Source organism: Salvia miltiorrhiza, chromosome 2 (genome assembly GCF_028751815.1).
Source record: "Salvia miltiorrhiza cultivar Shanhuang (shh) chromosome 2, IMPLAD_Smil_shh, whole genome shotgun sequence".
Taxonomy (NCBI): domain Eukaryota; kingdom Viridiplantae; phylum Streptophyta; class Magnoliopsida; order Lamiales; family Lamiaceae; genus Salvia; species Salvia miltiorrhiza.
In genome coordinates, this window is record NC_080388.1 from 74,072,888 (window position 1) to 74,214,515 (window position 141,628).

At 34.1% G+C, this 141,628-nt stretch overlaps 16 protein-coding genes and 1 long non-coding RNA gene across 21 annotated transcripts in view; 7 read left to right on the plus strand and 10 right to left on the minus strand.

The window, feature by feature from the left end:
• Positions 1-1,283: 1,283 nt before the first annotated feature.
• Positions 1,284-2,959, minus strand: LOC131009289 (transcription factor MYB8-like). Its single transcript, XM_057936584.1, has 3 exons — positions 2,743-2,959; positions 2,062-2,191; positions 1,284-1,982 (listed from the first exon to the last, which is right to left on the minus strand). The coding sequence occupies exons 1-3, from the start codon at positions 2,873-2,875 to the stop codon at positions 1,472-1,474; spliced, it is 774 nt and encodes a 257-aa protein (XP_057792567.1). The 5' UTR covers positions 2,876-2,959; the 3' UTR covers positions 1,284-1,471.
• A 20,851-nt stretch (positions 2,960-23,810) lies between these two features.
• LOC131009293 (transcription factor MYB13-like) lies at positions 23,811-61,954 on the minus strand. The gene is made up of 4 exons (XM_057936589.1): positions 61,949-61,954; positions 25,586-25,756; positions 24,580-24,709; positions 23,811-24,447 (listed from the first exon to the last, which is right to left on the minus strand). The coding sequence occupies exons 2-4, from the start codon at positions 25,725-25,727 to the stop codon at positions 23,976-23,978; spliced, it is 744 nt and encodes a 247-aa protein (XP_057792572.1). The 5' UTR covers positions 25,728-25,756; positions 61,949-61,954; the 3' UTR covers positions 23,811-23,975.
• LOC131009317 (uncharacterized) lies at positions 36,170-37,153 on the plus strand. The gene is made up of 2 exons (XM_057936616.1): positions 36,170-36,421; positions 36,518-37,153. Exons 1-2 carry the CDS (start codon positions 36,293-36,295, stop codon positions 36,869-36,871), a joined length of 483 nt encoding a protein of 160 aa, XP_057792599.1. The 5' UTR covers positions 36,170-36,292; the 3' UTR covers positions 36,872-37,153.
• LOC131009199 (G-type lectin S-receptor-like serine/threonine-protein kinase At2g19130) lies at positions 37,332-40,153 on the minus strand. The gene has a single exon (XM_057936451.1). It carries the CDS (start codon positions 39,987-39,989, stop codon positions 37,494-37,496), a length of 2,496 nt encoding a protein of 831 aa, XP_057792434.1. The 5' UTR covers positions 39,990-40,153; the 3' UTR covers positions 37,332-37,493.
• LOC131009986 (uncharacterized) lies at positions 43,070-44,569 on the plus strand. Its single transcript, XM_057937381.1, has 4 exons — positions 43,070-43,136; positions 43,220-43,554; positions 43,732-44,143; positions 44,307-44,569. The coding sequence occupies exons 1-4, from the start codon at positions 43,070-43,072 to the stop codon at positions 44,567-44,569; spliced, it is 1,077 nt and encodes a 358-aa protein (XP_057793364.1).
• LOC131009987 (uncharacterized) lies at positions 44,612-45,504 on the plus strand. Its single transcript, XM_057937382.1, has 2 exons — positions 44,612-45,069; positions 45,168-45,504. The coding sequence occupies exons 1-2, from the start codon at positions 44,612-44,614 to the stop codon at positions 45,502-45,504; spliced, it is 795 nt and encodes a 264-aa protein (XP_057793365.1).
• LOC131009988 (uncharacterized) lies at positions 45,644-48,412 on the minus strand. Its single transcript, XM_057937383.1, has 5 exons — positions 47,984-48,412; positions 46,640-47,902; positions 46,461-46,568; positions 46,182-46,385; positions 45,644-46,099 (listed from the first exon to the last, which is right to left on the minus strand). The coding sequence occupies exons 1-5, from the start codon at positions 48,410-48,412 to the stop codon at positions 45,644-45,646; spliced, it is 2,460 nt and encodes an 819-aa protein (XP_057793366.1).
• On the plus strand, positions 53,924-56,099 carry LOC131009291 (universal stress protein PHOS34-like). The gene is made up of 2 exons (XM_057936587.1): positions 53,924-54,774; positions 55,759-56,099. The coding sequence occupies exon 1, from the start codon at positions 53,997-53,999 to the stop codon at positions 54,762-54,764; it is 768 nt and encodes a 255-aa protein (XP_057792570.1). The 5' UTR covers positions 53,924-53,996; the 3' UTR covers positions 54,765-54,774; positions 55,759-56,099.
• On the minus strand, positions 56,641-61,989 carry LOC131009214 (T-complex protein 1 subunit zeta 1). Its single transcript, XM_057936469.1, has 15 exons — positions 61,680-61,989; positions 61,533-61,596; positions 60,832-60,967; positions 59,974-60,125; positions 59,836-59,883; positions 59,661-59,753; positions 59,219-59,325; positions 59,013-59,127; positions 58,825-58,911; positions 58,157-58,361; positions 57,910-58,004; positions 57,433-57,501; positions 57,176-57,283; positions 56,983-57,101; positions 56,641-56,897 (listed from the first exon to the last, which is right to left on the minus strand). The coding sequence occupies exons 1-15, from the start codon at positions 61,811-61,813 to the stop codon at positions 56,822-56,824; spliced, it is 1,608 nt and encodes a 535-aa protein (XP_057792452.1). The 5' UTR covers positions 61,814-61,989; the 3' UTR covers positions 56,641-56,821.
• A 6,988-nt stretch (positions 61,990-68,977) lies between these two features.
• Positions 68,978-70,361, minus strand: LOC131009301 (uncharacterized). The gene is made up of 2 exons (XM_057936598.1): positions 69,545-70,361; positions 68,978-69,449 (listed from the first exon to the last, which is right to left on the minus strand). Exons 1-2 carry the CDS (start codon positions 70,343-70,345, stop codon positions 69,198-69,200), a joined length of 1,053 nt encoding a protein of 350 aa, XP_057792581.1. The 5' UTR covers positions 70,346-70,361; the 3' UTR covers positions 68,978-69,197.
• A 916-nt stretch (positions 70,362-71,277) lies between these two features.
• Positions 71,278-78,068, plus strand: LOC131009990 (cytochrome P450 81Q32-like). The gene is made up of 3 exons (XM_057937384.1): positions 71,278-71,364; positions 75,689-76,567; positions 77,360-78,068. The coding sequence occupies exons 1-3, from the start codon at positions 71,278-71,280 to the stop codon at positions 77,978-77,980; spliced, it is 1,587 nt and encodes a 528-aa protein (XP_057793367.1). The 3' UTR covers positions 77,981-78,068.
• Positions 78,069-79,047: 979 nt separating this feature from the next.
• LOC131009328 (calcium-binding protein KRP1-like) lies at positions 79,048-80,494 on the plus strand. Its single transcript, XM_057936627.1, has one exon. The coding sequence runs from the start codon at positions 79,668-79,670 to the stop codon at positions 80,001-80,003; it is 336 nt and encodes a 111-aa protein (XP_057792610.1). The 5' UTR covers positions 79,048-79,667; the 3' UTR covers positions 80,004-80,494.
• Positions 80,495-80,527: 33 nt separating this feature from the next.
• On the minus strand, positions 80,528-82,713 carry LOC131009220 (putative F-box/FBD/LRR-repeat protein At4g03220). Its single transcript, XM_057936479.1, has 3 exons — positions 81,451-82,713; positions 81,044-81,229; positions 80,528-80,948 (listed from the first exon to the last, which is right to left on the minus strand). The coding sequence occupies exons 1-3, from the start codon at positions 82,504-82,506 to the stop codon at positions 80,646-80,648; spliced, it is 1,545 nt and encodes a 514-aa protein (XP_057792462.1). The 5' UTR covers positions 82,507-82,713; the 3' UTR covers positions 80,528-80,645.
• Positions 82,714-84,592: 1,879 nt separating this feature from the next.
• LOC131009223 (uncharacterized) lies at positions 84,593-89,637 on the plus strand. The gene is made up of 10 exons (XM_057936487.1): positions 84,593-84,900; positions 84,993-85,115; positions 85,660-85,780; positions 86,275-86,403; positions 86,570-86,679; positions 86,775-86,958; positions 87,897-88,100; positions 88,691-88,915; positions 89,017-89,218; positions 89,298-89,637. Exons 1-10 carry the CDS (start codon positions 84,875-84,877, stop codon positions 89,387-89,389), a joined length of 1,416 nt encoding a protein of 471 aa, XP_057792470.1. The 5' UTR covers positions 84,593-84,874; the 3' UTR covers positions 89,390-89,637.
• Positions 89,638-90,046: 409 nt separating this feature from the next.
• LOC131009193 (tetratricopeptide repeat protein SKI3) lies at positions 90,047-98,674 on the minus strand. The gene is made up of 22 exons (XM_057936445.1): positions 98,421-98,674; positions 98,202-98,297; positions 97,901-98,113; positions 97,112-97,234; positions 96,945-97,028; positions 96,792-96,842; positions 96,579-96,671; positions 96,141-96,281; positions 95,976-96,056; positions 95,600-95,847; positions 95,349-95,520; positions 94,348-94,463; positions 94,187-94,244; positions 93,971-94,036; positions 93,649-93,861; positions 93,474-93,525; positions 92,878-93,251; positions 92,703-92,797; positions 91,862-92,104; positions 91,098-91,741; positions 90,674-90,877; positions 90,047-90,411 (listed from the first exon to the last, which is right to left on the minus strand). The coding sequence occupies exons 1-22, from the start codon at positions 98,421-98,423 to the stop codon at positions 90,254-90,256; spliced, it is 3,528 nt and encodes a 1,175-aa protein (XP_057792428.1). The 5' UTR covers positions 98,424-98,674; the 3' UTR covers positions 90,047-90,253.
• A 19,724-nt stretch (positions 98,675-118,398) lies between these two features.
• Positions 118,399-120,504, minus strand: LOC131009283 (xyloglucan endotransglucosylase protein 6). The gene is made up of 4 exons (XM_057936576.1): positions 120,041-120,504; positions 119,854-119,954; positions 119,367-119,560; positions 118,399-118,999 (listed from the first exon to the last, which is right to left on the minus strand). The coding sequence occupies exons 1-4, from the start codon at positions 120,207-120,209 to the stop codon at positions 118,579-118,581; spliced, it is 885 nt and encodes a 294-aa protein (XP_057792559.1). The 5' UTR covers positions 120,210-120,504; the 3' UTR covers positions 118,399-118,578.
• Positions 120,505-131,135: 10,631 nt separating this feature from the next.
• The window catches only part of LOC131009341 (uncharacterized), an 11,548-nt gene continuing 1,055 nt past the window's right edge, over positions 131,136-141,628 (minus strand). The window contains exons 2-5 of one of the 5 annotated variants that reach the window (XR_009096430.1): positions 140,734-140,816; positions 138,121-140,130; positions 133,765-136,459; positions 131,136-132,102 (exon numbers count right to left, since the gene is read on the minus strand). This is a non-coding gene — a long non-coding RNA (uncharacterized LOC131009341). Of the gene's footprint in view, positions 132,103-133,764; positions 136,460-138,120 lie in introns of all 5 variants that reach the window. The other 4 variants (XR_009096432.1, XR_009096429.1, XR_009096431.1 and 1 more) reach the window with 4 other exon arrangements.

The following is a 141,628-nucleotide window of genomic DNA, read 5'->3' on the forward strand; positions in this document are numbered from 1 at the left end:
TTTTGGGCTATTAAAGACAAAAATAGGTGTGTTTTTGTTAAATCCAACTTGAAAAAGAAACTTGTCCAAAATCTTTTATTTGCATGGGCCTATAAGTTGAAATTCATCAGCCCAGTTTGAGGCAGCAATGTTTAACTAATTTTCTTTTCATTATCTCGAAACTATGACTAATTTAATTTTTGTTCGGGATGAACCCCTGTCGTTTTTAGAGGATTATCTCCATATTTCATATTCGTGCCCGTAAAAATACTATCTCTCTTTTTATTACAAAAAATACAAATTTTTTCGATGTTCAAAAGTTTAATTATACTAAGAACTCACGAGTCATTAGTACCAAAAAAATTAATATCGCAGCGCAACTCAATTAAGATGTTTCTTCTTCGATCAATAAGTTGGAGATTCAAATCATAATTCATCCTTTATAAACAAAAGTGTTGGAATTAACCTTTGATATTTGATCCACATCCACTCCTTGTATGCCTTTTTAATTTCCATAATTCGTGTTATTATTGTCGTATTATTTAATATGACAACAAAACTTCAATTTATTTCATAGAATAGCTTCTTTATTATTATTATTATTAGGTTTTAAGCTTTAAATTTTCGATAGACTTACAAAACCCATCCTATTACGTAGAAAGCTCAACTAATTTACAAAATTATCAGTTTTATTAACTTTCAAGCATGCCAAAGACGAAATTAATATTTATTTTGGTTGAACATATATGAAATTTCTTTTATGTAACACATTCGATGAACCATCGTGGATACTGTCTGGTTTCAATGAACTATTCCAGGTCAAGTTAATTTCATTCTACAATAATTAATTAGGTTTTCTTTAATATGATTCCATGCATAACTAACAGTTCCCATTCTATAACTTCATTAAAACAATTCCTTTTTATCTATAAGCTGCACTATGTACGTAGTTCTTGTTATCTAATGTTACCACAAACAAAAAAATCCCTACACTGAAAAATCAAGATTCTGACCGAATTTACTGCTTACACAACTAGCAGAACAATCGACGTGGCATAATCGTTCCCGCGTGATAATCAATCAGCAGAAGCGACGTCGTTTCTTATGAAACAATGTCAATTACTCGACTATTGATATGATCAGCAGTAAGTTTGGCCGAAAATCCTAATTGGTAGTTAAATCAAATGAGATTAAATCAATGCTTCATTAATCACCGCGTCAAACTTTTTTATTCAAAATCAAATTAACTCAAGAGTTCAATAATTACCAACCTCAAACTTTGAAGTTTGTATACCAAATCAGAATTTGACAAAGTTCAGTAATTTATAGATAATTAACTCTTATTTATAACTCTAGTACATTATTGGACATACAAAACTCCCATACATGATGGTATGCAAATACTTATTTTATACACAACATATATATTCTCACGAGAAACCCCCAATCGCTACATAAAATGCGCACTGAATAAACCCTCGTTCCTCGTCGACTACCAGAAGAGACCCGTCTCGTTCTGGTAGTCGAAAAACCGAAGCAGAGGATCATAACTAAGCAACAATCCCTCTTCCTCCGCCGGAGCAACATAATAACTACTAGTCGCATCATCATCCACCGTCCAGCTGTAGGAAGATCCGGAGCACGATAATTCGCTGCTCCGCAGCTCAGGATAGTCGAACTCCTCTTCATTAAACGCGGCCGCCGCCGCCGCCGCCGCCGCCGCGAAACACTCGTTCTGGGCGGAATCGTGTGCTTCGAGCACAGCAGACAGCATCTGCTCGAGCTCGTCTTGATGCGATGAATTTGGGGAGAGAGAAGCATCATCCAATATTGGTAGTGAGAGAGATTGCTGCTGATTTTGAGGTGTAGAGAGAGAATTAGCTTTGCTTATCGTAGGCTTCGCAGCAGGTGATTTTTTGCGCCGTCTCTCGATGCGCGTGTGCCAGAAGTTCTTGATCTCGTTGTCGGTCCTTCCCGGCAGTTGCTCCGCAATCGTCGACCACCTGAATTAATTATTATCAGTGCATCGCACGAGAGTAAAACTAGTTTTTCTTGATTTAAAGATGAGGTCGGGGGAATTACTTGTTTCCGAGCTCGGCGTGCAACTTCACGACTATCTCCTTTTCTTCCTTGCTGAAATCGCCTCTCTTGACGCCCGGTTTCAAGTAATTCACCCACCGCAATCTGCAGCTCTTCCCGCATCTCTTTAGACCTAAATTAATCAAGAAATTTCTATGTTAGCTTACTTTAATTACATAAAATTAAAAACCCAAATCTACTATATAATGTCTTATTTAAGTAAAATTTAATGGATTTCCCAAATTCAAGATATATATTATCACAAGGGCAAGTTCAGTTGATCACCGATCACTGATCTCGACCTTTATCTTTCAGATGCTGTCAGATTGAATCGAAATCAATCTAACAGCATCTACTATACTATACGAGAAATACCAAATTACGCGAAAGTTTCAAGAATTCAAGAAGTTTTCTTATCACAAGGGCAAGTTCAGTTGATCATTGATCACTGAACTCGACCCTCGTCCCTCAAATGCTTCCAGATCGAGCTTATGTCGATCTGGCAGCATCTACTATACGAGAAGTATCGAATTAGGCGCAAGATTCGAGAATTCTCATTTATTATCACAAGGGCAAGTCCAGTTGATCACTGATCAAGTGGACTCGACCCTTGTCTTGTAGATGTTGTCGGATCGAGATCTTACAGCATCTACTATACGAGGAATATCATTTTAGTTTACTCACCGGCATATTTAGGGAGCAATCTCCAATTCCAATGGCCATATCTATGGATGTAAGCCCTCAATTTTTCATCCTCATCTTCACTCCAAGCTCCCTTCTTCATTCCATTGCTGTCGATAGAAGGTGGCCTCACCATTTTTTTCTTTTCTTTTACTTTTTGTGTGTGTTTTGTTTCAATTTCTGCAGCTGGTTTTAGTTTTGAGTGATGATGAGTGAGAGAGGAAGCTCAGTGTTTATATAGAGAGAGAAGGACAAAGGGTTGTACCTTGTGAAAGTGTTGACGTTTAGGAAAGAACGTAGGAAGATGGAATTTTGGGATATAATAAAATGTGGAATTGTGAAAACGTGGTGAAAATTATGTATTAAAAAAGAAAGGTGAAAAACGAGAAGGCACAGAGAGACTTCTAGCAGAGAGAGAAGGTGACGTCATTCCAAGGTTGTCATTTTGTGGAGGCGTTACGTATGTGTTGCTTTCGAGATATTTTATTTTATTTTTATGTTATGTTATTTATATTTTGCTTCGTGAATTTGAACGATGTGGGGTAGTTTTGTCTTTTTGGAGGGGTGAATTGACTGAAATACCCATTAATGGCCTCTAAATATACAAAGTGTTTTTTGTCAATTAATACATAAATTTTGAGAGTATTTTATGTTATGTGGACACCGGAGTTTTATTATGCTTATAGCAAAATATTATACTCCCTCAGTCCGCCAAAAATGGACCACTTTGACTGGACACGAAATTTAATAAAATTGGTGATAATTTTGATATAGTGGAGAAATGGTTCCACCACTTTATGAAAGTGTGGTGCAGACATTTTTATTTTTTATTTTTTCTCCCTATTAAAACGACGTCGTTTTGAACACGTGGCTTGACACCGTGTAATAAATGTCACACGTAATACCATGTAGTTTAAAATAGTGTCCACGTCATCGCCGGTCAAACATAAGAGTGGTCGGAATATTCTCCGGGTGCAAATTGCAACTAAATCAAAAGGTCATGTATTCTGGAGCTATTTTAAAAGGTCATGTCAATATGCAAATTCGAAAATATTTGGTGTATTTTTCGACTATTAACCCTAAAAAATATTTTATATATATATATATATATATATATATATATATATATATATATATATATATAGAGAGAGAGAGAGAGAGAAGTGATGAATTTATTACTTTAAGTGAAGGAGAGCTGGATACTGCCCCATAGTTAGAAGGTTTAATTAAGGCAATTAAATAAATAAACTGTTGTAATCGAGGATACTTAGTCAATGGATATCAATGACATAACCATTATTTCTTTTTAAAAAAAGTCTGAGAGAGAAAAGATTTCTCATTAATTAGTAAAAAGCAAATCTTTTGAATTTTTGGCGTAAATGTTTCTCATTAATTACTTTACTCGAGTAAAAAGTGTCTCCTTTTAATGGAGTATAATATGTACTTAATTAATTTAAACATTATATTCAAGATATGGAATAAAAAAGATCCAAACATGCATTCAGACACGGAATAAAATATTTTCTTATGTTTCATCTCACTGTACTTTGCTACGAGCTAATTTTATTAAAATAATAACAATTAACTGTTGCCGCAAATAAATATGTAGATATTTAAAAAAAAATATTCGAGTTTATATAAAAAGTGAGTGATAGCATTGAGTTTTTTTTTTTTAGGGGAAAGCATTGAGTTAGTATAACGTTATTTAAGGAATTATTCTTATTTTAAAATGTTACACTATGCATAATATATGGGCTTCATTGTTTACGATTTTGATCAATATATTCATTTTTTTTTAACGAAGTTGATTTAGTTAGTGAGTTGACGATTTTATGAAAATGAAATGAAAGGTAAATGCATTTAATATTATTGGTGCAACTGCAATGTAAACTCATTACAGTCTATTCTCTTCCAATGACTTTCATGTGTGAAATTGGTCACATGCATTTAATATATTTATTGATTATTGGGTGTAATTTATGAATTTGTAACATCGTAGCAAAAAAAATTAAATCTTTATCACATGTTCTCTACTTCAATAGTATCGACTGTAAAGAAATTTAATCAACAAACTTACAAATTAATCTAAGATCTCACCATATATAGGAAATCTAATTGAAAAGCTCCCATATATATATAAATTGAATATATAGGAGTTGATTTTAGTGAAATCCACAATTTAAAAATAAGAACTGACTGCACTAGCACGCCAAGTTACGCCGTGAAATTAACTATGTTTAGAAAAAATAAGAAAAAGAATAAATTTTCGTTCCCTCTAAAATTCGAACCTAGGTATTGCATTCATCCATCAAGATGATGCATCCACCGTAAATCTTCATGATCGAAGGGCTGAAAATGATTTTTCTTTCTCATTTTATTTAGAGGTTCTCATTTGAACCTCTCTATATATAGAAAGAGAGTAAGATCTAATGAAAATGACAAAATATAGTAAGAAATGAGAATGAATCTCAAACATTAGATATATTCAAATCCTCTGGCTGATACTAATTTATTTAAATTTATCGTGTCAAAGAGAAATAATGAATGTCAATAAAATTCTATAACTCAATATAAATTTACGAATAAGCCGCTTATAATGCATGAATAATCGTTCAAAGTGTTCGAACTATAGAGAGAAGCTGAATACATTATTCACGCATTACAAGCAGCTTATTCGTTGAGTTATATTAACTTAGTTTTTATTCTTATTTCTCACTAAAAGTTATGTAACATAGTACAATATTTATCTCTATATATATCCAAACATTTTTTGGGGTCCTCCTCTTTTAGGGGCAATTGTGACCGCTCACCTTCCAATCCCAAAATCGACACGTAATAATAAGTATTTCCTCGATCTCATTAAAAGTGTCGTATTTTATTTTTTACAGCAATAATGTATAGTATGAGCGAAAGCATCAAAGCAACAAAATTCTAAATAGAAAATGACAGTACGGAACGTGTGAACAAGAATGAAAAAAAGAGTGTTCACATGGTCACAAACATCATAGACTACAAATTTTCTTCGGTTGACTACTTGAATCACATGCGAGATAACTACCTGTAGGACAAGAGATTCTAGGCGCGTCTGCGTGTGTTGGCGTAACAGTAAACGATAAATGTTTAAAGGTTGGGATTCTAAATTGAGGTATTTGCCAATAAATACATTAACTTTCCCAATTTTCTAGAATTTAACACCATCTTTAGTTTTTGCCTCATAATACACCAACTTTACTATTCTTCTGATATTTCCCATGAAGATTTTCTGAAAATTCTAAACTATCCCCAACATAATAAAAATTGCAGAATAACCCCAACATATTCAAAACCAAGACAAAATACCCTAATTATGGATTTTTAAAACAGTTTAACAATTAATCAGGCCCAACATGCTTCCGTAACACTTCAAAATAAATCTTAAATTAAACCAACATTATACCTTTGTCGACTGGTCTTCTTCAGGAGTCGGTCTTGTTGCGTTTTACGGCTCGTCTGCCCACCCGGCACGCACCAACCACACACTCGCAAGAGATGGTTGCAACCCTTCTCCTTCACTAAGTGTCGACTCAATAATTTGTTGGAAAAATAAAGAAAATATTTTTACTCAACCCGGAATAGTTGGACAAAAACAAAGCGTTTATAGAGGAATTATATAGAAATTAATTTATTTCATAAAAACTCCCCAAGGGAGGAGACAAACTTGTTTAGCTACTCATAGTAGCTAATACTTGTGTACATAAATATAAAAAGGAAACTAAACTAAAAAAAAACTTTGAAAACAAAAGTAAAAATTACAAAGATAATTTTCTAGAGAGAAGATGTGTGTTGTGTGAAATGGGTGTGAATTTTCTGATGATGTCTTCTCTCCAGCACTTGTGGTTTTATAGAGGTCTGATACCCTCTATTATTGCTTGTTGATTGGCCTCGGATTCCATCCTTGTGACCAGCTTGCTTGAATATGACATCCACCTTCTTTTGTTGGCCATTATTGCCGACACTTGTTGGTGTTGTCACATGTGCTGGGCCCTTGCTTTATCGCTTTGTGATAATGCTGGTAGGGGCCGGCTGCTTTCTTTTCACTCAGATTTGTCCTGGAGTGCTGAGTGGTCCTCCTGTCATTCCACCCACTTTTGTCGTTTTTGTGGGTGCGTTCCTTGCTGTGAATCACATGATTCACTCAATTCTGTTGGCCACCTTACTTTTTTGGTGCCCGCGGGGTCCTCCCCTTTGGAGTCTGATGTTTGTCGTGTTCATCAGACCGGAACCTCCTTCTGTCTGGTTTCGGGAAGAAACCTTTGCCGAATTCTGGTTCCTTCTGCGACGAACATTGGTCGCAGATTTTCTCGATCCACTGGCCCGAATGAGCCATGTTGCAAAATTTGCGACGAGTCTCTTTGCTCCCCGCAATCTTGTTGTCCCATATTGTTTGCCTCTTTTTCTCGAAAGATTTTTCGGCAAACTCAGTTGTTGTTCCCGTCATTGTGTTGACCAGGAACGTTCCCAGATCTGAACTCTGAAAGAATTTAAACCTGGACTTCATTTTGTCCATCTCTGTGAGACAGACCCAAAGTCCCCATGCTCGTCTCGTGGAGATTTGATCTTCCGTAAATGTTGAGGCGATTGGGACTTGAAAATTAGGAACTTTGATCCGGTTCAAGGCTCCTGTATCTGGTCTCCGAAGCTTGATGAAATGAAAAGCTTCATAGACTCCTTTTCCGACAGGTTCTGGTGCTGCACTGAAGAAGTATAGTTCCAGAACATCTCCTCGTTTAAGGGACTCGTTATTCTCCCAGGCTTCAAACACCGTTCTCTGGATCCACTTCGGTAGACCCTTGATTTCGTTGAAGGCTGGAGCAGTGGTATAAACTGAGGCCAAAGCCCCAAACTCATACCATTCTTTGATGTGATTTGGATTGGCTCCTGGAGTCGTCCAAATCCTAGGGTATCTTCCTGCAACATCAACCCGGTAATTTCCCGGATTAATGCCCTTTCTTGTGATGAGTTTCTCCCACCGGTCTTGATACATCTGCCAGGAAGGAGAAATATCAATAAAATTAGTATCAACCTTAACTTGGCCTGTCATGGGCCTAAGATTGATCTCTTCCTCTTTTACCCCAGAGGTGGAGGGTTGACATGTTGATTTAGGGTGTGACCCCTTAACAACATTTTTTCCTCGAGCGTCCGGCTGTGAAGCCATTCTCTCAGGACTTGTGCTAGGGGTACTTGAATCCCCTGCTACAGGTAATCCGCCCTGTACGGAAAGCATTGCTTTAGCCCGGTTTTCACGGACAACGCGCAAGAGCGGCTTGCTGAGTACTTCCTGAAGATTGAACATCTTCATGAAGCAATCATCGATTTGGTTGGATACTTGGGCTTCGTCAGCCGCTTGTATCTTTCCAGCTTGTTTAGTGTGTAGTACACACTTCTGCCATTCTTGTTGTAGCAGCTCTAGGCTTGCAAAGAGCTGCCCCTGTATTGTTTCGATGGCCTCCACTTCAGGGAGCTCCATCCCTTGTAAGGAAATCTGCAAGAACATTCTGATCAGATTTCAAAACGACAATATCATAATCATAATATTGACATTCGGCTTGCCATCTAAGCAATCTAGATTTTTCAGGCTTAGATTCAATCTTTTTTGTTAAGAAAGCTTTAACGTTAGTGTTATCTACTTTCAAAACAAATTTCTTGGCAAGTAAGAAAAGCGGCCATTTTTTAAACGCCTTTCGCACTGCAAAGAATTCCTTCTCGTTGATGTGCCATCGCACAGCTTCGTCGTCGGAGAAAAGACCGCTACAGTATCTGCAAGGTTCTTCTCCAAAAGGGGTGATCTTTGTAAGCACTGCTGCCCACCAGAAATCACTCGCGTCGGTGTAGAGGACTAAGTCATCCTCGTCTTGTGGTATTGAAAGTTTCGGGAGATTTTTACAAATCTCTTTCAACTTCTTCATACCCTCCCGATGTTCCTCCTTCCATATGAATGGAACATCTTTCTTCAATAGTGGACTGAAGACCTTTCTATATTCTGCAAGGTTTTTGATAAACATCCCTGCAAAATTGACAACCCCGAGAAAACTTTGGAGCTGCTTCTTCTCTTTGAGATCTTCTGGGAATCCCTGGACTTTTTCCACAATATGATCTTGTAGAATAATCCCAGATTCATCGATCTCAATTCCCAGAAACTCCATCTTCTGGGTGGCTATGACTGCCTTCTTTTCAGACAGCACTAGTCCTTCCTTTTGGCAAACATCCGCGAAGATCTCCAGATGCTTGACATGTTCATGTATGTTTTTTGATGCAATAAGAATGTCATCAATATAAACAAACATAAACGAAGAATAATCTTTGAAGAGATTATCCATTTTCCTTTGGAATATCTGAGGCGCGTTGGCTAACCCCATTGGCATGACATTCCAGACATAATGTCCTTGTGGAGTTGAGAAGGCTGTGAACTTCTTACTCCTTTCCTCCATGCGAATCTGGTAAAAACCTGACTTGCAATCGAACTTTGAGAATACCCTTGCACTTCGGATGCAGTTAATGAGGTGTTCTCTGCTTGGGATGAAATATCCGTCAAACTCAAGAATGTCATTAATCCCTTTGTAATTAATGACCAGTCTTGGTTTTCCTCGCTTGATCTCCCCATGATTTCTCACCAGAAATCCAGGACTGCTGTAGGGTGATCTTCCTTCTTCGATCAGCTTTAAATCAAGGTGTTCCTTGATTATACTCATCATATCCTGTTGATCTCGAGGGTTCATCAGGATAGGTCTGAACCTTACGAACTCATGCTCCTTTCCAGTTTTCACTTTCAAGGTTGCTCTGAGCTGGTTCTTGTCCCACCATGCCAAAGGATCCTCGTGGTAACACTTCTGGATTCTCCTTTTGACGTCGGCAACGGACACCTGTTCTTCTTCCTTGATATCTTTGTGTGATATTAAGGATGCTTTGAGGATTTGAGTTTCTTCCTCAGAGAGATTTGGGAATCCCTCAGTTCTGCATTTGAGTAGAACTTCTCCGAATCTCCTTTGATCCTTCATTTGGGGTCTCCGGAGTCTGCCATCATCACCACGCTTGCTGCGAAAGTTGATTGGCATCGAACGATGAAAAGCTCCTTTGAGCCTTTGCACAATGATCTTGTGGTCACAATTGGTTGTGAACACTAGCCTCCTGGCCTCATTGTCTTGTATGTACCTCTTGAAGCTTTGCAGAAAATTATTCCCGAATAATATATCTGCTCCGGTATCATGGAAATAAATTGGTGGAGTTTTGACCTTGTACCAAGGTGTCTGTCCTGCTCCGCCGATCAATATCTCCGTCTGTTTTACTCCCTTTGATAAGAGTAAAATCTTCTTGGAGAAATCCCTTCCTGCAATTCGAGGTAGATCTTCTTCCACTTCTGCTGGAAAGACTCCTCGTTTTGCTGTACAGATTCCTGCTCCTGAATCCACATAAGCAGCAAAATATTCTGCTTTGAAATTCTCATATAACATCCCTACAGAGATGTATATCGAGAATGGACTTGTCATTGGATCATCACTCTCTGGCGTCCAATGGTAATCTCCATTCCTCCTGATTTCCATGACCATGGTTTATATTTGTCAAGGAAATTTCGTCCTAAAATCAGGACATCCGCTTCTTGTCCGGCTTGGCCTTCGGTCTGAATTTCAAAACCTCCAACCTCCAGAGTTCCGATGTATCGGTTATCGCCTGGATTCGCCAGATAATACAACATACTGCAAGGAAACTTGTTTTCCCTGCTTGTTGTATCAATTCTTGTGGAAACCTGTCTCCATTCTTCGGGACATTTGAATTTGACCCTCATGTCTGGGACTGGTGTTTCCTGGATCGCCTTTCTCTCATAGGAGTGAGAGAAACTTCTTGTTATAGGCCCTGAAGTTAGCCTATTTCCTTGAAATGATAGCCTGGGTGTTCCCAGTCTGAGACTCTGGGTATGGCTAAGCACCGGTTTGTCTCCAACATCGATATCAATTTCCCTTGCTTGGGGAATTTCCACTCGGTTTGGAGGGGCTGCCTTAGCAACTTCTTTGAATATTTCTGGAATTTCAATAAATTCTTTTCCCAGAAATAACTCCGTATGATGGGAATTTGATAGGGCGTACGAGACTTGATAAGTCAATGAGTATGGCCTGTTTCCATCTATCATGTACTCCTTCTTTTTGTAGTCCTGATAGAGAGTCAGGGCTCGGCTGAAGGATGAATCCTGTAGATTATAAGCGATCTGTGGATAAAACTCGGTTATAATCTTCTTGGCATAGAGATTGCCCGAAAAAGCTCCAATAACTGATTCTCTGGCATCTCTGACCCTTTTATCGCAAAGTGCGACGTCAATTGGCTGGTCTGTCCCTGGGAGAAGGGAAGATTTGAGCACCAATTGAATTGCTCCAATATGAATCCATTTCATCGTACTTGCGACTTCTGGCTTCATTTTCCTGAGATCCTTCCTAATATCTTCGGCCGGAACCAGCTGGATTTCCACCTGGTTGCTTGTAATTTCAATTGGAAGCGCCGTTTCTTGGCTTGTGACACCAAAATAGACATGATGCTTCCTCTTGGTTGGAATCAAGCTATTTAAAACTCGATTCAATCTTCCATTGGAAAACCCTTGGTAGGTTTGAACCTCTTCGGTTTCCTTCTTGAGTTTTTTCACGAGCTGCTTTACCACTTCCTTTTGTGGAATCAGGAAATGGCTAGTAAATCCATTCTGATCCTCCTGCTGGGAGTGGTGAACCTCGTGCTCTTCTTTAGTCTGACTCGGCTCCGGTTGATCCATCGGACGTCTCCGAATCTTCAGAACTAAAGATTTCCTCTTGCTCATATATACTCTCATCAGAGGATATATTTTCGAATTGATACACGGGTATCAAATCCTGGTGGTAGATAGCGTCTTCGATATCCGGTGTGGATTCGAATTTCCTCATCTTGTTGTCTGGGCAATTTGTAGAGATATGCCCTTTTGCACCGCACGTCCAGCAGTTGCAATCCTTGAAGCTTTCATTTGCTTTGGCTTGAGTGCGCCTGAAAGTTTTTCTCGCCGGGATTCTCTTTTGATTTGAGAATCGGTTTCTGGATGGTCCGCTCCGTTGGCCTGACTTATAGGAGCGTGCTTTCTGTCTGGTCCACATAGTCCTTGGCTTCCAAGAACTCCTTCTGGACTTTCTTTCATAGGGTTGGTACCTATGTTTCTTCCGGCTCTTCCTTTGATAGAGCAACTCAGCACCAATCTCTGTTGGGAGATCAATGTTGTCGCACATCAATGGGGATTTCTTGTTGAGTCTCCTTAATCTCTTGAGGTTTCTCTGGTCCGCCGCCTTCTGGCACCATTCGGACAGCTTCTTGTGGACATAAGACATCCTCCTTGAAGCACTATCGAGGGGATATGTTCCGGGTGAAACATACTCCTTGATGAGCATCTCTCTCCATGGACTTGGAAATTTTGGAAAAAATAGGTCCATGGCCGTTTGTTCTTTCACTTCCCCCATATGGATATATAGGGTATAAAGGCGCAGAAATTCGTTGAGAGCTTTTGGCTCTAGCACCATCAATCGCAGATTGTACAGTGCCTGTTGATATTTCTTGCGCTTCTCCTCCGCGGATCCTTCGAAAAAACCCATTCCCAAGAAATGGATTTTAATCTGCTTAGTGATTTCCTTGATGATGTCATACAGGGATGTGTCACTAAACATTTCTTCCCTTGTTGGAACCTCAAGTCTGTCCCAGTATTGTTTTGCCATTCCTGCCAAACTGGCTTCGAAAACTCTGGCAAATTCTGTCTTATCGTAATCAATTGTAGCGATTACGACTTTCAATGATGAAGCCCATTCGTCGATGAGACCCTCCCATTCTTTGAAACTTGCTTCGTCGAGGTTGAGAATCAAACCATATGGATGGACTGGTTCCAGTGTGACCTTTCCTACAGGAGTATCCTGCATCTGAGGCCTCCGTCGTCGTCGGGTTCGCTGGAACTGGCTTGCATCGTCTTGGGCTGACCCTTTTCCTGACGATTCTTCTTCTTGAGGCTCAATTTTGGGGCCTTCATCTCCTTGGTTCATCTTTAGATCAACCATATTGAGGTTAGCAAAAGATTCTGCTAACTCTTGTAGATCTTCTAATCCGATTCTGTCAAGGCTATTCATGATTTGCCTTTCATGATTCGGATTATATCCTCCGGCTGCAATTCCTTGGGTTTTGCATCGAATAGAGATGTAGACGTCGGGTCTTTGGACCATTGATTCCGAATTTTTCCGGAACATGGTTTTCGCCTTTCGATCTCCTCCATTCTTTTCTGGATATCACGCAAGAGGGTAAGGATTTCCTCTTGTTTGAGTGATATTCTGCTAATCTCCATCGGTAGTTCATACAGCTTGTTGCCATAATATTCCACCGTTTTCTGAATCTCCCGCAAGTTGACGTTGTCGGAAGAGTCTGGCTCGATCTTGTAGTAGCTCGGATAGGCTACTCCCGCCTTGTCTTTTTGTTCCATCAATCGTGTGACTGATGGGCCTCCTCTATGGTCCGTTCAATCCTTGCTCTGGCCGTGGCCATTATCATGAGATGTTCATGATAAAATTGGATACTCGCGATGACCTCGCGAATAAACTCGATGTCTCCTCCTCGTCGTATGTTGGTAACGAGGACTCGATTGTTCCACCTGAGATCACTTAAAAAGTGACTAGTTTCTATCTCCAGATTCTGGAGAGAGTTCCTGTAGTGTACACATCTCGGACACTCGTCCGGATTCATAAACTTTTAATGGAGTCTCCTCCCACATGGGTTAATAATAAAATAAACTAAAAATTATATAATTCCTCTATAAAAACCCGCTCTGATACCATTTTGAGAAGCGCGGGATCTAACTGTTTTAGCTCAATTTTAGCTTAAAAGTACGTGGCGTTGTCTCACAATCCAGACCCAGTTTACCGAAGTAACCTATCGGGCACGAGGAAAGTTTCCAGCCGATATACCATTTAAGCCCAATTTTTCACATTTTAGGTATAAATTGTCTTTTTGTCCAAAACAAAAGTTTTAGGGGTCAAAGTGCAATAAATTTTATAATGGGGTAATTTTCGAATATCCATACTTTGGGCATGGGAAATTCCAGAAAATTATTAAAGTTTATGTATTATGGGGCAAAATCTAAAGTTGGTGTTATAAACTAGAATTTGGTCATAGTTTGTGTATTTAGGGGCAATAACCCCTTCTAAATTTGAGTTCATCATCGTGTGATCTCTAAATTTGTTTTTATTTATTTATATAATTTATCAAAAATAAAAATAAAGAGAGATTCCACGCGTGACGGAAGAGCAGCCATAATTAAGAGTTCCTTTGATGTATCTACCAAGTTGGGTTTCACTTTAGAGCCACCTTCTTCTTAACAGAATCTTTATAATGGGCTCTAAAAATTTTAATTTTATTTTATAAAAATAATAAATTTTAAATTAAAGTAAATATCAAATTTCAAAATATTTTTTTTTACTAAATGTAAATTTAAAAATTACAATGATTAAAATCAAAAAAAAAATTACAATTCAAACTATTTGAAAGCATACACTTCAAGTCTGATCACATCAAATAGTGTTGATTTATCTATAATTTATACGCCAATGAGGCCTACCTGACTCGTTCAAGTGGTAAAGTTGAGGCACTCAAAGATTCTCCTTTTGTAAGAGGTCTTAAGTTCAATCACGTTAGCATGCGACGCAGGTTTTTTTTTTTTTTTTTTGTGGGTAGTGACTCCGCCTGCGTACGATTATTTTCCCACTCTTGGGTGATGTAGAATTTTTTTTTTTAGATTTTTAGAAACATATACTATGTTTTTCCTGCATGAAGTTTCACATAAAAATACATTAAATTGTATAAAAAATGTGTTACATTATAAATTAATATTGTAAATATTAATGATAAATCAAAATTGAATTGAATTATATTGAATATATCTTTAATTATGTGACTATGTATGAACTTTATATAAGATGGATCATGGAACCATGCTTCCACGTATTCCACCAAATCAATTCAAAAAAATATTCATTAAATCTCATTTGATGCAAAAGTTTTTCCTATGTTTGACTGTCTGTTCCAGTGTATGGCTTTAGTTAAGGAAATATAAGCATTTATTAATCAATTTTAATGATTTTTACATTATATTATAGTGTTTTGATTGTCTCTTGTCCACGCGTTATCTGGTCTTACCCATTACACGACAATTTACAAAATCATGGTACCTTTTAATATGTCTATTATTACGAAAACGGGTACTTTTTAGAACACTTCTTGGAAAGTACATGTAGAAATCTTTTGACCAGGAAAAAAAATTCATATATAGATTATGTCCATAAATTTTAGTGATGCTAAAGAGACATATTGTGTAGGAGACATATTGTGTAGGAGCGGATCCAAAATTTGACGATAGGATGCGCCCGAGTCAAAAATTTTGGATAGTCCGTACAGTTCATTTTTATGTTTAAGTAGAATTTTAATATATAGATTTAGAATTAAAATTCGATCACCTATTATAATACTCCCTCCGTCCACGAATCATCTTCCTATTTGGTGTTCGGCACGGGTTTTAAGAAAGCTGAAAAAGGTGGTGTAAAGGTGGTGTAAAAGACTAAAAGGGTAGTCTTAATGTATTGTGGTTACTTTTACTAATCTTGCACTAACTATTTGGCATTATTTTATTAGGTGAATTAAATGAAAGCATTTAAATGAATAAATTAGAAATAAATTTTTCAAAAAATAAATAAACTTGAAATTCAGAAAATAAATAAATAAATAAACTGAAAATTCAGAAAATAAATAAATAAATACATAAATAAACTGGAAAATAAATAAATTAGAAATAAAATTTTCAAAAAATAAATAAACTGAAAATTAGAAAATAAATAAATAAATAAACTGAAAATTGAGAAAATAAATAAATAAACTGGAAATAAATAAATAAATAAGTAAACAAACTGGAAATAAATAAACTGGAAAATAAATAAACAGAAAATTAAAAAATAAATAAATAAATAAACTTGAAATTCGGAAAATAAATAAATAAACTGGAAATAAATAAATAAATAAACTGGAAATAAATAAACTGAAAATTCTGAAAATAAATAAATAAATAAACTGGAAATAAATTTTTCAGAAAATAAATAAACTGAAAATTCGAAAATAAATAAATAAATAAACTGAAAATTAAGAAAATAAATAAATTAACTAGAAATAATTAAATAAATAAATAAACTGAAAATTCAAAAATAAATAAATAAATAAACTGGAAATCAGGAAATTCGAAAATAAATAAATAAATAAATAAACTGAAAATTCAGAAAATAAATAAATAAACTGGAAATAAATAAATAAATAAATAAACTGGAAATCAGGAAATTCGAAAATAAATAAATAAATAAATAAACTGAAAATTCAGAAAATAAATAAATAAACTGGAAATAAATAAATAAATAAATAAATAAATAAACTGGAAATAAATAAACTGAAAATTCAAAAATAAATAAATAAATAAATAAATAAATAAATAAATAAATAAATAAACTGGAAATCAGGCAAAATAAATAAATAAACTGGAAATAAATAAATAAATAAATAAACAAACTGGAAATAAATAAACTGAAAATACAAAATTAAATAAATAAATAAACTTGAAATTCAGAAAATAAATAAATAAATAAACTGAAAATTCAGAAAATAAATAAATAATTAAACTGGAAATAAATTTTTCAGAAAATAAATAAACTGAAAATTCGAAAATAAATAAATAAATAAACTTAAAATTCAGAAAATAAATAAATTAACTGGAAATAAATAAATAAATAAATAAACTGGAAATAAATAAACTGAAAATTCAAAAATAAATAAATAAATAAATAAACTGGAAATCAGGAAAATAAATAAATAAACTTGAAATAAATAAATAAATAAACAAACTGGAAATAAATAAACTGAAAATACAAAAATAAATAAATAAATAAACTTGAAATTCAGAAAATAAATAAATAAATAAACTGAAAATTCAATAAATAAATAAATAAACTGGAAATAAATAATCTGGAAAATAATTAAACTGAAAATTCGAAAATAAATAAATAAATAAATAAACTGGAAATAAATAAATAAATAAACTGAAAATTCAAAAATAAATAAATAAATAGACTTAAAAATTCAGAAAATAAATAAATAAACTGGAAATAAAATTTTTAGAAAATAAATAAATTGAAAATTCAGAAAATAAATAAATAAACTGAAAAATTCAAAATATCCTACTCCATTTAATTAACTTAAAAATTGGATTAATTAGACAAGTAATGGTAAAGTGTGGTGGGTCCAATTGGTAAAATGTAGTAATTTAAAAAGTAAGGGAGGGTATATATGTCCAAAAAGCACAATAGAAAGTTAATTGGTGGACAAAATTTTAGAGGCAAACATGAAGATGATTCGTGGACGGAGGGAGTATATAATTATTCTCTTTCTATTGATTCAATAACATATACATTGAAAACATATAAAAATTATTGCTATATGTTTTTAAAAAAATTAATCTAGCTTCTACAAAAATAAACTTATTTTTATTAGTATATTGAAAGGTATTTTTATCTTTTTCTGAAAGCTAGACTGGTCTAAGACTGAACTATGTAACTATTAGGCTAAATATATTTAATACTCTCTCCGTCCCACAAATCTTGAGTCAATTTCCTTTTTCGACCGTCTCACGAATCTTGAGTCATTTCTATATAGTAAGAATTATTGAAAAAATAAGGGTTTCTTATTAAACATATCTTAATTAATTGTGTACTTATCTAATCACTTTTTTACTTTATCACTTTTCCACTTTATTACCTACACACTTAAAACACTAATATTCAACTTCTTAATCCCCGTGCCAAAAAGAATTGACTCAAGATTCGTGGGACGTAGATAGTATATACTAAGACAAAATTTTGGGCTTGCAGCCCAGTGTAGCTCCCATGTAGATCCGCCCATGATATCGTGACTGTTCACATCCACACATTAGCTAAATAAAAATAATAATTTATTTTGTTAATAAAAAGATTTAATTATTTATTATATTATTTACATTATATTTGTTTTTTATTTTTTGTAATTTTTTTTTAGTTTTTAAATAAAATAAAAATAAAAATTTACAAAAAATATAAAAAAATAGCTACCAAATAGACAAAATAGTAAAACAATGAAATTCTTTTTTATTTAAAAAAATAAATAAAAATTACATATTTAATTAGTATGTGAACAACCACAATATGTCCGCATAAATTTATTATTAATTTTTTACTTTTTTCTTTCTGAAATCAACTCCTAAGTACATAGTGTTAATTAATCTACCTAACCTCGTTGGTCCGATCGTCATTGGGAGATCTCTAGTTTTTGTGTTATCACGAGAACTCTATTTTTTTTGTAAGAATGTGAGAAAAATAATGTGGTTGAATTAATACATTTATCGTTAAATTTAATGCGGTTAAAAAATAATAATTTTTTTGCTATTTGCAGGATTTAAACTAAAATGTTGCATTCATTTATCAGGATATACATCTACAACTAATCTTCGTAATCAAAGAATTAAAAATGTTTATTCATTTTTATTTTAAATAAGATTCTTAATTGGACATATCTCTATATATAGCATGTTTTTTTAGGGAAATATATAGCATGTTTTTGTTGAAACAATTTAAGACTTTTTTTCTTTTTCCTTATTTTTTCAAATGTGAGAATAAGTTTCTTAATGGCGTCCGTAGTGGAAAATAAGGATTTCACAGTCAACTGTATTTGTGGTAAATAATTTGTATTGAATTAATCATTTGACACTAAATAATTTAATTCCTTTTCCGCCAGCTGCATATTTTCAATTTCAATTTTGGATCTTATATTGAAAGTTTTGAGAAAAAAACAAAAATAAGAGTTTGAATATAATTATCCTATTGTGATATATAGCCGCCGCATGTATTGATGGCTAAAGTTTTGCTGTGATTATGAAAATTTTGATTAAGACGACTGCTGAAATAAGATTTTATACAAAAAAAATAAAAATAAATAAAACCTAAAAACACCAGATGGAAAATAAATTGAAAAATTTATCAGTAAAATGTCTCAATATTTAACAGCCATTTAAAACACCAGATGAAAATTTTGGAAGTTGGATCACGCGTAACATTAATAAATACTCCAATAAAATTGATTGAAATTTTCGAATAAGACGAGTCAACGATTGTTTTGAAAAAATATTGGAGTATAAAAGAAAGATTATTTTAAATTATAAAAATAGTACAGTACTTAATAATTGATGATTACGTCACGGAAACAACGTCACCTATCCTCGAAAGCAGACAATGCATTAAATAATGAATAGTTACAGAAAAATCTAGATCTCTCCCTCCAATAACGGATAAACACGACAATTTCAAGTTTTTTTGTTTTTGTTTTTAAGTATATTTGCAGTACTTTGAACAAATTCTAATTTTTCTTGAATCTTTAAAATTTTTAAAAAAATATAGTACTCCCTCCGTCCTGCTCCAATAGGCTTGTTTTTCTTTTTGGGACGTCTCACTCCAATAGGCTCATTTTTCATTTTAAATAAAAAAAATGAATTTAATTGGGATGAACCACACCACTTTACTACTAAAAGGTAAGTTTCTTAATCTCCGTGCCGAAAAGAAATGAGTCTATTAGAATGGGACGGAGGGAGTATTATTTTTCAATCTTTTCTAATTTTTCTCACATGATAAAATATCCAAAATAAAAGCTGATTTTAGGATTTTTAATTTTTATAAATTCTCTATTAATATCATACTTATAAATAATAATATTTGACGTAAAATATACAAACTTTGAACAAATTTTAATTTTTTTCATAATCATTAAAATTTGAAAAATGATACACCTCCTTTTGATTTTTTTCACGAGTACAAAATACTCCCAAATAAAAGTTGATTTAAGAACTTTTGACTTAGATTTTTTGATACCTAAGCGTGAGGAATAATAAAGGTGGCACAATAAAGGCGATGTATTTGTGAATTGAAAATTCCTCACGCTTAAGTATCAAAAAATCTAAGTCAAAATTCTAAAACCAATTTCTATTTGGGGTGTCTTATACCTGTGGGAAAAATCAGAAAAAAGTTGAAAGATGGTGTTGTTTTTTTTTTTAAAAAATTTTAAAGGTAATGGGAAAAACCAGAATTTATTGAAAATTCGTGTATTTTACAGCAAATATGCCTTATAAATAAATACTTTCCATATAAATTTAATCATTATAATAAATTATGCAATTTATGATTTAAATAAAATACATATATATAAATATCATTTGTAATTATAAATAGATTGCAAAATACTGATGATGCCTAGCTCAAGTGGCAAAGGTGAAGCATTTAAAAACTAATATTTGTAAGAAGTTTTGGATTCAATCCCGCCTGCACGCGAGAAGTTTTTCCACTCAAAAGTGCATAGTGATTCTACTTATTCTTGTGGGATTTTTTTTTTGAAGAAAATGTACTTAATTTATAACCAATCAGTCTACTTATTAATTTCTTGTGGAATTTTTTTTGAAGAGAATGTAATTAATTTACCTTTCTATTATAATTTTATTTATCATCTAACACTTCTAAAATGTGAAAAAGAAAATGGGATAAACTTTTTTTTTCTCAAACCATTCATACATTTTTAACTTCCCAAATACCTCTTAAAATAATATTAATAGCAAAATAAAAATAAAAACAATCTAGCTGAGTAATATATGATTGTGACGTGTTGGATTCGACGCGTAAATTTCCATCGAAAACGAAAACAACCATAAAATTGTATATTCAAGTCGCATACAATTTTGAATTTCTTCAAATTGTGCCAAATCTTATAATAATAATAATTAACTTGTCCTTATCTACAAAAATAATTGTTTAATCACCATCCCTTATCTACAAAAATAATTGAACGAATTCTAATTTTTCTTAGATGTTAATTTTTTTTTTAAATATAATATCATTTTTCAATCTTTTCTAATTTTTCTCACGTGATAAAATACCCAAAATAAAAGCTGATTTTAGGACTTTTAATTTTTATAGACTCTCTATTAATATCATACTTATAAATAGGAATATTTGACGTAAAATACACAAAACTTTCAACAAATTTTAATTTTTTCCATGATCTTTAAAAGTTGAAAAAAGATGCACCACCTTTTGATTTTTTCCATGATTACAAAATACTCCCAAATAGAATTAATTTAAGAGCTTTTGACTTTGATTTTTTGATACCTAAGCGTGAGGAATAATAAAGGTGGCATAATAAAGCCGATGTATCTGTGAATTGAAAATTCCTCACGCTTAAGTATCAAAAAATCAAAGTCAAAATTCTAAAATCAACTTCTATTTGGGGGTGTTTTATACTTGTGGAAAAAATCAGAAAAAGTTGAAAGATGGTGTATTTTTTTCCTTAAAATTTTAAAGGTAATGAGAAAAATAATAATTTATTGAAAATTCGTATATTTTACAGCAAATATCTCTTATAAATAAATATTTTCCATATAAATTTAATCATTATAATAAATTATGCAATTTATGATTTAAATAAAATACATATCTATAAATATCATTTGTAATTATGAATAGATTGCAAAATTCCGATGAGGCCTAACTCAAGTGGCAAAGCTGAAGCACTCAAAAACTGGCATTTGTAAGAAGTTTTGGATTCAATCTCGCCTGCGTGCATGTGAGAAGTTTTCCCACTTTTGAGTGCACAGTGATTCTACTTATTTCTTGTGGAAAAAAAATTGAAGAAAATGTACTTAATTTATAACCAATCAGTCTACTTATTAATTTCTCGTGGAATTTTTTTTTTTTTTGAAGAGAATGTAATTAATTTACCTTTCTATTGTAATTTTGATTTATCATCTAACACTTCTAAAATGTGAAAAAGAAAATGGGATAAACTTTTTTTTTTCTCAAACCATTCATACATTTTTAACTTCCCAAATACCTCTTAAAATAATATTAATAGCAAAATAAAAATAAAAACAATCTAGCTGAGTAAAATATGATTGTGACGTGTTGGATTCGACGCGTAAATTTCCATCTAAAACGAAAACAACCATAAAATTGTATATTCAAGTCGCATACAATTTTGAATTTCTTCAAATTGTGCCAAATCTTATAATAAATAAATAAATAAACTTGTCCTTATCTCTATACAAACGTGGATATAGTGTTTTTACCAGTCTTCTGGGATGAAAAAATAAATAAATTTTGACTTTCAGTCAACCTTTTCTATCTTCTTGGAACCTGAGAAATTATGACCAAGAAATTAAACACGTTTATTGTTACATTTTATGTCGACTTATATGAAGACTTGTAGTATAAATTTTAGTGTCACTTAAATTGCTATCAACTAGGATGCAACATATTAGATAGGCAAGTTCTATCATTACACTTAACATTATTATACATATAAAAATATATATACTAGTTTATAGTATTAATTTTAAATCCTATTTTTTATTTTTATTTTTATAATTTTACAATTTTCATTATAACTTAAGGAGGGTAAAACCCATATTTAATTATGTAAACTATAGGATTATTCCTATCATAGACAGGCCTCCATTTTAATTAGTCGTGAGAAACTGTAAAACTTACCATATTTCGGTTGTTTTTGAACTAATTGCCCTAGTTTCTACTTTAAAAAGTCTATAATTGCTATTTTCATTATCCTTTGTAAAAAAACTATAAATTTTTTACATAATTAAAATATTCTTAAAATACTTTAAATATTGAAAGAAAAATGTTTATCATCCATAACTGTAAGATTTCTTTTATGAGTATTTATGAAGAAGTAACTAGCTCCGGAATCATGACTTGTTTTCCTACAAAGAAGAAGTCAATTATGTATTAAGAGACTAAAATTGCAACTAGGGATGGCAGTGGATCTTGGACCCGGTCCAGATCCGTGGATCCAGATCCGTTTTTATGGATCTGGATCTCAATTTTTTGGACCCGACGGATCTGGATCTCAATTTTGAAAACGGATCTGGATCTGGATCTTGAAATTTTAGATCCGGATCCGGCCCAGATCCGACCCGTGGATCCGTTTTATTATATATATATTTTATATTTTATATTTAGTTTACTAATAATATTAATTAAATTAAAAATAATAAATAAATTATATTCAAAAGAATAAAAACTAAAAGTAATTAGATAAAAGTATTTTGTGTTATATTTTTCATGATGGAAATTAGATATTGTTGATTTTGTGAAATTTTGTTAATTTAATTTAAAAATAGTAGATCCATGGATCTGGACCCGTGGACCCGCGGATCTGACGGATCTGGATCTGGATCCAAAATTTTCAGATCCACGGATCTGGATTTGGATCTGGATCTGGTATATGAAAACGGATCTGGATCTGGTATTGGCCAGACCCGGTCCAGATCCGGCCCGTTGCCATCCCTAATTGCAACCCTTTGGAAACTTACTACCCATAATTAATATGAGAACAAAATATCATTTTTTAAAAAAAATTCAAGGGAGATTGCACAGCCGCTAACTTCAATTGTCTATAAATCGCTGTCTATTACTTTATAGACAATCGGTTTTGTCTATACAAAATATGCTCGTCTATAAGCAAATAAACGACGGGGCGGTGGCCTTATAGACGACAAGCACTGAGCCCGTTGTCTATGAGCGCACCTACGTATGTAGACTATTCATTTATGACAGACGTTTTTCTAATAGACGATAACTTTTGCCTATTATTTATTAGCGAAATTCTTGTAGCGACACATTGTTGGATAGACTCATATTCCCGTGTGATCGCCTACAAATCACACATAATCACACTTGAAAAATATAATCAAGTGTGAAACCGACATTAGTATTGGTCCTTATGAATCCCCAAGGGGACACAAAAATTTATTCCACTAAAACCCCACAACATTTTGATACATAGCAATGTACACAACATCACCTATTTAAGACAGCAATATCATATATGCCACAACACCACTTGATGCAAGAGATCCAAAATCGTATATTTTACAACAAAAACACAAATTAATACCCCTCAAGATCCTGATCATATATGAGCAACTTATTCATGGGATATATACTACAAACAGAAATTAATTACTACACAAAATTGTATTATATATGATCATATATAGGAATCAAGCAAGCACATGTTGCTCATATTTATATAGCTCAACTATACTCCTATATTCCCCACAATACATCACCAAAATTTATGTTGAAGAAGTCGTCTTTATCAACTGGCTCACTCATGAAATCTAGCTGGGATTTTGCAGCACTCAAATCCCCCCAATCAAGTAGGGAACAAACTTGCTCATGATCAAATTCTTGCTCATCAAAAAACTTGTGTTGATATAGATCATCATCATCATCATCAGCAGCAGCAGCAGGATTGAAATCTGAGTCTGCATTCGACTCGAAAACACCGATGTTTTCTAAACCTAATTGGCTGAACAAGGCAACCTTGGAAGGTGCAGGTGTGTTTTGATTCAGACCAGTTGTTATGGTACTAGAATTGCTGTCGGAAGATTGCTCTTCCTGAGCCAGATTCCGAATCTTCATCGAGCCGTTGCGCCGTTTCGCCACGTGGGCGTGCCAGTAGTTCTTGATATCGTTGTCAGTTCTTCCGGGAAAGTGTGCAGCAATGGCTGACCATCTGTGTGAATTTTTTTATATTTTTATTTTGGTAAGGAATTGATTAGTGATTAATTATATAGATTGAACAAAATTAATTTCTCTCTTTTTTTTTTCTTATAATGAAATAAAAATATAGCAATATTAATCATACTTGTTTCCAAGTTGATTGTGTAGTTGAATGATGAGATTTTCTTCATCTTTGGTGAAGTTGCCTCGTTTGAGACCAGGCTTCAAATAGTTCACCCAACGCAGCCTGCAACTCTTCCCGCACCTCTTCAGCCCTTAAATTAATTTCAATCAAATTTGTTACTTATAATGTAATTCACAAAAAAAAGTTTAAAAAAAATACAAACTTGTCATCATGGAATCATACGTAAAAATCACCACTTATTAAGGTCTAGTTTAACAAAAAAAAAAAAAAAAACACAACTCAATTGGTAAGACGTTTTTCATCTAAGCAATAAAAGAGTGCATGGCTGAGCATAAAAACTTTTTAAAACAACTTTATTATAAGTTTCTTAGTAACTTATTAGCTCCTTGATTCAAAGTATTTGGCAAAATGAGCTCATAAACAGCTTATATTGAAGCTGCTCTAAAGTCTCTTTACCCCAACTTATATTTTTATATTCGTTTATGCAATCATTTTACAAATATATGGTTTGTTATTTCTCATATGCTCTTTCAAGTTTATCTCTCTTCAATTTTTTTCGTCGGAGCTCTTGAAACATCTTATAAGTTGTTAGAACTTATAAGCTATATTTGAAATAACCTTAACCAATTAAACACTCTCTATGTTAGAGGTTCTAGTCATCTAGTGTGAATTAATGGTAACTCTAAAAAAAATTAGTCCTTTAGGCGTTGTGTGTGTTAATTAAATTTCTTTGTGTGATATGATGATCACTTCAACTGAGAATATAAATTGATTTCACTAAGCCCCATACAAGAAAAAAAAATCCAAATAATTAGGGTTTTCATACAAAGAACTAGGGTTAAATTAGCATCCTTGAACCCCCCCAAAAAAATATTATTGATTGAATCGATCGATTAAATTAGCATCCTTGAACCCCCCTAAAAAAATATTATTGATTGAATCGATCGATTAAGTTCTAGTTAATTGTGTTTCCAAAAGAAACCCTAATCGGAGAATTTGGGCTTACCGGCGACCGACGGCAGCAACCGCCAGTTGGGGACCTTGTGGTTCTTGAATTGATTAATACAAGCCCTCAATTTGTTGTCTTCTTCTTCACTCCAAGCTCCACTTCTCATTCCATTTTTGTCAATGGAAGCTGGCCTCACCATCTCTCTCTCTCTCTCTCTACTTTTTTTTTTGAGAGGGAGATTTTCTTACCAAAGTGTGGAAGCCACTTCACTTCAGTCTTATTTAAGAGTGGTAGGAAGTGAGAGAGATTAGAGAGAAGTTAATTAATTGGTGGTCAAGTATTAAACCGTGTTTAAGGAATTGTCAACTTTCAACATGCGAAGTAACATCGAAGCCCTAATTTTTAGATTATTTATATAAATGTGGATTAAAAGTAGATATGAGCCACGGTTGGGAGCAAAGAAACTGGACTTGATTCATTGATGTTTGATCGATTAAAGAAACTTGACTTGCATTCATTGATCTTTCTTTAGTAAAAATTTTATAATCTAAGCTTAATTCACTACAAGAAAAATGCTGATAGACTAGTGTTAAAAACCGTAGTCGTAGGGGTAAAAAGAGTGTTGTTGTAGGTAGTGTAGTGGTAGATGGGCGCTAATAGACCACGGTTTTCAAACTGTGGTCGTATATATATCGCACACGCTAATACACTACGGTTTTAAAACTGTTGTCTTTTAGCATATCACATGCGCTAATAGACCACACTTTTAAAACCGTGGTCTTTTAGCGAAACAAAAGTAAAATAGAATACACTTTAAAAACCGTGGTCTTTTAGCACGATTTAAAATTATGGTCTATTAGCATTTTTTTTCCCCTATTTCAATAATTATCTAATTATTTAATATCCAACTAATTTCATAAATAATAAACACAAATCAAAGCACATAAATTTAAATAAAGTTTAATATTCAAGAGTCATTACAATAATCTAGAAACGGGAATTAGTTCAACGGACTAGAATTTTTTGCATTGTACTTTAAACATAATTCTACCAACCAAAATATGCAACTAAGCAATGTTCTTCACTAAGCGTCAACTAAAACTTTCAAGTGTATATGACATTTTTCCACTTTGCATCCAAACTAGCAACGTCATACCTGCATAAAATAAATGGACAAAAATAAAGAAAAAATGCATTACTTCACGTAGCAAAAAAATATATAGCTACACATAGAATCAATGAATACATAGAATCAATAACGCACCATATCATATATAACCTAATATCAATAATAAGTAGAACACATAGATTATAATAATTTGATATAAGAAATGTAGAAATATATGTAGCAACACATGCACGACGTATTGCAAAATTATAAAGATCATTCATTACCTCTTTACTCAAGTATATGATCTTGTACACAGTCCGCCCATTCTTTACGCTTGCACTGAGTTCCATCCCAAACCTACACCATAAACCATACATGCTTCTGCCTTTCAAATGGACATCCATAATGCTAGCTTCTCACTGAAAACATTTCAGCAAGTCAGCGATATTTACCTGAACCTGACCGAGACTTGTTCCGACTGATATGTACGAGCCCTCTCGAGTCCATTGGACCGAGCAGACACTGTCATTGGGTCCCAAGTCACACAACTTTGTAACCTGTCAATAAATGACCTCTCAGTTGGATGATTCTTGCATAATGAAACAAGACAGAAAGCAATGAAAGAAGCCATTCAAGTAAATACTAAAATTTAGAACTCACTTTACTATTCGAAGCACTCCATAAATAAACACAAGTTCCCAATCCCACAGCAAGAACATTCTGAGACGACCAGTCAACCAAGTTCAGATAGAAGTCATCTTGAAGCGATGGTGCATCTAGTACCTGCAATAATACACTCACTTAGTTGAATAATGATGCGCTTGGTGACCTAAAAATCCCAATTTCCAACTCTACATTAGGAAAATTTCTGCATTTTTTCAGTCATAGTGAAAAGCAGAAAAGAACAGAGTGATAGATAGATAAACACAATTCAAGCTAACTGTAAATAATTATATATGGTTCTCATACAGAAAAGTTTTATTTGACTGATGATCTTTCTTGGTCCAAAGATCATAACTAAGTAATAATTTTGCTACTCAGTTCAGCTCCATTTTTACATGCTAACTAAGCAAGTATACCTTAGGTCTCTAAATGTGAAACAAATAATTTTCTAGTCATGCCACTAAAGTTCAGTTCCATTTCGAGCGCTATATAAGCAAAGCTAACAACGCATCGAGATTCTAAATACGATCAATTATTAGTGGAAAATATGAGCTGATTCGTTCAAAAATGAGCTTGATGTTATCAGGATTCAGAACCAACTATCAGAATCCCATAGAAATCAACATACATTCCTTCCAACTACAGAAACATAATCCACAACAAAAGCGTACCTTGTGAGGCGTTTTGGGCACCTTCCTCGGCGGCTTGGGCGGCGTCGCGGAAAGCAAGACCGCGCACCATCACTGCAGATCAACCATACCACCGATGGAAAAACATCAAGAAATAAATAAAACCCAAATAACTACATCTCTCTTCCAATATACAATGCAATAAGTCAAGAAAAGCAGGCCTACATCCTATAAACACTCGTGTTCAATCTTCTAAAGGCCAGCAAATAGCTCTTGATAAGGAATGAGGAAAACAATCGGTCATGGACTGAACTAAAAGAGCAAGACAAACACATAAGTCCAATGCTGCTCCTTCATTAAAATACAATGACTTCAAGCACACTAACGCTTCAAATATTAGTTACTCCACACTACAGAAGTCGAAGCACAATCAACAAAAATGAACCAAAGCTCAAAATCGTAGAAATTAAAATTTCAGTAATCCAGCACCACGCCCAATGAGTCATACACACAGCGTTAAGAATCCAAACAAACAGCAAAAAAAAGGAAGAAAAAAAAATGAAGCTCAATCCAATTCTGAAAATAACCAAATTTACATAACAAGAATCTCAAAGTTGCATATCTTCTTCTCCTCCCCACATTTCGCCTACTTTCAACCTATTCGCAAAAGAAAAAATCGAACAGAAGTGGAAAAGCTAGACACCATTAATCATCCAAAGAAGAGCACCAACTTGTTTTCAAGCCCATTGAAAGTAATTCACACTCAAATCATTTTAGAATCAAATCTGAACAATATTCCTACTTCCTTACAGATAGCCCCTGCATTCAGCTATTACCTGATTTTAGGCTAGGGTTTCGAATTAGGGGCTGAGCTTATCGGAGCAGGCAGGTAGGGGGCGGAGCAGGCGGCGGCGGAGCAGGTGAAGCAGGCGAATTAGGCGGCGGCGGATCAGGCGAAGCAGACGGCGCAGCAGGCAGCGGAGCAGGCGAAGCAGGCGGCGTGCGGAGCAGGCGGCGCGCGGAGTAGGCGGAGCAAGCGAAGCAGGCGGCGCGCGGAGTAGCTAGGCGGAGCAAGCGAAGCAGGCGGCGCGCAGGCAGGCGGCGGAGGGAGAGCAGACGCGCGCAGGCAGCGCAGAGGAGGCGCGCGGCGTCGCGGCAGAGACGGGTGTGAATTAGCAGACGCGGTTAATTTTGTGTACTGTTAGGATTAATTAGGGATTTGAAAAAGTATTTTTTAATTATTAATTAAATTAATTCAATAAGACTACACTATTTGACCTCTTTAACATGTGTTTTTTAAAACCGATGTCATACATTAAGTACCACCACACTGAAACGACTAGGCTACTAAAAAACCGTGGTCTTTTAGCATGAAAAAATGCTAAAAGACCACGGTTTTATCTACAACCACGCTTTTAGAGTCTATGACCACGGTTTTTTGTTAAAACACTTGTCTTTTAGGTGTAGTGTTTTTGCATTTTTCTTGTAGTGATTAGCCGCCTAAATAACTCCAACTTCTCTTCCTTTAATTATAGGGGTTTATTGCCGGAAAAATACCCAAAGTTTGTCGATTTTAATTTATGGTTTATATTATGACATATTTTTTGTCAGAAAATGCATGTATTTAACTGAACAGTCCCACGACTTGCAATTTTTCTCATTGCGACATTAAATTGAATTCGGATGAAATAGCCCGTCGTAGAACGAATCAGAATTAATATTAAATTCATGTATTTTCTGACAAATAAAAAAGTTACGATATAAACCAGAAAATTTACATTTTTAGGGATTTTCCAACAATAACCCCACAATTATACAACTTTGTTAATGAATTAATTTGCAAATGGGACTGACTAATCCATGCAAAACTGTGTTAAATTGAATGTTAAACGACCTTTAATTTGTCTTTTTTTTTATGCCATGAATATAAGTTGATGAAGAAGAATTAATTTAACGCGGTGGCCAACCGCCGCCAGCAACTTAATCCGCACGTGAGCTAATTATTTTGATTAAGACCCTCCACTAATTACCAAGAATTAGTTAATTATGAGAATATATATAATATGTTATCGCCAAAGACATATATATATAATTAATGATGACAAGATTCATTGAATCCCAATCTTAATTAACTAGTGAAATTAATTATTTGTTAGATCATTAGATTGTTTGCAAGATAGAATTGTGTGAAAATCCAATTTTTTTTTTTTTTTCATCAAGTTGGTTTGTTGCCTTAGGTGTTTCAGCTGATTTGGTTTGATCAATGAAAGTATATTCATAAAAATTTAAAATTACAGAAAAGAATTTTGTCCAACAATATATAAGTGAGTCTGCAGGAAACATATAGTTGGCCCAGCAAACTCACGTGATCGATGTTACTAATAACTCACGTTATTAGTAATATATATCAAAATCACGCGATCGATGTATTTAATTGATTTGAATATTATATTCAGTTCACACTAGTGATTTTGATATATATTACTAATAACTTGAAACTTCCACCAAACTTCAAAATATTTGCATATTAGTTATAGCTATTGTAGATATATACCGGTTTCATGTAACTATATATGAAAAAAGAAGAAAAAAAAAAAGAAAGAATTAATTGTGTAGTTTTTTGTTTTTTATAATTAAATTTACAGTTGAGTCTGAATTTATGTTCATATTAATACTATGATGTGTTGTCCTAATTAGCTTATGTCATTGGTGATGAATTATCTAAAATATCTTTATTCAATTAATTAAGTCACTTTCAGTACCAAAAATGTCAGAACTCTGTCTATTTTATGTTTTATGACTGAGTCTTGTTACGAATTTTGGTTCAATTATAATTAAATATATTAATAGACAAGAATATAATTGAGTGCTTTCAATTTCTATATACTATATGTAACATTTAATTGATTATCATTTGTAATACTCCACATGATCACATATAAGGGAAAATATAGTAAAGTAGTTAAGTAGTTATGCTGAGCATTATTGACATAGTTTTTCTAACTATATTTTAGCTTTTCCACTTAATTTCCGAAAGACTTGTTTTCCTTTTCGAATTTTCAAGCAACTTTTTGATATTATATATAGTTAATATTTTCTTTGTATAAAGAGTGCAAATATGAAATGGACTTTTGACTTTTGCAGCATATGGATTAAAATGTCAAGGCATACATATTTGGACTTATGATTATTATTGTTAAGTTATTAATTACTCATATTAGTATATGGAGTATCAAATTGCATTGAACGATGAAGCGCAGTCTGTTGGTAAGATTCTTCTCCTTCAACCAATAGGTCGGGGGGTTCGAGTCACCCTATGAGCTAGAGTGTGAGTGAGTTTTTTTCTTTCTTTGGTTGTAACAAATTTTTAAAAATATATATATATATCAACTTGCATTGTGAAAGTGTAAATGTTGCTGGAAAAGTAAATTATAAAGGCATATATGTATAGAAATTGGAACCAAATTTCCTATTTATATTTAGGGTTTCGCTAGAATTAATCAGTTGGAATCAAATTTCAAATTTATACATATTATATATAGTATCACATTTGTTACTTGAATTTAACATATCATATCAAAAGAAATGATTTCTATGTTGGTTTTTATCTATGTCTAATGGAATAAAATTTTTGTTTGTATGTGTGTGTGAGCATATAAAATATTCATGCGTATGATAGCTAACTATAACAAATATGAAGGATCAATCAAAATTTATTAGACGGTGTCTATGTTCCGATTGAAGCTCATATCTGATGACGTATTTAACGTTAGATAATCCTTTAGTAGGAATTATCACATATAGCCATCTTTCATAAAAGCATAAGTTTTATAGCTCTAGTTTATATAACTATTTTAGACTTAAAAGACTATAAAACCCTTTGACTTTTTTGTACTCGATGGTGCCATCGAGTACACAGTCGAGTAATGAAAAAACTGAAAATTTTCTATAACACCATCGAGTACTTCGATTACACGATGACACCACCGTGTACACCATCGAGTACTTCGATGACACGATGACAAAGGGTATACACGATGACACCACCTTGTACACCATCGAGTACTCCATGGTGTACCCGGTGGTGTCATCTTGTACACCATCAAGTACAAAAAAGTCAAAGGGTGTTATAGTCTTTTAAACTTAAAATTACTATATAACTTATCTATTATAAACTAGGGCTTTAAAACTTATGTTTTTATGAAAGATGACTATAATAAGATTTCCCTCTTTAGTTTATATCGGGGCCTTGTCCATCATTTAATTTAACGGACTAACTCAATTCTTCCCAACTTTAGTATTTAACAAAAAATGTTCAAAATCTTTGTCTTTGTTGACTATTTATAAAGTTTATTTCACTTTTATGTGATTAGTGATCGATGAATTCTAGTGAAATTTACTTTGAGTGTGGATCCATTTACTTTACATCAACTTTTTTCAAGGGAGCAAACAATTTTTCGACAAGAATTGGTCAAGTGCGCAAACTTTTCTCATGTTTTGTGGGAGGTTAGGTCTATAAATTATTAGATAATTATTACTCCCTCCAATCTTTTTTATAAGTCGTTTATAAAAAAAAATATTTGCAAAATATAAGGCGTTTTACATTTAGTTACCCTATCTATCCCTAGCTAATCTCATTAATTATAGTCAAATCTTTATCTAATGAGGTCGTTTCTTCTCCCTAGTTTCCTTTGCCCTCTTGCGTCTTTTCTCTTCCTTTTTGCTCTTTAAATAAGGTTAGTTTAGGTTAATTTTTTGTTTATTAAAACTTGTGTAAAAGCTGAGGGCGACTTATAAAAAAGATTGGAGGGAGTATTAAAAAAAAACATCATTAAGAATTAATCAAGATCGAGTGGGAAATTATTAATTAGTAGATTAATTGATGGGAAAACCTAAGATTAATCGGAAAACTGTCCAAATTTTCGTGATGGAACATGTTTAGCAATTAGTCATAAAAAGCAGTAGGAATCGTAAAAAAAATTGGCATATATAATATGTCTACATTAATCGTAAAGATTTATATTGACTTAGAGAATTTTGCATTATACGAGATGAATATAAAAAGCAGTAGGAATCGTAAAAACAATGAGCTGTTGGAAATGGATGAACCAATTAAAATACAAAGAGATGATGATCAAAATTAATCTAAATGTAAATTAATTAATTAGGATTAATTAGATATTAATTTTGGATTTTAATTATTAATTTTCAATTAAAGCTTAGTAATTAATTCAATTAAATATAATTAAATTGGATTAAACTAATTAATTAGAGAACTTTATAATAAACGACAACTCTACAATATCAGTTTCAATTCTATTATATGAAAGTTGAGTAGAGAAAGAAACCCATTAAAGTTAATATGTTGAATGGTTAAATTTTTTATAAATATTAAATTTAAATTAAATAAATAAAAATACCATAATTTTTATAAACGAAGATAGAGTAGAAAACATACTTGAAAAAAATAAAGAGTAAATATCAGTTCTAGCCCATCGTTTGAGCGTTTTCTAAAAAATATCTCATTTTAAGGATATATAATTACAAAATAATATCCATCGTTTCACTTTTTTTCTTATTTGTGGTCTGCAAAAATAATCCAATCACCGATATTTAACGTGTTTGGACCAAACGTCATGTTGGCAGTACACGTCAAACTGAAAAAAATAAATAATAAATGCTTACGTTACGTCACTTATCTTGCGTCATCTTATCCAGGAAAGCAAAGTTGCTAATTAAATGAGTAATTACTAAATTGAAAAAAAAATACTAAAACGCGGAAAGGAAAGTGCTCTCATATTCGAACTTCAATATTTAATTGGCCCACTATACCGTTGTGTTATTTATTACACAACATAACAATAATAGACATAGTACTATTATTTTTCATACATATCTTTTTTCTTGCTAAAATGAGAACGACGATATATATATTTTTCTTAAGTTATTGGCACTTAAATACACAAATTTTGAGTCTATTTTAATTTTTTTCACGTTCTTTCACTACGAAATTTTCTTCTTTTGTCCTCTGTTGCCCCCGTAAACGAACAATATTAAAAATGATCAAAGAAAAAATAAATAGTATGATTAATAATTTTACCATAATTTTAAATTACGTCAGAATTAAAACTGACATGACATTTTAGAAATCCAACGTACATGTAAATTACAATGTTCTTTATACTTTCTTTCACTTGCCTCATGAAACGATGATGCTATAATGTGCGATCTGTACGACGTCGTTTGTTAAACGAGTCTTTTGATCCATGCCGAATTTTTGAGATATCATTTGGACGTGATTCGAAATCGTGGTAAAATTACAAGTTATAAAATTCGTATATTTTTTTGATAACTTTAAAATTTATGAAAAAAAATCAAAATAATCTGAAAAAAAAAATCAAGTATTTAAGCGTGAATGACCATTTAATTATTTATTTGAGGCACGGTTTAAACAATTTAAGCAACTTCTTTGTTAAATTGAAATAATTTATTAAAGTGGCCAGTAACAATTGCACTGGGTAACACTAATATGAATCTAATTGAAATATTGTTAATTTCAAGTAACAATATTTTCCGAATATTAAACTCTACCATCTTTATTGTATAGTGGGAAAAAAATTCAGTTTATATATATAGTGGGAATATATTGCACACGATTGGTTTAATAGCAATATAGTAGCTACTAATGTTTTGAATATTTTGAGGGAAATAATGATTAATGTCTCAAAAAGGCAAATTACACATTAAATAGTTCGTTACAATGTAAATGTAGCATTCCATCAATATTCATTGTGAAAATAATTGTTTTATAGAAGCCTTTATTGACGAATTGACGCGTATGCAATAAAACAAATTAGTTTGACTCCAGTCAACCTCTTGTATTTTCTTGGAACTTAAGAGAATATATGACCAGAAAAGAATTCCATCCATATTTGAACATAGTTTAGTTCTTATTGATGCTTTTTGATTTTCATACTCTTTTTCCTTCACTTTTAAAAAATTCTCATTTTATACACAATTACTTTAAAATTTATATTAAAATTATTCATTTTGCTATCTTGCATATTTATCAGTCAAATTTAACGCTGAAGCAGTCGTCTGAAATGATGTTATCTCGTCCAATTTTGTTATCTTTACAAACCAACGTCATTTTAATAATCGTCGGATTTGAACACGTAGGATTTCTGTCGGCCACTTCAGCACTAAATTTGACTGAAAAATGTGTGTGAGAGAGAGAGAGAGAGCAAAATTTTGATTTCTTCGTGCATCTGTATCATTTTTCATGTGAGTCTGAAATACGAGATGATTAAGGTAGAGAAGATAATTTTCTGTCAAAGCCTTGGAAAATGCCTGCAGACTGTGAAATGTCATCTTTGAGCTACATGATATGATAAAATGATAAATATATATCTATATTATATTATTATTTTAGATATTGGCTATAATGAGTAAAATGTCATCTTTGAACTATATTATAGGATAAAATGATAAATTTATACCTATATTATTATTTTAGATATAGGTTATAATGAGTAAAATGAAGGCTATGAATAAAATCACTCTTCTTCCCTTTTTATATGACAAAGCGAGTCTTAATTATCCAATAGGCCCTCTCTAAGTTTTGTGGGCTTCATGGGCCTGGTGAACATATCTAAGCCCAGAAAATGGTTTGAAATCTTAATAAAATACTCTCTCAAAAAATGGTTCAAATCTTGTAATTCTCAAAAAAGAAGAAGAAAAAACAAGGTTCAAATTACTCTCTCTCTCTAAAAAAAGTAAAATACTAATTGATGCTTTCGTCAACGTCAAATAAAGCAAAATAAATAAATAATCATGTCTTATCTAAGCGTTTAATAGTAATATTGATTAACAAGAAAGTCCACATTAAACGAGAGGCCCGCTCTTATATCACCGTTTCACTGAGAAATTTAATATCTCCTCCCCTCTTATTATTTATCTAGATATTATTTATCTAAATTTTATTTATCACCCTTTATCTCAATTTATATATCAAACACACCCTAGTTATTAATTTCGTTCATTCATAAAAATTATAGTTTCTCCTTTTAAATAGCAATCCCTTATAAATGGCTTGTTTGCCTTTTAACCCTATATATAAAAAGATAATATATAATAAGATATAAATTTATCACTTAAAATAAACCCAAAAAAAGGAGAAAAATCCAAAAATTGGCATTGCCGGCCTTGCAATAACCAACTCGAACCACTTACCCAACTAATGCACCACTTTGTTTTTTTCTCTTTGACCACTACTTCTTCTTCCTCCTCTCAATTTCTTGTTTTTAACTCTCCATTTTTCAATCTTTGATAAACATGAAATCCCCTGCAAATTTTTCATAAATGATGAAGAAAAGCTTCTTCTCTTGCTTCCACCCTTTGGAAACCCAAACAAATCAAATAAACAAAAGAAAAAGCTCAAAAAGGCCACTCTCTCATGTTCTTGAAATCCTCCTACTCAAGACCTCACTGGTTAGTTAGTTAGTTAATTAGTTTCGTCACTAAAGTTTTTCTCTCTTTCTTTTTTATCAAGGAAGATCAATAATGGTTCCGCATTTCCTCTCGCAGAAAATAAAGATCTCCGATCGAAACGTCCGCCAGCTGCTCCTCCAACCGAAGAGTGCGACGCAACGGAGAAGAGGAAGAGGAGTCGAGGAGGCTAAGGTTTCGATCAGAAGCCCCGGCTCTCGTCCCTCCTTGAAAAACACGAGATCATCCACGGTGGCTCCGTCGTCTGATCACGGAGGAAGCCGCCGTGAATTTCGCCCCGTGACAAAGTCGTGTTCTTGCAAAGCCAATCCTGGTTTGTATCTGTTTGTTGCCACTCTCTTTTTCACCGTTGTTTGGGGCAGAGTTAGAGCGGTTGTGTTTGCATTGATGCTTCTTTACTTGACACCCGTGTGGGCCCGCTTTCTCCGGTGACCGGAAAATGTGACGAAGCCACCGGAGAAAGAGGGCGGGTAGCTAGAAGTATAGAGTGGACACTGAGCTTTCTACAACTATGCATAAAGACTTGATTTTTTTTATTTTTTTCCAACTTTATCAACAAGAGTTACAAGATAACAAACTGTAACAAATGTTGATTACACAATGTTATAAATACAAACATATATATACTCAATCAAGTTTCACTTTTCCTATGTCAAGATTCCTAAACACAACTTTGTCTTTATTAAAATGGCTTAGCATTTTCTTGCAACAGAATCGGTTGTGTTGCATTGATGCTTCTTTACTTGACACCCATGTGGGCCCGCTTTCTCCGGTGACCGGAAAATGTGACGAAGCCACCGGAGAAAGAGGCCGGTAGCTAGAAGTATAGAGTGGACACTAAGCTTTCTACAACTATGCATAAAGACTTGATTTTTTTTTTTACAAGATAACAAACTGTAACAAATGTTGATTACACAATGGTATAAATACAAACATATATATACTCAATCAAGTTTCATCTTTCCTATGTCAAGATTCCTAAATACAAATTTGTCTTTATTTAGATGGCTTAGCATTTTCTTGCAACAGAATCTACAAAACACATAAATGTGAACTAACCCTTTGATGATACCGTGCTGTTGTTCTTGGAGTTCGAGGAAGCACTCGAGGCGTTGCTCCTCGCCTGCGAGCTCTGCTCCGTGGAGGAGGAGTCGGTGAAGAACACTATGTCCTCCTGGCTCTCGACGAAGACCTGGAGCGAACGAGGCACCGGAGGCACGTTCACATCCATTAGGCCTTCAAGAATTTGAACAACCTGCCCCATTGAAGGCCTTATGTTCTCATCATCTTGGATGCACCAGCATGCGATCTTGCAGATCTTCAATACCTGCTCCGCATCAGCGTTTCTGTCCAAAACGGGATCCAACTGGCCAAGCACGTCGCCTCCATTGACAGTCGCGTTAGCTGCCCACGAGGGGAAGTATTTGACAGTCCCATCCTCGGAGTTCTCGGAGTTTCTCCTTCCAGAGACCAACTCAAAGAGCATCATTCCGTAGCTGTAGACGTCTGCTTTGGCTGTTATGGCGACTCCGGATATCCACTCGGGCGCGAGGTAGCCCCTCGTACCTCTCATGGTGGTGAGGACGCGGCTGAAATCACGCCCCATGAGCTTGGCCAGGCCGAAATCCGCCACCTTGGGGCAGAACTCGGTGTCCAGCAAAATGTTCTCTGGCTTTATATCGCAGTGGATGATGCAGTCCCTGCATTTCTCGTGCAGATACGACAGCCCCCTCGCGATCCCAAGGGCGATCTGGTACCTCGTCTTCCACTCCAAGAACTTGCCCTTGTTCGCGTGGAAGAGATGCGAGTCCAAGGAGCCATTCTCCATGTAATCATAGACCAGCAGCTTCTTGCTACCCTCTGAGCAGAAGCCGCGGAGCCTCACAAGATTCACGTGCTGAATCGTCCCAATCGTGCTCACCTCTGTCCTGAACTGCTTCTCCCCTTGCGTGATGCTGTCGAGCTTCTTCGCAGCTATGGCTGTTGAATCAGGTAAAGTGCCCTTGAAAACAGACCCAAAGCCACCACCTCCCAACTTATCCGAGAAGTTCTTGGTTGCATTCTGCAAGTCCTTGTATGCAAACGCAACCAATGAACCCTCCACTGCTTTAGTAGTCCCGCCTCCTCGTCTCCGCCTCCTCCATATCAACCCCACCACGACTGCAGCCACGACCAACGCACCACCAACACAGCCCAAAACCACACCAATCATGGACCCCTTACTATTCTTGGAAGCAGAAAACACTTGTGAAGAGGCAGACAGCCTAATGTGGATCACTTTACCACTCCCATCTCCTTCATTCAACTGCTGCAGATTCACCAACTCCCCTCCCCAAACAGAACAACCACCCCCTTCTTCATAGGCATAAGCCGTGCAAGAACAATTGCTCAAGCAACTCGACTCACACTCTCCACCACTCCCAGCCATCAACGGCTGAGCATTCACGGGTAATTTCACATTCGAGACAGGCAAAAACCTATCTCCCCTCCCATTAGAACCAGTGCCATTACCATTACTCTCACACTGCAAGCTCAACTCCCTCACACAACCACCTGAGTAATCATTCAACTCCCAATCGCTCTCGTTCCTAACCCTAAACCCCGACAAGCAACTACAGAATGGCAACGAGTTCTTGCAGCTACCAAACCCCCCACAAAAATCATGAACCTGGCATTGCTCCCTCGGCTGAGTCCAGAACAAGTTCCAATCATCGTTAACCCACGACTGCTGCTTAATCTGCCCCGACACATCCATAATGAAACGCGATATAACAGCAGGATTATACAGAGAATATGTGAAGTAGGTCTCATTAGTATTATTAACAAAGCTAAAATTATAGATGTAATTCAGTCTCATTTCAGGAACTAAGCTGAAAATATGGCCATTCCAAGCCCCACTAGTCCAATACTCCTCACTCCTTTTCCATTTTATGAGATACTGACTCCCATTCGGATCGAGCTCGAGCGAAAACAGCCCCATTGCAGGATCCTCCTCGTTTTTCCACGAAGTTAAGAGCTGCTTCTTTCCCGTGATTTTATCATAGGCAATTTTCCCGCCAGGCAGCCACGTGTGCACCGGATTATCGATACTCTGCCACAAAATTTCTCCGGATCTCGGATTCGACGAGCCGGACGCATCGCTGAGAACCAGATTCCCGTTATCGCGGAGCACCGCGGCGGCGTTAGAGGTTGAATTTAGGGCGGTGGACCAAATCTCGGCTCCCAATTCGTTTAGCAGAACTAGGTTTCCGGCTGAAATCTGGAATTTGGCGGAATTGGGATCGGAGACAGGGGCTTCTCTGTTGGCCACCCAAACTACGGTTTGTTTGGGGACTTTTTTGTACCATATGCCTATGTAGTGCCGAGGAGAGTTACCTGGTTTGAAGAATCCGAGCTCGAAGCTCTCGCCGGCGGAGACGAGTGTTTGGTTGCCGGAGAGGGTTTTGTTGCCGGAGATGGTGTCCTCGGCGAGGGAGGAGAGAGCGTTGACGCAGAAGCAGAGGAGGATGAGATAGATCGTGGTGCAGCGGCGGTGGTCTCTGAGAACCATGGCTGCACGGATAGAGATGAGAGAGAGGTGAGAGAAAGCTTAGATCATCGTCTATGGAGGGAAAATTGATGTTAAAAATTGCCAAAATGTGGCAGCAGCAGCAACAATAGTTAGAGCATTCAATAATCAGAAATGAAAATATTTAATCTTATTTGATTTTCTGTTGCGTGGCCGAAATATAATACTGCAATTTTATTTATATTTGTGATATTTAAAAAGTTGAATAATGGTCAATAAATTAGAAATAGTGACTTGTTCAATATGTAGAGTCAAATACTATTTTACAGGCTGGAAAATCATAGTAGAAGTCATTAATTGAAATGTATTAACAATATTTAATTTTTAAAAATAAATTTTTGTTATACTTTTTTAATAAACTAGTACTTTTTTTTAAGGGGTTATTGCCAGAAAATACATATACTTTGTCAATTTTCTGGTTTATATCATGACTTTATAATTTGGCCAAAAAATACATCAATTTTCAATTTAATTGCAATTATAACATGACTTTATGGTCTGGCCAGAAAATACACCAAATTTCAGTTTATTCTCAATTATAACATGACCTTATTTAAATTATTTTTCATCATAGATGTATTAATATTTATTGTATTTATATTAAATTTTTATGTATAAAATATTTTTAATTGATTGATTAATTTTTATAAAAATTAAGTTAGATGATTAATTATTTCATAATGTATATATATATGTATGTATTTTTGAGCCATCAATATAATATCTTGTTATATATATATATATATATATATCTACATTTTCAACACACAAATGCATATATATATATATATATATATAAATTTGATTTTAATATTCTATTAATATATTATATATATAATAAGTATTTATTTATTTAAATTCTGAAATTATAAAATATTAGGACCAATTAAAAAATTTACGTACATATATAATAGAAACTATGTTAAAAAGTAAATAATATTATATATTATTTACATATAGATGTATATTTATCAAATATATATGTATTTATATATAGTATATTGTGAGATGAAAAGAAAATTAAAAATATTTAATGTATTAAACTTGATATTATTATACTAAATTAATTACAAGGTCATGTTATAATTGAGAATAAATTGAAACTTGGTGTATTTTTTGGCCAAACTATAAAGTCATGTTATAATTGCAATTAAATTGAAAATTGATGTATTTTATGGCCAAATTATAAGGTCATGATATAAACCAGAAAATTGACAAAGTATATGTATTTTCTGGCAATAACCCCTTTTTTTAATAATAACTAAACAATATTATGATGTCCAAATTATAAGAATGTATTTTCCTTTTTTTTTTCCAATTATGGATTTACGCTTCAAAATTTAGCACTTCTAGAATATCTATTTTTTCTTGGACTATGTTGAACTTAGTTGACTAACTTTATAGTGGAAATGGTGTAATTCTCATTTATTCATCATATCTCTTGATGTTTAGGTCTTGGACCTGGTCAAACCATAATAATAATAAGAGGCAAAATTTAAAGTGCCCTTTCTCTTATGAATAATTTGAAAAATGCCCACCCTTATCATGCAAAGCACTACATGCCCTAAATAAGTGAAGAACCGAAAATGCCCTTTGAATGTGATGGATGTGCATTGTTTTCCGCAAAAGTTCTTACACATCTATGACAAAAGTTGTTAAAGTGTAAGAAAAACATCAATTAATCAATTTAAACATTGAAATCGATCAAATATGTGTTGGAACATGTGAAATACTGACAGAGAAAATAATATTTATTTATTTTTGAATTAAAATCGAAGGTTTTACAAGTAAATCGTAGGCTAATTAATCAATGGAAAATAAATACTAAAAATTAACACAATCGATATTAGCACTCAAAACACACATTGGAAAAAAAAAAACAAGCGTCCGACCGGGAAAAACAAGTGTCCGACCGGACACAAGGTTTCACCGGGCGGACACATATATGTTCCGGTCGGATAGATGTTTTTTTGGTTCCTATGTGTGTTTTGAGTGCTAATATGGATTGTGTTAATTTTTTGTATTTATATTCCATCGATTAATTAGCCTTCAATTAAGGGACATAATTTTTTTTTTTTAAATTGATGATAAACGACAAATATGATGTGAAATAGCTTTGTCAGTAAAGTATTCATGTCAAACACTCTAATTTCATTGAAATTCACGTGAAATGAAGGAATCTTTGTTTATATATGAGTGAATTCTCTCATTCTCTCATCCGAACACTCAAAGTGAAAAAACACTCAAACTCATTAGAAATTCTAATATTTTCCAAGTGGTGAAGCTATTATTTGTGAATTCTCTCATCCGAACGTTTAAAGGTATGTCATTTTACGTTTGAAATGTAATTTAAGTTGGTTATTGTTTATTTTCAATGTTTTGTTTGATCCTATATGCTTATGTGAATTATTAGCATATTATAGCATACTATGATTTAAAGCCACGTTTGAAGGAAATACATGTGAATTAGAGCAAATTCTATCATGTTTTAAAGTATTAATTAGTAATTATTAGTTGCATTTTAGTTCTATACATATATATTGCTACATAACTCATGTTATTATGCTCGAAAATTATGTATCCGCCCGGACAAGTGTCCTTGAAAATGTGTCCGGCCGTGTGTAATTATATATCATGTAATACACGGCCGGACACATTTCCTCGGCTACTTCCCCGGGCGGATAGATGTTTTTCGAGTGTATTAACATGTTATATGTTGTATTTTAACATTGTATTCCATTTACATCATATATTTATTTATTTATTATTTTTTCTGTAGATGAATGAATATGGGAGATACTTTGTGGTTAATTATGGAGGTGCCTTCAATGGTTATGAGTACATCGGCGGCTCTTCTAAGAATTTACATATTTTCGGAGACACAATGGCCAGTACGGTGTACATGATAAATTACCTGATGATGGAGAATTCATTGAGCACTAATTACAGCTTGTATTATTTGACGAAGAGATTAAATGGCAGGGTATACAGTAAAAATATTCTTGCCGATGACAATGATTTGCTTCAGTTGCTGGCGTCGCAGCCACATTTTCCTGAGATTTATGTTGTTGAAGACGATTACAGTGGAGGAGTGTATGTTCCTTCGTTCGATCTCCCTCAATCTTCCGGGTATGGAGGTGAATCCAGTGCAACATTCGAAGGTGGGGACGGATTGGAAGCAATCCAAAGATATGCTTATTTAGACCTATCAGCCGGAGATTCACCGGCGCAACAAAGTGTTGAACCGTCGGTCACTTGGGGTAATGATCAGTCAACGGGTTGGCCTTCATGGGATGAGCCAAATCCGTACCAGTACGATCGCCTAATAATTGATCGTTGTTGGGGTCCAGCTGATGATCAATATACGTACGAGCCTCAGTTTGTGGAGGATGCTGGTAATGTAGATGAAGATTATGTTCCATCGTCTGAAGCCGAGACTGATACAAGCGCCTCTGAAGACTTGTCGGAGACAGAGAACGTGAGAAGGGCGGGGATTGAATATGCAGGTTGGCAGAATTTGCAGATCGACGAGGATGATGACGAACAGGTTCCTGGAGCAGATGAACTAACTAATTGGTTAGTACCGGTTATCCCGTTGGACGCCGCAGCGGCACTTGTGGATATTGAAGATTATCAGCTATTGCCTCGGGAGTTGTCAAAGAATATGTATTTCAATAGCAAAGATGATCTGATCGTTGCAATCGGTCTGTGGAACATGAAGCAGGGCAAGGAATTTTCTGTCAGCAAATCAGACAGCAGACGAGTCTACTTCAAATGCAAGCATTCAGATACGTGCCCCTTCAAGCTCCATGCATCGTCACAAGATGGAGTCATTTGGGGAGTGTATAAGTTCACCAATGAGCACTCATGCGACGGTGAGCTAGGGCGCGTAGCGCGAATAAAGGCCCCCGCAAAAGTCGTCGCAGCATATTTAGCACAGAAGATACACGACGATTGCGAGATCTTGAAGCCGAAGGCCATCCAGCTGGAGCTGCGACGTGAGTTTGGCGTACAGATCAAGTACGATGTTGCATTGCGAGCCCGTAATCGAGCCACTGAGATGGTTTATGGTCGACATGATCAGTCCTTCGAGATGCTGCCCAAGTACTTATACATGTTGAGACAATCCAATCCCGGTTCGAGGGTGGAGTGGGAAGTTGACGATGATGGCCGATTCAAACACTTATTTGTTGCTCTTGCAGCTTCGGCTACCCCCTTTCATGTTCAGCTTACGGCCAGTGATTGTCGTCGATGGCACACACTTGAAGGGCAAGAATAGGGGTATTTTGTTTGTTGCAGTGACGAAGGACGGCAACGAGAGTTTGTTCCCACTCGCGTATGGTGTTGGCCCGAAAGAAAACGATGAATCGTGGAGTTATTTCATGTCACGCATTCGACGTGTTTATGGCCAAGCCGATCCACTTTTGATTGTCTCTGATCAGCATATCTCCATTGCCAATGCTATCAGGAATGAGTTACCAAATGCAACCCACGGCCTATGCTACTACCATTTGCAAAATAACCTGAAGCATTACGGTAAGGCAGTGGTCGAGGTGTATTGACAAGCTGCATTTGCGTACGAGAAGCCCGACTTCAATAAGGCTATGAACGCCCTGAAGGTTATGAAGAGAGCCGCGTACGATAAACTAATGGGGATTGGGCCGGAGAAGTGGGCTCGTTCGATGTGTCCTATGCCTGTGCGACGCTACAGTTTTATGACATCAAATGCTGCTGAAGCTTTTAATTCCAGATTGTTGTGGGCAAGAAGACTTCCTATATGCTCGATGTTAGAGGCAATCAGAATTGTTATTGAGAAATGGTTCAGCGAGCGACTAAGGGCTGCACAACAAATCGAGCAAGGCTTGACTGTTGAGGCTGGTAAAAGGGTAGCTATTGAAGTCCAAAAAAGTCGTCGATACACTGCACAAAGGTTGAGTGGCATGAAGTATAAGGTGCAAACTGCTGACAGAAGCTTCAAGGTGGATCTAGAGAAGAAAAAATGCGAATGTCGAGTATTTCAGCTAGACCAACTGCCCTGTTCTCATTCAATCGCTGCAATAAGGTACGATCATGAAATGATTACTGTCGGGTTCATTGAAATGTAAATATGTTCTAATGTTCGTTATATTGATTACTATCGGAGTTTGTTTGTTTTTATAGTGAAGCCGGTGATACGATCGCGGAGTATGTAGACTCGTACTACACGAATGACTTTCTTATCGATACTTACTCTCGCGAAGTTAATAATCTCCCGCCGAGACGCCAGTGGTTGGTTCCCGAGCACATCGCTGAGCAGGTTGTATTACCTCTGATTGTAAAAGGTCAAGCGGGGCGCCCAAAAGAAGGTAGACATCGAGGTGGTGGTGAAGGCACCAGCACACAAGCCGATGAGTCTTCTAGTATCAGGCGTCGTAAACCAAAGAAGTGCAGCATCTGCCATGAAGAAGGACACAGCAAGAGAACGTGCGCTGGCAGAGCGACTGAGCCCAGGGAGTAGTGGGATGTATTTGTGTGCTGTAACAGTTAATGATATTGATTGAATTATCTTATTATTCGATAAGCTGGAATGATTTACAGGAAATAATGCTCGTTGAATAACCAAATAGAAGCACACATAAATGTAACAATAAACAAAACTATGCAAAACCAAGTCTAGTGATACGATGTGTCATAGTTTCACACAACGAAAATATAGATCTAGCAATCTTGGCCCTGTATGCCGCCACGTTGTGGTTACCCCACTCAATGGATGGAGAGCCAGATATCAGTCGTTCTGCATACATGCAGACGAAAGGCCCGCAGCTGACAGAGTCCTGCTGGTGAAACTGAACCTCCGCTGGAGCAAACACCGCCGTCATAAGTGGGTACTTCTCCTTTGCCACTGTCGAATCAATGGATGTGTCGTCTAGCCACCTCGCCAACTGAAGGACAATTGGCAACAATCTCAGTAAAGGCAGTAGTTCACCAACTCGACCATCCTGCTGTCGAGGTGATAGCTTGTGGAATACTGGGTCATAGACCTCGCAAACCAATTCTCCTAACCGGATCCGACATAGGACAAAATGGTGGCCAATTATGACTGGCATGAGAACCTATAACAAACCACAATGAATTGATAAGAAACAACATATAAAGCACAAATGACTAATGACAAATAATTGTTTAACTGATTACCTGTGTGGCATCCATCCATCCTATATGACCAGGAGGAAGTTCATGGCCCTTAACGGCTTTTCCACGTATTTGGCAGAGCCAGTCTATCCGGGGCTGCCAACCATCAGCTACTGCTCCATGCGTCAATATATGATACTCCTCTGGAGTAAACTCACTTCTTGCCCACTTCTCCAATAGAGCGTCCCACTCGCCCTGGAGGTATATCTACAGATCAATAGAAGTAATTAATAATTTATATTCGCACCAATGAAAACATACAAATAATGAAAGTTTACTTACAAACCAATCCGTGTCTAATATGATTATGTTATTCATATCTACGTCATCCAGTAAATCTGCTGAAGCTCGAAGTCTATTTCTCAAGCTTAAGAAATACAAGTCAATATCCTGCAACAAAGTTAAAATCAATAAGTTAGTAGAAAGTAATTTAACAATGTTAAAATCAATAGATTATTTACCCCAGTTGTGAATTCCTGGCTGACATTATCCACCCGCGCGAAGTCGTCGTACTCCCGCAAACCACCACTTGCCTTGACATAAATCTCACGACCCCTACCCTCTCGACACCTAGCCATCCACTTCTCATAATGGTCACTGCAGACTTGTGTCACTGGACGTGGCATTTGGCTATTAACCCAAGGCGATCGCTGATAGTTAGACGGACGCCTCACCCTCTGACTGCGACGCGGGGGCTCTGCTGGCGGCTGCTCTGCCGGCGGCTGCTCTAGGTGCTGCAGCAGCAGTACCTGTGGCTGCTCTGCCTGTGGCTCAGGCTCCTCCGTCTGAGCCTGTCCTGCCGAACTGGACTGTCCCCACTCATGTGGTGCAATAGAAGTGAGCGGTTCAGCAAAGAATATCGGGGTCTCTGTTCTATATTGCGGCTTCAGGAATGGGGAAGACCAATGAGGGTAGACCTGGGTCGACCAGTCAAAAGTCTGCTCCGCCGGTGTGTAGTCGCCCTGAACAGACTGATTCATGGCCCGCCACTGCTCATTGTAATCCTGGGTCTCTGGATGGCGTGATTCCTCACCGCGGGGGTCGTCGTCGCAGGAACGTGAAACGCTTGGCCCTGAAGCGTCGGGCCCTGAAGCACTGGGTGGAGGAGACCGTCGCTGTGGAGGAGACCGTGGCTGGTAATCATCAGGGGACCGTCGCTGGTCATCATCATCAGGGGAGTCGGGCACTCGGAAATGTTTGCTCTTCTTGCACCTATCCTTTTTACCCTTGCTCTTCAATTTCTCCACGAATTTGCCGAAGGCCTTCTTAATCTCCTGACGGATCGTCTTCTTCACCCACTTACGATCCACCTCACCCTCGCTGGGACTGGATACAGTCCGAGATCCGCTCGACGATGAAGAAGTATGCGGCGCTGGGCGCTTGCCCGGATCTACTGAATGACGAGCCGGCTCGTGGGGTCGAGCATCCCTCACAGGGCGCTTGCCCGGATCTACTGAATGACGAGCCGGCTCGTGCTGTCGAGCATCCCTCACAGGGCCCCGGACACTGTGACTGCGAGTCGTACGAGGCTGTCTAGGTACATCCTCCTCGTCCCCGCGCTCCTCCACAACACGGGCTCCGGTGCCCTGTGGAAATTGGACACCCCGAGCTAATGGGTTGTCGGGGGGCCTGAAGCTCACCGAGAGTTCGCCCGGTGTCAGCGCTGATATGAAGTAGTGACTCGACAGATCGTCAGCATCGGGCTCCAGGGGCATGACACCACCCTAGAAAGCAACAAAGATAATATATTAGAACATAAGTAAAACCAGTAACGGTGTGGAGGATAATCTTAAATATCTGATTACCTGTCCCTCGAATAGATCGCGCAGACCGTGAAGCTTCGGCTTACCCCTGAAAGTCCATCTCAAACACCGAGGGTGCGCTGTCGGATCACCGCTAGATGCTGCGACCATGTGTCCGAAGCCCGGGACGCGCTCCAATGCCCAGACATATAAAGCCCACGAAGGACCGTAGAAGTGATATTTCTCGCCGGTTCCTACATCTGTCGTATAATGGCATAACATCTTATACGAATACGCGCCCCAGGGGAATCTATCAAACGCAGCCAGATCATCCACCAAAACCCAAAGCCACGGCTGTACCCGCGCATCCAACCCAAGAACAAGGGTGTGAGCCACACACACGAGGACAGCACGAAGGTACAGGCTCCCATCCTCATCATCCACTCGACGATCCAAATCGCACATGCGTTTGATGAGCGACTGTATGGTCATGCTTCGCGTACCGCAGAATCGTCGGTATCCGGCCGGGTCATTGTTTTTCTGAAATGTACCCGGTCGGATACATTTCTCTGGCCATTTCACCGGCCGGATCGATGGTATATCAACATAAAAGTGTTTTTTCTATCTATTGCTATCTTTATATTAATTTTTACTATTTTGCTGAATTTAATTTAATATATTGTTTAAGTGTTAATTAGTGTCCGGTCGATAATATTTACACTTTAAATTATCCGGTCGATAATATATATACAGTTTAAAAAAATCATATCGGACACTCAGTGTGTAATCATTTCGGTCAACATCACAAATTATTGTACAAAAAAGCATTGGAACTTAAAAATGTGTAAGATTGTGTAAGAAGACCGAAATGATTACTTAAGATGTTGACCCACTCAAGGGTTAATTAGTAATTTAGGGCATGGATAGCTTTGTATGATAAGGGTGGGCATTTTTCAAAATATGAATAAGGAATGGGGCACTTTTGCCTATTAACACTAATAATAATAATAATAATAATAATAATAATAATAATAATAATAATAATAATAATAATAATAATAATAATAATAATAATAATAATAATAATAATAATAATAATAATAATAATAATAATAATAAGATTTTTAACATTTTTAACTTTATTCCATTAAAGCAATTAAACCTAAACTTGTGATGGAAATTAATTGATTAGATTATTAGATGATTGTAATTAATTATGACCTGAAGTTTGAAATATGTCAAATATGTCAAATTAGTTTCATTTTATAGGCAGACATGCACATACTCATAAATGGCTTGTGGTATTATTTATACGTTCATTTAATGGCATTAAGGAAGCATAAAGGTGGGCACACTATTTTTTCTTTTAATTTTTTATAATTGATATTTATGGTCCAAATCTAATACTCCTAGTTTAAAATTTATCAACAAATAACATAACACATAAACAATCGTATTCAATTAACACCCCTTTTAGGATTCGAACCCATATGAGAATATTATTCGTGAGTTACATTGATTTATTTGTAGATTTTATTGACTTGTTTGTTAATCTCGTTTAATACCACTAATTTGTTTGAATTTCAATCATAAGATTTGAATATCTAATATTTTAAATTCATTCTCATTTGTCATTATAGATATCATTTTCACTACAGACACTTATAAATTCTATAATTGGAAAAAAAAATGAAAATAATGAATATGGTTCAATTATTTATATCTTGAGCGATATTTTACGGATTTGTTCTGAAATGTATTTTGGGAGAGGTTCAAATAATAAAAAAATTATTTAAAATAAGAACGGATAATTATTTTCAATTCTTGAATTATGAAGATTTATGGTGAATGGATTATCTTGATGAATGAATGCATCATCTGAGTTCGAATCCTGAAGGGAACGAAAAATTTATCTATTTATTTATTTTATTTTTTTCAAATGCAATTAATTACAAAGAAAATGCAGTAATTTTACATACCAATACAATATTATCAATTATTGTTTTAAATTGTGGTTTTCACTATATCCAATTCGTACGCGCGTGTGTGTGTATATATGGTTATTTATAATTTTGTACTTTTTTCATTCCGCGAAGCTTGAGCAATTTTTTTTGGACACGAATTTTAAAAAATTAGTATTTTGTGTGTTAAATATGGTAGGTGAAAAAAATAAAAAGGTGAATAAAGAAAAAAAAAATTATCATATAAAGAAACTACTTGAGCTTCGTAAAATAACTCGAAAAAAAAATATTACTCAAGCTTCACGGGACGGAGGGAATATCTGAATTCCCATGCGATTACAATTTGCAAAGTATAAATTATAACCCCCACGCGTATCCCATGTCCAAGTGTTGAATTTATTGTAAAAGTGTAATCTTATTTATGATTTCTTGCACTCCCACTAACTTTATGGCTACTTTTTTATTTTATTTTATGAAACTTGTGATTGTGCAAATAATAAAATATGTGTTGGGAAATTTTCTCTTCCTCAAACAGTCAAACTCCAATAGCTGCATTGCACAAAATCACATCACCAACATAAACGAAAGTCGTCTTAAAAGGGCCCATTTAGCATTATAAATATTTACGATATGTATTGACGAAATAAATTCAGAAGTGGGGGAAAATGGTTAATTTGGGAAAGTTACATGTTTTATTAATTTTCATTTAAGGTTTTTTTTCTTTTTTCTTTAAGCGAAAGAAGGATAATTTATTGATTAGGAGTTATTATCTTTTACAATATCGCAAAGCCATCGAGGAATATTCGCAGTCCAAATTTCGGTTTGAGTAAGGTGCATAGCAAATTGGGCGAGGCCGTGGGCGGCGCGGTTCGCCGATTTGTACACGTGTGACACTCCAATAAGCATGCAATCGTCTCTAGCAACACTTAAACCTTTATCTAAAGTTGTTTACTTTGAATGATCGAATTGATAAATAAAAATAATTATGTATTTGTTTGATCATTTTATCCTTCAAATATTAATTTTATATTTGATCAATCTATCACACATTCAAACTAAACGCCCATTTAAGATTTCGACATGCGTAATCAACATTTCGATTTTCGACTACATACACTTATAAATTCTAGAATTGGAAAAAAAAATGAAAATAATGAATATGGTTAAATTATTTGTATCTTGGGCCATTTTACAAAAGCAGCCCAAAGCTAGGGATATTTTACCGGATTTATTTTGAAATTTAATTATAAGGTTATGATGAGATTGGGCTCAATTGTACAAGAGGCCCAAAAGTGATCAACGCCGCAGGCTTGTGGTTGCAAGTTGCAACATTACAAAACTTTCTGGTACATTATTTTATTTTTTTAAATACTCCCTCCGTCCCATTATTGAAGACACACTTTCCTTATTGGGATGTCCCAATAATAAAGACACACTTCCAAAAAATGAAATAATTAGGCAATTTAATTGGTAATTAACATAGCTTAAATCATCTCTTCCCTCTTCTCATTTCCGCCTCAGTCTTCTCAAACCATCTCTTCCCTCTTCCCTCTTTCCGACTCCTCTCGGTTGCACCGCCCTCTCATATTTCCTCCGCCGCCCCTCTCTCGTCTCCGGCAACCGCAGCAAGGCCGCAACCTTCGCCTCTCTTTTTTTAGAATTACTCCCTCTGTTGTGGATTCGAGTGTGGTGTGTTGGTGTGCTGGGGGTATGAGGTGGAGAGGAGCAAGCCGACGGCAATTCCGCCGAGGAAGGAAGACAGCGTCGGCGGCGAAGAGTGGTGGTCGGCGGAGATTTAACTTTCCGGCGGTGGACTAGGGTTTGCAGCGCGGCGCCCCTCCCCCTCTCTTCTCCTTCTCCGCCGCCGCCTGCTTCTCCTTCTCCAGCCGACGTCGGCTCTGGGGCCGCGCCGCGACCGCCTTCCTTCTTCCCCTCGCATCTCTCTCTGTCCGACTCCTCTCGGTTCTCCCTCATCTCTTTCACTCATCTCTCTCTCCCTAGACTTTGTGTCTGCCGCGATTCGATTTTTGGGTTAGGGGCTAGGGTTTGCCGCGATTCGATTTTTAGGTTCGATTTTTGGGTTCGATTTTGGGTTTGATTTCTGGGTTTGATTTGGGGGTTGAATTTCTGAGGTGGTGGTGGTTGTCGTAGGCGGCGGCGATAGTGTTGATTTTGGGTATGAATTGGGGGTTGAATTTCTGAGGTGGTGGTGGTGTCGGAGGTGGCGGCGGTGGTGGTTGTCGGAGGTGGTGGTGGTTTAAAATTCAACTAAAACATTAAATAGAAATAAATAAATACACTAAATTAAAACTAATCAACTACACTAATAGTGGTGGGCCACAACACTTTAACAACTAATCTACCTCTCCTTAATCTCCGTGCCCAAAAGACCTATGTCTTTATTAATGGGACGGAGGGAGTAATAAATAATGAATCTTCGTTTCTCCTATGATAACTCAAATTCTCGATCTATTGATTAAAGAGAAACGTTTTACCAACCGAGGTACTCTTTATTATATGTAGAAAGAGATAAGTAGAACTCTTTTTCGAGAATGGATGGAGTACGTTATTATATTTCTCATTTCCAAGTTATAGTAAATTAAGAAAAGAATGAACTAATAATATACTTAATTTATTATTTATAATAATGATAAATAGTTATTACGATAAACAAGATGCAAAATAGTCACACTCTCAATTTTATTCTTACTAGCACACGCCCACTCGTGCGATGCACGATCAATATCAAAACTGAACGATATTTTAAATAAATAAATATGCATATTAAATATATATTTAAATATAAATATAAATCTAAATAAAAAATTTTAATTATCCACGATATAATTTCAATAAAAAACACGAATTTGAAAATATATAAATTTTCAATTTTGTATTTTCAATTACCAATTAATTGATCTTTATTGATAATTAAAAGAAATTATAAAAGAGAAAGGAGAGATAAAAGATGAGAGAGAGAAAAAAAAATAATTTTGTAACTTTAATTGATAATAAGTTATTCGTTTTGAATTTATTTTTTAAAAATTTTATATCAAATTAAAGAGCTTTTCGTTATCTTTAATTTTACATCCATGTTGAATATTTTTTTATTAATCAAAGTTGACGATTTTTATAAAAGAATCAAAATAAAAAAAGAAAAATGAGGAGAGAGAAATTTAGTGGGAAAAAGTAGCCGTTATACTGCTCTTTTATATAATATATAGATTATTATAAAATACATAATCCCAAAGCTTCTTAATCATGAATTGATCTCATTTTACTTATAATTTACTACAATGAATATTCTTAATCACGAATTCACATTTCTATCTATAATAATCCATGATCAAAATGCTAACTGATCATAAATTCACTCTATTTTGCTTGCAATTCACAAGCATGAAACTTTGTAATCATGAATTCACCATATTTTACCTACAGTTCAAAATAACAAAACTTCTTAATCATAAACTCATCAAAATTTTCCTACAATCTACAAGCACAATTTTTTTTCAAACATGAATTAAAGCTAATTCATGTGACTCCAACACAAATCATTACTTCAAATTGAAAATGACTATATAATACTATATTTGTCCGCGATATCGTTTTCACAAAGTGAATGACGCAGATTTTAAGAAAAGTAATGTATAGTAGTAGATAATAGTGGATACTGTAGAGAGTGAAGTTTGGCCCGTAATAAATACACTTTTTGATGAAAAGATAAGGTTATGAGAATAAAGTGTTATGTGAACCCTACAATTATAAATGAAAATGAAAACGATATCGCGGATGGAGATAGTATTTTTTTAATAAATATTTTGATATAGTAACTTAAAATCAAAATATGACATCTAATCAAAATACAGCATGCAAATTAATCAATTTGAATCCTCGTACAATACAAAGTAGCGCCCAATTGAGGGCAAAAGGGCAAGCGACACGTGTACGATGACGTGGCGACACGTGGTCCGGCGCCACGTGGCGAAGCGAGGGAGCTGAGCTTCATCTTCGGCCATTTTCGTTACCACTCCCTCCTTACTTCTCTCCCAATCTCCCAAAACCGTTTTCCCCCAAATTCACAACCCCCAAAAAAAACCTAATCTCCGACGATCATGGCTTCGCCGCCGGCCACCGCCGCCAAACCCGCCGATCCGCCCAAAATCCACATCCAGCCCGTCCAGGTGAACACCTCCTCGCCGCGATTCCCCCCTCCGCCCGTCACCCCGAACTCCATCTACGCCGCCTCCTCCCCCTCCCTCCGCCGCATCGCGATCGCGGTGGACCTCAGCGACGAGAGCGCCTTCGCGGTGAAGTGGGCGGCGGAGAACTACATCCGCCCCGGGGACACCGTGATCCTCCTCCACGTGCGCTCCACCTCCGTCCTCTACGGCGCCGACTGGGGCTCCTCCACCCCCACCACCGCCGGCGCGGGCGGCGGATCCAGCAATCCGTTCACGAAATCGCCCCCCGCGCCGGGCGCGGCGGCGTCTCCGCGGCAGATGGAGGAGGAGTACGACCAGCTGACGGCGAAGAAGGCGAGCAACCTGGCGCAGCCGCTCGTGGAGGCGCACGTGCCGGTGAAGATCCACATCGTGAAGGACCACGACATGAAGGAGCGGCTGTGCCTGGAGGTGGAGCGGCTGGCGCTCAGCGCCGTCATCATGGGCAGCCGCGGCATCGGCGCCACGGCGAGGGGCAGGAGCAAGGGCAAGCTCGGCAGCGTCAGCGACTACTGCGTGCAGCACTGCGCCTGCCCCGTCGTCGTCGTCAGGTATAAGCAGGACGACGACGACGCGGCGCCGGGAGAGAAGGAGAGAGAGAGGGAGAGAGGAGAGAGAGACGACGAGTTCCACGACGCCAATGATCAACTCACCAAGTGATCATCAAAAGGTGCCATTCATTCTCTCTTCCATTAATCCATCCTCTTCAATAAATTCATGTTAGCCATTATTTCTAATCTACCACTCTAATTGCATGGATTCTTTTAACAATTATTCTTAAATTATAGCTCGAATTTTGATTTTACTGTAATTCTTTAGCTCGAACTTAAAAATATTACAAATATGATACGTACTTATGTTCGTAGTTTACTTAATAATCGAGTCATTAATTTTTAGAGAGTGCATGAGTACTCTATTCGTTCGTAAAAAATAGTCTTAGAAAAGACGATACGAGTTTTAATAAAAAATAATTAAGTTTATATGATACAAAATTTCAGAAAATGCAAATGGATTAATTTTTGTGTACTCAAAATGACAAAAATGAATTAATTTAAACTGACCAGAATTTTGACAAGTGAATAATTGAAATAAGTATAATCTATATTTATACTCTCTACATCTCATAAAAATATGAATGTTTGTAAGTGATACGAGTTTTAAGAAATGTTAGATAAAAGTCTATTTTGAGTGAAAAATAAATTCCACTTATGAAAATTAGAGATACAGAGTAAAAAGTTTATGGTGTGGTAATGTACAAAAATATAAATATATATATATTTTTGTGAGACCGCCTAAAATAACAAAATATTCATATTTTTTTGAGACGGTATTTTTAAGTTCGAGCAATCTTGGGAAATGCAGGATTTATAAACTATGTGTCCTAAAAAGAAAGAAAAGTATTAGTTAGTGCTAGCTTGTGTTTATTAATTATTGCACATTAATATTGTTTCTAATTATCGTTATCAAATAGTTTTGTTTGTTGATTAATTATTTTCGATATGTTTCTCCAGTAAAATGGAATCTTCGCATTGTCTTCTTGTTGTAGACTAAGTTAGGGATTGTTAATAGGGTTAATTGCATGCAAATACACAAAATATATTTGAATTCTTATTTTTAACCAATACTATTATTGAATTACCCTTTCCTTTTGCAGTTAGTTGGAGTTCTACTCTCAGCAGAAGTTGAGAATGATCGAGTTTAGATTTTTTTTTTGCTTCAAATGCTAAAAGTGTGTTTCATAGAAGTGATAGAAAAATGTCTTGAAGAAATTTGGAGCTTCAAAAATATATTTTTTTCGCTCATAAAGGAACTCTTTGATTTTAAAGCCAATACCATCCGGAATATAAGCCATTTCCAAATTTTATCTTATAATTTCGTTTTGTGTTTATACGCTTCAACAATCATTCAAATTTTAAATTTGGCCACTGAATTTTGAGATGATTTGTACTTTGATGAATATTATCAAATCTATTGAGTTAGTTTGTTATTGTGATTTTTTGCTTAGTTCAACTTGATCGCGTACTGGTATTTCCGTCTACAAAGAGTATACAATAATTATTTTATTTAGTGTTCATTTTCTTTTTTTGGAGACTCTACGTTTTCTTTTTATATTGTATTGTATTCTTATAAATAACTTTTTATTTGTTAAAAAGAATATATGTGATGTATATTTAATTCAATCAAAATCACTCATTTTTACGTAATAATGTGAGCCTTTATTCCCTAAAATATATATTCATAAATCATTTTATTAAAATGAGTACGAACACAATGTTACGTACTTTTTCTAGACGGGAGTGGTATTAAATATTGGTAAAAATGCATGAAAAATTGTTGTGATATTCAAAGATTCATCTAAAAACTTTAGATAACCTTGATCGTTGATTAAGTTTTAGTATGGCCAAAATTCTAATGCAAATCGAATTCCATAAATTTAAAGTTCATGCATTTTTTAATCAAGAAAATAGTGTTGGTTAAAAATAAAATAAAATTTGAATATAGTTTCATATATTTAAGGTCAATCAACCCATAAAAATAAGAACAATACCATCTTCAAACTGATAAATAATTTCGTGAGCTGGGCAGTAACGAACAGATACACCAATCAAAATTTGCTAGGCACAATGACTACATAGAAGTTAACTATAAACTAAATGGATTTTTTAAAAAACACAGCATTACAAATCTGTGTGAGAAAACATGAAAACTCACTACAACTAGCTTGGTTTCCGCATGTTACGGCCAGCGCGAATCACCTCATCCACGAGCAGCAGCTGCGACGCGATCACAGGCCTGCAAATTTCACCGTGTATAAGAAACGGGGGCGAAAAATGACAACGTCAGCACACAATCACACAGTAAGTTTCATGACATATACCCTGAGTTTATAAGCTGACGCTTGACAGAGTAATTGTCAAAGATGCCCTCCATTTGAGGGTCGATAGGTTCTCCCGTGTGAAGATTGAGTCCGACCACATTACCCTTATCGTGTTCTCCCTGAAAGGAACGGCACAGTGTCATCAAGACTTTCAACGAATGATCACAGCTTGGAAATATCAGACAAGTTTTACCGTGAGTTCAATTATCACGTCCTGAGTGTCGAGACCAGAGTTTTCAGCCAGTATCTTCGGAACCACAAGAAGTGCATCCGCAAATGCTTCCACGCCAAGTTGAGCACGCTAATCAGAGTTTCCGACAGCATCAGAGAAAATCATACACATATGTAGATCTATGTATTCTAACTAATTTGTAAGACTTATCCCAGAAAAGAGGCAGAAAAGATAGATATTTTAGCTGGATGGATTTGCAGACACGAAAAATCACTTACTCCTTTAACGGTTTTCTTGACTTCGTTAACCAAGTATTGTCTGGCTGCCACCTCGAAAGCACCTGCACCCTGTGATATGCAAAAGAATAAGTCACTTAATACAGACAAACTCATAGTCGTCTCTTCTGAGGATTTCTGCTGCATACTGATATCTACGCGCTAGTTTCATAATATTAAAACACTAAAGAAGTAAATTGGACACGAACTCAAATTTAATTTAAAGGAGAAATTATGTCAATCCCGATACCCGTTTCATAATACACAGAGGCCATATTGGATTTCGGATAAAGGAGGAAATAAGGCCTTCCTTGGGGGGTACATATATTTAATCAACTAGGGTCCACATACCTAATAAATATCAATAAACTTCACAATGACAACACAAAATTAAAAACAATTACTAGCAAGTTTATTGCATATACACAAATAGTGTCAAATCAGAAACGTCACAAACATTCAACATATTTATTAACTCACCAGTACAACAGCTTCGTCTTCAATAGTATTTTTCACTGCCCTCAGACCATCACGAACAGCATCCTTAATCTGAGCAATTGTATGATCATTTGGTCCTGCATGATTTTGCAGGGTGCATTAGTGGATACACAGTCATCCACCGAGACCATGGCAATAGAAAGGGGAAAAAAATAATAGAATAAAGGATACGGTAGCCAACAGGTGTTGAGACACAGAACATAGCAGTAAGATGAGAAACTATAAGTACCCTTAATGAGAATTGTACAGGAGTGGGGATTTTTGACATTTTCCACAAACGTGTACTTCTCTTCTCCTAGCACGTGTTCCTTGACCGAGCCAGCCCAACCAAGGCAGTCAGGAGTTAAGTCATCAACTGAATTGACAGCCTCTCCTCCACAAGCCAAAACCAATCTCTCCATGTTTCTCCTTTTCGCCCTTCGCAGAGCAATTATCTAGAAGTTATACAGTAAACCGGAACAAACAGAATTAGAATACAAAGTTATGAAACATTTTTTCAGTATAAACCCATCAAAAAGAATAAATAATATCAACAACAAAATTCCAAAAGTTAGATATTGCAGAAAACATACAAATTGGAATAATAAGGAAACCAAATTCCTTCAGTTTTCCTTCAATAGATCCCCTTTTCCTCTTTCTTCTTTTTCATTCTCTTATTCTAGGGAGAAGAGGGGTTCACTAACTCATTGACAGATCAATTAAGTAGAATTTGATTCCTAATAACGACTAGAACAACAAGTAACGTACTAACTTGAAGTTACAACATAATAGGCTTACAAATTGAGTGAATCACGGGAAAAGTCATAGCAATTATAATATATATTGATCACAAATTGCAATTACTTGGATGGTGAGTGAGATTTCAGTCACACTTCAACAAAAGTAAGGGTAACTTACTCCAGCTCGAGCAAGAAGATCCAATGATGGAGGATCAATTCCTTTCTGATTAATGACAGCGAAATTGCTGTCATTCTCAGCACACACCTGGAGGGGGAAAAAAATAGGGATTATCATCTTTGACATGGAAAAGTTGTAAATAATTAGTCATCCCAATGTCATAGGGGGGGGGGGGGGGGCACAAGAACCTTGTTCTTTAGATCAATAATCTTTTGGACCCTTTCATCAACAGATCGCCTTTCTGCCGCAACCATTGCTTCTCTCTGTTCTGCACTTGAGTAAAAGAATCCTGCATTCACTTCACTGAATAAAATATAGTCAATCTTACAGATCACGGATATCAACAGAACTAACAAAGAAAGTAGAAAACAAGTAAGCAAAATATGCCACTTACCTTTTCTCATACTCTAGTGACACATTACAAGTCAAAATGTAACAATTCTCTGCTTGACGTTTCATATCTGGATGCCTTGAGCCATGGTCAAGAACAAGACCCTCAATCTAGATACAGTGAATGAGAACGAGTATGTACACATCAGTAATAAGCAAAAAATACAGACGTCACTATGCAATATGACACATCAACCATCAAGCGCAAGTTCAAGTAGGCAAATATACAAGCCCAGAAGCCAGAATACAACCAAACAACCATTCAAGCAGACATAACTTTTTCTATAGCAATGTTTTGTAGGAGAAGGAACAGAAACTTCCTAAAGGGTAGGGTAGACATAACTTTCAAAGCAACGTTTAAGTATATAACTAACACAAACCAAATTCACCATTCAATTGCAAACTTCAGAAGAATAATAAATTATCTAAGATTCTAAGTAGCATACCAAACGAGTATCTACATCAAACTTGTGGCGCATGTGCATTATCTCAACCATAAAAAGATCAATAGGCTCTTCAGGCTTGCGGATGCAGAGAACCTGCAACATCATGAGTAATCGCAACTTAGCTACTATGATAGTAGGACGTGAAAAGAAATTAGTATTGAATTTAAGCACTTACAGAATTTACAACAATCTCAGTTAGTTGGTCGGCCAATGACTCGTACAACTGCACGAGAATAAACAGGTATTCGATGTGTAAGTATATACTTTTTAAGAGTTATACACATGACCCATATAGAGAGAGGCTGAGGAGAACCTTCGTCCTTAATGCTGTTCTTGCCACCATCTTCAGTATCTCTTTATCAGGTTCGTTACCCATCACCACAGGAGTCTTGAACTTTTCAAGAAACTGGAGTGTTGCTCGTTTAGCTATTTCAAATCCATCAACTAGAACACGTGGATGCATTCCTACAACAGAATTGCTTAAGTTTCAGAATTACTGTTCATTTTCACTACATAAAAATTGCAACTGGTTCAAACGTATCTTGATATGTGGCATTTTCTCTACAAGCCAAAACAGAATCAGATGAACAAAAAGATTCTGGAATACCGATAGCCAGACAGTGCACATAACATATTGACACAGAGAGCACGAAATACCAACATCAAAATCAACTATCATTAAAATAGAAACTTTTTTTAGGTAAATTAACAATTAAATTTAAAGACGGTGCCACGGTGAACTCGAACCAGAGACCTCTGGCCTCAGGCATTAACCACTCTACCACTAGGCCAACACACTATGCAGTAAAGAGGTCACAGAAAGCTGTCACAAACACCATGAAAGGCTTCCAATTACACTATTACTCTTTTTCGGAAGGAACTATTTACTTCATTCTCCTACTCTAATTTACATTAGATTGTCCAATGATTCTAATAATTATATCAGTGCAATGCCGAACAGTAACTAAATCAAACAAGTACTTATAATCACAAGGAGTTTGCCTAAAATCCGCAATAACATAATTTTCATACAGCTACTTCTATTGAACAGCATGAGCTCTCGTAATATATAAGTCTGTTTTTCTTTCTAAGGAGATTATATAAACAAGAATACCAATAAATCTCTTAATACCTTATCAAAGAATATCTTAAGAAAGTTAAGTCAGCGTACCTTCGTCTATGTACCGCTCTGATTGTTTCATGAGCTCACCAATAAAGATGACAGTAGAAGTAGTACCATCTCCACTGGTTTCATCTTGAGCAACAGCAGTCCGAGCAATCATTATGGCTGTAGGACTTTGTATTTGCTGTAGTTAAAAAATTCAAAAAATAAAAAATCCACACTTTAAGAATGAAGCCGTAGATATATATTGGTCCTATTCTCTTTGCAGATAAAATTTCCAGCTTCAATACAAGTAATAAATTCTGAGAAATTTTCTAAATTATAACAACACACAACTCGTAAGATAACTGTGCCTCTCTTTCACTTGACTATATCATCTACAATCATAACGATCCAACCTATTCTCACAACTTCCTCGCGCAATAAATATAGAGAACACTATGTTCCCCCCTTACATCCAAAGGCCCTTAACTTTCAGCTGTAGACAATACTTAAATTGATCCATGGCGCAAATATAACAACACCACCACTGACAAAATATGTTCAAAACACATTCTCCATACAACAAAAATCATACGCCATTGCCAGTAGTAAATACCCTAAAATCTCAACAGTTAGCATATCGCATAAATATTTACAGAAATATCAAATCAGAAGCGTGTATTTTCATTTAACAATCCATAACTCCGAATTACACAGCCGATATGCCAAATGAACAAAAAAACAAAAAACTAGGGTGCAAAACCAACCATCTCCTTCAGCAGAGTGTTTCCATCCTTAGTGAGCTTAATATCGCCAGCTCCACCAACAAGCCTGCAAATACCAAATGCAAATTACCAACAGCATACCCCCAAATGTTAAGCATAAACACACACACACACACACAGAATACTTACATTTTAATAGTTCCTTTAGGTCCGAGATTACTTTTGAGCACATCCTGGAGTCCTTTCGCGGCATTGATGTTCATGTGAAGCGCATGAGACTTGTTCACCACCTCAGCGTTCGGATTCAACACCTTCAACGACATCGTTTCACTCTGCGCCTCGTCTGCGAAGCCGATAAAACGGAGCTAGCAGAGAGAAGAAACTGTAGTGATACCAAAATGTAGAGCTAGATCGGAGGTTCGAAGTAGCAGGGGAGAGAGAGAGAGAGAGAGAGATGAGAGAGGGAAATTTGGGGGTGGGTTTAAAATCCACCTAACCTGCGGCTTAAACGGGCCGGCCCGTTTATAAATGGGTATGTAATTTTATAGCCCAATAAATTTTAATCCAACTAAATTTTTTCGTAGCAGATTAGAATTAGGTTTGGCCCAATGGCCTTAACCCAAATTTGAATACACTATTCAATAAGACACTTTAAAGTGATCTACTACTAACATCACATAATATTTTTACTAGCATCAATTTTCTTTATAAAAATATTACTTGCATTTAAAAAAATATCAGTTATTGTTAAGAAAAAATATCATATTATACCATGCCAGCTCTATGCATATGGTTTTATTTGTTATTGATATAACTATCATTTATTATTGATAAAAGTGTCATTTACGTAATATAGTTAGACGAGGCCGAGCGGGGCGGGTTGTGTCAACAGACGGAGCTCCGTACAGTGTATATATATATATATATATATATATATAGAGAGAGAGAGAGAGAGAGAATATTTAAGGTTTTCAAAAATATTTCTTATATTGATAAAAATATGTATAGTTTAGGGTTTAATATAATATTTATTCTTAAATACTATATTTTACGTTTATGATACGTAATTCTTTGTCGCCCAAATTCAAAATTCTGAATCCGCCGATATCTATATATATTATTAATATATACTATACAAATTAATTTACAAAACATTTCTTTCAAACAAAAATTAATAAGTGTCCGGATGCATTGCACATGGCAAACACTAATTATTAAGAATAGACATTTTGAAAATCGCTAAGTACTTTCAATTATAAGAAGTGGCATTTTACCAATTTATTGGTACTAGTGCAATAGTTCGTAAAATACTCGTGCAAAATTGTGGGTTTAAAAAATAAACATATTAAAAATAATTTAAAAGTCGAATTTCTCGTCCTAACTAACGACACTGCTTCTGTTGATTCGCATTCATTTATGAAGTTTGGTTTCACCTAAAAAAAACATATCGAAAGTAAACGAGATTCATAAAAAGGGGAAATAATAATTTTTTTTAAAACGAAAAAGGTATATAAATCAAATTCCGAACCAAATGTTAGTTACTACCATGTTAGAGTAATACATAAAAAACATGAAAATACCCATTTCTCTTATCAAATATTTAGATAGTAAAAAGTTGTCCTCATTGACAAAAGCACAAAAAAAAATGAGGTTCAAAATTAAGGAATATAAATTGAAAATGACCAATCACAATCCACATAATATCTTGTTTGAAGGGGTTGTTGTGGACTTTGATTAATTGCCACACCAAAATCCAACCATCAATTTCTTCCTCTCCTCTTTTAACAAGTAACAAGTAACAACCAACAATTCTCCACCACAAACAACCCATGCCCTAAACTCCAACTTTATTTTATTCTCTTGACTATTCTCTTGACATTTCTTGCATCACATTATTTTATATACAATCCAACTTAATATCTTTTTCCATGCCAAATTTTCACTATTGAGAAAAGCATTAATAGTGAACAAGTGTATGTGTGGTGCATGCCAAGAATCGGCCTTAGCCACCACATTTTCATTAAAATATTATTTTTCATACCGTATTATAGTTAAATATTAAAAATAATACAATTAAATACTTCATTCGTCCCATTAATCATTACTTATTTTCATATTTCGTGTGTTCTATTAACAATGGTATATATGTTCTTAAAAAAAACATATTCTCACAAAAAATTATGAGCTCCACCACTTTATACCATTTTTATCATTTAATCAATTTTCTTTTTAAAAACTGTGTCGAATAGTAATGAGTCATAATCAATGGGACAGATGAAGTACAAATAAAATAATCATGTGTGATCATTTCAAAATGCAAACTATTCACATATTCTATTTTAAATATTCTATTAAGAGAGGACCTCGAAATAAAAAAATTAACCACCTCATTTCATTGATATGAAATAATAATTTTTTTACATAAATATCCGTTGTAATATTCGAATTTTGCAGTATATATTATTGTACTCGCTAGTCACAACTAATTAAAAACCTTCTTTTTTTTCTCCTTTGCTGGCAAATTATTAGTGGTTGCAATTAAGCGTAAAACACACGCACAATCTTTTAATTTCTCACAAAAAATAAACCCCAAACGTCTAATAAAAGTTTTGTCTTTAATATATGATTAACGACCACAAACCTCTTATTAAACTACTCTAAAAATGAGATTAAGCCCATGGGAATTGACTAATAAATGGAGTAATAAATTGCTAGATATTTTGTGTGAGATTACAAAAGTACCCCTCCCTATGTGGGCTCAAGAATTCAAATAAAAATAATATCCCAATTTGGGATTAGTTTGTGACCAAGCAAGAAAAGCAAGAGATATGGTTCACTAATTTTGGGGCACGATGTCATCACAATTTGTGATATATATTGAAATGGGAAAATTCGACAAAGTAGTGGTCTACACAAATTGGAGTCGTTTTTTGAATAAGTATCTGCAGAATTAAATAAAAGCAATAATTTATTCCACAAAATAGTTAATTATTAATTAGATGGTGCGAAAAGATATAATTGGCACTAGCCGTCACATCTAACTCTATCGGCTCTTTATAGCCATCAATTAAACTTTGAAAAAAATTTGCAGTGTACGGAATAAATATATATTATTTACAAACGAGATATGATCGAAATGAGATACTTTACGTGTGCATGGGTTTTTTTCATATTTGTTTTCTTCTTTAATATAGATCCATATATTTTGGTTCAATGTTCATCGACACTATATATCAAATCACACCACCAAATTAGAATACTAGTATATAGAGATAATTATTTTAATGAGAATGGGCATGCATTGTATAAATGAAAATTAAATTGAATAAGTCGATATATAATGTTGAATAAGCTGCTGATAAATGCATTGGGAATCATTCATATTTAGATTCGAATTTTAGAGTGATCGAAAATTTCACCAATTAATTGAATTACGACTATTCATGCAAAATCATATATATTGACTTATTAATTATTCTTATTTCTAGCATAAATAGTTTAAATAAAGTACTTAATTATTGTTATTTTTTACTCGTCAAGATTTATTATGAATGCGTCTCAATCTTTAATGAGTGAATATGCATGCAATACATGAGTTTAAATTTAATGAAAGATAATTTCAGTTACTTTTTTAGTGTATTTCATTCGATAGCGAATGCAGTAATTTACTATGATACATCTTTTTGGTGAATAATTAAATGCAACATAAGTAGAAAATTATGAAGGACGAAAATTTTATTTATTTTCAAGGATGTTTCATTTCGTATCAAATACCATAACTTTGAATGTTGGATTCAATGTTCACTCTCAACGCTATATATAGCTTCATATAATAACATTAATTTTTATTGATGGAATGTAGTGATCGATTACCGACTTCATATATGGATGGGTGAATTTGGTCCACAAAAGTTGAATGAAGTATTTAATGGTAAGTTTGAATTCTTGGCCTATTGTCACATAGGAGAATATATATAACGAATATCAACACCTTGAGATCTTTACATTGCACACAATTTGTAAATCTCAGGTGATTTTATGATTATTATATTTTAATTTTTAAATTATATTAATGAAGAGATATGTTTGTTTTATACGATATATAATGTCATTGTGTCCAATTGTCAATTATCTTAAAACGAGAAAATCATCATCACCACATAAAATCATAAATTAGTTGGACTTGTTTATATAATTATAATAATGCTATAACTATAAAATTAATCACTTGAGATTCGTATAAGTCATTTGGGATGAGATCCAGTGTCCCACAATTTTATTTTTAAAAATTATTTTTTTAAAATTATATACCATGACTTTGAATTTATCAACCTATTATTTATTAGGTAATAAAAGTACAATTAAATGATAAAAAATAATTTGGCTTAAAAAATGATAAAAAATAATTATATACCCTAGATTGATGGAATAAACCCTAGTTAATAATGACAAAATTAAATTAAAGCATACAAAATTGAAATTGAAGAAAAAATATATAAAAAAATAAATAAAATTAAAAATAAAACACAAAGTGGGACATATGGTACATTGAATCTCATTCCAAGGCACTTGACCTAAATCTTATAATTATTTGCAAAAGGATCGGATTAATAATGTGGATAACATATATCCAAAAAAAATAAAATAAGGAGGTATGCCCATACTCTATTTGTCACGAATTAGGTGAATGTTTTTTAGGATATAGTAATTTAAGGCACTATTTGCCTTTTTGTTTAGGATTAGGCCAAATAAATTAATAAATCGTTCATTTATCACGCTTGATAAATTAGGTACTTGAACACATATATCACACATTTCATGTATTAATTATTACCTAGCGTGAGAACGTGTACATCGAATCATAAAGCGGGTGCATTCGCCATGAAATTAATTACATTAAAAAAAAAAGATCGAAGGTATGTTTCATCCATCAAAATAATATATTTATCGTAGATCTTAACGATTAAAGGACTGAAAATAATACTCTCTTGTACTATCTGATTTGCATTAATAACATTGCTCATCTTTTACTTCAAAAAAAGAAAAAGAAAAAAGAAATAATACTCCCATGTCACAATAATCAAAAGTTCTCATTTAAACATTTTTTTATATATATCCATATAGGGTTACATTACAGTATCCAACTATTAGTTTTACTATTTTATAAATATTTACATATTTTTTAAATATATTATATAATGAACTCTAATTAATATTTATTAAAATTTGGACTAAATATTACCCTTACTTTAATTTGGATTAATCAATGATATCAATCAATTATTAATTCAATATTTAAAAATATATATGTATAATTATTATAAACTTCATGATGAGATAATTGTAATTAATTATCTCAAAATTATAGTATTAAGATATAATAATTTAAAACTAAAAAATTATAAAATTTTGAAAATGAGACGGAAATTTCCATGTGCCGCTTATATGTGTATAGTATAATGTAGTTTTAGAAGGTTTTGTTTCTAAAATAACTTTATCATAATTAATGTGAATAATTTGGTTGATTCAACAAATTAAAATAACATCAAATTTTCAAAACCCCAATAATCTTCCATTATATATCTATCCAGCTTATAAACCCATGAAATAATACAATTTAAAATATACGTTTAAAAAGCCTAATTTAAACTGTAAAGTCGAGACACCCAAATCTCTCTCTCTCTCCGATGAGAGATGATTAGTTCAAGAACCACCGATATTCATATGTTACATTTCTATTTGTATAAATATTGATCTAATTTAATAGTATTATTTTAGTTATTATTTAGTTTATTTGTGAATATATATACTCCATCCGTCTCACAAATATTTGTAAGTCACACGAGTATTAAGAAATGTTAGATAAAAGTATAAATGAAAAAAAGATTCCACTTGGTGATGAAATAGTGTATAAAAAATAAACATATTCATGTTTTCGTTAGACGATCCAAAATAACAAAAAAAATTAGTATATTTTTATGAGACGAAACAAAAGTGTATATTTTTATATCTTAATTAAAAAAAAATAGAAATGGAGAGTATACGATAGCATCGAAATCCCAGCATCCGTATGGATAATAAAGAGAAATGGGGGCCACAAATTGATCTAAATTAAACGTAAGTGATAATGTTTAGCCGAAAGAGGAATTCCCAACTTATATATGTGTCCTTTCACGACGATATATGCAGTAGAGATATGATGAGTGCTTTTTCTTGCATCGTTGTTAATAAAAACCACTGCTCCCTTTCTTAAATTCTGCAAATCTAAATATGGTAATGACGTGTTGTGATTCACTCCACCACTTATCCTTGTACTTTCGACCCAACAACTGGCAACGGCTAAGCCATCATTATACATTAGTGTGAATAGGAAGTCCTACACATTTTTGTAAATAGTGAGAGAGAAAGTTTGTAGGATCATTTTCAAATAAGAAAATATCACAATTTTCAATGACATACCGATATAGCAATAAGGTCGCAATTTTTCAGTGACGAATGAAGAATTCTTTTTATATTTTTAATATTATCCAACTAATAATTAATTAAAATGGGGCTCAAACTCTACTCTTCCACCACATATTTTTAAACACTACCATACAATAACACATTTGACTAAAGTGGGACTCAAACTGCACTCACAATATAATTTACTAATATGAGACCCAAACTTTATTCATCCACCACACATTTTTAAACATTACTCCATAATAATATCTTTACCAGTGGAATTCAAATTCCAATCACAACACACTCACCCGATATTTCTTAACATTCGCACCCAAATTTTTTGGAAATGCTGATCGTGGACACGGAGGGAGTATTTAGTAGTAGTTACAAATTTATAAATCATTACTCAAATTATTTTTCTTGAGCTATTGAAAAGACGAAGTAAAATCATGAATTATTGATGATTATAATAATGCTTTGGACTATCAAAAATATTAATTAAAGTAAAATCAAGAATTAAAAGATGAAGTAATATCATGAATTATTGATCATTATAATAATGTTAAAGACTATTCAAAATATTAATTAAAGTAATAATTTTTTTTATCAAAAAGAAATTCGAATTTATTTTCCTGACTTCAAAATATCGACGTACCTCGTGACATATCACGATGAAAATATAATTAAATTTTACTGTATTAAAAAATTTTGAATGTTACTTAGGAACATCTTCCAAGTATTATTTTTCTCTTAATATTTTTTTTATTGGAGATTTCCATGCATGACCCAGCACGTATTTAATAACTTTAATTATGTAAAATTTTATAGTGATACGTAAATGAAACAAAGAATTGTATTTTCTGTATATGCGATTATGTGACTGTGAGCGTTCCAATGATTTCACTCTATTTCATTAAAATCTTCTTATAATAAATAAAAGGAATCCAATATGTCACATACTGTTGTAACTATACATGAACAATGAAGTAATCATACTATTTTTATGAAAATAATATATTAGTATTATCACCTAAATAAAATGAGAAAAATAGAAGATTTGTTGAATATATAATAAGATGCATGATGCATCCCGGCAGGGGACTGAAATTAAGAATATGCCCATTTTAGCCATTACCAAATACAACCAACAAAAATTAGTAAAATATAGTCCAATAATTAAAAAACTCCTAAACGTGTAAAAATTCTTTCCTAATAAACTAATTCTAAAAATCCTAATCCCCGCAAAAACGTAAATCGAAATCAACGGCTGAAGAGCCCCAGCGTCAGCGTCAGATTCAGATCAACGGCTCTCGGCATTTCCTCGCAGGGAACCGCTTCTTCCCGCCGGAATCTCTTCACCGCCGCGACGATCGGAGATTTCGGCACTCTAGCTTCGGCTTCGCCGCCGTCCGTTCTCCGAAACTTCCGCTGCGGCGTCGACTCTCCTCTGGATACGGAATCGGCGACGCTCGCTGCCGCCTCCGACGACGGCGTGCAGATATTCAGATCGTCCTGAAATTCACCACGGAAGCAGTGAAAATTAGTTCAAATACGAAAATTCAAACCTATAGAGAGAGAGAGAAGAGAGAGAGAGTTTCATTTCATACAATAATAGGACGATCGCTCCTGCCGCGTTTCCTCACAACCGCCGCTTCTCCGCCGTGAACCACAGCCTCTCCGCCGCTCAGAGAGCTATCCGGCGGCGGCGACCACGGCACGACGTGATTCTCGGCCATCTCCTCCTCCTCCTCCACCGCCTTCTCTTCTTCTTCGTCTTCTCCGTCGCAGACAGTTTTCCTCGCGCATTTCCGGCAGGCGGAGTAGGTCGGCTCCAGCTTGGAGCCGGCGGCGGACCACGACGTCGGCGACTGGCAGACGCGGCAGAGCAGATTTCTCGAATGCCGCGCCACCAAAAAGTTGGCTGAGTGCACCTTCGCGTCGCAGTCCCAGCATAAGCTCGCCTGGTCCGACTCACAGCATATCCGCGCCGCTTGCTTACACAGCTCACACGCTTTCTTCATTCCTATTTTTTTACTATTTTTTTTTTTTGAAGAAATAAATCGAAAATCTCCGATGCGGAAACAGAAGTGACCAAAATCGAAACGAAAAACTCTCTGACGCAGAAAACTGAGATCGAAATCGGAATCAGAAGATGAAGAAAAGGATAAGAGATTTTGCAGTTGAAATAAGAGAGAAATGTAAATGTGAAGGAGATAGATATGGGAAAGGAAGGAAAGAGAAGAAGCAAAAAAAGAAGGAAGAAAGAAATAACTTAAATTCAACTTGCAGTCAAAACGACCCTCCTTCATAGCTGAAATTACCAAATTGCCACCCCCACGATGGGAGGCATTGATTTGGATAGTCGGACCAAATTTGGCCACCAAATTATTAAGAAAGCAAAATATCATTCCCTAATCAATCACTATTTCAAGCTACAAATTAAATTTTCTCTAATAAAAAGAATCATTTAATTTGTTAGGTTCAATGTGGCATGACATCCGACAATCAACACAAAGAAAACTATGTGTAGGTGGAGTGGCTGATTTTTTTTTTAAAATAAAATAAAATACTCGATTTCAGACTGATTATACTTTCATAATCATGAATCGACTACTATAACTAAAAGAAGTTTTCAAAACATAATAAACTAATAATCACGATACATGATTAATTAGTTAGCGGTCTATCATTCGGGTACACAATGATATAGTCATTTTGGTTCTAATCTTATACAAAACCTATCTTTTTGGCCTTAACTATAATTTCAATTAAAAGCATGATTAAATATAAGATCAATTGTCTATAAATATATCCATATTTCAATTGTTATTCAACACTATTTTCTTGATTAATAAATACATGATATTTAATCTATATGAAATTTCGATTACACATAACCATACTTGCAAGTCAGAAATTAACTACGTATATCGTCACTTAACTTACTTCCAGTCCATGCCATAACTTGCAAACATACAAAATACCCCATGTTTAATTTTCGACATCAAAGTAAAATAAAATTTTACTGAATCTTTAATTCGAGTAAAATTTTAAAAATTTATGCATATATAGATTAAAAAAAATAGTACTATATTAATTAAAAATACAAAATTTAAGTATTCTTTGTGGGTTTATAAGTATAGGCAATTAACCTCACAAATACTAAAATGTTACTTTGCTTAGCTCACAACTTAAAAAAAAACATTAAAATCGTATATTTACATTAATAAATTAATCAAACAACAATGAATTTAGTATAAAATAAAATTCACTAAATAAAAAGCAATTTGACTAGGTAAGAGGTGGGGGAGGTAAGGGGCAAAATCGGAAACATAGAAAGATGCGGGAGATATTTCGCGACATGGGGATTGTGTGTGTGGTGTGTGCGAAACGACATGGTACGATGTATGGTGAGGAGAGGTGCCAGGTGTCGCGATTCTAGGGCGCGACGCCGGATTTTCAAAGTTTGTGGTCTGTGTTTGTGGGTTGGGGTTCCGCGCCTGCGCCTGGGTTGGTGCAGACGATATTTTCTCCCCCCGCTGACGTGGCGTATCCCAAATTCCCCTCTGCTGACGTGGACCATGCTGGCGGTGTGGGAGCACCTGGCTCGCACCTGCCTCGTGACGTGGAATTTCCACATTTTTTTTATTTCTGATTGGGAATTATTTTCCTGCTGCTTTTCAATAAATACTCACGTCTAGAATTTCAGAACTGACAGATTGTTTGTTATGGCGAGAAAAGATCGATAAATTGTTTTTATTTGCTAGAAACATTCGAATCCGGATATTTTATATTTTGCATTGAAATGGGAGATATAATTCGGCGTAAATATTCTATTTTTTATTTAGCTAAAACTATGCGTATGGATTGGAAGTTATGCTTTAAAATACTTCATTCCTCTCGCGAAACTTGAATAATTTTTTATCGGCGCGAATTTTAAGGAGTTAATATTTTATATGTTAAGTGTGGTAGGTAAAAAAATGAAAATATAAACAAAGGGAAAAACTTTTACCATATAAAGAAAGTGCTCAAATTTCGCGGAACGGGGGGAGTACATATATTTAAACTTTTAATTATTTTAATTCTTCGTACGTTTGTCAATTTTTAACAAATTAATGTTGATGTGACAGACTGAAGTGGCAAAATAAAGTAATTGTGACAAGTTGAAATTACATAGATGTCTAACTACGTAGTTTAATACGTGCGATTGTTTAAAATATGCAAACATTGCATTCGTCTATATATCTCAATATTAATTTGAAGAAAATCATCACAATTGAAAATTCGTATATCTGTCGATATAATTGAATGAAAGTTTGTATATTTAGTTCTTTAGGCATAATTATGCCTTTTTAACGTTTTTTCTTGTATTTATTGCCGAAACTTAGAAATAGTACTTCATGGGTGGCATATTATTAAAATTGGTGAAGTATGGAAGCACACAAAAATCGGTGACATTGTTCCTTTTTTTTTCCTTTTTCTTTTTAGTTTAAAACCCTAATAACATTATATTTTAGTTTTATTTGTTTTTTAACTTGCTTATAATTTAAAGAAGGTTAACATGTTTCTACAAGATATACTCCAATTAATTAGATAGTGTTTTCTTATTTTAACCTAAATTTCCACAGTTTTGTTCATGAATTTTTTAAAAGAACTATTGCTAACAAGAATAGAACCACTACATACACTTTCAAATTATATATTTCATCCGTCCCATAAAAACATACTACATAATATGGGACGACACGAGGTTTAATAAATTCTATAAAGTGTAGTGTGAATAGAGAAAAAGCCCCACATTAATTGTGATGTTTAATGGATAATTATTAATATAAATGGACTAAACATATTTTTATGGAACGGACGAAAAAGAAAAACTATATACTTGTTTTTATCTGACGGATGAAGCATTCCGTTGTGTTTGTGTACAGGAGGTTAATGCTCAAAGATCTCAGGAACTAGGTTCGAGTCCTCCGTCGCGCAATCTTAAAAAAAAATTATTTACTTATATAATTTATCAAAAAAAAATATATATTCCGTATAACTAATATCAATCTGTTTGGTACTATTAATTGTCATTTGGTACTTATTGGATTTTAGATTTGGATTTTTCTTATGGAATTTGCGAGTTAGGGCCCACCCGGCCCAATATAGAGTTATAATCGTCACTCGTCATTGTATTGTAACTCCACATATAATGGGCCAGGCCCAATACATTGTTGGTGTGTGTCTAGAATTTATTTTTCATGATTGTATATTGGCCATGTAAAATACTCCCCTCGTCCATGAAAGAACTTCCTATTTTTCTATTTCGGGACGTCCACGAAAGAACTTCCTACTTTTTCCTATTTTGGGACAATACCCCACCACTTAAAAAATACTCCCCTTTTAAGACAATTCCCACCACTCAAATAACATTAATTAAAACAACACAATAAATTATTAATACTTTTTCACAATTCCCAATACACTTTACAACTTTTTCTCCACTCTCAATACACTATACAACATTTTATTAAAACCCGTGTCACTCCCTCCTATGAAGTTCTTTCATGGACGGAGGGAGTATGTGCTTATTTTTCCTTCTAGTAATTAAATAAATAATTAATATCACGAGAGAAAAGATGTGAATTAGTCATCACTTTCTTATTATTGCATCAAAATATACATGAACTATTATGTATTGTTTTTATGATATCCAATATTCAAATTAACAAGAGAAATTAATCCACTAATAAAACAATAATCTTTCCCACAATAATCGGTAATGCCCAATATTATAGTTTATAAAAAAAATGTACACTTTTATAAAAAGATAAATAATATGCCGATTTTTCATTTAATAATGCTTAAATAAACAAGGAAGTTCATGTCAAAAAAATCGAAACAATATGAGATAATTCGATTATGAGATCAATAAAACAAAACTATTCATTTTTCATAGTCACTTTGGTCAAAAGATTTGTTGCATGCAGAGCATTTTAATTTGGTTTCATAAATTGATACGTCAAAATCATGCATGACGTCGTTATATATTAAATGTTTTTGGAAAATGAAACTGAATATGACCAAAAAAAAAAAAAGGTTACAATTTCGAAATTAATAATCAAACTTAAATTTGGCTTGCACAGCCAAGTGGCCCCAAGTTTCCATGCACACAGACACTTGTTCACCCAACAACGACAGCCATTTTGGGCTCGTACATATTTGAATTTGAATTTTAAATTAAGATGAATTTGAAATTTGAGATATTTTAAGATTTTGATCATTTTAATTATTTGAATTAATTTTACTTGATTCATATTTTATTAAAAACACAGAATTATAAATATTTTAGTAATAAAAATAAAAATATTCATCATGCACGCATCTTACCAATACTCTATCGTGCATCTTAATTATTAACAATGAAAAATAAAGTATTATTTACTTATACTATTTTCAAAATTTTAAACCACATTAGATATGCATTACATATTTCACATGGGCGCCGAAAATAATTTTTGGGACATACGCATGATTTTTACAATTATGCTTATGTTAGGACATTTTCAATAATTCACGTCGACATAATAAATGACATTAAAGTCTATCACCTTTGATATTGCAAGTATAATTATCTTCTCCTTCTCCTATATAATCTACTGATCACTTAGAGCAGCCGCAGTGGGTGACGTGATAGGGGTCTCGAGTCATCCATTCTATCGGGTCGCCAACTGCAGCCTCCTCCCATTCAAGGCTGACCAGATCTATCAAGTCAAGCTCGATAACATTTAAATCGGGCGCGTGTTTTACACGGTCCAATCAATTTTTTTTTTAAATCAAAATTAAAAAGATCATGTCAGTTATCGTGTCATGCCACTGTAGCCTCCTTAACCCAATGTGATCCCCCTCTATCATGTCAGCTATCAGGTCATCCTCACTGCTGGTGCTCTTATTCTTATAAAATAGTTAAAACTAGATTTAAATTATACTCCGTTTTTTACTTTTGTTCGAGCATAAAATATCTTCTTATTTCTTTTAACGTATCCATATTAATTATTCCCTTTAAAATTCACACATTATTATTATTATTATTATTATTATTATTATTATTATTATTATTATTATTAAATCCATATATATTCACCAACTATCAAACAGTCTATCACTATACAAGAACGAACGAGTTTCCCTCCACATTCAAAAGAAGAAAAATTAAAATATTAACACAAGGCAATAGCATCCTACTTTAACATACCAATGATTTGCTATAACTCCAAATCACTAAAAAAATGTGTTCGGTTATATAAATTAGATAAAATTTGATCTCATGATAAATTATATTTCCTTCGTCTCATAAATATATATATACTTTTTTTATCATTTTAGATCGTCTCATAAAAATATGAACATTTTTATTTTTGTACATTAACACACTATATAATTACTTTACTTTTTATCTCTATTTTTATAAAGTGGAGCCCATTTTACACTCACAATACACTTTTATCTAACATTTTTTAAAATCTGTATCACTTAGAAATATTCAACTTATTAATAATAACTTTTTTTTCGTTTATTCCATTAATAACAAGTAATTTCAAAAAAGAAAAAGTAATTTTTTTTCTTAATACTAATTGACAGTAATTGTTATTCAAGACAGTGTCACGTAAAATTAATTTAGTTATGACTAATGAATCTTAACTTCCCTCCATAATAAAATTTATCTCGAATAATCTTGAATCTATTTAATCATAAATAATCTCGAGCTAACCTCTATGTCTCATCTAGCCATGGATCTCCTCCTCCTCTCCCTCCCACCACTCTTCCTCCTCCTCTACACCACCACCAAACACCTCCTCCACCACCTCCGCCACCACCCCCCCACCCCCTACCCCACCCTCCCCATACTCGGCCACCTCTACTTCTTCACCAACCCCACCCTCCCCTTCCACCGCGCCCTCTCCCGCGTCTCCCGCCGCCACGGCCCCGCCCTCCTCCTCCAACTCGGCTCCCGCCCCGCCCTCGTCGTCTCCTCCCCCGCCGCGGCACGGCAATGCCTCGCCCGAAACGACGTCGTCTTCGCCAGCCGCCCAACCCTCCTCAACGGCAAGCACTTCGGCTACAACTTCACCAGCCTCGCCTGGGCCCCCTACGGCGACCACTGGCGCAACCTCCGCCGCCTCTCCGCCGCCCACCTCCTCTCCGCCCGCAGCCTCGCCGCGGTCGCCGCCGTCCGGGCCGCCGAAGCCCGTGCCCTGGCCCGGAAACTCGGCGGCATTGGCGGCGGCGAGGCGGTTGACATGATAGAGGCCTTCTTCGAGCATGCGTATAGGGTCGTGGCGGCGATGATCGCTGGCGCGGCGGCGGAGGACGGGGAGGCGGCGGCGTTCCGTGAGATCGTGGCGGAGATGGCGGCGGCGGCCGCGGCGGCGAATGTTGTCGATTTTGTGCCGGTTTTGGGGTGGTTTGGATTCGGCGGTGTGGAGAGGAAGATGAGGTTGGTGCAGGAGAAGCGCGACGGATTTATGGAGAATTTCATCGGAAAATATCGCCGCGGCGGCGGAAATTTGATCGGAATTTTGCTGGATTTGCAGAGAGCGGAGCCGGAGTATTATACAGATGAAATGATCAGAAACCTAATCTTGGTAATTAACCAACTAAATAAACTGCTTCATCATTATTTTTACGTTCCTTTACAAATTGAAAAAATCAATTATTGGATTTTATAAAAGTGGATAGTTTTTAAGTTAGGGCTAAATTATTTTAAATCCACAAATTTTACATAATTTTTTATTTTTTTGAAAATAAATAAAAACTTGTTCTAAATACACAAACTTTCATATTTTCCGTAATTTCTTATAAAAGTCAACTCAGATGAAATTGAATATTAAATGGCTTTGGATTTTGCTAACGTGGAATATTTTAAAGGTTTAATTTAGTACGATTTATTTCATAATAATCGAACCATTCAAAATTTAGAATATTTAACATTATTTATATTTTTCACGTCAGCAGAATCGGACGCCATGTAATATTCAATTTCAATGCATTTTACTTTCGTGCCATGCATGGATCATGATGAAATACTTTATTTGAAATTTACAAGATCAAAAGTTACAGGCTTTTTGCATGGTATGGAACTCGGCCTGTTAGGCCCGTTTGCCTCTTGGGCTTCACTAACATGATATAAATCCATGTAATTAATTAAGTGTAATTAAATATTAGTATTATAATTTATGAGAAATGAGACCATAGATGAGCTATTGCTTTTAAAATTGATCTCTTTCTTAGAAACATGCTTCGTAGAAAGACAAGAAATGTTGTTATCTAAGATCATAGTCCATCAATTATTGCATTAAACAATATAAAGAAAATATGACAATGTAGAAATTTATCTATACATTTGCACTAAATGAAGTATCTTACTATCTCAACAGGTTTTAATACAAGGAGCAACACACACTTCAGCAACCACATTAGAATGGGCCTTCTCCCTCCTCCTAGAAAATCAAGACAACGTTCTAGCCAGAGCGAGGGGCGAAATCGACGACGTCGTCGGAAAACGCCGCCTCCTCGACGGATCCGACCTGCCCAGACTCCCGTACCTCGGATGCATCATCAACGAGACGCTACGGATGCATCCGGCGGCCCCGCTCCTGACGCCGCACGTCTCGTCGGACGAGTGCCGCGTGGAGGGGTTCCACGTCCCCCGCGGCACCATGCTGTTGGTGAACGCGTGGGAGATCCACAACAATCCTGAGACGTGGGAGGATCCGGAAAAGTTCGTGCCCGAGAGGTTTGAGGGTGGGAAAGTGGAATCCAGGACCGAATTTGAATTCGAATTCCTGCCCTTTGGTCGGGGCAGGAGGGCCTGCCCCGGCCAGAGACTGGCTATAGAAATGGTTGGGGTGGCATTGGGGTGTTTGATACAATGTTTTGAGTGGGAAAAGATAGGTGAGATTGATATGAAAGAAGGCAAAGGGGTTATAACACCAAGGGTTCAACCCTTGAGAGCTAAATTAATCCCACGTCCATTCCTTACCAACTTACTTGCTTGAATTTTGGTCGACGTTTTCGTGATTGAAAGGTCGTGAGTTTGAATTTGATCGACGTTTTCGTGATTGAAAGTTCTTGAATTTGAATTTGATCTTATTAACGAGATCTATAACTTGGAGCATGAATAATAGTTGTGGGTGTTTATCATAAATATATGAAAAGAACATCTTAATTTGGTAAATTGGGAGTGTTATTATAGTTCATTGGGGCAACTCAAATTATTGGCGAACTAGATTTTGCATATGATTATTTGCTATATAATTTTCTTATTGTAAACCGTTGTTTATACATTTTATTAGAATTGTGTGGGAATGACAATATAGTAATTAATGTTGTTGCATGTAAGTGATGAGATGCCTCTTGTAATTCTAAAAAAAAACAATGGAAAATTTAGTTTCTAAAGATGAAATAAGTTTTTTTTCAAAAAAAAAAAAGTGATGAGAAATTTTATAGGCGCAAAACAAGGAAGTTAGTAGTATGTTTTAACTCATTTCTATAATCAGTCATTCTTGAAATTTCAACAACTTAAAACATAATAAAAAAATTGGGACGGTGCTTATTTAATAGGCAAGTGGTACGTTTTCTTTTCCACCATAAGTGGTTTTTTTGTCATTTTAGTTTGTTTATAAAAGTAAGATCTTTTCCATTTTAAGATACCAGAACCGATCACCTACCCACCGTGGGCAAGCATAACGTGCCCACCATTGATGTGACAATTTTAATTAAGAAAGATAACTAATAAATCTTACTCTAATTAAAATTATCTTACTATAATTACAATTGTCACATCATGGTGAGCACGTTATGCATGCCCACGGTGGGTAGGTGATCGGTTCTATTTAAGATATATACTTTTATGGCCTCAAAAAACAAAAAAAAAAATATTTTTATATTTGATCATATTTACATGCAACAACAGTGCATATTATTGTGAGTGTAGTTTGGATCCCACTATAAATGTGTGGATGAAAATAAAGTATTATGTGAACCCTGCTTCTATAAATAGAAATGGAAATGATATTGTAGACAGACCAAAATGACAAAAGTGAAAACAATATCGTTGACGGATGGCAGTATCATTTATTAATTTACCTAACAAATCAATTATGCGAGACCTTTCTCCACTTTACACGCATCTCCCGATATTTTCTGAAACTCCGTTCTCTCGTTCACACCATACTTATCGTTATCGTGTATATGTAAAATCAAAATTTGAAGTAGTGTAGAGTTGTGGTGATCTTCTTGCAGGCTTCACATGAATAAATATTTGGGCTGTGTATGGTTTCCAAGTTCCCACCTCCAAGTCTCCCTGCAACCCAACAACATCCATCCATATCATGTGAAAACACTTCTTTATTTCCCACTCCCATTAAACTAATCCAATCAAAATTCCTCCTGTCCTCATGGAGCAAGTCAAATCACAGGAAACCCAATATCCTAATCCACAATCCACATGTGAAATGACCATAATGCCCCCAGCCATCTTCCAAGAAAGAGAGATGGGCAGTTCTTGCAAGAGCCTTAGCCGACAGGCAATTACTGTCTGTACATTGGTTGCCACCACTTTCCTTGAAATCCTCCTCCCCTCTCCCCCTCTTGTATAAAAATCAAGAATCTTGATCCATCATCATCATTATCATCATCATCATCAGCAATCATATCTGAATATATATCAAGAATCTTGAATTTATGGCTGGGTTCCAAGACATGCTGCCATTGATGGCTGAGAGGCTGGGGGGAGAGGGGCTGATTGGGGAGCTGTGCAAAGGGTTTAGGCTGCTGATGGATAGGGAGAAAGGGGTGATCACATTTGATAGTTTGAAGAGGAATTCGGCGCTCTTGGGGCTGCAGGAGCTCGGCGACGACGAGCTCCGGGGCATGCTGACCGAGGGCGACCTCGACCGCGACGGCGCCCTCGATCAGATGGAGTTCTGCGTGCTCATGTTCAGGTTGAGCCCTCAGCTCATGCAGCAGTCGGAGGTCTTGCTCGAGTATGCTCTGCAGCAGGAGTTTGGATGGAAATGATTTTTTTTTTTTTTTTTTTTTTTTTTTTTTTTTTTTTTTTAGACTTTGGTTATGTTTTGGAGAAATTCTTGATTGGCTCGGGGGTCTTTTGTTGCGAATCGTGTTTCGTTATTGTGTTGATACGATGCCGTGTGGGGCTATTTGTGATTATATGTCCAATGCGTGTGGATCAATGCTAAGACGATTTGTAATAGAGGATCTCGTGGGTAGATGGGGAATGCTCTATTGAATAAAGAATTAGTGCATATATTATAGATCAAAGAAAGATGTGAAATCTCATGTTTCGTTATTGTGTTGATACGATGTCGTGTTTAGGCCTTTACGATTATTTGTCCAATGCATGTGGATTGGTTGTAAGGATGCAAGATGTGGCACGATTTGTAATAGAGGATTTTGTGGGCAGTTCGAGAATGTTCCGTTGAATAAAGAATTTGTGCATATATTATAGATCAAACAAATATGTGAAATCTCATGTTTCGTTATTGAGTTGATATATATTATAGATTAAGGAAAAATGTCAATTATGTCTTAGATTCGAGTCCACTGTAACATGGTTTTTAAAAATTTATTTGTTCAACAAAATAAAATAAAATTAAAATCAAGGACTACTGAAAAAATTGAATTTTATGATCAAATCAAGGACTACTGAAACACGATGTTAGCATTGGAAGAAGCCCTAGAAAATCCCATAATCTGTGATTTGATCTTCTCTCTCAGAAGGGAATCTCTGGCCTTGGACAGACTAGTGCAAAGAAACACATCTTGCAGCACTTTCCCATGCTTGAGCAAGAACTTCACAAGGCTTACCTCGTTTGCACATTCTGTGAATCCATGGATCTTCACCACCTTCAGGTGATGGAGAAAGGAGCTCAGCGACTGAGTTTGCGACTCCCAGTATCGCTCCTCGCCTGAGCTCGGGGACTGCCACAGATCCTTGTTCCATTGCTGGTGGATGCAGAAAAAAAAAACAGAGCAAGTTTGAGAAAAAGTGCATACATGGAAAGGAATTGATTTTAATTAGTTGTAGAGCCTTGACTTACTCGTCGTTGGGCGTTGTAATCGCCGAGGATCGTGATGGTTATGGTGTGAATGTTGGGAGAGTTTCTGAATATGCTTGCCAATCCAGAGTTGTTGTGCTTGTTGAAGCCGGTGCTGAACTCCAAGGACTTCAGTTTGTTGAATGAACACAATGATAATCCTGCGATGTGACTGTGTTTCGATAGAATCTGTGGCCAGCAATTGATTGAAAGATTAGGAGATTTGAAATATTTGATGGTTCCAAGATATGAATTCTATATGGTTACAGCATATGTTTCAAGTTGCTTGAGAAAAAAAAGGCAGAAATCAGAAACAGAATCCAAAGCAGCTAATTGGACATATTGTTAGCATATGCTAAAATTAATGTGATTTGAAAAATACAAATTAATGGATTGGATGAAGAATGTACCTCGATGCACTGGCTTTCGAGAGTGAGAGAGTGGCAATACGAGATTCCAGCGAGGAAATTCCACACGCTTATGATCTTAGCGGCACTAAGCTCTTCTCGAAGCAGGAAGAAACCAACAAAAGCCTCACGCAGATGAGTCAAGTTATGCAGAATGCATTCTTCAGTAACAGCATTGTAGGACCATAACATGATCCCCAGATTCGGTGCTTCGATCTTCACGCGACTGCTAACACTATACGCATCGAAGCAGCTCCAGACTCTCAATTTCTTCAGTTTGTGGACGCGGATTTCCAGATCCTGCAGCTGAAAACAGCTCTCGAGGCTCAGATCCTCCAGCGCGGGAGACTCGACTCTGAGATGCCTCAATTCGAAGCACGCTTCCAGATGCAGCTTCTTCAGCAGAGGAAACGATGAATCCGTGAACAGATTCGTGAGAAGCGGCTGATCGTGGAGAATAAGGCGCGACAGAGACAGCACCGAGAGAGATCGGAATCCGTCCTTCATGATCTCCAGAGGCGGCAGGCGGAAGCCAGGGTGGCACGACTTCAGCCGCAGCGCGCGCAGCGTGCTGCTCCCGATCACGCTGCGCGGGAAATTGAAGTAATCGAGCGTCGAGACCTCGATGTCGAGCTCCTGCACGTTGTGCTTCACGGCGTGGCGGATCAGGCCGGAGAGCCGCGAGAACGTCAGGAACGCTCGGAATCGGAGGACTCTGACGTCGGAGTGCTTCTCGATGAGGCTCAGGATCTGATCCGCGTACTCGCCGCATCTCGCGACGCGCGACCGCACTCGCCTCCGCAAGCTCGAGCTCGCCGCGGCGGCTGAGTCGTGCGGCGGGCTGCCGGCGGTGGTGAAATCGAGATCGGGGAAGGAATACCAGAGATTCTTCCAGCGCTTGGACAGCACGCTCATCTGCGCGGCGGATTTGATCGGCAGGAAGGAGAAGACGTGGTGGAGGATGTCGTTGGGGAGGTCGCTGATGCGATCCTCATCGTCGATCTCCGCCGGCGGCGGATTCTGGCACAGCTTCTTCCGCTTGGCGGATCGCGTCTCCATTCATCCGTGAATTGTTTGGTGCGATTGTTGGTGGCGCGGCGGAGGATTTGTGGATGTGAGAGACGCGATGGAAATTGTGATCTGTGCGAGGAGTTAGGATGCGCCATTTTTTTGGAGGTTTGAAGATTTCAAACAGCTTTGCACGAGATGAGTGCCAAGTTTGTTGCGAATTCAAGCGAAGGTTGTTTTTGTGAATGATTATCGGCTTCTCTTTCTTTTATATTTATTATTTATTTTTTATTCTTTGAATTCGAGTATGTGAAGCTGATCCACTCGTGCATGGGAATTAAAATGAGCTTATCTAATTATTGTGTCACGTGATCAAATCATTTATTATAATAAAATGAGCTTATTCAAATATCGTATTTGTATTTATTTTATTTTTAATCACTTTAAGTACTCCCTCCGTCCACCAATTAAAGGCCTATATGAAAAAACACGGGTTTTAAGAAAAAATGTATTTTTATTAGTTGAGTGGAGGAAGGAATGTATTTTTATTAGTTGAGTGGACAAAGGGTCCCACTTTTTTGTAAAGAATCTTTGACTTTTTTGATTAAATAATGAATAAAAACTTATCAAAAATAGATAGGCCTTGTTTTTGTGGACGGACCAAAAAGGCAAGTAGGCCTTGAATTGATGGACGGATGGAGTATTTTTTAATCACATCCATGTGAAAGTGTTTTCTTATTTTAACATTATGGCAATTGTAAATTTGTAATTGAGGTGTCTATATATTTTCTCTCTTATTAGCAAGTAACAAAAGAAAATTAACAATATATATATATATATATATATAGGGGCGCGCTCCAGTGAGACCCCCTATTTTTCGTGAAACACTAGGACAATGAATAAGACATATAATGCTAATGAACAAAACGTATATCTAATGAACAAGATGTATATACTGATGAAAAATAAAATTTTAAAAATTCGTAATGAATAAGATATATATACTGATGAACAATGCAGTATATACTGATGAATAACAAAATTTAAAATATTCTGCTCCCTCCAGGATTCGAACCCTGCGAAAAAAAATCACCCTCCAGATACAATATCAGCCATAGGATTGATATATATATATATATATATATATATATATATATATAGGGATGGGCTATAGTAAAAACACATCTTTTTGAAAAAACTAAAAACGGCTAAAATGTATGAATTCTATGTAGAATACGTATGAATTAGCTGTGTAACTAAATGAATTGCGAAATTCATACGTGTTCTACATAGAATTCATACATTTTGCAATTCATACAGTTACACAGCCAATTCATACGTGTTCTACATAGAATTCAGCCGTTTTTAGTTTTTACAAAAAGATGTGTTTTTATTATAGCCCAATTCTATATATATATATATATATATATATATATATATATATATATAACGTGCTTAATTTATCATAGCGCTAATAATATCTAAATACGTGAATTTTCATATATTTATGATTTTGCAGACAGATTATAAACTCTGATTCTTTATACATTCTCTATCTTCACAATTCGATCGCAAACGCATAACACAAAGTATAAATCATGAGAACCTAAATCTCAAACCCCTAAATCAATACGAATGGCGAGCTCACAATCTTGAATCACAAACTGCAGCATTAAATAGTGAACTCACAACTATTTAAGCCCTAAATTGTGAAAAATAATGCCATAAATGATTATCTTAAACATTGGAATTTATTGTACGATGAAACGACAATATTTCGTTATTAATTAGTTCCTACGTTGTGTTAGGAAGACTTCTATTTAAACCATGTAGACGATTTCGATTTCCACTTCTGTATTCATTTACTAGAAATATTTGTCGTAAAAATACAATGAAAGTCCGTATACTTAGAAGCATGACTTGTAATTCATATTCAAAATTAGAAATGTGAGAAATTTATGTCTTTATAGGCTATTACCCATTTCTTTTAAAACATTACAATATTAAAACATTCCAATATTGTTTAATTAAAAATCCCTAGCTATTAAAAGTATTAGTACTAATTTAGGAAAAAACAAAGAAATATTAAGATACATGTAAAACAATATTAAGACATGCTTGCTAGTTGCATGTGAAACATGTTGACTTGGCTCCGACATTGAAGAAATTAAACCCTTTTCTCGTGCCCTAATCCCCAATCACAAACACTGCTACTTTTCTCCACTTCACTAATTCCATAATTCCTTCTTCAATTTCTCTCCAACTTTCCCCTTTTCTACTCCTCCAAATCCCTAACTCTATCTGCTAACTCTTCCAAAGAGCACTTCATGATTCTGCGCTAGCTTTGGCGAGAGCAAAATGCAAGTAAGTTGACGGTTCTTCACTCAGTTGGAATTTGCTGAAGAAGAAGCCGAAAATTATGGGTAGCATCGATCCATTCAACCGGTATTATGTTTATCAACTGTGATTATGCTTTTTCTGTGTTATCTCTGCACATGCTTTGTGTGTTAACTTGCTTGTATCACGTGAACGAATAGCTTGGTGAAACTTGCGGCGAGGGCTTTTTATGATGACATAACTACGAAAGGCGAGAACCAGCCGAAGACGGGGAGAAGCGACAACAGAGGGATTGCCGTTGTAGTTCTTGATGCTCTCACGAGGTGATTTCCGATGCTTTCTTGATTGGCAAATTTTTGATTTTTGATTTTTTTGGAATTTATTTTGGTCTATTAGATGTATGATTCATTTATGTGGTTCTTGAAGCTTGAATTGAATGTGCTTAAACTTTGTGAATTTACCTATTTTTGTATTTAAGCCGGAAAATTATGGTGGTGTATATATAGGGTTTAAGATTATGATCTTTTATAGAATATGTGGTTCCATGTTTATTGGTCAAAGTAATAATATGCATACTTCAGCTGGTACGAATCGCTCTACGTTATTGTTCCATGAAATAATCAGTAATTTTAGTAAGTTCTGGCATAACTCCTCATTAAACTTCATCAGCATTTATTTAATGATTGTTCAAGTGGAAGAATAGCCATGTGCTGTTTAGGTTTGACAAATTGGGCATACTAAGATTAGATGTCTTTTGAGCTTTAAAGTCTGATTATTCAACTTTGTTTCCTTTTATCATGACTTCGAGGTAAAAGATGTTTATACGTAAAATCTTCTTTCGCGACTTCAATTATCATTGTGATCCAGGCGTCAGTGGGTAAGGGAAGAAGATTTGGCTAAGGACTTGAAGCTTCATACCAAGCAACTTCGTCGAACTCTCAGGTTCTTTGAGGAAGAAAAGCTAGTAACTCGAGATCACAGGAAGGAGGTTAGTTTGACTGGCTCGGCATTATAGTAAAATATTTATGAACATTTTTTACCATTAGTTCCACTCATTTATTGGCCTACATTCTGCTTATTTAATGTTGAAATCTCATGCTTTAGTTTTCTTTATGAATTTTCGGACTCCTTATGCTCAACAATGTAGGGAACATTAGTATGGGAATCTAGGTTTTCCATTCATTGTGGATTATATGGACACTACTGTATAACTGCCATGCAGAATGTAAGATTATGCTCACGACTAGATTCTTTGGGCAGATGCAGTTACACTATGGGTTCATAATATTGCATAGATTACGAGTGTTTGTGCGCTAGTTTTATGCATGTAATAGTTTCCAAAAGTACATGCATGCATAGTTAAAAACTTAAAATGCAACTAGTCCGGTTGTAGTAATATACTTCAGTTGGCACTTCTCTTTGATTACTTTATGTTGTTTCAGTGCCCCCTTTATTTGTTTTATTATATCTCATCCTTTGCAGACTGCAAAAGGTGCAAAAGTATATAATGCTGCAGTTGCTGCCACTGGTGATAGTCAACAGACTGGAAGAGAAGGCGATGACAAACAAAAGATGCATACACACTCGTATTGTTGTCTGGATTATGCACAGGTTTTTGGCCCCCCAAATTACTACAACTAAATAATATATTCCTTGGGCGGATAGCTGTCATGTTTGGAAAACTGCCAAGCTAGATACTTTTAAGTAGAATCATGCATGTTAGATGTATCTACCCTCTATCTGAAATGAGTTATGTAGTTTAATTAATTTATTGCAGATATATGATGTGGTAAGGTACAGATTGCATCGAATGAAGAAAAAGCTAAAAGATGAACTAGAGAGCAAGAACACTGTTCAGGAGTATATTTGCCCCAATTGCGGTAAAAGGTATCCGTTAATAGAAGAAGGGTTGTTTTCTCTGCACCTTTTGGCATTTATATCGTTGATATAGGTCTTGAGACTTTATTTCAAATGAACTCCAGATACACTGCTCTTGATGCACTCCAATTGATCTCTCCATATGACGAGTACTTCCACTGTGAAAGCTGCAATGGGGTTCTTGTAGCTGAAAGTGACAAGTTAGCTGTTCAAGATTTGGGAGATGGCGATGATAATGCAAGAAAGCGTCGCCATGAGAAAATAAAAGACATGTTATCAAAGATGGAGGTTCGTCCTCTTTATAGTTTTTGGCGGTCTTTCTTGTATGATTCAAGTTCTGTGATTTTAATACTCCCTCCATCCCACTTCAAATGTCTCAAAACTACAAGATTGTCCTATAGTTTTGAGATATTTGAAGTGGGACGGAGGGAGTACCTTTTAATTATGCAAATAAAGGAAAGTCTACCATCCTTCTCAGTGCCAACACATTTACCAAATTTGGCGAATTAGTTTCTTTATTTATGTAAAGATGTGCTTATTTTAGCATGTAATCTGATCAATCATCTGTCAAATATGCAAATTCTATACATGCTTTTGTCTTGATGAAAATAGTATAACTTTTATGATGTCATTTGTCACCTGAAGAATAAATCAAGAAAATTTGTGCTAGTTTCTTCAGCATTCATGTATTACCAAAGTTCGTAGTTAATGAATTAGCATATAATTTTGGGTTTGCGACTTGCAACTGCATGTCCTTATTGCAACTGCCTTAATGAATACCATTTTGGTCAGTTCTGTAATAGTTATAAAAAACAACCGCAAGTTGCTATAGTCTTTCACTGGCATAACTTCCCATAAGTGTGATTTGTGAGTTTTTATTTTGTAAATTATTTTATCTTTTTTTTTGTAGCCTCTGTTTCTTTCTGTCATAAAGTATAATGTAGAAAATGATTACGGATATGTACTTAATCTAAACTTGTTTGGTCTGTTCAAAGAATTAATTAATCTTTACGATAGATATACATATGTTTTAACAGATTGGCAGTACACGGATTTGATGCTGCCAATTGCGCTTCTCCGTATGGGGTAATTTGCATATTCATAGATTTTCCAAAAAATTGTGGGACCAATTGAATTCTTATCAACTTACAAATTTTAACGAAATCTTACTTTTACGCCTCGTATATTGTCTTCTTTGTGAATTGTTGAAGTTTGGTTGGATACAGGTGCAGCTCAAACCACTCATTGATCAACTTGCTAGGGTTAAGGATTTGCCTGTCCCTGAATTTGGAAATCTTCAAGCTTGGGAAGCTAGAGCACACGCTGCTGGGCGTTCAGCCAATGGGGACCCTAATGCGAGTGACCCTTCTAAATCGTCTCAGGGTTTTGGTTTTGGTGGAACTCCTATGCCTTATGTTGGGGAGACAAAGGTGGGCCTCTTAACTTCTTTCGCTTTAGCTGCAAGGTCTTGTTTTCTATCTTGCTCTTGCTATATAATAGATGGGTCAAAAGACTGATCACCGACCAGGGTGATGAATATATACTTTGCTTAATGAAATGCATTTCATATCAATTCCTTCAGGTTACTTAATCATTCTCGAATGTTGTTGTAGATATAGATAGACAGTGCTCAATCACAATAGGGTACATTTTTAGCTTCCTAAATAGCCCGTATATATTTTTGGGACACGTAGCTAATGTTCTTAATTGAGAAAAGGAATAACTGAAGCATATACGATATAATGAAGTTCTGGTTTCGAAAATCAGCAGGCTAGAAAACCATTATTGTATACTTCCAACTTTCTGTATTTGCCTGGGTGAAACATTGAAATTTGTTTGCTACTTAGATCCTAAAGATTTTATATGATGCATATGTGCTCTTTCGAGTAAAAACTATTTGGATTAGCCACGAGCAGGCGAGCATAGTAGGGCTGTAAAATTGCTGCATGAATTTGCCTTGGAAATCTGCTGAATGGAAAACTTTGTATTACTCTAAAGCCTCAAAATTTTGCAATGGCAGGTTGAAGTTGCTTTTACTGGCATTGATGAAAAAGGAGAAATTGTGAAATCAGAAACACCTATGAAAGTGTTACCTCCATGGATGATAAAGGATGGAATGAGCCTCACGAAAGAGCAACGTGGGGAGATCAAAGCAGAGACGATAACAGGTGGTACTTTGACGGCTCCCGAGGTTTCTGATGACAAAAAATCCTCAACAGTAAATGATGAAGAAAAGAATATACAGGTTTTCTTTGTTTTTTACTCCACTTTACATATTTTGGACTTCTTTGGGATTTTATCTTTCATTTTCTTGATCTCTTAGTTTCCATATTTTCTTGTTTTCAGGATGAATATGTTAAAGCTTATTATGCTGCTCTACTCATGCGGCAACGTGAACAAGAGACGATGAATAGGCCGGAGTTAGCCAACTCTACGATCTCCAACGAAGACTACAACACCACCACCGAGCGGCAAGTTGGCATGAAGTCGAAACGTGACGAAGAGTATGAAGCAGATGATGTCGAGTGGGAGGAGGTTCCACCTTCCGGTAAAACTCTATTTCCTTTCACGTTTTCCCATCTGCTGGTCCGAAAAGTAGTTTATAGAAATTTCATGGTTGATTTCAGGTGGCCAAACTAAACAATTCAAAGTTGACCTAAATGAAGAAGCTGAAGCTTCCGAGGAGGAGGACGACGGCGTCGACTGGGAAGAAGGATGAACTCCCAGCAGCTTCAATCCTACTTGTGCACTAGTTGTTGTAGCATCTTGTTGTGAATATAGTCAATGTAGAAAGTAGAAATATTTGATGTGTACAAGTAGTAGTAGTGGTAATAGTAGTTACAGCCCCTCTATCAAAATGCTTGTGTTTATCGAGATTGTAGTATTGTAGATTTGAACTGTAGAAGCACCACAGTATATAAGAATTGCTTAACCAAGTAATGGCATTTTGCTTTGTGATTTGAGATAGGGATAATTGCACCTAAATAAGATTCAACCTTCAAACACAAACCTTTAATTGCTTTGAACTTTTGGTTGTCAATTGCTCTCAAATTAATATCGACGTTTAAAATGTCTGCATGACTTAAACAACTGATGTACTAAGCGATGTAGTTGGATAGTTGGATGTTAGTGCCACTTAAAAATCAAAATAATTAAAAGGTTGTTTATTTGAAGATAGAATTTTTAGTTTGTGCAAAATCAAATTGTGAAAATTGTGTAATTTGTCACCTCATTTAGTGATGATATTGATTCATCGAAATCGGCAATCGTATAAAAAAATCAGAATAATTGAAAGTTTGTGTATTTAAAGACAATTTTTAGTTTGTGCAAAATCAAAATTGTGCATTTAGATGAGAGAGAGAGAGAGAGAGAGAGATTGAAAATATGTAGACAAAGTTCTTGTGGATTTCTATGCTAGCAAAGTGCTTGGGTTAAGGCCTACATGATCATTGTATCTATACAGTTAAACTCACAACAGGAATACAGTGTTACAGATGCATCCACCTCTGTCTAAACCTAAACTTCCTCGATTGCGACAGCGGAAACGAACCTGAAGCAGGGCCATTCCCGATCCACCCGATTCCTAAACTACGTATGTGTCCTTCAACAAGAACTTCCAATATCTCGAACACGAAGGATTCGTGTGGATCGCTCGTAGAATCCATCTCATTGCATTGTCACCATGGGATGACTCTCTAGATAGCAAATGCATTTGAAATAAGAGCTCAGCAGATCGGTTTTCTGCAAGCAACGACGGGGCCGTGTGAGAAATAAAATGGCATGAAGCAGATTGTTAGATGATAGGTAACAACCAAACCCTAAAGCACCCAACATTCATATATTACCATATTAGTGATAATTAGAACTATTTATCTTGGACCAATTGGTGAGAGAATGCTATATACGACGCTGGCGATGCTATGAATTTCCAGTGATGAAGAGTATGTAAGCAACTTAATGTGTTATCAAAGAAAACTGAATGCATTATTCGAAGAAACAATACCTGGAGGCCAAGAAAACCATTCATCGCGAAGGTTGATTAGCCACTTTGCTTTCGAGCCAAGGCTTGCTTCTGCTTGGGCCAGCAACAGTGAAACAATAGGCAAAGGATCAGAAGAGGTATCTTTCGCTTTCTTGAGACTTCTCATGGCATGTGTTATGTAATGTGACTCGCACTTCTGTCTGGCGAGCTCCATGCATATGGCACCTGAGTTCAAATAAAGACAATGTCGATAAGTAGCATGAGGCTAATGCTACGAGGTAAAAATTAACAATTTATTGCTGTTCAAACATTCGAAATCTTAACCCAGACTACAAGTGGTGTTCAACGATTTCATATATCAAATAATTTGAAGAGCATCACAGAACTGTTTTCACGATTCAGGATCGAAGTATGAATGCAGACGCAGAAGTATAAGAGCCCATACCATGACAAAGAAAGAAACAACTCTCGCCATCAGCTACACAGCATGCTTGTGAAAAGAACTCTTCAGCAGCAACAAAATCGCCAAACCGAATAGAAATCAAGCCCTGCACCAAATTAAACAGAGCTGTCCACATATTCCACGACGTCTTGAGATCTTTAGAGCATTCTTCAAATTTCAGAGGTAAAATGGTAGAATCATCTTGCAGGCCATATCTGGATTCAATAAACTTCAGACAAATCCAGCCAATATGAGAATTAGTTCCAAGCTCCAAACAATATCTGTATTCTTTGTTCAGGTTCACTAGATCATCCTCAGTGGCATATGCACGGCAAAGTAGCAAATGTGCGAAAAAAAGATGGTTACTATGGAGTGAGGAGCCTAAAGCACTTCTCACAAGTCTGAAGCATTCAGTATTATTGCCTTGTTGCAGATTAACCTCGGCAGCACAGAGAAGAAGCTGGAAATTCTGGTATTGCCTTGATATGTCTTTACTCGAACAAATTTGATCAGACAGAGCCACAGCTGTTAGCCGCTCTACAACACGGCAACCATGTTGAGGAAATCTTTCTGCACGAGTCTTCTGTAAGCAGTTTAGCGTAAGTAAATACCTTGCATTAAAGTTCCAAGGCTCTTGATGCAAATACCTGTAAAATAGCCAAACTCTTCAAATTTGCTTGCAAAGAGAAGCATTCTGATCTGAACTAATGTACATCAGCAAATTGAACAAACAGTAGAAAGACTCGAGGGGTAAGAAAGAAATATACTTTTGCAGCACTTGAATGGCCCCAGATCCGGAATGGCATTGGCCTCTGCAGGTCGGTAATGGAAACTTCTGATTTGAACTTCCAATGGCATAACAAGCAACATTTCCAGCACCAAGGATCTCATATGCTGATCTGAGACCATCATCCTTTTGATAGTCGGACAAATCCAGGGAAGAGCATCGGGTTGCAAGACAAAGATATCCCCGTTCTTTGCTTGATAGTAACAAATAACTAAGAAGATTCCTGTAGCAACAAATAAAGTCAAGTCAGATAACATTATAAGAAGTATAAATTAACAAGAACCATAGAATCTATAAGAGAATTTATTTAGAGCTAGCAGCTAAACATAGTGGATATGTTGATGAAAACCAGAAAGAAAATGCATTCTTCACTGTGCACTATTCAGAGAGAGTACTATGACATTTTACATAATAGATGGTAAAATGATTGGCGAAACAGGACATAGCATATGCTCAATACCCCAAGTCCCCAGCAACCAAAACATAGGAGAAAACAAAGGACTGAAGGAGAAGAACCATCTTCATTTTCGAAGTTGGACTTTCCAATAAGCCAATAATCCCTATCTATGGGTTCCCCTTCTGCTCCTACTAGTCTAGTAGTTCAGTGGATACTCTAAAATAGCCATTTGTTTATGTAAATAACAACATTTAGACATATCCATGGAAATTAATATTCAACATGCACTGTGAGCTCACTAGTTAGACCTAAAACAAGTCAATATACACTCAAAAATTCTTATATAGTCTAGAGTTATAAAGCTTTGCATATATGATGTATGTTGGGCTCAAAATATCAAAAAGTTAAGTGCCATTGGATTTACCTCAATACAATGCTGTTGGGGAACATGTGAACTGCCTTTCTAAGGTGATCTACTCCCTTTTGAATTCCAAGGGAGTTCTCATTCCCGTACTTCAGCTGAGAATACAAAAGAATGAATTACTGCAGCTATTGATAAAGTCGAAAGCATTAATTGTCCATACAAATCAGGAACTTACAAGTTTTCCAACTGTAATTAACATGTGCATTGAGATAATTTCTTCACGAGATGTAATAAAGGAACGACTGCTGGAAACAACAGGCTCAAGTTGATTGTTTGGGTCCAGAACATGAATAGCAGTAACAATAAAACTAATTTTCGAACTGCTAAAAAGTTGTTTGGGCATTTTCAAAATGCTTGTGATTGCAGATTCCTGTCCGGAGATGTTATAAAGCAACCTACAGATGAAGCTAATGGAAGCAGCAGCTAGATTTTCATCCATAGATAAAATGCTTGAAGCAAGTGATCTTGTTGCAGATAGAGCCATATCATTCTTGCCCAGTCTCCATAAACATATAGCATATATCTGCAGACCCACTGTATCGAGCTGTCCTAGAAAATTAAGGAACCGTATCAGCGAAAACATAATATTATCGCTCCAATGTTTCAATGTCCTTGTCAAATCAGTCCTTAGAGATGAGCTTTTATACAAAAAGGCAACAACAACAATCATTTTGAAGATCTACTTGATTCCCCCCCCCCCCCCCCACTCTTTCCATAAAATTCAACAGAAACTAGAGTATTTAAGTAAAAAACTCCAGCAATAACTCGCACCTTTTTGCCTTAAATATTCGCACTCTTCAACTGCGTCGCTTGCATTTCCAGCCTAAAAAAAAATCCGTAACAAACATCAAAATAAATTTCCAGAATACTTTCCAAAGGTCTTATGTAAAGGAGTACTATGGCATAAAAGTGCATCTTCAACTGCTAAATAAACTAAATAGATTACCATGCAAAGTGATCTTGCCAAATTGATGGATATATCGTCTAAATGAGATTCTGATGTTTTGCCTGCCGAATATTTTAGAGCATGTCGTGCCAGCCTGTAGGAGGCGACGGCACCTTGATAATCAGATCTTGATTCACATGCTAGACCATTCAAATTGTGAGACTCAGCATAGTGTGGAATACGCAGCAATGCCTGTTGGATGGCTGCAAAGACCTAGAATAGCCATTAAAAATTTGATTGGTGCACACTTTCAACATCTTTTCGATAAAATAGTATGTGCTTTACAGAAAACCTCCTGCAAAGAGATATTATCGCTGTGTACCTCTGAAGATGACAAGCAATTTGAATGCAACGCAAGCTTTGCAAGACCAACCTGGAAGTCTGCAACCTAATTCATCATAACAGATATGAGTGCACTTATGGAAATGCTTAAAGATTAGATTTCAGTATGGAAAGGCAAAGGCTGTAATTAGTTTATTAATGCTGTGTTGCTTCCACGGGAAACCCCAAAAACAAGCATGAGTAGAGCATATCATACCGGGGATATCTGTACAGCACGTAGACAGCACTCATATGCTTCATTCTGCTCAAACTTTCTGAGACCAAAAAAGAAAGAAAGAAAGAAAGAAAGAAAGAAATAATTGAGACTTTGCATGAAAATTTCGAGAGGAGATTTTTTATGTTCTCCCTAGTGTTTACCTAACATCAGCATCCGCTGACATGCCTGCCCATGGTAATGCAAGTGAAGGTTCTATACTTCTAGCAAGGTCAAATGCTTGTTGGGCCAATTTCTTTTCACCTTCCAGTCTATAGAGCTGTAGAAGTCCATAATGAGGCCCTTATGAAGATTAAAAGATAAAAGGATATGAAGAAAATGAAATATATCCATATATAATACTCCCTCCGTCCACGAAGAGTGTAGCACTTCGTGGATGGCACGAGTTTTAATAAATGTTTGGTACATGCTTTTTGAGTGGAGAAAGTGTGGGCCGGGAAGTGGTTTCTTTGTAAATAATGAGTGGTTGTGAGGTTTAATTATAAGGATTGAGTGTCCCAAAAAAGAAGGTGCTTCGTGGACGCCGTTAAAGCAAATACAGTTTTCGTTGACGGAGGGAGTATAAAACCCAAGTTTACAAAGTTCTCATAATATAGTACAATAAACAAGGATGGATACATAGAAAGTGCTTTAGTACAATAAAGATAAGCATTAAGTTCCAGAAATAACATAACATTTGCCTGAATTTGCAATTTGCAGAGAACTTTTAAATTATTCCAATTACAACACCACTATTTAATTTTAGCAATTACATTACATCCCCAATTTTTTCTAGAAAAGTTTGTCCAATGTGTACCATAAATGATGTGATTTTACCATGAAACCACGTAATAGTAATATCGCTGAAGTTCTGGGATGTTGTAATTGCAAAAAATTGAAAGGTAGTATTGTAATTGCAACCCTTTAAAATTTGGATAAAAGTTGTGTTACTTCCGGCAATATATCCTAAAATTAATGGTGCAGTCCTGTTTTAGTTATCTAAATCAATCATCCAAACATGATCCAGATATGAACCACCCATTCAGAGCATACCACTACAAATTAATAAAAAGACCCATATACGAGCAATGATTTAAAATGTAATGCTGGTCTCCTATACCAAACAAGCATTCATATTTAGTGTCTTACATAGATCAGTAATTACCTTCCCAAGGTATGCCCATGCAACTGCTAGAGACACATCCAATTGTAATCCACGTACCAAAGCATGTTGCTTTAGTGCAGTATCACGGGATAAACATGCCAATGCCACCCAAAATTCATCATTGTAACCCTCAAGTAGTATACCGCCGAAGCACATCTTTTCAGCAATAGGCCTGGTTATTTGATGATAGACAGAAGAGTAAGACCAATGACATCCACATGTCAATCCATGTCAAGGAAACAAATATTTACCATATACTCAGATCATCTTTAGGAGATTCCTTAAAAGATAAACTAATATCTGCTGCTATGGCAACATCAATATATGCATTAGCTAGCCAAGGGGCCAAGTGCAAAGCACGCTGATAGGAGCGACTGGCATTTCTTGAAGCAATGAAGCAAGTCCTTTTCCATGTACTGATAGAAGATTTGAAAGATATCTCGTCAACATGCCCCGGCATAGCTTCCTCTGTCCATGGGTAACATCTGGCATACATAAGCTAAGAGAAAAGGCTCAAAAGTCATTCTCAAAAGTTCACAATAAAACTACAAACCAAGTTTGCATCGAGCAGGAAAAGAATACAAGAACATATTATAAAAAAGAATAAAACCTTTCCTAGTTTTATACCTGAATATCTCCATGTAGCTTCCATGAACATGAAAAGTTACCAGCTAAAGATGTAACATGCATGGCAACTTCAGTTGCTTCCTGGAATGAGCTTGAATCTTATTTAAGCAAGTTTAATCATCATTTCAATAACACATTAAAAGGACCTTACTTTGAGACACTGACCTCTAAAAGTGAAGCTCCCCATCTAAAGGCACCTGAATTGACGCATTCCTCAGCTAAACCAAGAAAAGCAGAAGCAAGCCCATAATTTGCGGACACATTGTGTGGGGAGATTATCAATGCTTGCTGAAATTGCTCAGTTCCCTTTGTAGAAAGAGAAACATTTGGGAAGGTAGGTGGCGAGAACAGTAAGAACAATAACCACAAAATAAATTTAAGCGAAAGGATTTCCATATATGGAATATTTGAATCGTTAGACCTAATTATTGCTTAATTTCCCAACTAAAGAAAGTGCAAGGTAGAAGAATAACTATATCTCACACAACTTTTGGGAGATAACAATAAGCTCCAGAAGTGGAGCATATTGTTGTAGTAAACACGAAAATAGAGCAGAACGACAAAGAGCAAGAGAAGGAAAGGAAGCAATGAATAACGCGTTACCTTCCTGAAAGAACCAAGCATCAAAGAAATATTTCCACTTTCAACCAAAGCAAATATCCTCGAATTATCCAAATCAACAGCTCTACCATATGACTGTTACAAATAAACATTAAAGATTATGAACAACGCCCTGGTTCCTAGTTTTTATTTTATCCAATACCTATATAATATATAGATATATATATATAGAGGGGGGGGGGGGGGGGGAGTTACCTTAAGTGCAGCAGTAAACATACCCATTCGTCCGTAAGCAAGACCTAACGTCTACATAAGCAAATCAAAGATAGTAAGGCTGAGAACTGTCACCATAACTATTTTGAAAAGCACAAATTTGAGAAATAGGTGAATAGGAGTTAAGGTGAGGACCTCCCACAAATCAGCACTAGTAGGAAATCCACGAATGGCTTGTTGGAGGCTCTGTATGGCTTCGGACCAATTTTTTAGATGAGCCTGAAAGAAAGTAATTGACCTCAATAAAAAGTGAGATAAATCTCAACAAGAGGCCAAACATTAAAATGACTGCAAAAAGAAACCTGAAGGTATCCCAGACGACGGAAAGCCCAAAAAGCCCTGGCAGACTTCTCAGAAGCTTCACGACAAACAGCAATCATTAAGTTATCTTTGCCTCCCTCATCCAATAAATCACAAATTGCTTCCTGGAATTTACAGTCAAAATGATTATACAAGCAACTCAATTTGCAATGATCCAATAATAACTTCACTAGCTGAGCATTATTTTGACTGAATTTAGTTAACTCCTACATCTTGAACTATGTTAGTAACATTAGACAAAGCCAGCCAATTATTGACTACCTGAAGAGTTATACAGACATAGTTTGTCATAAACTGAGCAAAATAAGCCGACAGCTTAGTCCTAAGAAGCAGCCTTGATGATTGCCTGCCACCAGCAGTGTGGCACTGAAACTTTATTTTTTAAATTTTATTATTTCAAGAAGTGCAAAACAACTCAAACACACACTCACGCACACACTAATCCCTCTAGGTGACTCGAACCCCCGACCTACTTATCATACTGAGTAAGTTTATAAAAGGGCCAGTTTGATTTATGTACTACTACATCTAAAATTAAGATGAGGATCGAACAGCCTCATGATATCTCCGGTACTATAACTCGATAGTACTAAGATTTCTACTGCATCAGGTCATAAATTTTGGGAAATGTGAATCTTAAACTAACATAAATGTGATGAATTGTGCGGTAAAATTCACCAAAAAAGAACACATTTCCTGATAAATCTTGCATCACCAAAGCACAAACACCACAGCATTAAAATCAACATAGTTCATCAAAGAAACAATACCCCGGCATCAGAATCATCAGGATTTAGAGCAACAGCTCTCTGGTAACACTTGAGAGCTCGCTGGGGCTCAGGCGAGACGCGAGTATAGTAATGGCCCAAATATCTAAATGCAGCGGCATTCTGAGGGTTGAGTTTAGCCGCTACCATGAAATGCTCCACCGCTTCGTGCCTCAGTTCTGGCCTTCCCTCCCCCTTCTCCCATAGCAATACTCCCTGAAAACGATCAAGTGACAAACACAAAATGTGAATAGAAACATTCATCTCTCTCAATGAGAAAAAGGAAACAATAATCAAGTATTACCAGATTAAAACGGACAGTAAAGTCATCCGGATTGGAACTCGCTGTTTCCTGCAATTGCTTTAAAGCGGAGAATTCGTCTTCCTCTTCTGCCAGAGCCTGCAATCGTATCATAATCGAGGAACCAGTCACTAAATTCGCATCAACTGTATAAATTGAATTTTATAACACACACACACACACAGCACGCACGCACGAGAGCGAGAGAGAGAGAGAGGCTACCATGGCGTCTGCGGTAAACAGGATTTCACTTTGCTCGAATCAAAATAAATTGAGCTTGAGTTGAAGATGAGTTCAACTGTGCCCTTTCAAAATCGTTTTTTTTTTTTTGGTGGTAACTCTAATTTCTAAATATACCTCAAAATTTCCCTCGATTTTTTATTTTCTATCTGTATGAAGTTGTATAAAAAGTTTTGAGTTCCTTAATTGCTCTCTCGAAACCCTAATTTTGTTTCTAAGAAACCCTAATTTTGTTTGAAGTGGTACATAGCTATGATTTTATGATGATTTTATATTGTCCTATAAATTGAAAAATTAAAATTAAAAAATGTATTTAAAATAAAATTTCTAGTTCTAAGAAAAATATTATTACTTCAAAATGTGAATAGTTTATTATTTTAAAATTTTAAATTGTCGTAATTTTTTCATTTTAAATTTATTTTTATATGTTATTTATTGAATTAAAGGTTATTTTATGCAAAACATGCGATGCTCTTGGGTATTGGGTATTGTCTAGAAAATGATATCGGCCCTATTCTTGTGTACTCGGATTCTCTCTTGGCGGTGCATGTTGTTCATGAAGATTATAAAGGTATGGATTCGTTATGCGACGACCTTTTCGAAGCCTTTGTTCATGTCAAAGAGAAGATTGTTTTAGATTTTCGACATGTTCGTCGTGAGGCGAATAGAGCCGCTCATTGTTTAGCTAATTTAGTTGTTTGGTCTGATGGTGTAATGATCTGAAAGCAGGGATTTCCATCCTGGCTCTCAGATATTGCTTCCTGTGATTTAATATAATGGTTGGGTTTTTCTCTAAATTTTTTTTTTTAAATTGTACAGAATGAGAAAGAAAAAAAAAGGGAAGAAACTTAAAATTTAAAGATTAATGATGGTTATTGAGGGACTAATGGACGACTAATTTGATTTCAAGTAAATAGTTTTCTAAATTGATTTGAAATTATTTTTAAACTAATTCGTCACACTAAGAAATAAAGGTAAATGAGGTATTAAAAGTAGTGAAAATATGAGTAAATAAAATATTATTAGTGATGAAATATAATTAAAAATAATTATAAAAAAAATGTTTTTTTGGGAACAAATCAAAAAGAAAAATTAGGAAATTATTTTGGGGACATATTTTTATCTATGCTGATTATGCTGGGCTCACTGGTAAGAAAAAGCCCATGGCCTATAAAAGCCCAATATTGTTGGAGACATTTCATTCTATATCTATAATAAATAGATTTGTCATTCTATATACTCCCTTCATTATTCCATTTTAATAGTCTATATTATTTTTTTACACATCTAATGTATTTATAAATTGGAAATAATCAATTGAAAGCACATGTACATACATGTACATATAACTAAGAAAAACCATAATTACACACGTACACATATTCCTATATACAAATACTCTCTTCATCCCGTTGTATCTGAGACTTTTTCTATTTTAGGCGTCCCACTGTAATTGACACTCTTTCTTTTTTTGGTAAATTTTTTTTCCTTTAAACACTTTTTTCACTTACACACAAAATACACATTTCTTAATTCACGTGCCTAAAAAAAGGTCTCACTTACAGTGGGACGGAGGGAGCATGACTTAAAATATAATATATTCAATTAATTTAATGTATAGAAGTCAAGCTGTAATAATAGAGGAGTGAATCTCATGAGAATTAAATGGTGTAGGTGCCACATAACTTAAGGTCAAAGGCAACGGCTACTTCACAAATTTAATTTATTTCAACTAATTAAATCAACATGACAAATAGTCCTCTGCGGTGCCTTAAATTTTGTCTATTCGCTTTTAAATTATTAATTAAAAAAAAGTTTCATAACTAATTATTTTTTCCATCAAATCATTTCACGAGTTAAGATTTACATTACATAAATATTTGGATTCAAACACAATCAACAAATATTAAGAAAATTGTTAGCACGTCATTGGATATATGTATTGTCTTAAGAATCTTAACTCGTAAGATAAATTAAACATTGACATGGAATATAAATTATATCAATATGGAGTTTTAAATAATCTAAAGCTGTCAATTTAAAGTATAAATTTTTAGAGTTTTAAATAATCTAAAGCTGTCAATTTAGAGTATTAAAAGGCTTTTCCAATGAAAGATGACATATTGTTTCATGCGAAAAGTTTTAGATCTGGACTTATATTTATTAATAATTTAATTGAGAAATGTATTTTATTTGAAAATTATATAGTTACTTATGTGGTTAATAATTCGCCTTTTCTTTTATAAGTCATAAAAATAAATAAAGAAATTTTAAAGATTGTACCACAGTAAACTCGAACCCAAAATTTTAACCACATATTGTTAGGCCAACTCACACCCACATTAATGTGAAATTATTTATGAATCGAAATTCATACAACATACATTAAGCTCCAAATCCAAATTCTATTTCTTTGTATTCCTTTTGTACTAGTATTAGATTTGGCCTGCATTTTTTAAAAAATTTATGTCCTGTTTAATTTGATCTATTCTTTGAATAATTAAATATGTTTCATGTAATTTTATAGTTTCATATTAATCTTCTATTTAATTATGTCGAAAAACAACTACGATGCGAATAAAATAATAAAATTAATTTGTTTTATTTTTAATTTTAAAAAATTAAATACAAATATTTTTTATACATTTAATTATTGTATATCTAAACATGTTATATCCAAATAATATTATTGAAAATAATTTTCCAAATTGCAACACACAAATAGGCTGAATGGGGAGATGTGCCTAAAAGTTAGTAATAAACGTAGTGATGAAATAAAGAAAGGTTTACCAAAAGAATAGGAGGAAAATGAAAAGCAAATCAAGAAAATGTGGTCATATAATAATGTAAAATAATATGTCACTATTCCCAGATTGCTGGGCATGCACTGGATGCCACGAACACACTTAAATAATATTATTCTCTCCGTCCCATAAAAATAAGCATGTATTTTATTTTAGACCGTCTTATTAATCTTAAAAAAATATTAGGCTCTATCATTTTTAATCAATTTATACCTTTTTAATTTCCGTGTTGAATATATTGAGCCACTTATAATGGGACCGGATGAAATATTTTTTAAGAAACATTTCATAATTTTATTATTAACAAAATAGCCACAGTTGTCCATAACCACGACTCAAATTCGATAGAGTACTATGCTTGGCTACAAGGTTTGAATACGGATATAAGAAAGAAAAAGTTTATAATACATTATATATATATATACATATATATTCAAAGAGAGAGTAGAAGAAAGAAATAAATAAAATATAATTATGCGTGAAATATAATAAATAATAAATTATGTGGAAAATATTTGTTATATATTGACTTTCTATTTAAAGAAGTGACCTATTAAAACGGGAAATCGAAATAAGGGAATATAATTTATTGAATTGAGACGAAAAGAGTATTATTATTATTATTATTATCCTCTTTTTTCATATGAGTATTAATTTCTTTTTGCTAAATTGGGTGGGATCCACCCACTTTGCTATAGGGATAAATTTACATTCACTTCATTTTTATAGGCACTTTTATTCATTTTTGGTATTGGAAGTATTAGACTTAAAAGCATGCAAAATCGCTCTTTGGTGAGAATTTTGGAGTTTAATTCCCACCCACGTGCGAATTATTTCACAATAAATATTTATTTATAATTCGTTGTAATATTCAAAGGAAAAATATTACTGTGTGATTAAACATACGAGATTCGGCGTAGCAAATGGAAAAGAAAAGCATAAAAATAAAATAATAAATTACTACGAGCATTTATTGGACGGACTTCTCTAGAAGCTTTGGACTCAAAACTTTAGACAATTACAGTTAATTTTAGTTAATTAATAAAACTAATTCAAGTAAAATTTTAACCCAAACGAAAACGAAGGTAAAATTCCCTTAATTCGACTATTAACTATATACAGAACCGATCACCTACCCACCGTGGGCAAACATAACGTGCCCACCACTGATGTGGCAATGTTAATTAGGAAGGATAATTGATAAATCTTACTCTAATTAAAATTATCTTACTCTAATTACAATTGCCACATCAGTGGTGGGCACGTTATGTTTGCCCACGGTGGGTAGGTGATCGGATCTGTAACTATATAACTCAGCAACCAAAACCCCCAAAATTATCCTAATCTACTATTCACACTCTCGATCAACCCAAACAAAATTTAAAAAAAATAAAAAATAAAATTAAATCATGTCAAAGCATCAGTGTGTTTTCTTCTAGTGACTCGAATGTAGCAATAAACCGCGGCGAAAGTGGCGGTGACGAGGCCGCCGATGATGACTCCGCCGCCCGCCACCGACTTATCCGACGAGTGGTGCTTCCCGATCTTCCTGCTCTCCCACTCCGCCGGCGCCTCCGCCTCCGACTCCGTCTCTCTCTCCGCCAGCGGAGGATCCGCTATTGTCATCTCCGGCTCCGGATTCCGGAGCAGAGCCGACGGATCCGGGTTGGCGGGGGTTCCGTCAGCCCGGGCGGCGTGGAGCGTCAGGAGAAATGCAGAGAGCGTGAGGAGAGCGAGCAGGAATCTGTTGCCCATGACGTGTTCGAGGAAATGCCTGTGTGATCCCAGGCGTTTCTGGAGCTGCGAGAGATTGCGTGATTTTTCTATTTATAATTTCCTTTTTTTTTTTGCGAGAAAAGAGATGTGAGATTTTCAGTTGAACTGAGCTGCGAAAACTAGTGATCGTGTATTTATAGAAGGAGATTTTGTCGGGCCGGGTCGGGTCGAACCGGGAAGAAATGCAGTCTTCTTTGAAAGTCGTGTTTGGTGTGAATTTTCTAGAGAAGCTTCATAGTTCATAAGCACACTGCCTATCGAGGGTATAATTGTCATTTTCAACATAGTCAAGGAAGCTATTCTTTCATTTTCCTCTCTTTTTGTCTTCGAATAAGTGTCATATTTTAGAAAATTGATGAATCTTTGAATAAATATTTTATTTTAAAATTTTATGCAAAAAAGATATGACTGTTAAATTTATCCTTGATTAATTTTTGAATACTACTCCCTTTGTCCCACTATAAGTGGCTCAAAATTTTTCGACACGAAAATTAAGGAAAATGTGTAAATTGATTAAAAGTGGTAGAGTTTACACTTTTTTAAGGGTTAAAATTTTCCATTTGTGGAAACATGTCACATATAATGGGACGAAGGGAGTATTATAATTCTACATATGCATCATATCTCATGCAGCAATTAAATAGATAGATCATAGACGGTTAAATTTAGTCTTGTTCGATTTTCCGATATTATTTAATTTTGCAGATGCTTTGCATCTCATGTAGCAATTAGATAGATACAATTTATTTTTATGGATGAAAACATTTATTTAATCATAGATTAAATCTCTTTTTGTTTGGATACACGCACTTAAGATCTTTCAATTATTTGATGGTCGTTCTACTAACTAATCTAGGCAAACAAACTTATCATACATAAATTTATAAGCTAAAATACATTATTTTATTTCTACGAGAAAACACCCGTAATAGATACTATTTATTAATGTGATTATATATACAACAATTTGCAAACCACATAAGCAAAAGATTATGTATAATCAGTAGTTCAAGTGGCAAATTTGAGGCATCCAAAAACTTGTCTTTGTAAGAGGTTTTGGTTCAATTAATCTCGTCTGCGCGTGAGTAATTTTTTCATTTTTGTGTGGATAGTAATTACACATGCATGCGGTTATTTTCCCACCTTTGTGTGGTCTAGAGGTCACATTTGCGTGCGGATTGCTTATTTTAATTATATTAGTTACTTCTTGTAATTTTCAAAAAAAAAAAAAAAGCAAGCTATTACCTTTGTATTTTATTTAAAAATGTTACTTGAAATAAAAAAATGTTGGGGCTTGTTTCTTTAAAAGAACAAAATATGTAACTCAAATTTGTAGCATTAATTAGACCTATATTGTGATAAATAAATGGATATGGCACTATGGTAGGATGATGGTAGCTATCACTAAAGATAGGACATGACATGATCTAATTATTAGAGATTAAATAAAACATTGCAATTAGACTGTAACCAACTATTTCGTTATTAATGCATGCTTTTGCACCACAAAAAATTCTATTATTGGCACTGCAATTGACATATATCCATTAGATGCAATTCACAAGAATATTACATTCATGCAAAATATGAGCCCACAAATTAAATCAAGCGATGACAACTTGAGTTGTGTGATCACTATCAGCTTTGCTTCACGAATAAATTTTTTTGTTTGATACTAAGCATTAATAATTTTATACCAAATATAGATATATATATGTGAAACTTTAAACAAGTACTTCATAATTTTTCTCAAAAAATAAGTAACTTATACAAAATCCAAGACACTTGTGACTTGTCGTATAGTTCATTATTGAGTATATGATTGGTGCGAAGAGGTTGAGATGATCTAGAGTTGTAAGTAAATTGAATTATATAAGAGTTATTAACATGATACTTCCTCCGTGCCACGAATCTTGACACGTTTGGTTTCGTCACAAGAATTAAGGAGTTGTAGATTAGTGTTTTAAGTGTATAGTTAATAAAGTATAAAAGTGATAAAATATGAGAGAGAATGTAATAATTATTACCTTATTTGGAAATGTGTCAATATTCGTAGAACGGCCCAAAAAGGAAAACGTGTCAAGATTCGTGGAATAGAAGGAGTATACTTTTCTTTATTGTGTCGATAAATTAGAAAGTTGTAATATGATCTTTAGATCCAAAATTTCCATCATAGCATGTTTCTCAATTAGTTTATGCTTAATTAATTATGGTTAACATATTAATTCAATTTTTTTTTTATCATGTGAAGAAATTTGAAAGCTTGGGGAGAATGAATTTCATGTGAAGAAACATAAAAATAAGGTTCGTGAGAAAATTTGAAAAATATTGAATTTATACACAAATAACTCAAATAGCCCTTACAATAAATGTCAATTATGAATTCATTTCTTCGTCACAATACTACAAATAATGTCAATTCATTACTTTCTTTACAACACATTCAGCTAATATTTTAAAACTCGTGTTTTCTCAATTTTGTGTGGATATTGTTCTCACATTTATATAATGTAGAGGTCGCGTTTGTACGTGGATTGCTTATTTAATTATATTTAGATATATATCTCCTAATTATAATTCAAAAATAAATAAATAAATAAATAAGAAAGCAACAAAAGATATCAATATTCTTTAACAGAAGTTATTTTGTTTGTATATTAAATAAGTCAAACTTTAACAGAATCACAATTAATTAAATCCAATAGTAACGCGGTGCAATTCAGCTGGCCAACTTGGTTCCAGCCACAATATAGCTTCAAAATGTACAACATTTTAATTATTATACCTAGACGTCACTGCTTTCTATTTCTACTGAATTTAAATTAATCACAACCTAAATTTTGATCATTTGTGAAAAAAAGGTAATAAAGAACTGAATGGGCCATAACAATCATAGGTAGTAAGTAATTTCTAGCAATAATTAGCTGGAAATATTTATAAACCCCTCCCTATAACCTATCATTGATTCTAGACGATTGCTAAATTAATAAGACGCTTCTCTTTCGATCAATAAATGAAGGGTTCGAGTTACTACATGAGAAAAATGAGTGATCTTCTTCTTCTTTTTTTAAGTCTATTTATTGTATAGGACCATACAATATCCACTATTTTAGCTTGTATTTCATTTTTGATTTTATTATCATATAAATTTTAGGGTTAAATATTATTTTATGTCTTAAACTTTCAATATTTTTTCATGAAATGTTCCAAATTTCATTTTCTCCTAAAAAATCTTGAACATTCAGCGTTTTTCATAAAATATCTTGAACTTGTTGCGCTTTTTCATAAAAATGTCTCGAATTTTCATTTTTTTCATAAAGTTCGGAGTTTTTTTAATGAGAAAATGGAAATTCGGAACATTTTATGGAAAATGATGTAAGTTCAGAATTTTGTAAGAGATAACGAAAATTTGAGGCATTTTATATAAAATGCTGAAAGTTATGAGAAAACAAAAATTCAAAATATTTTATGAAAAACACCGGAAATACAACATATAAAACACTATTAACCCTAAATTTAATTTTAGCTTTGTGATAATTCAGTCCACAAAATGAGAGAGGTAATATAGCACAATCGCCATAAATGAGAGACAGACACACTGGTGGGGAATGAGATCGAGAAGAACACATATTTTGAAATTTGATGTATAGAAGATTTGATTTGAAAATTATTTGAATAAAATATATCATCGTTTGTACTAGTTGTGTCTATTTATAATTTTATATAACGATTTTCTTAACTCGGATATTTATTAATGGATATAAAATATCGTAAATTTAATTTTATCTAGTTGTATATAAGATTAATTGTATATAAATTATTGAACTTTCAAAAAAAAAATTATTTTGCACAAAAACTTTAAATCTTTATTTAAATTATTCAGCTATTAATTTTTTTTTCTCATTTTTCATTTTTCGACAAAATTTTTGACCTAAAACGATATCGTTTCCATCTAACTATACAATATGACGACCTTTTATTTTTTCTAGACAGATCATATTCATGTCACACAAGCATATTCATGCCAAAGGAGCAGAGTAGTGGCAGAGCCACATGGGGACTGGGAGGGAGGCTGGAGCCCACTCCCAAATTTTGAGTTTTTTTTTTTTTTTAAATACTCCCTCCGTCTCACAAAAACATGAACAAAGAGAAATGCACGGGTTTTAAGAAATGTTAGTTGAGAGTTAAAGTAAGTGGAAAATGGGTCCCACTTTAAAAGGTGTTGTGAGAGTAATGAATTAATTAAGGAAAAGTAGTGGTGGGCCATGATGTACTAAAATGGAAATGTTCATGTTTTTGTGAGACACCTCAAAATGGAAAAACGTTCATGTTTTTGTGAGACGGATGGAGTATAAAAGAACTTTGTCTTATAAAAGTTGATTTACTTGTTATATCTCTGCATACATATTTAATTTAATATTGATTGCGTTATTAATTTAGAACTATATAATTCATACAAAAGTTATTCGTTATTTATTATGCTTTTCTTTTAATAAAAAATGCTTAAACTGTATGGAATGGTAAAAAAAAAAAATTGTAGTGTATTGAAACTATATAATTTATAAAAATATTGTTCGTTATTATTACTGTTATGCTTGTCTTTTAATAAAAAAATACAAAAAATATATGAAATGCCCAAAAAAAATCGGGGGCTACCGCCCCTGAATCCCGTACAAATTCAGCCCCCCTCAACTAAATTCTAGACTCCGCCACTGCAAACGAGTATATATATTTATGCCATGTCATCATGATGAAAAATGTAAGAATATGCTAAACGAGTATAAATTAGTATGATAATTTGTTAAAAATTTAAGAATTTATATACAACTAACCCTCGTATATAATACTCCCTCCGTCCCGTTATTAATGGCACGTTTCTTTTCGGCACGGAGATTAAGGAGAAAGAATTAGGTAGAATAAAGAGTGTGGTCCACATGTTTAAGTTTGTGATTAAGGGATATTTCTATTTTATCAATATAAATAAAGACTTTATTTTATTCATATTAATTTTTCTGACTTTAATTTTTCTTATTAATTTAATTTTTAATAAGCATTAAATAATTTTTTTTTTAATTGATCTAAAAACTGAATCTGCATAACCCAAAATAGGGATTAGGGTAGATCTCACCAGAAAAAAGGCAGGAAGCAGGGTTTTTAACATCCGCAACTCCGCATCACCCATTTCCCTGTGTTGCCAATTTTCCTCACACAGAAAAAAGGAATCGGGGTAAGCATCACAATTAGCAGGAGAAGATGATACAGGCAGTTCATCGGAGACTATCGGAGAAGATGATACAGGCAGTTCATCGGAGACCCCGTTCTCTGATTCGATCTTCAATCACCTTGACCTCGATCCATGTCTGTAAAGAAGCCATCCATTCCCAATCATATGAATCACCGTAGTCTTTCGACATCCTTCGGTTAGATCCCTCAGATTTTGAAGGTAGAGTCACAGAGAGAGAGAGACGACAGGCAGAAGACGAAGATAGAGACAGATCTGATTTTGGTAAGGGTTTACATCATTGGGATTTTTCAATCGGGGACGATGGTGGAGGCCAAATCGGTGAGAGACGAATTCAGAGGGGGCGGCGGCTTACAGCCTAACAAGGCGACGAGGGGCGGCAGGCGTGAGATGGAGAATTCAGGCGAAGAAAGAAATTAGGGTTTCAGACTCGAGAGAAAGAGAGAGCGGCGGACATGAGGGAGAAATTAAATGGAATGGATTGAAGAAGAGACGGTTCCAATTCTGAGAGAGAGAGACGCGTGCCAGATTTTTATTTTAAAGTTGTTTAATTAGGCTTTTAATTAGGGGTATCATTAACATTAAACACTCCCTTATTTTTTCCAAAAAAGGAAACGTGCCATCAATAACGGGACAGCCCAAAAAGGAAAACGTGCCATTAATAATGGGACGGAGGGAGTACATCTTTAAGTGAACATTAAATTTTAATCGCATCAATTCATATAATAAAATACATCAAAATGTGTTGTAAAATTCATTTTTTGCAAGTTGTGATATTGTTGATGGAGAGAGTAGGTCAACCATGGCCTTAACAACTCATGTTTTCATACCTAACTTTAAAATGTCTTAATTAACCGTCACTATTTACCTAAATATGGAATCGCAAAAATAATAGTTGGCAAGAAGGTGACATCCTATATAACTAGGTTAGAAAGGCCCATGAGTTTTGTCTATTATAATAATTCGAAAACACGAAAATGATCACTTACCTATCGATAATTTACAAAATTAATGGGTTTTGACAAATAAAATTATAAATTCTTTTAAAATTATATTTTTAACCTGATTTTTTTAAAATATGGCGAATTAAATTATCATCTTTTTAATTTGAAATTGTATTTCAAAACTGTAAATTTGGCGAAGTGATGATTTAATTTGTCACACTTCAAAACCCATGTTAAAATTGTGATTTTGAAATATTTCATGATTTTATTTATCAAAATCTCTAAATTAATGATGGTATATTCAAAATAAACCGCCATGCATGATTTCGATTAAATTTAATCCGTTTCATGTGAACGATCACACGAGAGGCTTTTCACTTTAATTTTAACTAGATAATAAGTAATTTCATACTCCTTTCGTCCACAATTTTTTTTCAATTTTTGCCATTTTGGGATATTCACATAATTACTCCATTTTCATTTTAGGAAACTATCTATCATATGGTGGACCCTACTCTTCACTTACAATACAATTAATTATCATTAGAAACACTATTTTTTAAGTGAAATTCTTTCTCCACTCATAATGCAATAACTATTTTTATTAAAATTCGTGTCGTTCATTTTTAGGATTATTTTTGTTGAACGGAAGGAGTATAATAATTATCTAAAACACATAATAGTGTGATAATCCCAACCAATCATGCTTTGCAATTAATAACTTCAATTTAACATTAGATATACAAATGCAAAAAAAAAAAAAAAACTTTATTATTAGATATTCAAGTGCTATATTCCTAGTACATTCACAAGCCAATCTATCTAAAGTTGATAGTCACGTGAAAACTCACAATAAAAGCCAACAATGAGATTTGCCCACACAAACTGACACAAGTCGGAACTAAACAAACAAAATATATTAAATCAGAGCAATTATTATTATTCTTGAATATTTTAAAATACGTGTCTCTCTTTCAATCGTGTGCTCTTATCATCTCATCATTTTAATTTGTAACTAAAAATTGGAAAATTGTAGGGTTTGGATCTCCAAAATCATCAAACCTGAAATTATTGAAAATGATGGAATGCGATGAGAAATGCTAATAAATTTTGAATATTAAATATTCAAAATATATGATTGACATTAATTTATTTAAATTTATTGTATAAAAAAAATAATAAAGACGTCAGTATAAATTGATAAATAAATCAATATAAATCTACAAATAAGTAGTTTGTAATGTATGAATAGCTTCTCTAAGATAGTTCATTTTAGAGGGTGTGAAAATTTTACCATATTAACTGAATACGCTATTTGTGTATAATAAGCAGTTTATTCGTAAATTTATATTGAGTTATTCATTATTTTCATCTTTCACGAACATAGTCAATCTCACTGTAACCTAACCTAAGTATTTTATAAATATAGATATATAATCCAGGTCAATCTTTTCATATGAAAATAGGTCAAAAATTTGAATTCAAAATAAACTTTGGTTTTTTCCTCTTCAATTCAAAGTCGGTTCATTTAGAACATCTAAATTAAAGTAACTCGATAAGATGACTACAAGTCCACCTTCTTTCAAACTAAAAGACTTAAATAGACCTAAATAGATGCATAAAAAATATATATACATAAAATACAAGTTGTTCATTGTTTTGACAGATATTGAAAATTACAAGCTGAATCTCATCAAATATATAAGATAGTTAATTACAGTTTATAGCTTCAACTTTCATCAAATTTTAATTTATAATCTCGATTTTAATTTACCTTTTGCATAGCCTGAATTTTGAGAAGTTTTTTAATTATAGCCACAATTAAAGGGGATTTCCAACGATAGGTAGTTCTCGTCATCGGACCATCGACACGATCAAAATCGAGCCCTAAAGTTGGGCACAGTTACACTAACTTTCAGACGCGATTCCAACCACACCGGTGGTCGGATGATGATGGGCTACCTATAGTTATAACTCCCTTGTAGTGTAGAATACATTATGTTATAATTTCAATAAACAATGCTACTACCATATTTTTGGCGTAATTGTAATTATAATTAATATCCATAAAAAAATTGTCACACGAGCTTAAATAAAATGTGAGTGAAGTTGTTAGTGGAGTAATGATCTCACTGTAAATGTGAGTGAAATTGTTTGTGAACGGATGAAGTAATTTTTTAAAATTTAAACAATTTTAAAAAATAAATTAAAATTGACTGAAAGTTGAAGTTATAACTATAATTAACCCCATTAAAAATTTTAAAATAAAAAATTAAGAGAGATAAAAACATAACACCATGTTTGTTGTTTTATTCAAAAAGGAAGAGACAGTTAGAATTGAGAATTGAATGAAGAGTGTGAAGCGCGTTGGTCAGAACCGTCCAACACACACTCTACATATATTTATTTAATAATAAATAAATAAATAAAAATTTGGACGGCATTCAAATGTTTAGTCAAACTCTTTTTTTCCCAATTTATATTTACTTTTTTTTCAATTTATATTTACTTTTCATAAAGAGGTTTGAACGATTCGACCAAGTCAATACGGTTTTGCCTTTATTTTATCGAACAACTTTCTTTTTCCCTCAATAAATGCTAGTACCTTTTTTTTTATATGTGCAATATGTAATCAATAAATCTGCAGTTATATTGTAATAGTTCACAAATTAGTTTAATAAGATAAATTTTGAATTACATTATTTATTATTTTTGAATAAAATAAGATTTAATTATATTATTGTCTAAACTATATTGTACATATTTTTTTCAAATTTTCTGCACTTTTTTATTTGAATAAAAAAATTATAAAAAATAACTATAATGTGGACAATGCAATAAAATAACTTTTAGCGTTTTCATAAAATGTCTTGAACTTTCGTTATTTTCTCCTAAAAAATCCTAAACTTTCATCGTTTTTAATAAAATATCCAACTATACAAAATCTGGTGATCGAAAGATGACTCATTTCACTAGAAAAATCTTAAATTATCAGCTTGGTGGTATATGATTCACAATTTGACTGCAACCAATTTGAGAAGAGTCATCTTTCGATCAATAATTTTTGTATAGTGGGATTGTTTATAGAGAACGCTGAAAGTTCGTGGTTTTTTAGGAGAGAACAAAAATTCGAGACATTTTAAAGAAAAGCACTGAAAGTTTGGAATTGTTTAGGAGAAAATGAATGTTCGGGACATTTTAAAGAAAACGTAGAAAATTCGAGACGTAAAACATTATTAACCCTAGAATTTAACACCACCCCCTCCCCCCCAAAAAAAAAAAAACTATTCAAATGAAGTAAACTTAATAGTTTTGGATCCAAAATAAATGGGCCAATAAAAAAGAAGCTATCTATTTGAACGGATCATCAATTGGGCCCATAGAAGCATATGGCATGTCATATAAAAAGTGGGCTAATCTTTTCAAACATATTGGGCTATTATACAGCTTGTATTGATAATTTAATAGTCAAAACTGTTTAATAATAAGCAGAATCTGAAAAAAAAAATACAAACTTAACGAGATTAATTGAAAATAATTGAGGACTATTTTCGAGGAATGAATAAATAACAAACTTGGTCAAGAATATGTTAGAAAAAACTATAGAAGATTAACTAAAATAGGACAAACAAAAGCCCATCGTAAACTTATTGTAGAAAAACGAAAACTTGGTAATATAAATCCCAAGCTTTGGACATTATTCAACTTATAATTCTTTTGATTTGTAGTAAATTCATCCATTTTAATTTTTGAAAGAGTTTGAGCTAAGATTTAGACATTCTCATTTAATGTCGAACCCAAAATAGATTTATGATTGTAGAAGCTAATTGTCTAGTTTATCCTCCCTTATTGACAAATTTTGTCACCAGACATCCAAAATTGCAACTCGAACTACTGTAAAGCTCTAATTTCGTCGTGTCAAGATGTTGATATGTCTCGAGATCTGTAATCTGTAACCTAACCCCATAATAAAATCTATTCTCTTCTCTGCCCGTGGACTTAGCCAATTTGGTGAACCACGTAAATCTGTGTCTTCTTTACATTTCTATTCGTTTATTGCTCTATAATTCTACTCTGTCACAACACAAGATCCGATTCAACTATTCGATCTTACGTTTCTATTCGTTTATTGCTCTATAATCCTACTCTACCACAACATAAGATCCAATTCAACTATTCGATCACATGGCATTCGTTGACGAAATCGACAACAAAAATGACAACATGGACAATTGCCTTCAAAGGCCCTCAAATAATTTTTTTTTATTTCAATGTCTAAATTTCTACTAAAAACTTGTGATTAAAAAAAAGATGAATTCATTACAAATTGAAATATTGAGCATTATTGAGACCATCTTGTACAATATAGTCATGAGATAAAACAAAAATCATATATGTATTTTTTATTTTTTGAAAATTGATGGTCCTCCTTAATTTGCCCCATGTGATTCTTTAATCTCCCAAATCCAATTTTTTTTGGCATCAATGTGGTCCAATTTCATTCCCAAATAAAAGGCAACATATATATCATATCAAAGTAAAATTCTTAACTTGTCCCATACCATTGATGCCCAATAATTCAAAATGTGGGGGTGGAGAGCATTATTAACATTGAATGCAAAATTTGAGCATCATTAACATTGAATACAAAATTCATAGTACAAATGTCCTTTATTTTTTATTTATTTTTAATCTTTTTAGGAAATAAATGTCCTTTATTCTTACCCTTTTTGAACATTCTTCACCAAAATAATTTCTTATTTTATGCAAATAATCAATTAAGAAGATACAATAAAAAAATTCCGTTATATCTAACAATTTATTTATATAAGAAAATTAATTGTAATTTTTCAAATGTAATACTCCTTTTTCTTTGTAGTATATATACTATTATTATTGCGGTTAATGATAGCTAGAATAATTTGGAAAGCAAGATGGGTGTCACATCTTTGATAAATGATATTATTGGGAATTTCCCAAGGGTGGTGGTGAGGTAAAAGTAAGCTTTTATAATTCACCATGAACTCAAATAAAATATATAGGGCCCACTTTTACCTAATGATGCTGGTTAATAATCATATCTAATTGGGAAATGCACTGGTTCCAACTATAAACATGAATATCTATATGTTGGCTTCTTCTTCAAAAAAGAAAAAGGAAATAAAAAAACTTGAATATATATTATATATGATGTTATAGTTTAGGTGTTCTTAATTTTTATAATACATCTTTGCAACTTGTGCGGTTTAAAATACAACAAAAATTAGGAGAAAAATAAAATCAACGTGATTATCAGAAAATACACGTAAATTAGCCGACCAACCACCTTAAACGATATCGTTGCAGTTGTTTCATGCGCACGATTAGTCTATGTGTACTTTTTCAACAACCACATCAGTTTCAATTCAATGAAGTTCATTAACCACACGAATTATATACAACTATCCCTTAAGAAAAAAAAAAAGTGATAATCTTATACACTGTGAGTGTTCGGTTGATAAGATTAGACAAGATTAGTAATGTTATAGTATCTTGTTTGGTTGGATAGATAGGGCCCGTGACTTAATCTTGGGAGAGTGTCGCATAGGATTAGTCATGGCTTATGAGTCTTGTCCTAATCCCTGTGATAAAAATAATCTCGTATAATCTCGGGGTGATTCAATATCGAATAATCTCGGGACAATTCAATCTTGAACAACCAAACGCTATATATAGGCTACATTTACAATTAAGATGGAATAAGATAGTTATATATTTTATGAAATAATGTATAGGATATGATTGTATAGTATAGTTCTTTTGACTGCATAATTGTACTTGTAACTATGAAATGATAGTATCTGAATATTAAATATTACTATGCTTTAAAAACTTGTATTTAATTTTGTGGTCCTCTATAGGTCTAATGATGTAAAAGAAGGACCAATCATTTCTCATCTCTTAAATTATGTGATTGGTCTACAATGCTTCTCATTACCTTATTATTTTTTGCTTCAATTATTGCATTTTTGGTGTATTTCTATTTCATATATAATCATTCTTTACCTGATGATGATTACATTAATTATACACAGTTAATAAATTAATTGTGCTCTAATTAGTAAACCATCTTTATGCATTGTTCTTATACAGTTGTAGTCCACTCAACTTTTAATCCCATGATTCCATAAATTCAAATCTAACTACTTTTTTGGGTTCATTACTCAAAGCCATTATATCTTATTCGATGTGAATTAAATAAAGGGTAACATAACTACAATTATTCAAATCCAATTAATCAGAAAAAAGGACAATTACAATTTACTTATCTTGTTTTATAGTTCTTGTTCTATATTATTACTTACTTGATTTTATAATATTTTTTTTATATTTAAAAAAAAAATCGAAATTTCCAGTTAAACATGCCAAAATCCACATAAATTTTAGGTGTTCAAATTTATTTATGATGTTTCCACCATCATTACCGAAGAAATAGATAGAAGCCCACCCATTTTGTAGGACCCTAGTTTAATTTTTTAGGGTAGAATAGCCACACCAAATCTATTACACTATGTTTTATACCATAATTTTTTTTTTTTTTGATAAGGAAAGTAAATATTATAGAACGATAAGGCACCAGTAGTACCAAGAAGATTACAAGTAGTTTTATACCATAACTAGTACGACCATTCGAGCGATACACAACGAATATCGAAATTAAATGATATTTTATATCAATGAATATAAATATTAAAAAATATAATTAAAATATAAACAAATGTCAAATATGTTTTAAAATAAAATAATTCACATCAATTACTCAATAAAATCAAGAATTTGAAAATGCAAAATTTTCTAATTTTGTATAAAGTGTAATGATAATTATAGTTATTAAATAAATTTAAATTATTTGATAATGAAAAAAATTAGCATTATGCATTATTATTATTATAGAATATACCGTCATATTAATTAAATAAATATTTTCATACACAAACATAAGTAAAAAGTTGTTAAATTTTAATGAAGAGAGAAAATAAAGTATTTTAGATTTTAATTTTTCATAATTTATTCGTTTTAAATTCATTTTTGATGATTTTTATACCATATTAAATTTAAGATTCATATTGAATATTTTTTCACGAATCAAATTTGACAGTGTTTATAAAATAATTTAAAAAGAGAAGAAAAAAAAGAAAAAATAGTGGAAAATTTGTGGCGGAAGAAATTAAAAAATGGGAGGCAAAAACGCTCTTTTATATTATAGATTTACAGCTGCAACCATATACATTTAGTATAATTTTTTTTTAATTCATTTTTCTTTCAAACGATGAAAGTGTTGGATTTGACTCTATCGTGATGCGATCTTTTAATATATTTATTTCTCTTATCTAAAAATAATAGTAATTCCTAATTTTTTATTTTCAAAGTCACTACGAATACTTTCTTATAACAAACTCGATTTATTACTTTCTAAATATGGTCATCACTTTTCTATTGACCATCATTTTTATGAACTCCATCTTCCTATCTTCATAGATAGGACCACATTCCATCAATGCATCAATCATCATAAATTTAATTTAATGACTAAGAGGTTAGATATAAAAATTACAATATATGTACTAGTCTTGTTTGAGGAAATAATTTTGACCCTCGTTTAGTTTTATATTTTCAATATGGATTCATTCGAATTCTTTGTGCATTGTTTGAATTAGTTTACCATCCATGCAATTTCATTTTAAATTAGTTTTTTTTTTGGGCAAAGCTTTTAATCCAAATACAATCTTGAACTTAAATCAACAAAAGTGTTTTCAATCCTAAATATTTCATCTAAATGTTCTTAAAAAATGTATAATCTCATGAAAGACTTAAATTAAAGAGATACAAAGTCATGTGCCAATATAAAGTCTTGTCGTTTTCCCCTTCTTTTGCAGATAAGACACAATGGGAATACTCTTTGTTTAATTCATTAATATATATATTAAGACATAAAAGATTCAATACAAATTAAATGCTTGCTTACTTACATTATTATATTTTTCATAACGTGAAGTCCAAAAACAACTTAAAATTTTATGCAAATATATATGGATTATGGTAGTAATTATCCTAATCTAGGAACTACGAACTTATTATATTCATAGATCTTGACTAAATCGATGATCATAATTTATTTCCACGTTGAATAATACTACATCTTTTCGTTTATGACGAATTGTAGATCATGCAAAGATTTAAAATAAAATTAAAAAAAAAAACCTAAAAATTATAAACCAAGACTGATTCTAGGCGTCGTACCTATCCAACCAAAAAAGATATTACAAAACTAATCTTATCTAATCCTACAAACCGAACACCCCTGTAACATAATATCTATTACTAAAATCTTATGAAACTGAGCATTTAAAACAAGATACTCATTTTTATTAAATGATAAAAATTTCTTTTTAACTTACTATAAAAAGCTTTCATTTGCTTAGATTATTAATCATATTTAAATACTAGTGGGCCCACTTCTAGCTAGCTTTATCAATAGAGGCTGAGTCATAATGGGCCCAGCCAACTCATGTCCTCTTCCATCTTAGGTCCAAATAAGCCCGTGATCAATTGGAGTTTGGGCCCACTACTAAGCCTTCAATATTTTTCAATTATTTACCCTCTTAAATTCCTCACAGCTTTCACATGTTCAAAATCATCACTTCACTCCAAAACACATCACAATCAATGTTTCTAATCTTAGTTTGAATCTCGTATTTTGCGAAGTCGATACATGAGGTCACAAAAAAAACACCAAACTTCATATTCTTTATCCTTTTAAGTTTTCAAAATAATAAATCCATGCATCCCTAATATGGCTAGCCATAATATGATTTAAAAAAAATCATGTATTAAAATTCTTTCGTTTCAAATAAAATTATGGTTTTGCTAGTTTTATTTTAAACAAAAAAAAAATAAATACATTATAAAGCTTATTATGATCACTCATATAACAAAATAGCATTACTCTTTTTTGTATATGTGTGTTGAACTAGTAAAGGTCTTGGATTCAAGTGCATTATTAAACAGTCTTTTAATGTTCTTTATTTAATTATTAATTTATAAAAAAAATAATAGGATCACTACTACAATTGTGTTTCAATTTCATATTTTACAAAGTTTATATGTTTTCAAGATCCTACAATTGCGATCGAGCACATCGACAAGGTCAATAATTTGCAAGGAACAAAGATTTTTATTAAAACTAATGAAATGAAAATATATTACAAAAAAAAGTGAAGGAAAACAAAGAACACAAAAGCTATGCATTGAAACATGGAGGCCATGTCAAATGGCTAGAGAGATTCCCAACCCTATTTTCCACCAAACACACACATCATACACACACTCACACACTAGTGGCGGTGGTGGAGGCACTCCGCCGGGGTGGCGGGGAACCTCGCCGTGTCGGAGCAGTAATCATAGACCATATGATTCGCCCTCACCCACACGAGCTGGTGGCTCTGGTGGACGTTGAGCTCCGACACGGTGGGCTCGTCCCACCAGTACCGCTTGTCCCCGCCGCTGCTGCACTGTTTCTGGACGTCCGCCGCCGCCACCTCGCCCGGGACCGCGCAAGCGTCGATCTCGAAGCCCTGGTACGACGCGACGAAGGGCGCGTGGGACCAGTCCGTCTTCACCAGCCCACCTTGAGTGGCCCAATCATCAGCATTCCAAATTGAGCTGTAAACTCCCATGGCTTGATCCTTGGGAAAAGGGATGCCTTTGTGCTCTAAATTGGAGTGCACACGCACAGGAGTCTCATCCACCAAGAATCTGTCGAGAATTAGTATTAAATTAACAATAATCAAACAATATTACCAAGATTAATTAAATACAATGTGTCATTCCCCACATTTCATCTCGAAATTAGGGATTAGGACATAAACAAGATAGAATATCTACCAATGGTTTAGTCTTGAAACTATGCCCTAATCTAAAAACACAGCAAATTGGTGGTGGGCATATAATTGTGCATGGAGATTGATCTCTTTTTCAACATGGGGTGTCAAAAGTTTTCATCTTTCAGCTTTCTTTTCACTTTTCAGAACAAATTATTCCATCTGCTGCAAGGCCCATCACACACACACACACACACACACACACACAAACAGAGTGAGAGAGAGAGAGAGAGAGAGCTTACACAACTTGACGCCGGTTCCAGAAAAGGGAGTAAGTGTGGAAACCTTTAGTGGGGTCGAACCAAAGGTTGAGCCTTTGCTCTCTGTTGCCAACACCATTGACATAAACATTTGTTTGGACGAGGTAAGGCTCCCCTGTCTTGTTTCCCAAGAACTCGAAATCAAACTCGTTGTGGAACTGACCCTCCGATGACATCTGCACATTGTCAAAACCATCACATATTATTCAAAAACATAAACCCAAACAGTCAACAGCCACACCATATTACCATTAACAAAAACAAACACACATTTTTTCAAATGAAGGCCACTGTAGTGAAAAAGCCAGCTGTTAGTTTTGACAGAGCGACTGTATCAAAGATCAAATTTTTACTCCAAACACTGGCAACCTCAGGCAAAATCAGAATCAAAATCAAAAAATGCACAGTAAAATCGAACATTCAGATCAATCAAGATTCAAAACACACACACAGAGAATAGTGAGCTTACATAGAAGGCAGTGACAGTTCCAGCAGAGTCACCACCAACAAGCTTAATCTGAACACTAACTTTCCCAAACAAATACTTGCTCTTCGACGCGAATCCAGCTCCTACATTTCAAGAAACCAACTTTAACAACAACAACAACAAAAATAGCAAGAAAAAAAAAATCAGCAAAGATAATGCGATACTATACCAGAGAAATTGTCGAGCTTCATGTTGACGACTTCTCCTTGATTATCATAAGCGAAATGATCGAAGGCCCAGCTGGGCTTGAAGAGGTCGTCGAATTTCGAGGAACCGGCGCAGCCGGCGATGAAAAAGGCGGCGGAAACAGCGAGAATCGCGGCGGCCAGCTTCGCCATTGGGGCAATTTATCGAACCGATAAACTGCAGGATTTTTTGGGGGTTGCGATTGCTGGGAGCAGAGATGAGGGGAGTGGAGTGGTGTGGACCAAATTGAGAGTGAGAGTGTATATATATAGGCGGCAGCAGTGTCGAAGCTTGGCTTCACCGGGAAGCCGCTCCGCCACGTAGGACTGTGATCGTACATCACCGCAGCCACGTCGGATACTGTTCAAAATCTTGGAGCCGTTGGCGATGTTGGCTTGGCTTTAATGGGCTGTTTCTCCCACTGGATTTTTGTTGCGTTGAGATATTTGTGTCATTGTGTGGGAGGTCGGCTCATTATCACATATAATATAATAAGAGGCATTTGCAAAAATGCCCTTTTCTTATAAACACTTGTAAAAATGCCCTTTTTCACTTATGAAAAAGGGCATTTTTACCAGTGTTTATAAGAAAAAGGGCATTTTTGCCTATTAATACATATAATAATATTAATGTTCAAATTTTGATCTCGTCTTTAAATTTTATATCGTGCTCGCTCCGTCTGTGATATCGTTTCCACTTTTGTTGTTTTTGTTCGTTCGCGATATCGCTTCCACTTTTATTTCTAGTAGTAGAATCCACAAATTTCATGCACAATAATAGTGAGACTCAAATTTCACTCACGACAATAATCTATTTTGTCAATTATTTTCTTAAAACTCGTGTCGTCTATAAAATAAAAACGATATCGTGGATGGAGGGAGTGTGTAATACTTACTCCCATTTATAAAATACTCCATCCGTCCCATGAAATTAGTCCCTTGTTCTATTTTTGGATATTTCTAAAAGATGGACCACTTTTATAATTAATACTATATAAAAGTATTATTTTTACAAAAAAAAAATTATTTAATGTTTCACTTAAATGTGAAAATGATGTGTGAAAATAAGGGTATAAAAATTAAAAACATAAAGGTTAAATGTATTTTTTTAATTTGTGTGAAAAGTGGGAGAAGACTAAATTGATGGGACGGATGTAGTATTTCATATGCGTATGTTGATCAGGTGATAGAGTAGTTAATACCTAATGGTGGGTTTGAGTTCACCGTGACATGATCTTTAAATTTCTTTGTTTAATATTGTATGTTCATAAAAAAAATTTAAATTTTCCTTTCTCGCCCATCTACATAACATTTTTTAGTTTTTTACATAATGTAACTATAACACTTAAAATTCTCATATATTGCAACTAATAAACTCGTATAATTTCACTAATGATCACCATTATTTTAAATTGTGGACAATAATTAAATTTTATCAAAATTTATATCCACTACTTTAAAGAATATGTTTTAGGAATGAAATAAGTATGAATTTTGATTTGAAATTTGAATAGCGCGGTGAGAAGGTTTCACATGAATTTATGCAATTCACGGAATAAATCGAGTGATTTAAACATTGGAGTATTATTAGACTAGCATTGAACAACTGAGATGAGATCTAGTGTCCCACAATTTTATGTGTGTCACTGTGTCTCATGCTTATATTTATTATTTTAAAATTATTTTGTATAAAAATAAATTTTATTATAATACTATAAATTATACTCCCTCCGTCCCACTTAAGACGCAACATTGCTTTTGGGCACAAGATTTAAGGAATGAGTGATAAAGTAGGAGAGAAGAAGTAATAAAGTGATAAAGTAGGAGAGAGAATGTAATAAAAAAATATTTAATTAGTGATAAAGTAAGAAAGAGAAAATAAAAAGTGATAAAGTAGGAGAGAGAATGTAATAAGAAAATATTTAATTAGTGTTAGTTTTTGCCAAATAAAGAATGTAGCATCTTGGTTGGGACGGCCCAAAAAGGAAAATGTTGCATCTTGGGTGGGACGGAGGGAGTATTTAATTTTTATTTCAAAAAATTAATTTTTTAAAAACTATATACCATGATTTTGAATTTATCATCATATTATTAGCTAATAAAAGTGAAATTAAATGATAAAAAATAATTATATACCCTAGATTGATGGAATAAACCCTAGTTAATAATCACAAAATTAAACTAAAGTATACAAAGTTGAAATTGAAGAAAAAATGTAAGAAAACCCATAAAATTCAAAGTGGGACACAAAGTGAGACATAAAGTGTGGTACACTGAATTTAATTCCTGAACAACTAATGTTATTAACATAACTTTAACTATTGCTGTTTTTTTTTTTTGAAACCGTAGATGTGCCATTATATTAGGATAAATCCTCCAAAATAATCTCGCTTAACCAGCTAGGGAAATCAGCAAGCCAACGCACTGGTTGCTGACGAGATCTATTGCTGTTAATTGTCGGAGTTCGCATAATAATCATCGCCAAAAATGAATTGAGTTAATATATTTTACTAATACTCAATTTTTATAATGACCTTCTATGTCGACTTTGGTGTTTTACACTTATACATTGAATTGTCCAACCATATAATTGAAGATTTTGACCTGACGATTCAAATGACAGATTAATTTATTCAATTGTTAGATAATACTCCCTCCGTTCCATTTTAAAAGGCTCATTTTTTTATTTTTTGTTTTTGATTTTGTTTTTGAAACGTTTCATTAGAATAGACTCGTTTTTCATTTTAAATAAAGATATGGTATATATTTAATTGGTGTGGACTCCACACTACTTTCCTCCTAAAAAATAAGTTTATTAATTTACGTATTTAAAAGAAGTGAACCTATTAAATTAGAACGGAGGGAGTATAATTCATTTTTTTTATCTACGATAAATTTATGTCAGTATGTAAATATGTGATCTAGGGTTATTTTAGTTCATTTGAATAATTTTATATATTATTATGAAATTAAGTATTTGAATAATTTGAATAGTTTCTACCCATTTACTATAAATGGGTAAGAAACTTTTTCCCCACAATGAATTGTACTTTCCCACAAAAGTTTTTTTTTTTAATTTTAAAAGAAGAAATAATAAGAATTTAAAAATTGGAGCCGTTTGCTAAGCACCAGCTTAGCTGGCGCCTGGCTTGGCTTGAGGGGACACAGCGTAGGACCAGTCGCTGTTAATGGGAAAAGATAAGTGGGGATGACGACGAATCCTCTTCTGACACGTGGACCATTACAGCTGGATTTACACTGTACAGTTGTCCCAGCAATCAGTAGTTGGCGAAGGTGGGCCCCTCCTCGCTCAGATTCACTACAATTCGATTCGCGTGTGCTTCACCACTGCAATTCTTCAAAAAAATTAAAAATAAATTAATTAATATTTTGTCCTTTTATTTTGTTTGTATTCGTTTTCGAAATTATAATTTGCGGATTCTTGTTTTATTTTATGTATTTTCGTGAGCTTTTCCTTTATGCTAGGAAAAGTTATCGGTATTGCGAAAAAAAATTAAAGTTTTATTGGTTTGGTATTTTTTTTTATTTTTTTTTATTGGTTTGGTATTGTTAATTTTATTTTTATAAGTTGTCAAATTTAAACTTTATTTTTTGTCAAAAATCCATTGAATACTCTTTAAATTATATACATTTATTTTTTGAAAAAATATACACTCTCCGTCCCAGTTAGTTTGATCATTTTTTTTATAAACAAAGTTATCAAGTTAGCTCGAACAGTCTGAAAAAAAATACTGATCAAATTAATAGGGACAAAAAGAGTATTAATGAACATTAATATCAAAGACATTTTACGTAAATTATTATTGGATGATGGCAAAATTACAAGCAAATATGTCACCTAATTTGGAATACCATATACTCACTAATCTATATAAAAAGGAATAACATTCATATCTAGTAGAGTATGTCCACTTCTAAATATTTCTTATATCAATTTGCCTATTCTTTTTACTATTCTATCAATTACTTACATTTTTAGTGTATTGTGTTCACTATTTTAGTAATTAGTAGTATAAGATTTAACATTTGCCACTATTTCAGCTTTTCCTACAAGATTTTGTATTAAATATAAATATTTGGACGATACATCGGATTCTTGTTTTCAAATTTTCAAAAAAATAATAACCCTCAAAAAATACAAAAAAATAAAATAATAAATGATGGGCACGAGTGGCCTAAAGAATGAATGAGAGGCATCACTTTTTTTTTCCTATTTGTATTTTACTTGGAAAAAAAAAAGGTTTGATGAAGCATATCCAGCTGGACTGTGCAAGCACTAAATACTTTGGCATCTTTTTTCAAATTTTTTTTTTCTTTTTTTTTTTACTTTTCTTTATGGGAAAAATTATTTAAAGTTTCTACGTTTAATTCATGAGTGAAAAAATTCAGTGCCTTCTCTTTAATAACCTAGAAAAGTGTGTCATTTAATTTGAAAGCTATATAATTTTCAAAAGGTAGACATTTTATTTATTTTATTTATTTTTTAATTATGGAGAATGGAATGAGGGGAGCAGGTGGACAGTGTCCCAGAATATCCTCATGAAATAAAAATAAGATATTAAGTATAATCCAGCTCAAAAAGAGTTGGTTTCACAATTTCAATTACCAATAAATACTATAGGCTCAACTTGCATCTAACTTTTGTTACTTAATTTAATGATACGTATTATGCAAATTAAATTTTATTGCATATTTATGCACATTTACATATATTTGTATGAGTTTTGTGTGATTTATCAAATGTTAAGTACTGAAAAGGTGTAATGTTGTACAGATTTTAATGAATGTAGTTAGCATCAATTGCATCTTAAATTCTTATTGAATGGGACATTTGGAGTGGATTCCATGCTCAAATTTGAATTGGTTTGAATAATTGTTATGACGATTATAATTTTAGAATCATTACTTAATTAGGATGAATATTGAAGCCATATTGGTTGAATTAAGTGTATTAGTGGCCCGGAAAGCTTGATTTATAAATTAATGTAACTGAATGTAAATTTGCGATACGAGGTGAAATTGTCGATTATAACTGAATATAAATATTCGTCGATGTTTGTTAGAAAGCAGATTTGAACTTAGTTTGAGAATAAGGAAATTGTTGGATTGGAGACTATTGTAGATGTTGATAATATAATTATACATGTTTTATCCACTTAACATGAATGTAAGGAATTCATTTTTTGGGGTTATGCCCAAAAAATACATGAATTTTAGAAAAAATTGTAATATTCACCTGAAATTTCAATTAACCCAAAAAATACATGAATTTATATTTTTATTGCAATTTGCACATAAGTTTAACTGTCGAGAAAGTCAAACTCAAGTGAAAATTGTAACAAAAATATAAATTCATGTATTTTTTTATTTAATTTAAAACTCCAAGTGAAAATTCTTGTATTTTTTTGCTATAACCCCAATTTATGTTTACAAAAAATCAAACATATATTTTCATGTTACTCTACATACAACCCGGAATCCAAATGAAACTGTTATTGAGACCTTTTCATTGCACATGCAGATGCAAGTTTATGAGACTTGGAGTATTTTTTTTCTTGGCTTACTAAATAAAAAAATTATATTTTGGTGTAACCTATTTATTAGTTAATAAAAGTTATCTTAATGAAATTTTTTCTGATCAAAAAAAAAAAAAAAGTTAATAAATTTATTTAAGGAGTATTTATTTTGAAGATTGTAATGATGGAGAGGGAGAAATTGAATGCGATGCAGCAAAGAGATGTTTGATGGGTGGGTGGGAGAAGCATCAATCAGTGATAAATGGTTTGCTTCTTCAAATGAAACAAATTATCATCTCCTACGCATGGGGATCTGCTCCCTATTTTTTCTGACATTACCTCTACTACTTTTTTCTTTTCTATTAAATAAATATTTCCTTTATACTCCATCTGTCCCGCTCAAGATGCTACATATTCCTTTTTGGGCCGTTCCAATGAAGATGCTACATTTCAATATTTGGCAAAAATAAGGAATTTTAAACACTTAATTAACACTAATTAAGTATTTCTTTATTACCTTCTCTCTCCTACTTTATCACTTTATTATTTTCTCTTTCTTACTTTATAACTTTATTACTTTATCTCTCCTACTTCATCACTTTATTATTACACAATAGTATTAATCTACAACTCCTTAAATCCCATGCCGAAAAGCAAATGTAGCATCTTGGTCGGGACGGAGGGAGTATATGCAAGGAGTCTTTGATTGTCCAAATTGAATTAGTCTGGTATTACTTGAGACCGAGTGGACTCGAGATTGTTTCAAGATCGAATCACGGACTTATCCACTCAATTGAATAAGATATCATAAAATTAATTTAATCTTATTTAATCCATTAAACCAAACGCCCTCATATTTAGTAAATCTATAGTCATATCATCGCGGATCATAAACTAATCAAGTAGAAAAATATTCAATTTGTTTAATTTTTTCAATTCAATTTTTTTTTTAAATAACTAATTTTACTGCTAGTCCATATTAGAACTATTTTAGAAAAATACAATACAATGCGGATAGAATAGTAAAACTAGTTAATCTTTTTATTTTTCTTTCTATTTGATCAATTTTTTGTAAGTTTATTTCTTCACTCTATACACATTTATCAATTATATTTATTAAAACATGTGTCTCCAAACCACACCACACAACGGTGTAATGGAGTATAAGTTTATCACCAATACCACAATATAAATTAAATTAATATATACTCCCTCCGTCCCATGAAGCGTGACCCATTTCTTCTCGGCACGAAAATTAAGAAATTGGTATTTTGTGTGTTAAGTGTGGAAGGTGAAAAAGTGAAAAGATGAATAAAGGGTAATTTTTTTTGCCATTTTTAGAAACATGTCAAGCTTCGTAGGACAAATCAAAAAGAAAAGTGGATCACGCTTCGCGGGACGGAGGAAGTACCTTATTGTGTGAAAGGTTGGGGTAGTGAAGGTAAGATTTAGTTTTAGGATAGACTCTATTGATTGATTCGATTAAGTGAACACGACCCAATACTTAATTTTGGATCAATAACATATATGATTAGTCTTGTCTAGTGAGGTATGACCTTTGTATGACAAAACTAATCTCGAAGAATTCTGAATCAATTCAATATGGCAGAATTTAATCTAAAGCAATCGAATAAATATTAATCCTTCTGTCCCACTATTATTATCTCATAACTTTTGGGTACGAGAATTAAATAAAGATATAAATTAGTTAAAAATGATAGGATACACATCTTTTATGAAAACGAAATAATCCAAAATGGTAAGTGGGACGATAATAGTGTGAAATTTCTCACTCTTCGCTGACTAAGCTTATGAGGCATATATTTCGAAATAAGAAGAATGAGACATTTACTTGAAATATGATTTTAATTTTCTTATTCATTTAGATGTTGATATAGTTACTTAATCAGTAGCTTCTTATATAAAGGGTGAAGAGTGGTTGGGTTTTAAGCTATGGGCCCGAAATTAATCAGTTTTAAGATAAATGAATTTGAGCCAACTCGAATTCGAAATAGGCCCGGCCCATATTTTACATGAGGCCCGATATTCTCTTATATTGGGTTATTTAATGCGCTATAACCATAAGTAACCCATATGTAGTTTGGGCCATTGGATTGACTAGTGATGCTAAGTTTGGCCCAATTTGTCGCATCTCCAACTTAATGTGTTAAATAAATAGATAAATAAAATTAAATAAAGTCAGAGCAACTACTATACACATTTCTATTCAATTTATTTTCGTACATAGTTAATTTAGCTACTTTTCACATTCATCCAACAAAATAATGCAAACAGCGTAGATTTTGATGATCAAATAACTGAGTGTCCAATATCATACATATGAGTGGATAGAATTTATATTTATATTTATATTTATATTTATATGTTGAATATACTGTTTACAAAAATCATGAGTATAAAACATCCAATATATGTTATCATTTTACGGTTTTACGAATAATAGTAGTAGGTCGCTTTGATTCTCCCATAAAAGTGTAGTTCAATTTTATTAAAAACCTTATTGTTACCATATTAGGGAAAACTGTGCTTCTTGGCTATGTCAACAGAAAAAAAAAAAAAAAAAAGCAACTCCACTAACTAATTATTATAGGGCGTGATAAAATCATTAAATATTTCCTCAAAAATAACATCATTAAATCTATACTATATTAAAAAAGGAGTTTCCAATTTGAAATCAATTTCAAATTGATTTCAATGGCGATTTTGTAATTTATTGAAAAAATAATGGCTTATTGTATATATTCAAAAATTAAGTAAACTAACTTGATTAAAATTACGTGTCCCACGTGGGGCACCAAAAAAAAGCTGCTTTAATTCATGCAATAGATTGATAAATTGCATTTGGATTTAAGAAAGTGGAAATATAACATAATTTTGTGCATAAAAAATTATTTTTTATTTATTTTCTTTAATTTCATTATTTTTAAAAATCCCCGTTCAAGAAATTATATGCAATATGGATCTTGAATTAAAGATCATGATACAAGCTTTAATTTGATATATGATATTTAAAAAATGAATTTAAAATAAACACATTATAATCATTTAAAATTCCATAATGAATTATATGTTTATATATATGTGTGTACACAATTTATAGGCATTCGTTGTAAATAATTTACAAATTTATATTTGCATAATACTAATTTATAATATATTAAGAAGGTAATTTTTAATTTTAAATTAATTTTAAAATTAATAAATGACAATTTTGTAGTTATAATAAAATTGAAGGTTTATTTGTCAAGTATAATTTTTATTTATTCATTTTTCTTTATGTTCTTATTTTTTTTATTTTATTTCTTTCTAAAATTGTGAAATTCGACTATTTATAAAATATTTAATATGCATATCAAATCTAATATCACAATAAGAGCTTTAATTTAATAGGTTTTATGTTAATATTTGATTTAAAATGTAAGAGTTACATTTATTTAAAGATTAAATTTTTTAAAAAATTCTCTCTCATCTCTCCTCTTTTTGTAAAAAAATCTTTTTTTTTGTTTTGTTCTTTTTACTCATGTTATAACTTTTCATAAAATTATTTTTTCATTATATTTATAAATATAAAAATTAAGTTTATATCAATTTTATATAAATATAAAAATATAAAAATATTTTCCGTGCATTGCACGGGGTGCAAATGCTAGTATATTATTAAAAATCAAATTACACGATTGAAATATATAGAGAGATAGTATATATATGTATATACTTTTTTTTTCCAAATGAAAAGATTATCTTAAGTGGTTTAACTAGAGAACATTTTATTAATTGAATTGTGTTTCGTAGTCAGAGTAAATATAAGACTATATTTATCAATAACCTTCATCAACCCAACTTTTTAATACAAAAAAATTATTTCTATCTCTTCCACACATACAACCTATAATTCAATTCAACTTTATAACTTTTCTACTTTATCAACCAAGCTAAATATATTTTATTCTTTTATTATTGTTTATTGTATTTTTCAATCATAAAATGCCAAATGGTAGGAGTATAACCCTATTTGGCAAATTAGATTATTGTACAAGTCGGACATCAGATGTCTTTTACAATCGATTATGATTTAAAAAATATTCTCACTTTTTTTTTAATCAAACACTTTGTCTTATTAGATGACCGGTCCTTGAGGTCATCAATAGAGATGGTCTAAGGCATCAAAGTATATATGCATTTAATTTTTTTTGTTGATTTTAGTAATAAACAAATAATTTTAAAAATTGTCTCTAGCTTCATGCATCAACCATTCTACCACTGTATCGATGCACGTATTGTAACAGCCCGGTTCCAGATTTGAAGGCTGTCCCCACAGACCAACACGAGTCTTTTCTAGCGTGGGGTTACCCATCCCGAAATTGGTCCAAGCCAAACACGGTTAACCTTGGAGCTTTCTCCACGTGGGCATCAGAAAAGAAGATGCATCTTGTTGATATGAGTAGCCTAATCAAATCCTTTAAGCTCTCCTCGAATATGTTGTCTCATTCCAACATATTCTCGGAATCCCTCTCGTTTGGGTGTGTTTCGGTTCATCCCTGCGCCCATCCGCTTGGAAGTCTTAATCGGAGCCTCTCCTTGTCCGTGCCTCTTTTGCACCGGCGATCACTCCATACTTCGTCCCCAGACGTCGCACGTATATTATGAACTTAATTTTATGGAAGTATCAGTAAACTGATAGGTTTCTTGCTACCACACATTAAAAAAAGGTTTTTTTTAAAAAAGAAACAAAAAAAAAAGGAAAGTCTTGGACCATATATATATATACTATATTTCAAATACTTTGATAATTCACACACCTTTAATTAAAAAGTAGGTTGCTAATTTCACTATGCAATCTCAAAATGTGACAGCACGTGAAAAGCTGAAGTACTACTATATCCTTTTACTATCTCAACTGACAAAAATAATTCATTATTATAGTTTTATTTCCCCTTTTTTCGAATTTTGTTTCTACATGTAAAGATATGCCCTACTTTGTTAGTAAAGCCTGGTTTTCAAACCAGAGTTGTCCCAAGCTTGGATTAATTTTGAATTCACCCTATTAATAAATAGGTTGATTATCGAATAATGCATACATAGCCTTTTAATTAATCAACAATTTAGGCACGGCTTTTTGAATAATTTCAACTAAGGCTCTAAATTTTGATTCGTACAAATTGGCGCCTCCAAATTATTTACATGATTAAATTATAACATCCACAAGCTTCTCCTACAACAAATAATCTTTATTATTCTAATTTTCGGATTGCTGAGTTTTTAGAGTGTTGGGTAAATATCAGTTATTGTCCTGACATTTGCGCGCATTGACAAAAATGTTCCAATGTGAGCATAATTGCAAAAAAGTCCTCAAAGTTTCAGAAAATCAACGTGTCCCAAAAATTATTTTCGCCGTTTGAAAGATGACGTATTGACGTGTATCGTCAGAGCACACATGTGGTATGAGGTGGATTTATAAATTTTGTCACACCCCAATTCTTGAATGAATAAATATAATCGAGGTGCAACTAATTCATAGAAATAAACAAGGAACAACCTTGTAAAAACCCGAAATAGGATAGAAAGTCGGGCTATGCCCCTTTGGATCACAAGTTTTGTTTCATGCTTCTGACAACCGACATTCATTGGCATAAATTAAGTAGTGAAGAGTCTAAGCTCGGTCAGGTATATCATTTGAAATTTAACATGAAGATCTTAAGTTGGGAAAACAAAAGACTGAAATGAGTAATTGCTACAGCGGAAGTCTAACATAGGAATTTAACTCTAGCCTCAGCTCCGTCCCGTCAGCACCGGCCAGCCAACCTGAAAACATTTGAAAGTATTTTTGGGCTAAGTACTAATGTACTTAGTGGGCATGCATTTTTCTGAAACATTTCATATTTTAATAAAGAGCAGTTTATCCAATCATACTTGACATGACTTAGAAGGTTTTAAATTGAAAGAAGTACTTCTAAGCATGTTAAAACATTTTCTTTCATTTGTGCGCACATGTCACACTCCCTTTCCGTTACTCGCTGTGATCCCGGACCTTTTAGCCACCGACGGATCCATATCTCCCGCTTTACTTGAACTGAGGGCGTAACCCAGTCAAGTTCCCATTTGGGACCCAATGCTCCGGAACACATCCCGTCGAGCACCCTTATAACGCCTCATACATGATTAGTGCCCGAATGGAGATCAACCCACCGAGTCAGCTAATAGGTGTACACAATTCTCAAACAACGTGTTAGGTCATAAGAGAACCTCGATCGATTAACTTATGCGAACCTTAAACAGAGCAGAGTGCACAAAATATTTTATTGGATAAACAGTTTTCATTACATTAAATAAACAATTTGCATTTCATTGAAACATTTAGAGCTTAATAACTCAATCATACTTTGTACATTTGGAAAGTAAGCCCACCTGGTTAGGCAAAGCCTGAAGATCATACACATAAAAACCTGTCTTGGGAAAAGTAGCGCTAATCCTCCTGGTCATCACAAAGCCTACAAGAAATTCTATTCTTAATAGGTCTCGTGAAGCTAACTTAATATCTTGGGGAAAAATGCTTAACATTCTATGATTCATCACGCCGGGTTTCAAAATTTAATAATAAAGATTGAAAACTAAACTTCTTGAGTTAAGGACACCAACAATATCCTTACTCGATTTTCTTTAATAATTGGAATTATAATTAAAACCAATTAAATCATAAATACTTTTATTGCAAAATATAATGCAATTTCATGTCATGCTTAGCATATAATAAGTAATTACTTAAAATATGCACATAATAATAATAATTAATATTAATATGAAATCATTCTTTAAAGAAATAAATAATTAAACTTTATCAGAGTCTAATTAGTAAATTTAAACCAAGTCATTTTTTTAGTAAAAATGCAGCCCAATTTATTTAATAAGGCAGTCCACTTTGAATTAAAAATAAAATCCCAAATGAGATAAAAAAAAAATCAAAGCCCCAAACTCGTTACGCACATATACTAAATCTTTCATGAAACATCCTTTAAAATAAACTTTGATACATAGAAAATAATTCAACAACTTGAGCACTTAAGGGGTTGTTTTGCAACAGACACCAAATCTGCCTCGGATTTCCAAATAAGGCTCCAAAAGACATTCTGGAAACTAGACATTTCAAGGATCATTCTCCAATTTGAATCGAATGAAAAACAGTTCAAACGAGCAAGATATGCCCTCTCAAAGATGGGTATTTAACAAACAAAAATATAAAAATTTCAGATTTCCAGATTACAACCAAGTCAGTGGGCTTTCTTTAAAAATTCATATCTCCCTTTACAAAACTCCACTGGGAACCCCAAGGGTCAATTCGGAAACTAGGGAGAGATCATAACACTCTCCAGTTGGATTTACTCCAAGACAATTCATGGTTTAGAAGATATGACTGTCTAAAGTTCAGTGCACAAAAAGAGTTCAAGTTTGGCAGATTCAAAACATAAATCGGAAAAACCACTTTAGGCTTCACCAAAAATTCTAAAACTGAACAAGTAAGTTCCCAACATGTCAGTGAATATTCAGTAGAAAGATAGGCTTGAGAATCAAAGATTTAAGTCGGCCTTTGAGACCTCAAAGTCGTAGGTTTGTTAAACCTACTGGATGGCTCAAGGAATAAGAACTAGATTTCAAAAATTTATACCGGTTGTTTTCCTTACTCAAAAATGGTGAGGCCGATTCCAAAAGAAAGATACGGGAGTCTAGAGTGACATACTCAAGTTTCAAAGATGTTCACCGATTTAAACTTGACTTATGGCCTCCCAAAGATGGTTTACCAAAAATATATTCCAGATGGGCAGTGATGTTTAAAATTTCATAAATAAAACATGAGAGCTCTAAATATTCTTAAATTTTACCATAGTATAGAAAACATATTAATCACGATACACAATTAATTTGGGAATTTTTGGGAACCGTTTGGATGGCTGGCATCGCCTTGCAATACACTGCCGGAGCAGTGTGCTTATGGCAGATTCGCTGCCTTACCTCATGCACGGTTTTTCACCCAATAAACTCTACCAAAATAATCATCCAAAATCATAAAACATATCCTCACATAATATAGCACACATATGTGTAAAAATCCATGGTCTTAAAGCATTTTCTATTGAGAAAAACCAAAGAAAACTCACCCTCGAAGCACAATCTTCACTCTAACTTTACGCCATAGGTTTCCCACGCTCTCCCTTACTTTGATACTACTCTTGGAGCTTAAAGGCTTCTATGAATTCCAACTTTGGTTGTGCAGAGAGAAGTAAGGATATAAGGGCATGACTAAAAGCTATTTTTTTTTTTACAAAGTGTAGTGGTATGAAAACAAATTAGTGGTGGTAGGGAAAAATATTAGTGGTAGGGAAAAGAAAATATTAGTGGTGGTAGGGAAAAAGATTAGTGGTAGGGAAAAGAAAATATTAGTGGTGGTAGGGAAAAAGATTAGTGTGGTGGAGAGGTAGGTGATTGAATAAAATAAAAAGTCTTCCGGGTTGTACTATGAAAACTGTAATAATCGTTCAGTGTTTGCTTAAATAAATAGCTCGTGTAGATGCTAAATGCTTAATATAAATAAATATGCAATGCATATAAATTTAATAACTAAATTTACAAATGTTTTTGTAAATCATTTTTGTTGGAATTAAAATAAATTCATTTTCTTTATATCCGGTGTGAATCATCCTGACTTCTAAGTTCAAAATTACTCTAAATTTAGCTAGGAAAAAGCGGGGTGTTACATCCCTCCCTCCTTATAAAAATTTCGTCCTCGAAATTGCATATCTTGGTAATCTAGTTTGGGATACTAGACTTCACTATCAGTGCGGCTACATAGCTTGATTGTTATCGCATCTTTCTAATTGTGAGAACACCATGTCTATAGTCTCGAGAACTGGTGACAAACGAACTCATTCTAATCATATTATGCTTATCGTGATGGAAGCAAAATCTTATTGTGACAACTACATAGTGAGAGTCTATACATTGGGATGACGCTCTACCTCGAGATCAAAAATCTTAATTGACAATCACCGAGATCTTAGTCATGTGGGCTGGCCAGACCCAGCACAACGAATCACTCAGTCAAATGGGAGCTTCGCCCCCAATCATGTCAACTTCTTATCTCTTATAAAGCTCTAAGTCAACTTCTAACTTAAAGCACTTACTTCTAAGTACTTCAATCATAAATCTTTGGTATCATATAGGTCCATTCTATGTCGTTCTAGCGGTGCTATCACGACTAACATTCGTAAGACATTATTGGGTGGTTCTCAAACGATTTGTAAAAGAACTCATCATTCTAATCATATAGGCAGTGAACCTAAAATGATAACATAAAGCTTTCTCATCATTCATACATACATACATACATATATTTGCTTTCTTTGAAATTTTGAGTCATATGGACATTAAATGTCCCTTTCATGAAAAACTTTGCTTATGCCGGAAAGATTCAAGGAATCTAACCCGACCATACATACATACATACATTGATTCGTTAAGGGCTCGGGTTGTCCCAAACACGAAATACATTCATTGAGTCGTTATGGGTTCGGGTAGTCCCAAACACGACAAAAAGCATTCACATAGCATCGTAAACATAAGGCGCACATTTTCTTGAAAACTTTCATAACATCTGAAATACATATATGTATATTTTTGAAACTATTATCGTACCTTGGTTGCGGCAGTGTGACGGTGAGCTGAGGGCTACTGACATTCTTAGAAGTCTAGAGATACTATTCTAGACTCAACATCAAAAGCTTATGGTTATCAGAGTCATGAAAGAAAACTCATGCTCTGATACCATTCTGTCACACCCCAATTCTTGAATGAATAAATATAATCGAGGTGCAACTAATTCATAGAAATAAACAAGGAACAACCTTGTAAAAACCCGAAATAGGATAGAAAGTCGGGCTATGCCCCTTTGGATCACAAGTTTTGTTTCATGCTTCTGACAACCGACATTCATTGGCATAAATTAAGTAGTGAAGAGTCTAAGCTCGGTCAGGTATATCATTTGAAATTTAACATGAAGATCTTAAGTTGGGAAAACAAAATACTGAAATGAGTAATTGCTACAGCGGAAGTCTAACATAGGAATTTAACTCTAGCCTCAGCTCCGTCCCGTCAGCACCGGCCAGCCAACCTGAAAACATTTGAAAGTATTTTTGGGCTAAGTACTAATGTACTTAGTGGGCATGCATTTTTCTGAAACATTTCATATTTTAATAAAGAGCAGTTTATCCAATCATACTTGACATGACTTAGAAGGTTTTAAATTGAAAGAAGTACTTCTAAGCATGTTAAAACATTTTCTTTCATTTGTGCGCACATGTCACACTCCCTTTCCGTTACTCGCTGTGATCCCGGACCTTTTAGCCACCGACGGATCCATATCTCCCGCTTTACTTGAACTGAGGGCGTAACCCAGTCAAGTTCCCATTTGGGACCCAATGCTCCGGAACACATCCCGTCGAGCACCCTTATAACGCCTCATACATGATTAGTGCCCGAATGGAGATCAACCCACCGAGTCAGCTAATAGGTGTACACAATTCTCAAACAACGTGTTAGGTCATAAGAGAACCTCGATCGATTAACTTATGCGAACCTTAAACAGAGCAGAGTGCACAAAATATTTTATTGGATAAACAGTTTTCATTACATTAAATAAACAATTTGCATTTCATTGAAACATTTAGAGCTTAATAACTCAATCATACTTTGTACATTTGGAAAGTAAGCCCACCTGGTTAGGCAAAGCCTGAAGATCATACACATAAAAACCTGTCTTGGGAAAAGTAGCGCTAATCCTCCTGGTCATCACAAAGCCTACAAGAAATTCTATTCTTAATAGGTCTCGTGAAGCTAACTTAATATCTTGGGGAAAAATGCTTAACATTCTATGATTCATCACGCCGGGTTTCAAAATTTAATAATAAAGATTGAAAACTAAACTTCTTGAGTTAAGGACACCAACAATATCCTTACTCGATTTTCTTTAATAATTGGAATTATAATTAAAACCAATTAAATCATAAATACTTTTATTGCAAAATATAATGCAATTTCATGTCATGCTTAGCATATAATAAGTAATTACTTAAAATATGCACATAATAATAATAATTAATATTAATATGAAATCATTCTTTAAAGAAATAAATAATTAAACTTTATCAGAGTCTAATTAGTAAATTTAAACCAAGTCATTTTTTTAGTAAAAATGCAGCCCAATTTATTTAATAAGGCAGTCCACTTTGAATTAAAAATAAAATCCCAAATGAGATAAAAAAAAATCAAAGCCCCAAACTCGTTACGCACATATACTAAATCTTTCATGAAACATCCTTTAAAATAAACTTTGATACATAGAAAATAATTCAACAACTTGAGCACTTAAGGGGTTGTTTTGCAACAGACACCAAATCTGCCTCGGATTTCCAAATAAGGCTCCAAAAGACATTCTGGAAACTAGACATTTCAAGGATCATTCTCCAATTTGAATCGAATGAAAAACAGTTCAAACGAGCAAGATATGCCCTCTCAAAGATGGGTATTTAACAAACAAAAATATAAAAATTTCAGATTTCCAGATTACAACCAAGTCAGTGGGCTTTCTTTAAAAATTCATATCTCCCTTTACAAAACTCCACTGGGAACCCCAAGGGTCAATTCGGAAACTAGGGAGAGATCATAACACTCTCCAGTTGGATTTACTCCAAGACAATTCATGGTTTAGAAGATATGACTGTCTAAAGTTCAGTGCACAAAAAGAGTTCAAGTTTGGCAGATTCAAAACATAAATCGGAAAAACCACTTTAGGCTTCACCAAAAATTCTAAAACTGAACAAGTAAGTTCCCAACATGTCAGTGAATATTCAGTAGAAAGATAGGCTTGAGAATCAAAGATTTAAGTCGGCCTTTGAGACCTCAAAGTCGTAGGTTTGTTAAACCTACTGGATGGCTCAAGGAATAAGAACTAGATTTCAAAAATTTATACCGGTTGTTTTCCTTACTCAAAAATGGTGAGGCCGATTCCAAAAGAAAGATACGGGAGTCTAGAGTGACATACTCAAGTTTCAAAGATGTTCACCGATTTAAACTTGACTTATGGCCTCCCAAAGATGGTTTACCAAAAATATATTCCAGATGGGCAGTGATGTTTAAAATTTCATAAATAAAACATGAGAGCTCTAAATATTCTTAAATTTTACCATAGTATAGAAAACATATTAATCACGATACACAATTAATTTGGGAATTTTTGGGAACCGTTTGGATGGCTGGCATCGCCTTGCAATACACTGCCGGAGCAGTGTGCTTATGGCAGATTCGCTGCCTTACCTCATGCACGGTTTTTCACCCAATAAACTCTACCAAAATAATCATCCAAAATCATAAAACATATCCTCACATAATATAGCACACATATGTGTAAAAATCCATGGTCTTAAAGCATTTTCTATTGAGAAAAACCAAAGAAAACTCACCCTCGAAGCACAATCTTCACTCTAACTTTACGCCATAGGTTTCCCACGCTCTCCCTTACTTTGATACTACTCTTGGAGCTTAAAGGCTTCTATGAATTCCAACTTTGGTTGTGCAGAGAGAAGTAAGGATATAAGGGCATGACTAAAAGCTATTTTTTTTTTTTACAAAGTGTAGTGGTATGAAAACAAATTAGTGGTGGTAGGGAAAAATATTAGTGGTAGGGAAAAGAAAATATTAGTGGTGGTAGGGAAAAAGATTAGTGGTAGGGAAAAGAAAATATTAGTGGTGGTAGGGAAAAAGATTAGTGTGGTGGAGAGGTAGGTGATTGAATAAAATAAAAAGTCTTCCGGGTTGTACTATGAAAACTGTAATAATCGTTCAGTGTTTGCTTAAATAAATAGCTCGTGTAGATGCTAAATGCTTAATATAAATAAATATGCAATGCATATAAATTTAATAACTAAATTTACAAATGTTTTTGTAAATCATTTTTGTTGGAATTAAAATAAATTCATTTTCTTTATATCCGGTGTGAATCATCCTGACTTCTAAGTTCAAAATTACTCTAAATTTAGCTAGGAAAAAGCGGGGTGTTACATCCCTCCCTCCTTATAAAAATTTCGTCCTCGAAATTGCATATCTTGGTAATCTAGTTTGGGATACTAGACTTCACTATCAGTGCGGCTACATAGCTTGATTGTTATCGCATCTTTCTAATTGTGAGAACACCATGTCTATAGTCTCGAGAACTGGTGACAAACGAACTCATTCTAATCATATTATGCTTATCGTGATGGAAGCAAAATCTTATTGTGACAACTACATAGTGAGAGTCTATACATTGGGATGACGCTCTACCTCGAGATCAAAAATCTTAATTGACAATCACCGAGATCTTAGTCATGTGGGCTGGCCAGACCCAGCACAACGAATCACTCAGTCAAATGGGAGCTTCGCCCCCAATCATGTCAACTTCTTATCTCTTATAAAGCTCTAAGTCAACTTCTAACTTAAAGCACTTACTTCTAAGTACTTCAATCATAAATCTTTGGTATCATATAGGTCCATTCTATGTCGTTCTAGCGGTGCTATCACGACTAACATTCGTAAGACATTATTGGGTGGTTCTCAAACGATTTGTAAAAGAACTCATCATTCTAATCATATAGGCAGTGAACCTAAAATGATAACATAAAGCTTTCTCATCATTCATACATACATACATACATATATTTGCTTTCTTTGAAATTTTGAGTCATATGGACATTAAATGTCCCTTTCATGAAAAACTTTGCTTATGCCGGAAAGATTCAAGGAATCTAACCCGACCATACATACATACATACATTGATTCGTTAAGGGCTCGGGTTGTCCCAAACACGAAATACATTCATTGAGTCGTTATGGGTTCGGGTAGTCCCAAACACGACAAAAAGCATTCACATAGCATCGTAAACATAAGGCGCACATTTTCTTGAAAACTTTCATAACATCTGAAATACATATATGTATATTTTTGAAACTATTATCGTACCTTGGTTGCGGCAGTGTGACGGTGAGCTGAGGGCTACTGACATTCTTAGAAGTCTAGAGATACTATTCTAGACTCAACATCAAAAGCTTATGGTTATCAGAGTCATGAAAGAAAACTCATGCTCTGATACCATTCTGTCACACCCCAATTCTTGAATGAATAAATATAATCGAGGTGCAACTAATTCATAGAAATAAACAAGGAACAACCTTGTAAAAACCCGAAATAGGATAGAAAGTCGGGCTATGCCCCTTTGGATCACAAGTTTTGTTTCATGCTTCTGACAACCGACATTCATTGGCATAAATTAAGTAGTGAAGAGTCTAAGCTCGGTCAGGTATATCATTTGAAATTTAACATGAAGATCTTAAGTTGGGAAAACAAAATACTGAAATGAGTAATTGCTACAGCGGAAGTCTAACATAGGAATTTAACTCTAGCCTCAGCTCCGTCCCGTCAGCACCGGCCAGCCAACCTGAAAACATTTGAAAGTATTTTTGGGCTAAGTACTAATGTACTTAGTGGGCATGCATTTTTCTGAAACATTTCATATTTTAATAAAGAGCAGTTTATCCAATCATACTTGACATGACTTAGAAGGTTTTAAATTGAAAGAAGTACTTCTAAGCATGTTAAAACATTTTCTTTCATTTGTGCGCACATGTCACACTCCCTTTCCGTTACTCGCTGTGATCCCGGACCTTTTAGCCACCGACGGATCCATATCTCCCGCTTTACTTGAACTGAGGGCGTAACCCAGTCAAGTTCCCATTTGGGACCCAATGCTCCGGAACACATCCCGTCGAGCACCCTTATAACGCCTCATACATGATTAGTGCCCGAATGGAGATCAACCCACCGAGTCAGCTAATAGGTGTACACAATTCTCAAACAACGTGTTAGGTCATAAGAGAACCTCGATCGATTAACTTATGCGAACCTTAAACAGAGCAGAGTGCACAAAATATTTTATTGGATAAACAGTTTTCATTACATTAAATAAACAATTTGCATTTCATTGAAACATTTAGAGCTTAATAACTCAATCATACTTTGTACATTTGGAAAGTAAGCCCACCTGGTTAGGCAAAGCCTGAAGATCATACACATAAAAACCTGTCTTGGGAAAAGTAGCGCTAATCCTCCTGGTCATCACAAAGCCTACAAGAAATTCTATTCTTAATAGGTCTCGTGAAGCTAACTTAATATCTTGGGGAAAAATGCTTAACATTCTATGATTCATCACGCCGGGTTTCAAAATTTAATAATAAAGATTGAAAACTAAACTTCTTGAGTTAAGGACACCAACAATATCCTTACTCGATTTTCTTTAATAATTGGAATTATAATTAAAACCAATTAAATCATAAATACTTTTATTGCAAAATATAATGCAATTTCATGTCATGCTTAGCATATAATAAGTAATTACTTAAAATATGCACATAATAATAATAATTAATATTAATATGAAATCATTCTTTAAAGAAATAAATAATTAAACTTTATCAGAGTCTAATTAGTAAATTTAAACCAAGTCATTTTTTTAGTAAAAATGCAGCCCAATTTATTTAATAAGGCAGTCCACTTTGAATTAAAAATAAAATCCCAAATGAGATAAAAAAAAAATCAAAGCCCCAAACTCGTTACGCACATATACTAAATCTTTCATGAAACATCCTTTAAAATAAACTTTGATACATAGAAAATAATTCAACAACTTGAGCACTTAAGGGGTTGTTTTGCAACAGACACCAAATCTGCCTCGGATTTCCAAATAAGGCTCCAAAAGACATTCTGGAAACTAGACATTTCAAGGATCATTCTCCAATTTGAATCGAATGAAAAACAGTTCAAACGAGCAAGATATGCCCTCTCAAAGATGGGTATTTAACAAACAAAAATATAAAAATTTCAGATTTCCAGATTACAACCAAGTCAGTGGGCTTTCTTTAAAAATTCATATCTCCCTT

Excerpts from the sequence above, each read along its gene's own strand:
- LOC131009289 (XM_057936584.1), bottom strand. The coding sequence starts at position 2,875 with ATGGTGAGGCCACCTTCTATCGACAGCAATGGAATGAAGAAGGGAGCT. Across the intron at positions 2,192-2,742 it reads ATTGCTCCCTAAATATGCCG|GTCTAAAGAGATGCGGGAAG; the intron begins GTGAGTAAACTA and ends TGATTAATTTAG. Across the intron at positions 1,983-2,061 it reads CACGCCGAGCTCGGAAACAA|GTGGTCGACGATTGCGGAGC; the intron begins GTAATTCCCCCG and ends TAATTAATTCAG.
- LOC131009293 (XM_057936589.1), bottom strand. The coding sequence starts at position 25,727 with ATGGTGAGGCCAGCTTCCATTGACAAAAATGGAATGAGAAGTGGAGCT. Across the intron at positions 24,710-25,585 it reads GTTGCTGCCGTCGGTCGCCG|GGCTGAAGAGGTGCGGGAAG; the intron begins GTAAGCCCAAAT and ends AATTAATTTAAG. Across the intron at positions 24,448-24,579 it reads CACAATCAACTTGGAAACAA|ATGGTCAGCCATTGCTGCAC; the intron begins GTATGATTAATA and ends AAATTCACACAG.
- LOC131009317 (XM_057936616.1), top strand. The coding sequence starts at position 36,293 with ATGATGAAGAAAAGCTTCTTCTCTTGCTTCCACCCTTTGGAAACCCAA. Across the intron at positions 36,422-36,517 it reads TCCTACTCAAGACCTCACTG|AAAATAAAGATCTCCGATCG; the intron begins GTTAGTTAGTTA and ends TTCCTCTCGCAG.
- LOC131009199 (XM_057936451.1), bottom strand. The coding sequence starts at position 39,989 with ATGGTTCTCAGAGACCACCGCCGCTGCACCACGATCTATCTCATCCTC.
- LOC131009986 (XM_057937381.1), top strand. The coding sequence starts at position 43,070 with ATGTTGTTGAAGACGATTACAGTGGAGGAGTGTATGTTCCTTCGTTCG. Across the intron at positions 43,137-43,219 it reads GATCTCCCTCAATCTTCCGG|CCGGAGATTCACCGGCGCAA; the intron begins GTATGGAGGTGA and ends TAGACCTATCAG. Across the intron at positions 43,555-43,731 it reads ACGAGGATGATGACGAACAG|GGCAAGGAATTTTCTGTCAG; the intron begins GTTCCTGGAGCA and ends AACATGAAGCAG.
- LOC131009987 (XM_057937382.1), top strand. The coding sequence starts at position 44,612 with ATGAACGCCCTGAAGGTTATGAAGAGAGCCGCGTACGATAAACTAATG. Across the intron at positions 45,070-45,167 it reads CATTCAATCGCTGCAATAAG|TGAAGCCGGTGATACGATCG; the intron begins GTACGATCATGA and ends TTGTTTTTATAG.
- LOC131009988 (XM_057937383.1), bottom strand. The coding sequence starts at position 48,412 with ATGACCATACAGTCGCTCATCAAACGCATGTGCGATTTGGATCGTCGA. Across the intron at positions 47,903-47,983 it reads GCGATCTATTCGAGGGACAG|GGTGGTGTCATGCCCCTGGA; the intron begins GTAATCAGATAT and ends GTTGCTTTCTAG. Across the intron at positions 46,100-46,181 it reads GATGGATGGATGCCACACAG|GTTCTCATGCCAGTCATAAT; the intron begins GTAATCAGTTAA and ends GGTTTGTTATAG.
- LOC131009291 (XM_057936587.1), top strand. The coding sequence starts at position 53,997 with ATGGCTTCGCCGCCGGCCACCGCCGCCAAACCCGCCGATCCGCCCAAA.
- LOC131009214 (XM_057936469.1), bottom strand. The coding sequence starts at position 61,813 with ATGTCGTTGAAGGTGTTGAATCCGAACGCTGAGGTGGTGAACAAGTCT. Across the intron at positions 60,126-60,831 it reads AGAGCGGTACATAGACGAAG|GAATGCATCCACGTGTTCTA; the intron begins GTACGCTGACTT and ends ATTCTGTTGTAG. Across the intron at positions 58,362-58,824 it reads ATCTTCTTGCTCGAGCTGGA|ATAATTGCTCTGCGAAGGGC; the intron begins GTAAGTTACCCT and ends TATAACTTCTAG.
- LOC131009301 (XM_057936598.1), bottom strand. The coding sequence starts at position 70,345 with ATGATATTTTGCTTTCTTAATAATTTGGTGGCCAAATTTGGTCCGACT. Across the intron at positions 69,450-69,544 it reads GGAGCGATCGTCCTATTATT|GACGATCTGAATATCTGCAC; the intron begins GTATGAAATGAA and ends GGTGAATTTCAG.
- LOC131009990 (XM_057937384.1), top strand. The coding sequence starts at position 71,278 with ATGCGGGAGATATTTCGCGACATGGGGATTGTGTGTGTGGTGTGTGCG. Across the intron at positions 71,365-75,688 it reads ATGGTGAGGAGAGGTGCCAG|CTAACCTCTATGTCTCATCT; the intron begins GTGTCGCGATTC and ends AATAATCTCGAG. Across the intron at positions 76,568-77,359 it reads TGATCAGAAACCTAATCTTG|GTTTTAATACAAGGAGCAAC; the intron begins GTAATTAACCAA and ends CTATCTCAACAG.
- LOC131009328 (XM_057936627.1), top strand. The coding sequence starts at position 79,668 with ATGGCTGGGTTCCAAGACATGCTGCCATTGATGGCTGAGAGGCTGGGG.
- LOC131009220 (XM_057936479.1), bottom strand. The coding sequence starts at position 82,506 with ATGGAGACGCGATCCGCCAAGCGGAAGAAGCTGTGCCAGAATCCGCCG. Across the intron at positions 81,230-81,450 it reads TCGAAAGCCAGTGCATCGAG|ATTCTATCGAAACACAGTCA; the intron begins GTACATTCTTCA and ends TGCTGGCCACAG. Across the intron at positions 80,949-81,043 it reads ATTACAACGCCCAACGACGA|CAATGGAACAAGGATCTGTG; the intron begins GTAAGTCAAGGC and ends TGCATCCACCAG.
- LOC131009223 (XM_057936487.1), top strand. The coding sequence starts at position 84,875 with ATGGGTAGCATCGATCCATTCAACCG. Across the intron at positions 85,781-86,274 it reads CTCGAGATCACAGGAAGGAG|ACTGCAAAAGGTGCAAAAGT; the intron begins GTTAGTTTGACT and ends CATCCTTTGCAG. Across the intron at positions 88,916-89,016 it reads ATGAAGAAAAGAATATACAG|GATGAATATGTTAAAGCTTA; the intron begins GTTTTCTTTGTT and ends TCTTGTTTTCAG.
- LOC131009193 (XM_057936445.1), bottom strand. Across the intron at positions 96,843-96,944 it reads CTAGTGCTGATTTGTGGGAG|ACGTTAGGTCTTGCTTACGG; the intron begins GTCCTCACCTTA and ends TTGCTTATGTAG. Across the intron at positions 92,105-92,702 it reads CCCAACAGCATTGTATTGAG|GAATCTTCTTAGTTATTTGT; the intron begins GTAAATCCAATG and ends TTGTTGCTACAG.
- LOC131009283 (XM_057936576.1), bottom strand. The coding sequence starts at position 120,209 with ATGGCGAAGCTGGCCGCCGCGATTCTCGCTGTTTCCGCCGCCTTTTTC. Across the intron at positions 119,561-119,853 it reads GAACTGTCACTGCCTTCTAT|ATGTCATCGGAGGGTCAGTT; the intron begins GTAAGCTCACTA and ends GACAATGTGCAG. Across the intron at positions 119,000-119,366 it reads TGGAACCGGCGTCAAGTTGT|ATTCTTGGTGGATGAGACTC; the intron begins GTAAGCTCTCTC and ends AATTCTCGACAG.